The sequence below is a fragment of the Stenella coeruleoalba genome (assembly GCF_951394435.1).
Source record: "Stenella coeruleoalba genome assembly, chromosome: 6".
Classification (NCBI taxonomy): domain Eukaryota; kingdom Metazoa; phylum Chordata; class Mammalia; order Artiodactyla; family Delphinidae; genus Stenella; species Stenella coeruleoalba.
This window is the reverse complement of record NC_137151.1, coordinates 6,593,362-6,722,558: the sequence shown is the minus strand read 5'-3', so window position 1 is coordinate 6,722,558 and position 129,197 is coordinate 6,593,362. Positions and strand designations below refer to the sequence as shown.

Below are 129,197 nucleotides of genomic sequence, written 5' to 3'. Positions count from 1 at the left end.
TGGCCCCTGGGACTAGGCTGCCAGGTACACGTCGTTTCAGGCTGGGTGCAGCCAGCCGGGGCTCTTCTTGTGGAACCGAGTCTGGAGCAGCGCCACCTCCTAGGAGGTACATGGGCTACCTAGTCAGACCACCAATGGGCTCCTGGTTCTGCCAGCTGTGTAGCCTTGGGCAAGTCCCTTAACCTCTCTGACCTCAGCTTCCTCATCTGTAAAGGAAGAGTATGAGATCACATTTAGAGTGACTCCTAACTGGGGGCTTACAACAGACTTTAAACACATTACCTCATTCACACTTACCCCCGCCCCCAACCTGACAATGAGGAAACTGTAGTCCAGGGCAAAGTTGACTAACTTTCCTAAAATCACCTAATTTGTAGGTGGAAGAAGCAGGATTCCAATTGGATCTGTGTGGTACAGCATCCTGCCTTTTCACTGTGACACCCCACCTCAGGTGCTCAGATACCTGGCCCCTCCAAGGGGTTCAGGGACTGAGTTCCTGAGCTCAGCCTGAAGCGACTCTCCAGGGCAGACCCTCAGAGGATGGAGGGCTGGAGAATTCCCTCTGATGTCAGGGCCAGGTCTCGGACTAGCACGGATGGTCCCTGCACTTGGCTGGGAGAGGCTGCAGCTGCCTTCATGCCTCGGCTTGCCTCCTCTAACTGGAAAGCGGGCTTCTCATTGTGGTGGCTTCTCTTGTTGCGGGACCAGAGATCGAACCCGTGTCCACTGCACTGGCAGGTGGATTCCCAACCACTGTGCCACCAGGGAAGCCCCCCTTTTCTATTCTTGAGTCAACTTACCGGGTGTCTTTCAAGTGCTGCACGGTGTCAGATTTTGACCAGTTTCCTTAGAGCTGCAGGCATCTCTTGAGTCAGGGTAAAGGATACAGATCTGGCCATGTCATTCTGTTACCGACCAGGGTTCTTGGCCTCCTTAATAAATAGACATTGATAAGAGGCCAGGCAAGGCTTTATTGGGGCCGCTGCTAGAGCAGGAGGGAGCGAGAACAACCAACAGGTTCCCTTGCTTGCTCCCCCCCGGGGGGAGTGTGAGGTGTGGGGAGTGAAGTGGTTCCTCATATGGGGTGAGGGGAGGGGTGTGCCCAGGGGTCTGGCCGGAGGGGCGGCTGAGGCGATCTGCCCACCCCCTTGGTGGTGCTGCATGCAGGGGGCATGCGCAGTACCCTGCTTTTGCTCCCAGCTCTTCAGAAGTGGCAGCTGGGATTTTGGTCTTTTTGTATCGTATTGTCCATAATTTGCCCCAGCTGCGCATGCACACAGTTATTTTTAGTTTCTTTGTATTTAGTTTCTCTGTATTTAGTTTCTCATAGTTTCTTTGTACCTGTTGCAAACATCACTGAGGAGATGTTTGTCCAGGTGCAAGCACTGCAGCAATGGGTCCCAGGTCCCAGGTCCCAGCCTGTTTCAATTCCCCTTCACAGAGCACCTCGGTGGCCTCCTTGCCCACGGATGAAGTTTAAACTCCGTTGTGCGGCAGGCAGACAAGGCTTCCATCCTGGGGTTGCTGCATCTCCAGCCCCTCTTGTCATTCTCATCACACCTTGCTCTCCAGACCCCAAATCCTCAACCCGTCCCACCTCTCAGGCCTGCAGGTCCCCCACAGACTGCGTCCTCTCCTCCCTTTCCCTCCGCAGGCCTCCCCGCCGTGCTCTCCTGAAGCCCTCCCCAGCCTTCCTGGGCTGGATGCTTTCTAGGCTCACTAGGACTCAGGCAGGTAGGTCTCAGCTGCCCCATTTTCCAGGGGAGGAAACTGCGGCTCAGAAAGATGACTTTCCAACGGTCACACTCCCATCCTGCCAGGCTGACAGCCCTCACTCCCACCCTGTTCATCTCTGTCACTGCAAGGTCCTCTGTGGCTGCTTCTACGGCTGCCTCCCGATGAGACTGAGAGCACCCCAGAGGCAAAGTACCCCACCTCAATCGTGCATGCCTGCTTCTGCCTAGGACCAGCTGTGCGTATTTGCTGAGTAAGTGGACGCATGGGTAGGTGAAGGACAAAACGTTTATTTTATCTTAAAGAGCCTAAAGCCTCCAACATTAGGAATTTGAGGCTATCGACTAAGGGCAGGAAATCTCTGGTTCATGACCCTTAGGCTAATTTCATCCGGCTCTGGACACTTTTTAAAAATCTACGCTTATTATTCAGACCTATTTCTCCCCAATAGCTGTAAAAATGTAGCATTGTTTTAAAGGCCATGAGCAAATGTATCCTGAGAAGCTGCAGCAGTTTGGGCCCTCGCTCCCCTTCTTGGGGCCTCAGTTTCCCTGTTTGCACAATAAGAAGCTGGCCTAGAGGGGTGTTTTTCAAACTTCAGGTCCTGATCCATTCATTAGTATGTTGTGAAATCAAAGTAGGGGGAAATAACCTGCATGGGGTAGAAAGTGTCACACACAACAAGAGTGACTATTGTGTTGTGAGATTTTAAGTTGAATGTGTGTCTCTATGGTAGGACATCTTGTAAAATATATTTTTTTATTTTTTATTGTGGGTGACAATCAGAAGAGTTTGAAAGCCCCTCTCCCTCTGAGCCCCGAGGCTTTCATCATTCGGAACTGGAGTGCAGGTGGACTGCTCCCCTCCCCCCCCACACACACATTTTGCGGTGGGTGAAACCCACTGTAACAATCCAGCTACATCCCCTCCGCTGTTGTTCAGTTTGAGAAAAAGGAAACAATATAGACATTGTTAAAGAAAAAAACAGAATAGATCTTTTCTGTTCTGTTTTAAAAATAATAGATGATGTGGTTTAAAAAAAAAAATTCAAGCAGTACTAATGCAAGGGAAAAAAGAAAAATCATCCTCTCCCTTTCAACTCCTGGCCCCAGGTGCACCCCAGAGGCAAGCTCTGCGTGGAGCCCAATGGAGGGGCACTGCCGCTCTGAATCCATCCTTTTATCCGAATGGAGGCCAGGTCCCCACAGGTGCTCCCAGCCAAGGACTGAGGGACCCAGCTGCCCTCCCTCGCTCTGGTTCGCTCTCAGTCTCACACTCTGTGTGCCCCCTGCCTCTCTTCTCGGCCCTGCACAGTTTGCTCCTCGCCTTCCCAAGCTGCCCCAACGGCAGCCCAGTTCTGCATTTTCATTTAACCAAGTTAAATCTGACTCATGCTTAGATCTTACTTTCTAAATACGTTCTCCAGTGAAACAAACCAGGGCTCCTAGAGAAAGGGTTGATCGCAGCTCTGGAGCAGGGAAAGTACAAGATGAGCCTGCAACATCTTGTGTCAGACAATAAGGAAGTGCTCCAAGGATGACGGGGCACATCACAGACACAGGGACCAACCCAAAGGAGCTCCCAATAGCCAAATGTGGTGCAATCTGAGCAAAAATAAAAAGGTAACAGTAATGGACTGTAACCTATAGAATGAAAGAAACATCCAAAAGTCCATACAGATATAGAAATAATGGAATAAATACATAAATGGGGGAAGAGACAGCTCTTTTTTTACAGCAGAATTCCAAAGAACAAATGTAGAAAGAACAATGGTAATAGGAAAATCACCATTTGGTTAAAAAAAAAACACCACACAGTAATAACTCTTGCAAACAAGAATCACTGATGGGGGACTTCCCTGGTGGCACAGTGGTTGAGAATCTGCCTGCCAATGCAGGGGACACGGGTTTGATCCCTGATCCGGGAAGATCCCACATGCCGTGGAGCAACTAAGCCCGTGCACCACAACTACTGCAGCCTGCGCTCTAGAGACCGCGAGCCACAACCACTGAGCCCACGTGCCACAACTACTGAAGCGCATGCGCCTAGAGCCCATGCTCCGTAACAAGAGAAGCCACCGCAATGAGAAGCCCGTGCACCGCAACAAAGAGTAGCCCCCGCTCGCCGCTACTAGAGAAAGCCTGCGCACAGCAATGGAGATCCAATGCAGCTATAAATAAATAAATTTTTTTAAAAATCACTGATGGATGCTAAAATTAGAAGGAAAATGTAAGAGGAGAAACAGGACATTTACATAGTCATAAAGATTCTCCCCACAGGCTGTTTATTAATTACAAAGGAAAACAGTAACTTTACAGTGGAGAAACCTCAGGAAGACATCACTTTAACTAAGTGATCAAAGTTACCATGACTAGTACAGGCGTACCTGGGAGATATTTTGGTTTAGGTTTCAGACCACTGCAACAAAGCGAATATTGCTACAAAGCGAGTCACACTTTATTTTCCCAGTGCATACAAACGTTATGTTTACACTATACCTTAGTCAATTAGGTGTGCAATAGCATTGTGTCTAAAAAAACCAATGTACATACCTTAATTTAAACATACTTCATTGCTAAAAAAAAAGTGCTATCTTCTGGGCTTTCAGCGAGTGGTAGTAGGAACATGAAAGGTCAATGACCACAGACAACCATAACAAATATGTTATGTAAGGAAAAGTCTGAACTATTGTGAGAATTGCCAAAACGTGACACAGAGACACGAAGTGAGCAAATGCTGTTGGAAAAATGGTGCCACAAGACTTACTTGATGCTGGGTTGGCACAAACTTTCAGTTTGTGAAAAATGCAATAAAGTGCAATAAAGCAAAGAGCAATAAAACGAGGTATTCCTGTAATTAGACACATCAACAACACCTGATGTGGTGTCCTGAGACAGGCACAACATTGCTTCCATGGCATCCTTGCCCAAAATGCATAACCTCAATCTATGAATGAACAAACATCAGACAAACCGAAAGTGAGTAATGTCTTACAAAACAACTGGCCAAACTGCCACAGTGGCAAGGACTGTGGAACTGTCCCAGATGGGAGGAGACCCGGGAGACATGACGTGTGGGATTTTCAAAATAAAAACACTGGGTGCTGGTAGCCAGCATCAAAAGGGTACAGCCTACAGGATGGCAAATAACTCAACTCAGGGCTGCCCCGAATGCTAATTCTTTGGCTTCATCCCAGGGGCAGAGCTGAGGGTGGCTGGAGCTGTCTATGGGGAGGGGGAGGGAAGGGGGAGCTGGAGGAAGGCCAAGTACGTGAACTTGGTGGTGGGTACAGGACTGTTACATTTGTTCCTGACACCTCTGTGTAGGTTTGAAATGTTTTTAAACAAAAATTTTGAAGTAAAATATATACAACAGAATTCAACCACCACAGTGAAAAGTCTTCTTCCCATCCCCAAGTTCCTCCCCTCCCCCGCCCCACCCCCCTTCCCCACTCCTAGGTTATCACAGTTACAGAGGATTCGATGCACATCAGATAATAACAAACAGGTATGTGTACTTATTGCCCGTAGAGGTTGAGGTTCGGTCACAGGAAGTCAAGGAGGGTCATGATGCGTGAGAGCCAGGAAGCTTCTGCCAACAGGTGAAGAAGGTCCTTTCCTGCTGCTGTGTTTTGTATTGAAGACAGAAAAGACAGATATGTCTGGATATCATCAAACACATTGGTGTTGCACTAATAGGTTGGTCAAAAGATCAATTGAGTGTTTCATATCATCAATTTTTAAAAATAGGAAAGATATTCTAAGAAAAAACGGGAATACAGTAGATGAAACAAGATGGACAAAACGTTCATTGTGAAGCTGAGGGACCGGTACATGGAAGCTGATTACATTATTCTACTTTTCTGTGTTTGAGACTTTCCACAATCGTTTCTGTAAAACTGTATCTCCTGGCAGCTTTTCTTTCCATTAAAAAAAAAAAAAAGTGAGAGAGAGAGAGAAAGGAATAGACAATGGCAAGAGTGCATCACTGTATTAGGGGCCGTTTTTGTGAAACTCTATTACCATGTAAAACGTATTTCTTACTGAGGGTTGAGGGCTTGTTTTTTTAAAGTTTGAAAAAGACCGTCTTAAGCCACAACTGTCAGAAGGCTAGAACCTGGAGCACCAAGACAGTTTGCCCCAGGCTGCAAGCCATAGGGCATGTCACGTTCCTGGGATCCACCAGGCAATAAATGCGCAGGCCTGACTTCCTTGAAACTTGATTCGAGGACTAGCTGGTTAATGGGTAACCAGGGACGACAACCACTCAGCTTGGGTGCGTGTGGTCCCACGGGGGACCCTGCACACTGCAGGGTATAGGGCTGCCCCAGGGCCTAGCAAGTTCAATCACAGAGGAGGCTAAGGGCGCCTGTGCCGAGGGCTCTCCCGCCAGCTGACAAACCCTGGGATAGCTTAGCTGGGCTGGAAGAGTTCCCAGCGTGGGAATCCCCCTCAGGCCGGAGCCGCCCACCCCAGTGCTCTCTGCAGACCAAGCCGCCTTAACAGCCGGGCGGGGCGCGCCTTCTGTGAAAGGTGCGGAGTCTAGGCTCTGGGGGCCACACAGCCCCTCACAACTGCTCCGTTCTGCAGCTGTCGTGCAAAGCAGCCATGGAAAATACATAAACAAATAAGCACTGCTGTCCCAATGAAATTTTTCATGGACGCTGAGGTTTCAATTTTATATAATTTTGTTTCTTACAAAATAAGTCATTTTGGGGGACTTAACCATGAAAATATGTAAAAATCAATTTTAGCTCCTGGGCTGAACAGAAACATGAGATGCTGGACTTGGCCTGCAGGCCACAGGTTGCAAACCCTTGCTTTGAAAGTGGCCCTCCTTTCCTCCGTCTCCCCCATCCCTCCCTTCCTCCCCCCCCCCCCCCCCCCCGCTCTCCGATCCGGGTCCCCGACTGCAGCCCAGACGCGGCGGCCGGCGATCAGGGGGCGCTGACTCACAGGCTGACTCAGCGGCAGGCGCGCGGCCAGCACACGCCCGGACTGGGCGGCGGGGCGCCGGGCTGGCTGGCGGCCGGCGGGCCGGCGGCGCTGCCCTCGGAGGTAGGGGCGTGGCGGCGGCCGCGCAGGGGACGGAGCGGCGCGGGCCCGCGCGCACGCCCAGCCGCAGGAGCAGCCTTGCGGGCCCCTGACTTCCGCAGGGCCGGGCAACCCGCGCTGCCGGGAGCGGCGGCCTCGCCAGAGCCTGCGCCCCGAAGGACGACGGCCCACGGCGTAGGACAGACCCGGCAGAGGCCGGGCGCACGGGGGCGGTGACCGGGAGGGAGGCCCGGGCTGCGCAGGTCCATTGGGGCCAGTCCCCGGCCGGGAGAGGCTGGGCGCCGGCCCCGCCCACCTCTTCACACGCCCCCTCTCGGAATTACAGCCACGCCCCCGCCCCGTCCTCCACCCCGCCCCGGTCCTTCGCCCCCGCGGTCCAGCCGGGGCTGGCCTCCTCCAGGCAGCTTTCCCACGGGGCCTCCTCGGGGCTAGGTAGGGCCGGCTCCAGGATTGCCTGGGGAACCTCCCTCCTGGCACCTTGGACGTCGGTCTCAGTTGGCTCTGCATCCCTGGGGCTTAAACAGAGCCCAGGCAGAGGAGAAGGTGGTGACCAACTTTAGAGATCCCACCTGAGACACATCCGTACCAGATCCCCCAAACCGATGATAATATAATAGGTAAAAAATAGACACTTATTTGTTATACCCAGAGTAATATAATACGTAAATTCTACACGTACATATCTATATTACTTTAACATAGAAATATGAACAAAAGGTTTATTTGAAATGATATCTATTAGAATTGCACATTCTATATGTGTAATATGAAAACTAGGTGTCTATTTAAAATGATATATTCTGTATTTACTTTTCTGTTACATAACTGCTATCGTTTAAACAAAACAATAGGATTAGTAATAATTAAGAGTAGGGGGCTTCCCTGGTGGCGCAGTGGTTGAGAATCTGCCTGCTAATGCAGGGGACATGGGTTCGAGCCCTGGTCTGGGAGGATCCCATATGCCGCGGAGCAACTAGGCCCGTGAGCCACAACTACCGAGCCTGCGCGTCTGGAGCCTGTGCTCCGCAACAAGAGAGGCCGCGATAGTGAAAGGCCCGCACACCGCGATGAAGAGCGGCCCCCAGCTCGCCGCAAATAGATAAAGCCCTCGCACAGAAATGAAGACCAACACAGCAAAAATAAAATAAATTAATTAATAAACTCCTACCCCCAACATGTAAAAAAAAAAAATTACGAGTAGGACGAATTAAGCAAATAATATGTATGAGAAAGAAATAGGAAACTAGTTTTATAATGTTTCTTTCCTCTGACAGGGCAATTTATTTTAACCCATTATGGGTTACTAAAATTTTGTATTAAGATACATACATATGAAAGGCTATGTACTATATGATTGCAACTATATGACATTCTGGAAAAGGCAGAACTATGAGCAGAATGAAAATATCAGTAGCTTCCAGGGGCTGGGGAGAGGGGGGTAGTGCCAGGGATGAATAGGTGAAGCACAGCATCAAGAGTGAATCCTAATGTAAGCTGTGGTTTTGGCTGATGATGTTATGTCAATGCAGGTTCATAGTTGTAACAAATGCACCACTGCTGTGGGGATGTTGATAATGGGGGAGGCTGCACATGTGTAGGGACAGCGGGTATATGAGAAATCTCTGTACTTTCCCCCTCGATTTTGCTGTGAACCTAAAACTGCTCTACAAAATAAAAAAAATTTTTTTCCCATGATTCACGGACCCAGCCGCTGTGCGGCAGGTGGGATCTTCCCGGACAAGGGCACGAACCCGTGTCCCCTGCATCGGCAGGCGGACTCTCAACCACTGCGCCACCAGGGAAGCCCCAAAATAAATTTTTAAAAAATACATGTAAGACTTTTAAAAGGGAGAATGTAAATATAATAGGACTAATTAAACAGATATTACCAGTATTTAATTTTAAAAAACAACGACATTGCTGTTCTATGATACAAAAGCCCTTTTTACCTCTTTCTATTTCCTTGCCTGCAGCCTTTAGGAAACCCTTCTTTTGTGTAGTGATCAAACTGAATGTGGTCAAACATAAAATTCTTTGACTTGCAACCCTGCTGTTATTAAGCGCACTTTGCAATGATTCCAGCAGCCAGTCCAATGTGATGGCAACAAGCTAACAATTCTCTCAACAAAATCATTTGAGCTCGGAATACTTAGGGTCTTAACTAACAATAGCAAGTTTTTAGACCGTAGGGATTAGTTTCCAGATCTCCAAAAATGTCCATCTGCTTCATACCTCCAGGCTGGTTTTGGTAGATAAGTTGTTTGTCAGCTCCTTTGCATCTATAAATTCATTATGTAGGATATTCATGTCTAAAATGTCCTTTTTAGACATTTTGAAGCACTCTGGATGTTGTAAGTTAAACCTCTCAGGGAAAGTGATTTTAAAGCACAGTGATATTTGAACTTAGGAAATTAAAGTTGAATGACCAGTAATTTCCAGTTTTAGTAAAGAAATGATAAAATCCTGTTTAAATTCGTTGTCCTTTTCTGGTGACATTTTGTTTTATTTCCCACAAGGTGAATCATTTTTCATTATATGAGTTTTTGTCACTACCTACACATCACATTGAACAACTCAGGTGCAGTCAGCTCACCCATTTTTAGGGTCCATATGGCCTCTTCAAACATCATCAAATAGTTTTATTTATTTGTTTGTTTGTTTGTTTGTCTGTTTGTTTATGGCTGTGTTGAGTCTTCGTTGCTGCGCGCAGGATTCTTCTAATTGCGGTGAGCGGGGGCTACTCTTTGTTGCAGTGCACAGGCTTCTCATTGTGGTGGCTTCTCTTGCTGCAGAGCATGGGCTCTAGGTGTGCGGGCTTCAGTAGTTGTGGCATGTTGTCTCAGTAGTTGTGGCACGCGGGCTGCAGAAAGTGTGATTGTTGGTAGTGTCTGATAGATTCAGCTCTGCATCATAAAGAGCCAACACATCTGTTATCAAAATTTTTCTCCTTTTTTTCACTCACAGGATATTTCAGTTACAGCCTCTGAATGAGGAAATGTAACTTTACTCAGTTTCATTGAACAGTGAAAGGAGCAATACGTTCATTCTGGTGGCAGGCCCAAGCTAATTAAATGGCCACTGTTTTTCTTTTTTTTCTATTGAGGTATAGTTGTTTGTTTGTTTGTTTGGTCATGCGGCATGCGGGATCTTAGTTGCCTGACCAGATATAGAACCCATGCGCCCTGCAGTGGAAGTGCGGAGTCTTAACCACTGGACTGCCAGGGAAGTCCTGTTGAGGTATAGCTGATATACAATATTTATAAGTTTCAGATGTACAACATAATAATTCACAATTTTAAAGGTTATATTCCATTTATAGTACCATAAAATATTGGCTGTATTCCCTGTGTTGTACAATATATTCTTGAAGCTTATTTATTTTATACATAGTGGTTTATGCTTCTTAATCCCCTACCCCTAGCATGCCCCTTCCCCATTACCTCTCCCCACTGGTAACCACTAGTTTGTTCTCTACATCTGAGAGTCTGTTTCTTTTTTGTTATATTCACTAGTTTGTTGTATTTCTTAGATTCCACATATAAGTGATATATACAGTATTTGTCTTTTTCTGTCTGGCTTGTTTCACTTAGCATAATGCTCTCCAAGTCCATCCATGTTGTTTCAGATGGCATTATTTCATTCTTTTTTATAGCTGAGTAATATTCCATTGTGTGTGTGTGTATATATATACCACATCTTTATTCATTCATCTGTCGATGGACACTTAGGTTACTTCCATGTCTTGGCTATTGTAAATAATGCTGCTACGAACATAATGGTGCATGTATTTTTTCAAAGCGTGGTTTCCTTTGGATATATGCCCAGGGGTGGGATTGCTGAGTCATACGGTAGCTCTATTTTTAGTTTTGTGAGAAACTGCCGTACTCTTTTCCATAATGGCTTCACCAATTTACATTCCCACCAGCAAGTGTACAAAGGTTCCCTTTTCTTCATATCCTCACCAACATTTGTTATTTGTGTTCTTGTTGATGATAGCCATTCTGACAGGTGTGAGGTCACATCTCACTGTGGTTTTAATTTGGGTTTCTCTGATGATTAATGATGTTGAGCATCTTTTCATGTGCCTGTTGGCCATCTGTATGTCTTCTTTGGAGAAATGTCATTTAGGTCTCCTGCCCATTTTTTTAATCAGGTGGGTTTTTTTTTGATGTTGAGTTGTATAAGCTGTTTATATATTTTGGATATTAACCCCTTATCTGTCATATCACTTGCAAATATTTTCTCTATTCAGGTTGTCTTTTTATTTTGTTGATGGTTTCCTTTGCTGCACAAAAGCTTCTAAGTTTAATTAGGTCCCATTTGTTTATTTTTACCTTTATTTCCTTTGCTTTAGGAGACAGATTCAAAAAAATATTGCTATGATTTATGTCAAAGAGTATTCTGCCTATGTTTTCTTCTAGGATTTGTATGGTTTCTGGTCTTACATTTAGGTCTTTGAGCTTATTTTTGTATATGGTGTCAGAGAATGTTCTAATTTCATACTCTTACATGTAGCTGTCCAATTTTTCCAGCACCTCTTATTTTCTTAATTAATTAATTAGGTTGTGCTGGGTCTTAGTTGCAGCAGGTGGGCTTGTTAGTTGCAGCTCGCAGATTCCTTAGCTGCGGCTCACAGGCTCCTTAGTTGCAGCACATGGGCCCCTTAGTTGTGGCATGCAAACTCTTAGTTGCAGCATGCATGTGGGATCTAGTTCCCTGACCAGGGATCAAACCTGGGCCCCCCTCATTGGGAGCATGGAGTCTTAACCACTGCGCCACCAAGGATGTCCCATCCCAGTACCTCTTATTGAAGAGACTGTCTTTTCTCCATTGTATATTCTTGCCTCCTTTGTCATAGATTAATTGACCGTAAATGAATGGGTTTGTTTTTGAGCTCTGTATTCTGTTCCATTGATCTATGTGCGTGTTTTTGTGCCAGTACCATGCTGTTTTGATTACTGTAGCTTTGTAGTATAGTCTGAAGTCAGAGAACATGATTCCTCCAGCAGCCGTTATTTTCAACTGCAAATTGTTTTGGGGGGAGGCCAAAAAAGCCTTTTGATTAATTTAGAAGCACTTGCCTGTCTCACTGGGGACTTGTGAGAATCAGTTTCTACATGTGCTTTCACATTCCTTTTTCCACCATGCCCCACCCAAATTCTTTTCTGCATACTGTGCAGTATGCTCTTTTTAATTTTTTACCTCCCTAACCCAATTTGTATGTGTTATGCCAGCTGTCATTAAAGTAACATAGTCATTTAGCCTTCTAAAGAACCATCATGTCTGGTTCCTGCTGGCATTGATTGGTATTGTCATCATTTTCATTTTCATTATTCAAAACATGGCCACAATATTCACCATGTTAAAAATTAAACTAGCACTGTCTCGACACAAATCATAACAGCACATGTTAAAAATATTATTCAAAACATGGCCACAATATTCACCATGTTAAAAATTAAACTAGCACTGTCTCGACACAAATCATAACAGCACATGTTAAAAATATTATTCAAAACATGGCCACAATATTCACCATGTTAAAAATTAAACTAGCACTGTCTCGAGACAAATCATAACAGTCAGTCCACAGGCAAAGTGGATGTTCATGCTTTAGATTACAGTGCACTTAAGTGGAATCACTAGGCAGTGGTGGGGTGGTGGTTTATAATGGATGATCCATTGTCAGTAACTGCAAATCATGGTTGTCATCATCAGCAACAGAGACTAGGGAAAGTGCCACGTCCATTTGGCACTAAAACTAGTGTGGCTTTCAGCCTCTCTTTTGGGGGTCACCTTTGGGTTTTGTACCTTTCCCCTAACCTTCTGTGCCCATCACTGAAAACTGGGAGTTTTCTCATCCCAGGGAAGAGTTTACCCAACGTGGGACTTTTAGTGCTAAAATCAGGACAGTCCCAGACAAACCAGGTTGGTTGGTCACTCTAGCAAATGCTTGCAGGATCAAGAGCTCCATCTCAAGATAAATACTGTATGACATCACTAATGAGTGTAAAAAAAAGAACTCATAGATTAAGGAAACAGACTGGTGGTTGCCAGAAGGTGGGGGCTGGGCAGGGGAAATGGGTGAAGGTGGTCACTTATAAGATAAATAAGTTCTGGGGATGTAATGTACAGCATGGTAACTATGGTTAACAATGCTGTATTGCATATATGAAAGTTGCAATGAGAGTAGATCTTAAAAGTTCACATCACAAGAAAAAAATTGTAACTAGGTGAGGTGACAGCTGTTAACTAAACTTATTGTGGTGATCATTTTGCAATATATACATATCTCAAATCATTATGTTGTATACCTTATATTAATACATTATATGTTAATTGCATCTCAATAAAACTGCAAAAAGAGAAATGTCTCCATATTAAAAAATCAATCGTATTTCTATATACTAGCAACAAACAATTGTAAATTGTAATCTGTAAAATGCCATTTACAATAGCATTTTAAAAACATGAGTTAAGTAGGGATAAATTTAACGGAATATATTCAAGACTGATGCACCGAAAGCTATCAAACTTTGGTGAGAGAAATTAACAAAGAGCTAACAAAAAAAAAAAATGGAGAGAAATACCATGCTAATAGACCACAAGACTCAATACTGAGATGTCTTTTCTCCCCAGATTGTTCGGTAGCGTCAACTCAACCCCAATCAAAATTCCAGCAAGCATTTTTTTGGGTAGAAATTGACAAGCTGATCCTAAAATGTGTGTAGAAATGCAAAGGACCTAGAATAGCCAAAACAATTTTAAAAAAGAACAAAGAGGACTTACACTGCCTGATTTCATGACTCACTGGAATCTTGTAACAGTGGTCAAGCAATTAAGACAGTATGATGCAGGCATAAGGAGGAACAGATAGATCAATAGAATAAAATAAAGTGCAGACGTAGACACGTGCATATATGGTCAATTGATTTTTGACAAAGTCCTGAGGCAATTCAATGGGGAAAGTGATAGTGTTTGCCACAAATGGTGCTGGAACAACTAGAGATCCACAGAAAAAAAAAAAAGAACCAATCCCTGCCTCACACCATATATAAAAATTAATAAATTCAAAATGGGTTGGAGATCCAAATGTAAAAGCTAAAACCATAAAGCTTCTAGAAGAAAACATAAAAGAAAACCTTTGTGACCTATGTGATCTAAGGCAAAGATTTCTTAGGTAGGACACAAAAACACCATAAAAAATATTGATAATTGGAGTTCGTCAAAATTAAAAATATTTGCTCTTGAAAAGACAATGTTAAGTAATAAAAGACAAGCCATCAACTGAAAGAAAATTTTATTTATATGACAAAGGACTTGTTGCCAGAATATATAAAAATTCTCAAAACTCAGCTTAAAAAATAGGTCAAAGATTTAAACAGTAACATAACCAAAGAAGATATGTGAATGGCAAGTAAGCACATGAAAAGATGCTTAACATCATTAGTGATCAGGGAAATAAAAATTCAAGCTACAGTGCGATGCTACAACCCACCTATTAGAATAGCTAACAGTTAATAAACAAAACCCAAAGAACTGACCACACCAAATGCTGGGGAGGATGCAGAGCAGTTTAGAACATTTGCATGTTGCTGGTGGGAATGCAAAATAATATAAGCCACTTTTGATGACAGTTTTGCTCTTTCTTTTTTTTTTTTTAACAAAAGTAAACATGTACTTACCACATGACTCAGATCCCATTCCTAGATATTTGCCCACAAGAAATGAAAACATATACCCACACAAAGACCTGTGCGTGAATGTTCTAGCAGTTTTATTTAACAATAGCCAAGAAGTGGCAAACGGATAGCAAATTGTGGTACCTCTGTATAATGGAAACTACTCAGCAATAAAAGGAAACTGCTGATACACACATCAACATGGATGAATCTGAAAAGCTTCATGTTGAATGAAAGAAGCCAGTTTTAAAAAGGCTACATACTGTAAGGATTCCATTTATACGTCATTCTACAAAAAACAACAGAAATCAGATCAGTGGTTGCCAGGGGCTGGGGGTGTTAAAAATGTCCCATTTAATTATTGTGCTGGTGGTTACGCTATTACGGACATTTGTCAAAACAAACAGAACTGTTCATTCAAGAAGAGTGAATTTTACTGCATGTAAATTATACCTCAAACCTATTTTTTAAAAAAAGAATAATAATAATAAAAAAGAATGAAATAATGCCATTTGCAGCAACATGGATGAACCTAGGTGAGTCCGTGGATGGACTCACTAAGTGAAGTGAGTCAGACAGAGAAAGACAAATATCATGTGATATCACTTATATGTGGAATCTAAAAAAATGATGCAGATGAACTTGTTTATAGAACAGAAACAGACTCACAGACTTAGAGGGCAGGCTTGTGGTTGCCAAGGGGAAGAGGTGGGGGAGGGATGAAGTGGGAGGTTAAGACTGGCATATGCACGCTACTATATGTAAAACAGATAATCAACAAGGACCTACTATATAGCACAGGGAACTATACTCAAGACCCTGTAATAACCTATTTGGGAAAAAAATCTGAAAAAGAATAGATATATGAATATGTATAAGTAAATCACTTTGCTGTGCACCTGAAACTAACACAACATTGTGAATCAACTATACTCCAATATAAAAGTAAAAGAAAAAGAATCAATGTGTCCTTGTGCTATTGACATCATTTCCCCCGGGGGGTTTGATCCTCACCTTCTCTCTGGGATATTTGGGGAGCCCAAGAGAAAATTGTTGTCGATTAATCGATCACCTGTTAAGTCTCAGGCTCACCTTGTAGAAACTATTTGATCCTCATAACAACCACCTGAGGTGGATGCTATTCTTGGCCTCGTTTATGGAGTAGAAATTGGGGCCCAGGGAAGTTAAACACCCAGCCTGGAAGATGCCAAGATGAGGTTTAAACCCGCGTAAGCCTGACCCCAAAGATGAAGTTTTTGAACACCCCATTGCTGGATGCCGTCTGATAATTTTGACTTTCTGTTTCCCCACACACACACCTTTGCTTCTTGTTCCTTCACCTGGGTCCTCACAAATTCAGGGAATTCCCTGCACACAGACGTCCTTCCTGTCTCTCAATCACCTCTGGCTGGGATGCCTAAATTCTGCTCTAGCATCTGGAGTCGACCTGACTGAATTCGGGCCCATGTGGGGTGACACACCTGGGAAGAGAAACCCCAGAGTCAGACAAGGTCGGTCATCCGCGCCCACAAAGCCCGGTGGAGCTGCACCTTGGAGCAGCGGTCTGGACCCTTCTGTGGGACCAGAGCAGCGCCGCCTGCTGGAAGCCTGTTGCAGGTAAGCAGAGACGCTGGAGTCCAGGCTGCACCTGGACTCTCCAGGTGATGCCAGGCTTTCAGAGCCATTAGAACTCGGCAATAGCTGGTGGCGTGGACCTTCCCTGCTTCAGGAAGGTGAGCCGGGTCTCCTGCGCTGGCAGCCAATGCGGAGGCCGTGATGCGGGCACCCGCACTGCGGCGCCCCAGGAGGCCAACAGGCGTAAAGAGCAAAAGGAGACCTCCTGGCCTCCGGACAGCCTTGCAGGCCTTTGCGGACCGCAGCACTGGTCACTCCTCCCAGTGCAGGTGCTCTGGCTCTTCTGGGTGCCAGTGGGCATCTGGGCTGCTTTGGAAGGGGGTGCCTCGGGCAGAGTCCCTTATTCTTGGTCAGGGCCCGTGGTGGACCCTACATAGACTTCACATGGAGCTGATCTCCTGGGCTAGGCTGGGGAGCAGGTGGGAGGCGAGGAGGTGGTGGGGAAGGGAAGATGGGCGGGAGTCCCTGTGAACACACACAGCGCCTTGCACTTGGCAGGCGGGGTGAGGGGTGGCAGGCGGTGGAGTGGAGGTGATGCCGCAGACCCATGGGGGAGGACCCTGGAGCAAGCACAGGGGTGCAGGAGGCATTTTCACACATTCCTCAGCTTGCAAGCCTCCCCTCTTGTGTGGTCAGGCACGTCGTCTCCATGCTTCCTACCCGAGTCGACAGGACGTGACTTCCCTTTTCCAAGCAGTGGCCCCAGACCCTACAAACAGCCGCTGGCTCCCCACTTCCTCGAGGCTCCATCCCAAACCCTGTCCCCTCCCCCTCCCCACCTGAGGGCCCTTCCTCTTTTAGCTGGGTCCTGCCTGCCCTCTGATGTCCAGCTGAAGCTCTGCGTCCTCCAGGCAGCCTTCCCTGACCATCCCACTTGTGCTGATTTCCCTCTCCTCGGAATTCCATAAGCGTCGCCATCTGCACCTGTCACCTGGCCTCCGCCCAGTGGGTCTGCCTTGTTAGACGGTCACCCTGTTCCTCTGGTCTTCTCCAGTGGGCCGTGTGGGCAGCACAAGGGCCTTGTGCTCCACAGCCGGGCACGGTGCTGTACCCCAGTAGGAGGCGTCTGGTTGCAAGGAGACGTAAGGAAACAGGGGGTTTCCCAGGAGCACAGGGGGACCGCCATGAAGCCAACGGTAGGATATGCCCCGGTCACGACGAGGTAGGATGCTACCACCCGCCCGCAGCCCACCCGCGACTCTCAGCCTCTGTCTGCACGTTCTACATCTTCCACCTCATCAGCCTCGGCTGCTTTAGTCGGAAACGTCAGTGCCTAGCCTCTGGCTTCAAAATCTGAGTCCAGGGACTTGCCTGGTGTTCCAGTGGTTAAGACTCCGTGCTTCCCCTGCAGAGGGCGCAGGTGTGATCCCTGGTCGAGGAACTAAGATTCCGCACGCTGCAAGGCGTGGCCAAAAAATTTAAAAATCTGTGAGTCCAGGGCTCACAATGGAACGAGACTCTAATGCTATACTCCTCGGGGCCGAGGGAGAGAATCTGATGGACTCCTGGGTCAGGGGACTTCCTGGTGCCGTCACCAGAGGCCAGCAGGGCAGGGTCACACGAGCCGTTCAGGGGCTGGGAGTTTGAGGAGTTTGGTCAAGTCCTCCAAGGAGGGAGTGGGGTTTGGGGGTTTCCCGGTACAGGAAGGAAGATACAGAATAAATGCTGACAGACCGCAGGGCCAGGGCGGAGGCTCCAGGTCGAACCCTTTACTTCTGCTCCTGCCTTTTGTGGCAAACCGGTCAAGAACTGACTGCAGCCTTTTCGGAATCCTGTTTATTTTTCTCACTTGCTCACAGAAGTGGCCAAGAGGTGCTGGGAAGACCCGAGTTCTAATCCAGGCCCGCCACTTACCAGCTCTGTGAATTTGAGCAAGTGACAAAAGATTTCTGAGCGTCCTCATCTGCAAAATCGAGGTTATGGGAATAGTCGTGTGCAGTCGTGTGTGCGTGTGTGTGGGCTTGGGGGGCAGTTACCGGAGCGGCTGGAGCTGAGAGTTTAGCCGAGTGCTTGGCACCCACGTGGTAGGGACCCTGAGAGGCGTATCTTTTCATGTTTTACATCAAACCTTCATGATGTAATCAGGATGGCCGGCCATTGAGTAATTAACAATGTTTCTTTTCTTTTACGCTGACACATAAAATAGATGCATCTTATAACTAATGGCATCCTAGATTTGGGGAAATATCATTACCGGTTGTGCTGATCTGAGGCAAACCGCAGTATCTCCGGGTAAAAATGCCCCCATCAGCTAAAGGGGGACAACGTCCCTCCTTCAGCCAGCTGCTATGAGGCTAAAATGAGGCCGCGTCTGTAGACAGTTTTGACGTCGCCCACCCCTTCCCTCCTTCCCTCCTGCAGGCACCACTGATGGGCACAGGTGGGCTTGGGGCACACAGAGCGGTCCTGAGCCGGGAACTTGTTTGTTTGTCTGTGGAGAGGGAGGCCTCAGCACCAAGGGCCAAGCAAATATTTGCAGTTATGGATTAACTCGAGGTCCAGGCTGTCATGGCGGCAGGAGGGCGACCTTGCAGTTTCTCGGCGGTCCACCCCAGTAAGTCCCCTTCGAGGCAGGTCTGTGAGGGGGGCCGGAGGAGGGTGAGCAGGGCTGAAGGTGGACTCTTCTAGCCAGGGTTTGAGAGGCTGGCTGGAGCTTGGGGTAAAGGAAATCTGGGCTCTGCTGCCGGCCAGGCCAAGGCTCTGGCTGGCATTCCTCAGGCTGGGGTGCCATGGCTCCCAGGGGCCTTCCTCCCAGACTTTGAGGGAAGTGGAAGTCGGCTGAGGGCCTCCAGACCCCAGAGCCATCGCCAGAGGCAGCTTGGAACCCGGAGCCCTCCAGGCTCCCCACCACAGCCTCACCTCTACTTCTAAACCCTTTAAACAAATGTCAGCCTCAGAGGGAGTCGGCAAAGTGGAACATGAGGTTAGACGGGGAGGGGGGTGCCGGTGGGGCAGCCTGGGGGGCAGCGGCGGCTCCTAGGTTTCCGGCCAGCAGGGCTACCTCTGTGGCCTTGTGGTGCGCCTGGTGGTTTGCGGCAGGGGTTAAGGTTCCAGGCCTGGAGCCACACAGGCCTGAGCTCAAGCACTAGCTCTTCCGCTTCCTGGCTGTGGGGGTTTAATAAGCGATTTCTCTCCTGTGAGCCTCAGTCCCCCCCTCTGTGAAATGGGGTGACGACATTAATACCTCCCTCTTGGGTGGTGGTGAGCCTTCGCTGAGATAAGAGTAGCTCGTGCTTACTGAGCATTTGCTATGTGCAAACGTATTCAACAGCTTTATGTAGATTAACTCATTTAATTCTCACAATAACCCTCTGAGGCAGAAATACAGTTTTTCCACCCGTTTTACAAATGAGGCAACTGAGGGGCAGTTAGGGATCTCGTCCGACAATCCTGTCCTGGAGCTGGGATTTGCACCAGGCGCTCTGACTTGGTGGCCTGTCCTCTGAACCATGTCCAAATTTCTTGAAAGACACCGTGACTGTCCAATAAATGTCAGTTATTATTCTTAACCTGGCCTTTAGATCAGCAGAGGCGTCAGCCCCGAATCCTCACCCAGGGAGGGCAGGAACGTTCTGGGTGCACCTGCCCATCACCCTTCTGTGCCGAGTCCCCTTTGATCTTCACCAGGTCGCTGCCCCTTCCACTTCCTGTCTTCACCCTGCAGGCTCGGGTCGTGTGACCTTAGCCCCATATAGACAAGGGGACCGAGGCGCCACGTGGGTGTCTGAATAGTAAACAGGGACCCCCGACCCCAGCTTTTGCCCTGGCGATCCCACCCGGGGCCGGGGAAGGGGGCAGAGCGGGGGCTGGCGCGGCTGCCGGAAGCTCAGAAGTCCTCCTCAGACAGGTGGCAGCAACTTCAGAATGTGGCGGCTTACAGGCCTCTTACTGTTCGTGACCATCTGGGGAGTTTCCAGCGCACCAGCTCCTCCCGGTAAGGCCACTCTCCCACCCCCTCCTCGGGACCCTCGGGGTCTTCACACCTTTCACCGTCTCCCCTGAGCCTCAGGGCGAGAGGAGATGAGAGGCGGACCTGAGGGAACAGGGATAAATTAACCGAGGGGAACACAGCGGCAGGCCGCAGCTCAGGGGCTGAGTCCTGTGGCGATGGCAGGGAGCCTCTGGGGTCGCGGGGTCACGTCCTTCCTCCTACCTGGGGGGTTGGTCACAGAGTCCCCTGGGTCCCCCCACTCCACCGTTCACTCCCTCAACTGTGAGAGCGCCAGGCCCCGCTGCCATGCAAACTGCCCCAGAGCAGCCTGTCCTCCTAAAATGCTCATCTGCTGGCCGCTACCCTGCCCCAACCCCTCCCCTGGTCCCCACGGCCAGGGGACCAGGATGTGGAGAGGAGGAGGCCCGCGGGACAGCTGTGCTGCCTGGTTTCTTAGGCGGCCCTCCCCCCACACCTCCTGCAGCCACCGTGGGCTCTTTCTTCCATTTATGCCTCTTCCTGAGCTGCTCTGTCTTCCTGGTGGCCCTTCCTCCCCACTCCCAGCCCCGGTTCCCACCTGCGGTCCTCTTGGCTCCTATGTCCAGACTCAGTCTGGCACATCTTCCTTTCCTGAGGATGCCCTTCCTGGTCCCGGCACCCTCGAGCCTCTCTTGCTCACTCCCCTGCTTTGGTCCCTCCACCCCAGCTGTCCCCCTGCCCCCAAGGCAGACACCTCTCAGAGCCCAGGAGACATTTGGTGATGCTCCCCGGGTGGCAGGTCTGCCTTGTCCAGGTGTGCCTGCCCTAGGGGAAGGGCGTGGGAAATGCTCCATGAGGGGGACGGGAGGAGGGGAGGGCAGGGAGGATGGAGGGACGGCTTCACGACGGGGTTGCACCAGGTGTATCTGGAGAACGAGGCCCACTTACCTTTGCAGTATAATAATAACAGCAGCAGCACATGGCATTTGTCACTGGCCGCTCATTTCCGTACTAAGTGTTTTACGTGATTATCCCATCCTCATTTTTTGATGAATAAACTGAAGTTTAGAGGGGTAAAGACATGGGCTCAGGGTCACACGGAGGTCGGGCTGGGCTCGGCGGGAGGGAGGTCTGTCGGCCTCAGTGCACGCACCCTGAATGGTCAAGTGTCCTGTCCTCCGATGGCCGGCCCCCTGCTTCGGGAGGAGGAGAGGGTATCGGTACCTGGAATTATAATCCTGAGGGACCCAAGACGAAAACCTCCCCAGGGACTCGCCAGCCAGCCCCCCCACCAACGCGAGCTCCCTGTCTCCCTCCCAGACTCAGTGTTCTCCAGCCACCGGCGTGCCCACCAGGTGCTGCGGATCCGCAAACGCGCCAACACCTTCCTGGAGGAGCTGCGGCCCGGCAGCCTGGAGCGCGAGTGCACAGAGGAGACCTGTGAATTTGAGGAAGCTCGGGAGATTTTCCAAAACATGGAAGACACAGTAAGGCCGCCCGACTGGGTGCAGAGCGTGAGGCTCAGGGGTGGGACCTGGAGCGGCAGCCGGGGGCCCCTTGGGGGTCCTGGGAAGCGGTGGGCACCAGCCCCTTACCCTCCCAGCTTGCCAGGGGTGCAGCAGTGGAGTGAACAGCCCTATGGTCTTGGCCAGGGCACGTGGGACTCCAAGAAACAGAACTCTGCAATGAGCGCGAGAAGCGTCTGGGGAAGCCTTAGGCAGGGATTCCCACCCAATCCCACTGGAGGTAGCTCAGTCCCCCTCTCCACCTGTGACTGGCCACCCCAGCCTCCCCTCTTCTCCCTCCCTCTGATCCAGAGGCCAGCACCCCTGCTTCCACCCTGCTGACCAGGTGACCCAAGACTCCCTGATGTCTGGGCACACACACTCACTCTGTGCCTTAGACACTCCGGGGTGAAACCTGATTGCTCAGGGGATCCAAGGAAAGGGTCTGTGTCCTCTCTGGCCCCCAGGGCCCTGCGGTGGTGGCCCTGAGGTGGTAGGATGTGCTCGGTAAGAGAGGTGTTCCTGATACAAGGCTCAGACCCCCTCCAGCACCCAGAGCTCACTTTAGCGACTAGGAGCTGGGGGTCGTGCCACCACCTGGGTCCCCTTCAAGCTGTCTGTAGGCATGCCCTTCCCACTCAGCTGAAGGCGGAGCTCTGGGTGGCTTCCTCTCTTGCCCTCAGCCCCCATCTCCACTGCCTCTTCCCCCAAATGGCCTCCTCAGCAGATGCCAAGATGATTTTCGGCAGGCACAGCCTGGGCACATCACACCCCTCCGGTGCCTCCCCCCCCCCACCCAGGGTCTCCCAGGCCAGCAGGGGGGCTTTCGGCCTGGGCATCAAGCAGTGGATCTCAGGGACTGGTGGTCCCAGCCCAGCAGCAGAAGTGCCACCAGAGAGCTGCTTAGAAAAGCAGACTTTCTGAACCGGCAAAAGCCGTGTCTCACACACACGATGTCCTGCTCGTCACCCAGCTCTGAGGCCAGGCTCAGGGAAAGAGCAGACGCCCGGTGCCTGGAGGGATGGAGCTGGAAGCAGGCAGAGCACCCTGGGGGTGGGGGGTGGGATTTGGGTCCCTTCCTTTGCAGAGGCTGCTGGGGTAGCAGCCAGCGCCCAGAGGACGCTTCCAGCTGCACGGGCGGGAAACGGGGGGCGGGTTTGGGATGTGGGGTGGAGATGGGCAGAGGGGCAAGGAGCCTGGCTTTTCTCAGGGTGCAGCTGCCCAGAGGCTGGGGTTGACCCCTCTTTGTGTGGAAGCCCTTCCCTTCCCTGCCCGCTTAGATGCTGCCTGCCGGACCTGGGCCAGCCCGGGGAGGGGCCCCGGGGGCTCCCCATCTACACAGGTGGGCTGACGGCCCCTGACACCGCCCCTTCTCCCCGCAGATGGCCTTCTGGTCCAAGTACCACGGTGAGTGCGCTCCAGACCCCTGGCCGCGGTGCCCGTGCCCCTCGAGGTCTCTGGGCCGCTGGGGGCACGGGGACGGGGCCGGCGGACCCCCGTGATCCCCTCCTTACCCCTCGTCACAGACGGGGACCAGTGCGCGGCGCCGCCGCCGGAGCACCCGTGCGACAGCCCGTGCTGCGGGCGCGGCACGTGCATCGACGGCCTGGGCGGCTTCCGCTGCGACTGCGCGCAGGGCTGGGAGGGCCGCTTCTGCCTTCAAGGTGAGGGGCGGCGGGCGGCGGGCCAGGGAGCTCCCCGGGGCCGGGGGCGGGGCCGGGCGCGCAGAGCGCCGCGCTCTCTCGGCGCCCTCCTGCCGGTCCCCTGCAGAGGCTCGCTTCTCCAACTGCTCGGCGGAGAACGGCGGCTGCGCGCACTATTGCTTGGAGGAGGAGGGCAGGCGCCACTGCCGCTGCGCGCCCGGCTACCGCCTGGGGGACGACCACCTGCTCTGCGAGCCCAAGGGTGAGCCGCAGATGGGGGACAGCACGGGGCGCCCGGGCGGTGAGCAAGCCACAGGGCCGAGTCCCAGGCGAAGGAGACGGGCCGCCCCAACGGGGAGGGAGGGTGCCCTCGGCGGGTCCCCTGCCCGCTCTTGCCCTCGCCCGCCCGCCTTCCTCCAGGGGCCGCTGCCCACTCTGGGGGCGTGGCCTGGAGCAAGAACCCAGAGGTAGCGCATCTCCCCAGGGAGGAGCGGATGGGGCGGGCACGCCTCCAGCGTCCTCATCTCTCTTGACGGCTTTATTTCCGCCTTCACCTCTGGCTTCTCTGAGGAGAGACAGGAACCGTGATTCTGCCTCCTCTTCTACTTTCCTTTTTATACATTGAAATTTCTATCGGATTTATATACTTACGCAACAGTCGGAGTTTCACAACTCTTACCATGATTTCAGCAGGTTGTTCCTCCGTGTGGATCTTCTTGCATTCACTGTGCAGCGCCCGTTTCATGTGGAAATGCGTGTCTTCTATCTCTAGGAACACTTCTGTAGTTATTTCCTTGATGACCTGCCCTGTGCTTTCTCTGTTCTCTCTTTCTGCACCTCCTAATCAGATCTCTTTCCCCGGATTGATCTTCTAGTTTTCTTATCACATTATCTCTTCTAGTTTCCGTATCTTTGACTTTGTGTTCTCCTTTCAGGGAACTTTCCACAACTTTATATTCCCGTCCTTTTACTGAAAAAAAAAAAGCCAACTATTCCTTTTAAAGTAATTAGAGATTGACAGGAAGGTGCAAAGAAATGCCTGGTGGATCTGTTGGCTGGTGGGCTTTTCTGTGAGACCATCTGAAGGCCCAGGTCACTGGCAGAACCCCTATTGCCCAGATTCTTAGGTCTTTAGGCTTTTTTCTGAGAGTAATCCTCCAAGTTCATGCTTGAGTGGTCCCAACCTGGCTTCCAGCCCCCTGGGGAGAGTAGGGGGAGAGGAACTGGCATCTGCCCCATCTGCAGATGTCTGCGTGACTCTCTCTGGTCAGCCTTGCGTGTCACTGTTTCCTGTGGCGGTGCCTGGAGTCCCCAGGTCTCTGGTTCACCGTCTGCGGAGAATACACCTAGGGTCTTCTGCAGGGGTCAGAGAGGAGAGTCAAGCCACTGATGAGGGCTCTAGCAGTTTCTTTGACAAGCTCTCAACCTTCCTGCTGTAGCCCCACCTGCACAGCTTCTTCAGAGACACGTGGAGGCTTCCTGGGCGTTTGTGTTGCCGAGCAGCCTGCTCCCTGCGTCTCCTACCACTGGCTGAGGTTTCGGCTTTCTCAGTCGGCCAAGGCAGTTACCATGTCCCTCTGCTGTCCAGCTTCTGGAATCTTGGCGCTGTTGTTTCATCTCCCTTTTCTGTCACTAGGCGATCCCCCTGCTGATGGTTTCCCACTGCTTCTCGCGAGTCTAAGTCTCCCATCGCAGCCTGAATGGCCCTGGCCCGCCTCCCAGCCCTCACTTCTGCTCAGTGCTCTCTCCTCTGGGCTGGAGCTCACAGCCGTGCTCAGAGCCACTCTGCGGCTCTCTGGGCGTGTCCACCTCCTCCTCCCCATAAGTCCTTACCTCTGTTAGGAGCTCGGCAGTATCCCAGCGCTGAGACCTTACTTGTGCATCTCAGGGATTACTCCCAACAGCCCTGGGGTGTCCCAACTCTGAGAACTTTAACGACCTGCCCAAGGGCGCACCGCTAGGTAGAGATGCTGCTTGGTCTGACTCTTGCCATTAAGTGGCGCTGTTCGTTAACCGACTGACTATCCCGAGGGGCTTTGCAAGTTGATAGAATTGAGCGTCTGAGCATCATTTATCCTACAAGGCAGCAAAGGAGGCTGCTGGCAGGAGGGGGACGGAGATGGGAGGGCAGTCTCGGGAGCAGTACCCAGCAGGCACTCAGCAGCCTCCCCCTGCCTTCAGTGACGTTCCCTTGTGGGAGGCCAGGGAAGCGAATGGAGAAGAAACGCAAGAACTTGAAACGTGACACAGACCAAGTAGACCAAGAAGGCCAATTAGATCCACGGCTCATCAGTGGGCAGGAGGCCGGATGGGGAGAGAGCCCCTGGCAGGTGAGAGGAGAGAGAGGCAGCGGCTCACCAGCTGGGTCAGGAGTCACTGAGCCCACCCAGTTCCTGCTCAGGAGGCACCAGTGGGAAGGGAAGTGCAGCCTTTGCTTGGGGTGGGGGTGGGGGGCGGCGGCAGTGCTAAGGGTGGAGGGTTCCAGGGAAAGATGGTGCTAACCCGATGGGAGAGGAGCAGCCGGGCAGGGTGGGCTGGGCACCGGGGGCCAAGGGGGAATGTGCAGGAAGGAGAGGTATAGCTTTTAAAAAGAGCTGGAAAGATAATGCTCTGCTGGTGGTATTTGAGGCAGAAGCCTGGCTGAGGGGAGCGGTGTTCTGCGTGGGAAAGGGCTGGGAGGGAGGGTTGTCCTCTGCCCCGCCATGGGAGCTAACACTTATTTGGTCCCCATCTCTGCCAGGCACTGGGTCGGGGCGGCGGGGGGGATTGTCCAGAGATCAATAAGCGGGGGTGGTGGGGGGCTTCCCTGGTGGCGCAGTGGTTGAGAGTCCGCCTGCCGATGCAGGGGACACGGGTTCATGCCCCGGTCCGGGAAGATCCCACATGCCGCGGAGCGGCTGGGCCCGTGAGTCATGGCCGCTGAGCCTGCGCGTCCGGAGCCTGTGCTCCGCAACGGGAGAGGCCACAACAGTGAGAGGCCCACGTAACGCAAAAGAAAAATTAAAAAAAGCAGGGGACTGGCAGGTCTTGGGGAGCTCACAGCCCCCAGGAGATTCAGGCTCCTAAACACATGGTAACCCAATGGGACCAGAGCCGGCTGACAGCACAGGGACTGAGGGAACCTGGAGAGGGCTCCCTGGGGGCCTCAAAGGCTTCTCAGAGGACTCGACGAGCAGCCTGAGCCCCCGACGGTGAGGAGAACTCTCCGGATGCTGCTGAGGATGGTTATAGGAACAGCACAGGCAAAGGCGGGGAGATACCCTGGAACGGGCAAACTCCATCAAACGTGCAGAAAAGAAAATGCCAAAAAAGTCCATGCCCGTGTGACCAGGGAACCCAGGGAAGACCTATTTAGGCAGCTAGTGCCTGGGGCTGTGCTGAGAGCGGGGGCCCTGACGCGGAGCTGTCAGAAGGCCGTGTGGTGCCGTCACCGCCCACCCCCCATTACAGGTGATCCTGCTGGACTCGAAGAAGAAGCTGGCCTGCGGGGCGGTGCTCGTCCACGTCTCCTGGGTGCTGACAGCGGCCCACTGCTTGGACGACCGCAGGAAGCTCATCGTCAGGCTAGGTGCGGGCTGGAACCAGGCCGGAGGGGTGGCCCAGACGGGCTGGCCGGGTGGGGAGCCTGGTCTCCGGGGTGCTTGAGCAAGATGACACCAGGGCCGCACAGAAGGCATCTGGGGGGAAGAGGCCCGTGTGCTCCCACCCCGCCACTCCTGTGGCGGCATTTTAGACACAATGACACCAGGTAGTTTGCACGGAAGGGATTCTCTTCGAATCTGGTGCCCAGGTGCTTACACACGTGTGTTTGCCAGCGAGGAGGTTACACACATACTTGTGTCTTCACTCTCACTATGTGGAGTGGCCGTGTGTGTGGACCTGCAGCACCCTGGGGTGCAGGGCCACGCTTCACACAGGGTGACCGGGATGGACCGTGCAGCGGGGGCCCTGGCATCTGGCACAGCAGCCAGCCGCCTCCCTGCAACAGCCCAGGGCTCCCCGAGCCTAGACCCCACTCTCTACCAATTTCTGGGGGGCGAGGGTTCTCTCACTCCAATCTTTATGCAAAAAAAAAAAAAGAGGCAAAGATCCGTACTGAGAGTGAATGACCAGATTCACACATCCTGCCATCACGCCCAGCACAAGCAGAGGCCAGTGGCCTCCAGCGGGGCTGGGCTTGGAGGCAGAGCCATCACCCCCCCTTTCCAGGAACCAGCAGCCTCGCCTGAGAAGACCTTGTGTCTTGTGTGTGGTCCAGATCTTTCTTCCCTGGTGGAGCCTGTGTCCGGCTGGCTGCTCCTGCCCTGCCCCCATCTTGGCAGGTGTCCCATGTTCTCTTTGCGGCTCTGGTCTGTGTCCCAGGTCTCCAGGGAGCTTCAGGCTTCCCTGCTGACTGCCCACCGCCGGTCACTTCCCAGGCCTCACTGCTCCGTCTATGAGCCAGTCCTGAATTCAGACCAGCGTTCTGCCCCTTTAGGACTGACACTCACGGGCTGTTACCCTTGATAGGGACCATGTGGCCCAGGACAGTGCCGGGCATACGTGGTGACCACTCCTGCTGTCCCTCCACGAGGGCCTGCAGGAGCGTGGCAGCCACGTTGGCTTCAGGAGGCCCCAGGGGAGGGAGGCTCTCCCAAGCCCACTCTGACAGCCCCTCTGCCCTGCAGGGGAGTATGACCTGCGGCGCTGGGAGAAGTGGGAAGTGGACCTGGACATCAAGGAGGTGTTTGTCCACCCCAACTACACCAAGAGCACCAGTGACAATGACATCGCGCTGCTCCACCTGGCCCAGCCCGCCACTCTCTCGCAGACCATTGTGCCCATCTGCCTCCCAGACAGTGGCCTGTCGGAGCGCGAGCTCACCCAGGTCGGCCAGGAGACGGTGGTGACAGGCTGGGGCTACCGCAGCGAGGCCAAGAGAAACCGCACCTTCGTCCTCAACTTCGTCAGGGTCCCCCTGGTCCCGCACAATATGTGCGTTCTGGCCATGCAAAACAAGATCTCCGAGAACATGCTGTGCGCCGGCATCCTGGGGGACCCGCGGGATGCCTGTGAGGGCGACAGCGGGGGGCCTATGGTTGTCTCCTTCCGCGGCACCTGGTTTCTGGTGGGCCTGGTGAGCTGGGGCGAGGGCTGCGGGCGCCTCAACAACTACGGTGTTTACACCAAAGTCAGCCGTTACCTCGACTGGATCCACGGCTACATCAACGCTAAGGAGGCCCCCCTCGAGAGCCAGGTGCCTTAGCGTCTCCCCACTTGTGTCTGGACCCCAGAGGACACCCTTGGACGGGGGCTGGGTTGTTGAATGGCCAAGATGTTGGACATTAAAAAGGGCATGCAGCAAGCACAGCAGCTGTGGATCTGTCTGTCTTTCCGACCCTTTTCTGGGCTGTTTTGGAGGGAAGTATTTTTGGGGCATCTACTGCACGCCCCACACTTTATGAACTGGATCTTATTTACCTTCCACAACAGCTACTCTGTGGGGTAGGAAGGAGCAGACCCAAGGTTTGCGGCGTCTAAAGCCGGTAAAGTTCGGGGAAGCTCGCTTTATGAAACAGAATAAAAAATGGGACTACAAAACTGGGAGAGTCCCTCCCAGGGCTTTGGAAGGGGCCTGTGTGAGTCAGGGATCCTGACGGTAAAGCCAGCTCTGAAGGTAGAGACTGCAGCTCCTATTATGGGGGAAGAAGCTGAGGTTCAGGAAGGTTTGCATTGTGGAGCCAAAATTCAAACTTGGTTTGACTCCTAAGCCAGGGCCCTTCAGGCCGCCCCCCACGCTTCCTGCTGGCTCTGGAGGCCAGCATCGGCCTGTGCGGGGAGGAGCCAGAGACGCAGAGGGGTTGGTTCAGCCCAGAAGGAACTCACGCTGTAGGTGTGGGGAAGCTATTTAAGAACAATGCCGGGCTTCCCTGGTGGCACAGTGGTAGAGAGCCCGCCTGCTGATGCACGGGACACGGGTTCGTGCCCTGGTCCGGGAGGATCCCACGTTCCGTGGAGCGGCTGGGCCCGTGAGCCATGGCCGCTGGGCCTGCGCGTCCGGAGCCTGTGCTCCGCAGCGGGAGAGGCCGCAACAGTGAGAGGCCCGTGTACCGCCAAAAAAAAAAAAAAAAAAACAAAAGAACGATGCCACACAATCGTGAATAGTGGTAGGCTATTGACTCTGTCTTGACCTGGCCTTAAAGGCATAACTGAGGGAAATCAGTTAGGATGCACCCAACAACAGGGGAGAGTGGTGACACAGCCGAGGCAATTAGTCTAAAGTCATTAAATGTGTGACTCGCAAGTCACTTCTGTTCTCTGGGCAAATGGAAAGATTAGATGGAAAGCAGTGGTGCTCAACCTTCAGCGTACTTTTGAATCTCCTGGGGGCTGGGGGTGTGGGTGAGGGCTTTCAAAGACATCTACATCCAGTTTCACCCACAGAGATACTGGTTTAGTTGACTTAGGGTGGGGAACAGAAACACTGATATTTTTTAAACTCCCCAGGTCATTTTAATGTGTGGCTATGGTTGAAAGCCACTGGACAAAAGGAACTTTCAGGACCTTTTCTGCTTGGGCAGGTGCCAAGACGCTCAGGGCCAATGAGGATACAGAAAGTAGAGCACAAATCAGTCAGCGGTACGGGAGGCCTTGACTTATGATTACATCCCTCTTGTTGGAGCCACAGCTGCTGCTTACAGACCAGGGCGGACACCAGGACCCACTGAGTCCTGTACGTGCAACACAAGGAAAGAGGCGTGGCTGAGAAGGAGGCAGCAGGATCTGTCTCCTTAGGGCCTGGGAAAGGGTAGGTGGGACTGCTTGGAGGTGGAAGGAAGCCAGGCCTGGGGCTGGAACCATCTGCTGATCAGTGCCTAAGGCCAGTGTCCCCAACACTTGCAGTGGGACACGATGGATTGAAAGAGTGACCGCATGCTGAGGTCTTTGCCCTTGTTAAAGATTCCCCAGGTGAGTCTCCTGTCAAGGTGGTGAACTAGTGTGGGAGAGAGAACTTCTGGCATCCCAGCCCGAAGAGATCTGCTGACCTGTTCTCCAGGGAAACTAGTGACAACCATTAAAACAAACAAACAGATAAAGTCTCTGGAAACGGTCCTAAGAACAACCAAAACAAGAACAAAAATACAATTTTTAAAGCAACATAAGAAAACTTGATCTGTCCATAGAAAGCAAAGAAGGAGAATAAAAGTCAATGAGAAGCACGTAAAAATCAATGGTATTTCTACATGTTAACAATGAACATGTGGAAACCAAAATTCAAACCACAATACCACTTCCAATCACTCTAAAGAAAATGAAGTACTTAGATACACATATAACAAACATGTACCAGATCTGTGTGATGACACTTACAAAATGCCAAAGAAGACCTAAATACATGGAGAAACAATGGAAGACTCAACACAGTAAAGATGTCAATTTTCCCAAAATTGAGCTATAGGTTTAACACAATTCATAGAAAAATCTCAACATGATTTTTTTGTAAACAAGCTTACTGTTTTATATATATATATATATGTGTATATATATATATATATATATATATATATATATATATATGGAAAGGCAAAGGACCTTGAGTAGCTAAAACACGTTAGAAAAAGAAGAACAAATTAGGAGAAATCATTCTACCCAGTGTCATGGATTATAATCTAACTACAGTGAACAAGATTGTGTGGTATTGGTGGAGGGAGAGACACATAGATGAATGGAATGGAATAGAGAATCCAGAAATAGACTCACACAGCCATGGCCATCTGATTTGTTTTTACAAAGATGCAAAAGCAATTCGATGGAGGAAGGAGACCCTTGTCAACACATGGTGCTGGTACGATGGGGCATTGACAAGCCAAAAAATGAACACAAAAATTATACAAAAATTAACTCAATATGGACTAACATACAAAAACTATAAAATGAAACAAGAAGAAAGTACAGTTAATGGAAACTATGGAGTAAGATGGAAATAATAAGGGTAAATGTAACTGGGTTAAACTTATCAATAAAAAGAAAGAACTTTCAGAATAAAAAATAAACCTGACAATATATTATTTACAGACAGTGTGAAAACAAAAAACAATGAAAGACTGAAAATAATATTAGAAATTCCACATTGCTTTGAATGAAAAGAAAGCTAAGATAGTGATTTTAATAACTGATAAAATGGCAATCAAGGAAAAAATATCACAAATAACAAGGATGGACATTAAATACTGATAAAAGAATCAATCATGTATAAAGGTATAATCATGATAAAATAACATATGCCTCTAACAATGTAACCTCAAAATATTTATAAGCCAACAATTGATAGAAGTGCAGGGAGAAATAAGCAATTGTATATGGAAATTTAAAAGAACTCTCTCAAAACCAATAAATTAAACAGGTTAAAAAATAAATGGGGGCTTCCCTGGTGGCGCAGTGGTTGAGAGTCCGCCTGCCGATGCAGGGGACACGGGTTCGTGCCCCGGTCTGGGAAGATCCCACATGCCGTGGAGCGGCTGGGCCCGTGAGCCATGGCCGCTGGGCCTGCGCGTCTGGAGCCTGTGCGCCACAACGGGAGAGGCCTCAACAGTGAGAGGCCCGCGTACCACAAAAACAAAACAAAACAAAACAAAAAAACCCATAATGAGGTATCACCTCATATCTGTTAGAATGGTTATCATCAAAAAGACAAGAAATAACATGTGTTGGCAAGGATGTAAAGAAAAAGGAACACTTGTGTACTGTTGGTGGGAATGTAAATTGGTGCAGCTACTATGGAAAAACAGTATCGACGATGCTCAAAAAATTAAAAATAGAACTACCGTATGAGCCAGCAATTCCATTTCTGTGGATTTATCCAAAGGAAACGAAAACACTAACCCGAAAAGATACACACACCCCCAGGTTCATTGCAGCATTATTTACAATAGCCAAGACATGGAAACAACCTAAGTTCCATCACTGGATGAATAGATAGAGAAAATATGAGACAGGTAGGTAGATAGCTAGATATGAGATAGAAATATAAAATGCGATATATACACACACCATGGGGATGTAATGTGACTATAGTTAATAATACTGTATTGTGTATTTGAAAGTTGTTAGGAGAATAGATCTTAAATGTTCTCATCACAAGGAAAAAAAACTAACTGTGTGGTGATGGATGTTAACTAGACTTATATACACTGCAAATATATACAAATATCGAATCATTATTTTGTACACCTGAAACGAATATAATGTTACACGTCAATAATATCTCAATTAAAAAAGAAAGAAAAGGGAGGGAATTAGGAAGTATTTTATTTTAAGCTAATAAATTTGAAAACATACATGAAATAGATACAATGCTGAAAAAACACAAAATATGAATGCTGATGCAAGAAGAAAATTGAAGTGGTGAAAGCCATTCCCACTTCCCCTCAAAAGCTTCAGCCACATGTTGTTTTTGTGTGTGTGAGTTCTACCAAACTTTTAAAAACATATTTATTTATTTGGCTGCATTGGGTCTTCGTTGCAGCTCACCGGCTCCTTAGTTGCGGCATGCAAACCCTTAGTTGAGGCATGCATGCAGGATCTAGTTCCTGGACCAGGGACCGAACCCGAGCCCCCTGCATTGGGAGCACGGAGTCTTTACCACTGCACCACCAGGGAAGTCCCTACCAAACTTTTAAAGAACAGAAAGTTCCCATCTTAAACAAGTTTGCTCCCCAAAGTGAGCAAAACAGTGCAACAGGTGCCCGGCTCATTTTACAGTTAGTGCCTCAGTCATTTCCCAGTTGCTGGCCTAGGACTCGCTGAGGTAAGCTCCTCCCTCCCCTCCTTTCCTTCATGCAAATCCAGGACTGATGGTCACAGTAACTAAAACCTTTTCAGAGAAGGGGAAGGTCAGCCAAGGCTGAAGTCAGCTGTGAAAGTGGAAGAGTTCAGTTTTCCAGTGGAAGCTGGCCATGCAGAGAATCCGAGGCTGGGGCTGCTGGAGCGAGGGGCTGGGGGTTCTGCCTCCTGAGGAGCCCTCCAACCCAGCTTCACCTGGAAGGACAGATGGGAAACTGCCAACCAAAGTGAGGCCAAAGGACCACAGTGAGCTGGGGGGAGACGGCAGGGCGCTGGCAGGAGCTGGGAGGCAACAGTCCAGGAACAGGCGGGCCAAGTCTCAGGGGAGGCCAGGAGAGCCTGGGTGGCAAGACGGGCCCCAAGGGCTGTCCCGGGAGAGGCCACAGGTCAGGGTGACGGTGGCCATATTGAATACTTTCACTGCAGCTGACCGTGTGATGGAAATCTCACGCCAACCAGAGGGGCGAACTGCTGAGGGTCCCCGTTTTGATGAAGAGGAAAGAGGCTAGAGGGGATGCCTAAGTTGTCCCTATCGGGGGAGTCCGGCTGGGGGTGTGGTTGGCTCCAAAGTCCCTGCTCTGTCCTCTGTGACACGGAGCCAGGTCACAGGTGAAAGAGGAGTCACGGACGGTTGGGCAGTGGCAGGACCTGGGCTCTGTCAATATTTGGGATGGTTCAATCATTAGCCAACTTCAGCCTTGTCCCTTGGTAGACTCCCCAGGGCAGGTGCTGGGCCAGGCCTGGCCCTGGCTGCAGCCCTTGGAGACTAGAGCCCTGAGCCCACCCTGCCAGCCCTCTGGGGGCTCCATGGGGCTTCTCCAGGGTTGGACATGGAGGGGCGGGCAGCTGGCAGTGGCCGCCCTCTGCTCCGCGTGGTTGGTGGTATCCCCACCTGTCCCCACCCACAGGGCTACAGTCCTGTCTCGGCGGCCAAGTGAACACGCGCTTAGGATGCTAAAACAACTGGGAAATTGAGCTTGAAAGTAATCTGTCAAGAGAAAAAAAAAAGGCATTGAAGGTAGTCATCATGGGAAGGGCAGAATTTTGATGGACTTAATGGCACTTATTTTGTGGTTTAGGATGATTTTTATTTTCAATTATGTATGTGGGGAAAGAAAGCACACCATAATCTTTCCAGTGCCCTGCTCACCTTGACCTGTGCTAAGTGCCAAGGACTGTTCTAGGCCCTTCATAGGCACTGTTTGATTTAATCCTCTAGGCCATCCTAAGAGACACATGCTCTCCCATTTTACCCATCTTAGGCTCAGAGAGGTGAAACTACTTTCCAAATGCACAGTGAGTATGGAGAGGATGAGGACCTGCCCCCACGTTTGTCTGACTCCAAGCGAGGACCCTTTAGTTAATGTCAGTCCTGGAGAGATCTCAGCAGAGTAAGGAACTGGGGAGGGGTGCAGGTGGGCAGGTGAGGGTGTCCTCCAAGTTCTGGCAGAGGCTGGAGCTGAATGGGACCAGCCCTGGGAATGCAGGGTCCCAGTGTCTGACACATCCCTGCCATGTACTCTCCACAGACAGAGTTCTGATTCTATTACAAAGCGAGATGCAGGAACAAGACATCGCCTGAGATAAGGCATGTGAGCTGGAGCTGGGTGGTGGCAACTGGGTGGAAAAGCCTAACTTGGTCCCAGAGAATTGATGTTGTTTGGGGGCCAGTCACCTCACCCCACTGGGCCACAGCACTCGTCACCTGACCCTCATTTAGAAGGCAAGAAAACCCAGATCTCACTGCAAGTCGATGGTAGAGTTAGGCCTGAAGTCCAGGACCCCTGGTTCTAGCCCGTGTTCTTTCCCCTGCACCCACACATCATCTTGTACTAGGAGCATAAGGGCCAGAGTGTGGGCACTGAGGTCCCACAGGACCTTTCATCAGGCAGGAGCATGTTGCACGTGCTTAAAAGAAATCAAAATTATACATGCACATGGTTAAACAACCAACTAGTACAGAGGACTTAATATGAGCGGTCATTACCTGCCATCCAATCCCTCCTCATTTACTCCTTTGTTTCTCTCTGTGCTGATTTGAGTAGTTTTTATTATTCTTTCTTCAAGCTCACTAATTCTGTCTTCTCCTGTGTCCGATCCCTGTGAAATCTGTCCAGTGAGTTATTAATGTCGGATAGCAAAGTTTTCCACTCTAGAATGTCCATATGATTTTCTTTGCATATTCCATCTCTCTCAAAAAAATTCTCCATCTTTTCATTCATTTTTTTCTCTATATTATATTGTTATAGTCATTTTAAATCATTGTCACCTATTCCAATATCTGGATCATCTGTGGGTATACATATATTGGCTTTTTTTCTCTTGGTTTCATTTTCCTGTTTCTTTGCCCATCTTGGAATTTTTACAGTATGCTGAAAACTGTTTATAAAGGAACCAGTGATTGAAGAATATATATTTTTCCCTATCAGAAAATGTTTCCCCTTTCTGGTTCAATCAAGAACTAAGCTGGGGCTTCCCTGGTGGCTCAGTGGTTGAGAGTCCGCCTGCCGATGCAGGGGACACGGGTTCGTGCCCCGGTCCGGGAGGATCCCGCATGCCGCGGAGCGGCTGGGCCTGTGAGCTATGGCTGCTGAGCCTGCGCGTCCGGAGCCTGTGCTCCACAACGGGAGAGGCCACAACAGTGAGAGGCCCGCGTACTACCAAAAAAAAAAAAAAAAAAAGAACTAAGCTGGAGACACAAACTATTATATATAGAATGGATAAACAAGGTTCTACTGTATAGCACAGGGAACTATATTCAATATCCTGTGATAATAATGGAAAAGAATATGTAAAATAATGTATATATGTATAACTGAATCATTTTGCTATACAGCAGAAATTAACACAACATTGTAAATCAACTATACTTCAATTAGAAAAAAAAAAAAAGAACTAAGCTGGGATGAAGCTGGATGGCAACTTTAGTTAGATTCAGAGCCCATCTGGTTTCAAATGCTTCCTGGGGAGACATCTCAGCTTTGGACTGAGAGCCTGACAGGTCTGTCTTGTCCACCCCGAAGATGCAGGAGGTTGTTCTTCCCTTTAGCAGTTTTAAGCTTTGCTCTTTAGTCCTCCCTCTCCCCACCCAACCCCCTGACAGTGCTCCTTCCAAGTTTGGCAAATATCTTTTTATTTTTTAAATTCATTTTATTTATTATCATTTATTTTTTTGGCTGTGTTGGGTCTTCGTTGCTGCACGTAGGCTTTCTCTAGTTGTGGCGAGCGGGGGCTACTCTTTGTTGTGCTGCGCAGGCCTCATTGCGGTGGCTTCTCTTGTTGTGGAGCACGGGCTCTAGGCACATGGGCTTCAGTAGTTGTGGCACACAGGCTCAGTAGTTGTGGCTCGCGGGTTCTAGAGTGCAGGCTCGGTATTGTGGCGCACGGGCTTAGTTGCTCCGTGGCATGTGGGATCTTCCCGGACCAGGGATGGAACCCATGTCCCCTGCATTGGCAGGTGGATTCTCAACCACTGTGCCACCAGGGAAGCCTGGCAAATATCTTAAGAAGGAGACTGGAAGGTTCCTTGAGGCAGGCCCTTTTTCTGAATAGGATTTTGTCTCCCAGATACCTGAGACTAAGGGAGACTAGGCTCTACCATTGAGAAACCCCTAGTCTCCTTAATCAGCAAATTAACTGGGATGGGAGTGGGGGTAGGTACACTTAAAATTTTTAATATTTTAATTTTTAAGCAAGAGTTTTAGTTTTGCAGAAAAATTGAATGGAATGTAGAGAGAGTACCCGTATATCCTCACCTTCACCACCACCACATTTTCCCCTATTATTGACAACTTGCATTGCTGTGGTGTGTTTGTTACAACTGATGGGTCAAAATTTTTATTTATTTTTAATTTATTTTTATTTTTTGGCTGCACCACTCCGCACGTGGGATCTTAGTTTCCCGACCAGGAATCGAACCCACGCCCCCTGCAGTGGAAGCACAGAATCTTAACCACTGGACCATCAGGGAAGTCCCTAAATATTGATACACTATTATTAACTGAAGTCCATAATTTACATTAGGGCTCAGTCTTTGTGTTGTACATCGTATGGGTCCTGACAAACCTGTAATGAGGTGTAATCCAACATTACAGTATCACACAAAATGTTTTCACTGTCCTAAAAATCCTCTGTCTTTCACATACTCATCCTTCCCTCCCTTCCTCTAAGCCCCTGGCAACTGCTGATCTTTTTTACCATCTCCATAGTTTTGCCTTTCCCAGAACGTCCCAGAGTACTTGGAATCCTACAGTATGTAGCCTTTTGAGATTGTTTCCTTTCCCTAAACAATATTCATTTAAGTTTCCTCCATGGCTTGAGAACTCATTTCTTTTCATTGCTGAATAATATTCCACTGTCTGGATTTTCCATGGTTTGTTTATCTATCCTCTGTAGAATGACTTCTCGGTTGCTGCCAGGTTTTGGAAATTATGAATAAAGCTGCTAAAAACATCTGTGTGCAGGTTTTGTAGGAACATATTGTAATTTTTCAAATTATGTAACATAAGTTAACATTTGGAAAAATACCAAAGAACATGACTGCTGGATTGTATGGTATGATTATGTTTGGTTTGTAAGGAGCTGCCAAACTGTCTTCCAAAGTGGCTGTACCAGTTTGCATTCCCACCAACAATGGATGAGAGTTCCTGTTGCTCCACACCCTCACCAGCATTTGGTGTTGCCAGTGTTTTAGATTTTTGCCATTCCAATAGGTATGTAATGCTACCTCACTGTTGTTTTAATTAGCAAATCCCTAGTGACATTTAATCTTGAGTATCTTTCATATGCTTTTCTGCCATCTGCGTATCTTCTTTAGTGAGATGCCTGTTCAGATCTTTTGCCCATTTTAAAATACGAATCATTTGTTTTATTATTGTTGAGGGTTTTTAAAATATATTTTGGATACCTGTCCTTTATTAGATGTGCATTTTTCAAATATTTTCTCCCAGTCTGTGGCTTGTATTTTTATTTCTTAACAGTGTCTTTTGCAAAGCAGTTTTTAATTTTAATGAAGGCTAAGTTGTCAGGTTTTTTTCAAGAATGGTATTGTATTTAAAAAGTCATCACCGGGCTTGCCTGGTGGCGTAGTGATTAAGAATCCGCCTGCCAATGCAGGGCACACAGGTTCAAGATCTGGTCTGGGAAGATTCCACAGGCTGCGGAGCGACTAAGCCCATGAGCCACAACTACTGAGCCTGTGCTCTACATCCCTCGAACCACAACTACTGAGTCCACGTGCCACAACTACGGAAGCCCACGCGCCTAGAGTCTGTGCTCTGCAACAAGAGAAACCACCGCAATGAGAAGCCCACACAGTACAGTGAAGAGTAGCCCCTGCTCGACGCAACTAGAAAAAGCCCACGTGCAGCAACGAAGACCCAACGCAGTGAAAAATAAATAAATAAAAAGTCATCACCAACCCCAACATCACCTAGATTTTCTCCTAAATTATCTTTTAGAAGTTGTATAGTTTTGAGTTTTTCATTTAGGTCTATGATACATTTTGAGTTAATTTTTATGAAAGATGTATGGTCTGTGTGTAAATTTATTTTTATTTATTTATTTATTTTGTGGTACGCGGGCCTCTCACTGTTGTGGTCTCTCCCGTTGCGGAGCACAGGCTCCGGACGCACAGGCTCAGCGGCCACGGCTCAGGGGCCTAGCTGCTCCACGGCATGTGGGATTTTCCCGGACCGGGGCACGAACCCGTGTCCCCTGCATCGGCAGGCGGACTCTCAACCACTGCGCCACCAGGGAAGCCCTAAATTTATCTTTTTACGTGTAGATGTCCAGTTGTTCCAGAACCATTTGCTGAAAAAAACTATTCTTTCTCCACTGAATTGTCTTTGCTCCCTTGACAAAGATCAGTAGACTGTATTTGTGTGGATCTATTTCTGGGCTCTTTTCTCTGTTCCATTATCTCTGTGTCTTTGTGTGTGTGTGTGTGTGTGTGTGTGTGTGTGTGTGTGTGTGTGTGTGTGTGCATGCCAGTACCATGTTGTTATTGTTTGGCTGTGTTGGGTCTTAGTTGAACACTTGGGATCTTCATTGCGGCATGCAGGCTTTTCGTTGTGGCGTGCAGGCTTCTCTCTAGTTGTGACGCGTGGGCTCCAGAGCACATGGGCTCTGTAGTTTGCGGCACGTGGACTCTCTAGTTGAGCCTCTGGGCGTAGTTGCCCTGAAGCACGTGGGATCTTAGTTCCCCGACCAGCGATGGAACCTGCGTCCTCTGCATTAGGAGGCAGATTCCTTACCACTGGACCACTAGGGAAGTCCCCCATGCTGTTTTGATTCCTGTAGATTTGTGGTGTTGTCTGAAGTCAGTGAGATACCTCGAGCTCTGTTCTTTTTCCTCAAGATTGCTTTGGCTATTTGGAGTCTTTTGTGGTTCCACATAAATTTAGGATTATTTATTCTAGTCCTGAGGTTCTGCCTCCTTAAGTGTCAGTAAGGGTTGCCCTTGCCCCTTCAGGAGCTGTTTTGGGTCTGAGCTGGCTCTGTCCCACACCACTGAGCTCTTCCACAGCCACAGCAGTCCTCGCCCTAGTGTGGAGCTGTGCTGGGGAGCAAGTGGGGTAGGGCAGGTGCTAGGCTCAGGCTGGGGCACACCCAGAGTCCTGTGCAGTTTCAATCCGCTTCCTCTGCCTCGTTCCCGGGAGTAACCAGGCACTTGCGTGCTCTTCAGAGTGGAATCTTGGTTTCTCACAACCCTCCTGTTAGTCCCGCTGGTTTTCAAACCAGCTAATGGAACTCGTCTGCTCAGTGTTGGACCTCAGGGCTGGGGTGTCCAATATGTGGACCGAACTACTCACTCCCCTAAGGAGTGCCTCCCCCTGTGTAATCCCTTCCTCTTCCGTGTCCCCTCCTGGGGGAACAGGTCCCAACTTGATCACTTCTGTTCCCTTCCTGCCTGATTCCACGTGGATCTTTCTTACAGACTTGGTTGTACAAGAGCCTTTCTTCCAGTCTCCAGTTAGTTTTCAGTGCGAACGATTACACGTAGATGTATTTTGTATTTTGTTCATGGGGAGGGGGTGAGCTCTGTGTGCTCCTACTCTGCCATCTTGATCTCCTCCTCTTGATTTGCTCCTTTCTCTACTTTCCTAAAGTAGAAGCTTAGGTTATTGATTTTAGATCTTTCTTCTAATTATACACATTCAATGCTCTAAATTTCCCTCTACTATTGTTTTTGCTGCATCCCACAAATTTTGATAAGTTGTGCTTTCATTTTCATTTAGTTGAACATATTTTTCAACTTCTCTTGAGATTTCTTCTTGGACCCATGTGTTATTTGGAAATGGGTTGTTAATCTCCAAATATTTTGGGGTTTTCCAGTTAACCTTTCTGTTGATTTCTAGTTTAGTTCCATTGTGGTCTGAGAGCAGACATTGTACAATTTCTATCTATTCTTATAAGCTTAAGGTGTTTTACAGCTGAGAATGTGGTCCATCTTGGTCAATGTTCCATGTGAACTTGAGAAGAATGTGTATTCTATTGTCATTGGATGAAGTATTCTATAGATGTCAATTAGGTCCAGTTAATGACTGGTACTGTTTAACTATGTCCTTACTAATTTTGTGCCTGTTGGATCAATTACTGATAGAAGAGTATTGAAATCTCCAACTATTAAAGTGGATTCATGTATTTCTCCTTTCATTTCTATCAGTTTTTGCCTCACATATTTTGACACTCTTGTTAGGTGCATACATGTTACATATTTTTTTTTAAAAGAATTGAACCCTTTATCATGTAATAACTCTCTATATCCCTGATAATTTTTCTTGTCTGAAATCAATATAGCCACTCCAGCTTTCTTTTGATTAGTTTTAGTATGGTGTATCTTCCTCCATCCCTTTACTTTTTTTTTAGTATTTATTTATTTTTTAATTTATTTATTTGGCTGCATTGGGTCTTATTTGTGGCATGTGGGATCTTCGTTGCAGCATGCAGGATCTTTCATTGCAGCACGCAGGCTTCTCTCTAGTTGTGGCACATGGGCTCTAGAGCACGTGGGCTCAGTAGTTGTGGAGTGCAGGCTCTCTAGTTGTGACGTGTGGTCTTCAGAGCACACGGGCTCAGTAGTTGCAGTGCACAGGCTCTCTAGTTGTGCCGTGTGGGCTCCAGAGCATGCAGGCTCAGTAGTTGTGGCATGTAGGCTCTCTAGGTGTGGCAATGAGCTCTCTAGACGTGGCATGCAAGCTTATTTGCCCTGTGGCATGTGGAATCTTAGTTCCCCAACCAGGGATTGAATCTGTGTCCCCTGCATTGGAAGGCAGATTCTTAACCATTGGACCACCAGGGAAGTCCCCTCCTCTGGCTTTAATTGAGCATTTTGTATTATTTTTTTCTCCTCTCTTAGCATATCAATTATACTTTTTTAAAAACTTAAAGTTTTTGAGACTTACCTGGTGGCACAGTGGTTAAGAATCCTCCTGCCAATGCAGGGGACACAGGTTCGAGCCCTGGTGCGGGAATATCCCACATGCCGTGGAGCAACTAAGCCCATGTGCCACAACTACTGAGCCTGAGCTGTAGAGCCCTCGAGCCACAAGTACTGAGGCTGCGTGCCACAACTACTGAAGCCCACACACCTAGAGCTCGTGCTCCACAACAAGAGAAGCCACCGCAATGAGAAGCCCACACACCACAATGAAGAGCAGCCCCCACTTGCCGTAACTAGAGAAAACCCACGTGCAGCAACAAAGACCCAGTGCAGCCAAAAATAAAATAAATTTATTTTTATAAAAACTTAAATATTTTGTTCCTCTTGAGTTTGCAATATATACTTACATCCAGTATAAGTCTTCTTTCAAATAACACTACACCAGTTCATGGATAGTGCAAATACCTTATTACAGAGTGTTCCAACTTCTCTCTCCCATCTTTTATAATATTGCAGTCATTCATTTCACCTATTCATAACCTATAATCACTATTATTATTTGGAACAAAATGTTACCCGTTAGATCAATTAAGAATAAGAAAATTAAAAGATTTTAATTTATCTTCATTTATTTCTTCTCTTCCTTTCTTTATGTAAATCTGAGTTTTTGACCTGTATACTTTTCCTTCTCTTTGAAGAATTTCTTGCAAGGCAAGTTTACTGGTGACAACTTCCCTCAATTCTTTTTTTCTGAGAAAGTCTTTATTTCTCCTTCGCTTTTCAAGGATAATTTTCTGGATACAGAATTCTAGGTGTGGTTTTTTTCTTTCAATAGTTCAACTATTTCATATCACTCTCTTCCTGCTTGCATAATCTCTGAAGGGAACTTTGATATAATTCTTATCCGTTTTCCTCTAGGTGTAAGGTGTTTTCCCCTCTTGGCTTCTTTCACGTTTTCTCTTTGCCTTTGATTTCTGCAGTTTGAACATAATATGCATAAATGTAGATTTTTTAGTATTTATCATTCTTGAATATCATTCTTGAATTCTCTAGGCTTCCTGTATCTGTGATTTAGTGTCTGAAATTGATTTTGAAAATTCTCAGTCATTGTTATCAAATATTTCTTCTCTTTCTTCTTCGGGTATTTCCATTATGCATGTTACACCTTTTGAAATTGTCCCATAGTTCTTGGATATTCTCTTCCATTCTTTTTCATTATTTTTTCTCTTTGCATTTCAGGTTTGGAAATATCTATTGACATATCTTTAAGTTCATGGATTCTTTCCTGGGCTAGTATACAGTCTATTGATGAGTCCATCAAAGGCATTCTTCATTTCTGTTACAGCATTTTTTGATTCCTAGTATTTCCACTTGATTCTTTCGTAGAGTTTCCATCTCTCTTCTTATATTGCATACCTGTTCTTGCATGGTGTCCACTTTTTTCATTAGAGTCCATAGCATATTAACCATATTTTTAAAAAAATCATCAGTCTGGTAATTTCAATATCTCTGCTGTATCCAGTTCTTGTTCTGACTTGGATTGCTTGCTCTCTCTCTCTTCAAAATGTTATTTTTTTAAGTATGATTTGTAATTTTTTGTTAAAAGCCAGTGTGAGGTACTGGGTTAAAATGAACTGAGGTAAATAGGCTTTTATGTGAGTTTTATATTTATCTGGCTATGGGTTAGGCTGTGTTTATTGTTTGCTACAGATGTAGATGTCAGAGGATAAAATATATTCTGGAGTCTTTGCTTTGTCTCCCCTATTGTCTTTGGGTTTCCCTAGAGCCTTCTTCTTAAATTACATCTGAGACATGCAGTTCTTCTAGTTGTATTCCTTGTTATTAAACAGGATATCTATTGACGTGGTTGTGAAGTGTGGAGAGAGGGGCATGTTCTATAGTCCTATGATTAAGTTTCAGTCTCTTAATGAGCTTGTGATCCTGGGCTGTGACGTTCACAAGTGCTTTTCAGTTGTTTTTTTCTCTCTTAGAGAGACAGGAAGGCGAGAGGGGGCTGGAGTTGGGTGTTTTTCACCCACATAGAAGGTTAGAGGAGGCTTGAGTTAGGTATTTCCGCTCCCCCAGGTCAGTTAAGCTCTGGTAAACGACTTTCTCTTGAGGGCAGGCCTTATTAAGACAGAGTGTTCTGGGCATATTTCAAAATGGCCATTTTCCCCTCCCCCTCCCAGAAGCATAAGGGGATTTTTTTTTCTGATTCTGAGAATGTGGTAGGGCTTCTGGAGATAAAACTCAGAAAAGTGGGGTTGGGGGCATGAGACTGTCCTTCTTGGAGTTTTTAACTCTCAAACTTGTCCTCACTGAGCCTCCAGCAAATCATCAATTACAGTTTGGCTTATCCAGTGCTGGTATTGGCTCCTTGGAGTTTCCGCTCCTGTAAGTTGTGATTCTCTGTATCTGCCTGTCTCTCTAATTTTGTGGGCAGAAGTTGTGATCTTGAAACTCTGATGGATCTAAGAATAGTTGTTGATTTTACGTTCACTTTTTTTCTTGTTGTGAGATCAGCAATGACTGTCAAACTCCTTACATGACAGATTGAAAACTAACAATGTTTTCTGAAGATCAAAAGTTGTTTATTTTGAAGAAGTCCAATTTATTAATTTTTTCCCCTTTATAGTATGTACTTTTTGTGTTGTTTAACAATCTTTGCCAAGCTCAAGGTCACTAAAATTTTCTCCTAGAAGCTCTGTAGTTTTAGCTCCTATATTTAGGTCTACAACCCATTTTGGGTTATTTTTTGAATGTGGTGTGAGGTAAGGTCAGAGGCTTAATTTTTTGCACATCCAGTTGTTGAAACGATTTCTTGCAAAGATTTCTTTCTTGTAAAGATTATCCTTCCTCATTGAATTGCCTAAGCATCTTTGGCAAAAGTCATATGTGTGTGAGTCTATACAGACTCTCTATTTTGCTCCATTGATCTAATTGTCTCTCTATGCCAATACCAAAATTTTGATTACTGGGACTTTATAATAAGTCTTTAAACCAAGTAATTAACATAAAGAAAAAATAATTCAACATTAATTATTTTTCAAAGTATTTTGGCTATTCTAGGTCCTTTTCATTTTCATATAAATTTTAGAATCAGCTTGTCAGATTTTACAAAAAATTCTGCTAGTATTTTTATTGGTAGTGCAATAAATTTACAGAGCAATTTTCAGGAGAATTGATACCTTTTTTTCCATGATAACTGCTTACTGAACTTCTATCATATCCCAGGCACTGTGCTAAGTGGTTCATGCTTATTATTATTATATTTTATTTTTTATTGAAGTATAGTTGATTTATAATGTTGTATTAATTTCTGCTGTGCAGCAAAGTGACTCAGTTATAGACATATATACATTCTTTTTTATATTCTTTTCCATTATGGTTTATCCCAGGACATTGAATATAGTTCCCTGTGCTACACAGTAGGACCTTGCTGTTTATCCATCCTTATATAATAGCTTGCATCTGCAAATCCCAAACTCCCAATCCATCCTCCATCCTTCCTCCACCTCCCCTTCCCCTTGGTAACCACAAGTCTGGTCTCTATGTCTGTGAGTCTGTTTCTGTTTCGTAGATAGGTTCATTTGTGCCATATTTTAGATTCCACATATAAGTGATATCATATAGTATTTGTCTTTCTCTGTCTTACTTCACTTAGTATGATAGAGAATTGATATCTTAAAAATAGTGAGACTTCTGAAAGTCTATATATATGAACATAGTATATCTCTCGATTTATTTAGATCTTCTTTATTTTCTAACAGCAATTGTAGCTTTCAGGGTACAAGACTTACATATCTTTTGTCAAAGTCATTCAAAAACAATCAATAGTTTTCATGCTATTTTAAAATGCATTTAAAAAAATTCAATTTCCAATTCTTCATTCCTAGTATAAAGACATATGACTGAATTTCCATTTTGATTTTGTATCCTGCCACTCTGCTAAACTCACTCATTAGCTCTAAGAACTCTTCCATAGGGTCAATGAAACTATCTACATAGATAATCACATCGTTTGTGAATAAGGACCTGTTTTATTGTTCTTTTCTAAACCATATAAATGACTTAAAAAAAAACTTACCATATTGTACTGGTAAGAATCTCTAACACAATGTTGAAATAAAGTGGTAAGAACAGGCTTGCCCTGTTGCTAATCTTAGGGAAAAGCATTGTTTTTCACCTTAAATAGGGTGTGAGCTGTAGGGTTTTTTATAGATACTCTTTATCAGGTTGAGGAGTTTCCTTCTTTTTCCTGATTTTCTGAGGGTTTCTATTTGGAATGGATGGTGGTTTTTGTCAAAAAATTTTTTCTTGCATATATGAGAGGTGGTTCTATTTTAGTCTATTAATATGGTGGTTTACACTGATTTTGAAATGTTAACCACTCTTGCATTCTTGGGATAAAATCCACTTGGTCATGATATACTATCTTCTTACACTTGTTAGATTCAATTTGCTAAAATTTTGATATGGATTTTTCATGAGGGGCAACTTCCTGTTTTCTTTTCATGTCTTTTTTTTTCCTTCTGGTTTTGATATCAGTATAATGCTGTCTCAAATAATGAATTTACAAGTGTCCGTTCCTCTTCAATTTCCTGGAAGAATTTGTGTAGAATTATTTCTTCCTTAAAAGTTTACTAGAATTCACCAGACTTCTTCTTGGCTTGGAGTTTTCCTCATGGGAAGTCTTTTATTCATTTATTTTTTAATTTTTAAATTTTTTAAAACATCTTTATTGGAGTATAATTGCTTTAAAATGGTGTGTTAGTTTCTGCTTTATAACAAAGTGAATCAGTTATTTATTTTTTTTAAATTGTGTTTATTTTTAAAATTGAAGTGTAGTTAATTTACAACATCCTATTAATTTCAGGTGGACAACACAGTGACTCAACATTTTTATAGATTATACTCCATTTAAAGTGCCCAGAACATAATGGCTATATTTCCCTGTGATGTACAATACATCCCTGTAGCCTATCCACTTTATACACAGTAGTTTGTACCTCTCAATCTCCTCCTCCCATCGTGCCCCCCATTCCCCAACACTGGTAGGTACCAGTCTGTTCTCTATACCTGTGAGTCTGTTTCTGTTTTGCTATGTTCATTCATTTAGTTTTTTAGATTCCACATATAAGTGATAACACACAATATTTGTCTTTCTCTGTCTGACATATTTCACTAGGCACAATACCCTCTGGGTCTAGCCATATTATTACAAATGGCATAATTTCATTCTTTTTTTGTGGCTGAGTAGTAGTAGTTGTGTGTGTGTCTGTGTGTGTGTGTGTGTATACATCTTTTTTAAAATTAATTAATTTATTTATCTTTGGCTGTGTTGGGTCTTTATTGCTGCGTGCAGGCTCTAGAGTGCAGGCTCAGTAGTTGTGGTGCACAGGCTTAGCTGCTCTGCGGCATGTGGGATCTTCCTGGACCAGGGCTCAAACCTGTGTCCCCTGCATTGGTAGGCAGTTTCTTAACCACTGTGCCACCAGGGAAGTCCTGTGTATACATCTTCTTTATCCATTCATCTGTTGATGGACACTTAGGTTGCTTCCATATCTTACCTATTGTAAATAGTACTTCTATGAACATTGGGGTGCACATCTTTTGAATTAGCGCTTTTGTTTTCTTCAGATATATGCCCAGGTGTGGGACTACTGGATCATATGTTAGTTCTATTTTTAGTTTGAGGAAACTCCATAATGTTTTCCATAGTGGCTTCACCAATTTACATCCCAACAGTGTTTGAGGGTTCCCTTTTCTCCATATCCTCATCATTTGTTATTTGTATATTTTTTGATAGCCATGCTGACAGGGGTAAGGTGATATCTCATTGTGGTTTTGATTTGCATTCCTCTAATGATTAGTGATGTTGAGCATCTTTTCATGCGTCTGTTGACCATATGTATGTTTTCTTTGGAAAAATGTCTATTCAGGTTTTCTGTCCATTTTAAAATTTTATTGGGTTTTCCTTTTTTATACTGAATTGTATGGGCTCTTTATATATTTGGATATTAGCCCCTATTTGTCATATCATTTGCAAATATTTTCTCCCATTCAGTAGGTTGTCTTTTTGTTTTGTCAAAGGTTTCCTTTGCTGTGCAAAAGCTTTAAAATTTAATTAGGTCCCATTTGTTTATTTTTGCTTTTGTTTCCTTTGCTTTAGGAGACAGATCCAAAAAATATTGCTACGATTTATGTCTGAGTGTTCTGCCTATGTTTTCTTCTAGGAGTTGTATGGTTTCCAGTCTTACATTTAGGTCATTTAATCCATTTTGAGTTTATTTTTGTATATGGTGTGAGAAAATGTCCTAATTTCTGTTCTGTAGCTGTCCAGTTTTCCCAACACCAACTTGTTGAAGAGGCTGTCATTTCTCCCTTGTATATTTCTCCCTTGTATATTCTCCCTTGCCTTCTTTGTCATAGATTAATTGACCATAAGTGCATGGGATTATTTCTGGGTTCTCTATTCTGTTACATTGATCTATGTGTCTGTTTTTGTGCCAGTACCATGCTGTTTTGATTACTGTAGCTTTGTAGTATAGTGATTGTATAGTGTAGTATAGGATTGTGATACTTCCAGGTTTGTTCTTTTTTTCCTCAAGATTGCTTTGCCTATTTGGGGTCTCTTGTGGTTCCATATACATTTTAGGATTATTTGTTCTAGTTCTGTGAAAAATATCATGGGTATTTTGATCAGGATTGCATTAAATCTGTAGATTGCTTTGGGTAGTATGGACATTTTAACAACATTAATTCTTCTATTCCATGAACTTGGGAAGAGTTTTAACTACAAATTCAATTTAAAAAATAGATATAGTGCTATTCAGTTTATCTATTTCTTCTTGAGTTAGTTTTGGTAGTTTGTGTTTTACAAGAAATTTGTCTAAGTTGTCAAATTTATTGGTATAAAGTTGTTTATAGTATTTTTTCTATCTTTTAAATATATATAAAACAGTGATGTTTCTTCTCTCATTCCTGACATTGTTGATTTGTGTCTTTTCTCTGTTTCCTGATCAGGCTGTTCTATATAAATGAGCCAAAGATAGGTTCTGTATATTGATCCTATGCTGTTTACTTATTCATAGCAGGCTAGGATTCGTAAGCTCTAAAGCTGGTGCCAAACTCAAACTTCACACAACCAGTTGTTTTAAATATAGCCCTAATAAACAGAGTTTTAGCTCTTTAGAGCCTCTCTGCTTTGCATACCCCAGGAAACTGCACCCAACATCTGCTAGCCACAGATAGAGTAAACCCAGAAATCTCTGATCCAGATGCTCTCCATTGCACGGCTGAGCGACACTGTCTAGAAGCATAAGTCCCCTCTTTAATTCTTCTCCTCCTTTAGAATTCTCTTGCCCTCTTCCCCTCCTGGGAGGTGGTCCCTGTGCAGTAGCCTCTGTAGCATGTAGATGGTCTCAGGCTGAGAGACTTCCCACGTGTCACATGTCAGTGTTGCCCAAATAAAGCTTGCTGTGTGCTACTGCTACTTCAGGATCATATCTTTTTTCTTGATCAGCCCCCCAGATGCTTGAGCTCACTACAAGGGTGATGAGGAAAGGTAGGATTTTGGAAATGATGAAGAAATTGATATGGGGTCTACTGAGTCAGTAGGACAATCAATTGGCAAAATGATCCTGGAGAGCCTTAAGCAGTTGGGACTCAAAATTTGGAACATCTCCACTTCAGTTTGATGTGGCATCGCTCTGTGCCATATTGTACTCTATTTTCTGTAGTCTTTCCAGTGCCTCATTAGCTTGGACAAATGGTTCCACCAGTATTGAGTGAACCCCTGCCACTGGAATTGACTTTTGGGGCCAGAGGTCCTGAGCTGCCCTGAGTGGGAGGTCAGTCCACATTCCTGGTCTTCTACTAGACAGGTGCTGGACAATATAAAGCTTTGGGGGCTGGGTGGTAAAGGGGGAGGAGGGCAGACCTCTGCACAAAGGGTGGGCTACTTCCGACTGTATAACAGGCTATAGCATGAGGAGCTCCCCACAGCCAGGCTGGTAATTTAGGGAACCCTTGAGATGAGAGGCAGGTAGAGGAGCAGATGGGGCAGAGATGTCAGGCTGAGGCTGGCCTCCTTGGCAGTTGGGGGAGACGCCTTTTAAAGAGTTAGCATGCCTCTGCTGCTTGGGTCTGTGGTGCCCAACCCTTGGGCTGAACCTGCTAAAGCATTATTCAAAGTGACTAAGTATAAGGAAGTTTATATTCCTGCCCCTCCCAGGACTCTGAAGGAGGTGGCTATCCTGTTGAACACGTGCTCCAAACCTTGAGAAGATGAGATGCCTGTTGGGCTCTGCTTGCCACTTCTCACCAGGAACTGTCTCTTCAGGATGTCATTGCAGAGGAGGCAGGAGGTCCAACTCCCAGGGGATGAGACCTAGGGGAGGATTCTGGGCAAGAGGCCTGGTGCTGCCCTCCAGAGAAGAAGGCATTAAATACCACCACGACAGTCATGAGAAGGGTTCTTCTGCTGTAAAGAAGCTGAATAAATTACCTGGGGAAGGTTAGGGCAGTTATATGTTGGAATCTCAGCCTCAAGTTCTCCTCATTCTGGCATTCCCAGTGCAAAGCCTGGCCCTTGCCTCATGACCCTAAAGCAAAGCCTGCCAGTCAGTGGGCTCTGCCAATTCCTATAGCTTTTCCTGTTTTTTGTTTGCTTGCTTGTTTGTTTTTTAAAACTTTATTTATTTATTTTATTTTTGGCTGTGTGGAGTCTTAGTTGTGGCACACAGGATCTTCACTGCGGCATGCAGGATCCTCTGCTGTGGCACGCGGGCTCCTCATTGTGGTGCATGGGCTTCTGTCTAGTTGTGGAGTGTGGGCTCCAGAGTGTGTGGGCTCTGTGGTTGTGGTGCATGGGCTCTGTAGTTGCAGCATGCAGGCTCTCTAGTTGTGGCCCGTGTGCTCAGTAGTTGTGGTGCGCGGGCTTAGTTGCCCCGTGGCATGTGGGCCCTAGATCCCTGACCAGGGATCAAACCCACGTCCCCTGCATTGGAAGGCAGGTTCTTAACCACTGGACCGCCAGGGAAGTCCCTCCTATATTTTAAAACATTACCTTAGTCTCACATTTTAAAAGATGACTGAATACTCAACCACAGTATTTATAGGTGCATATTTGCCTGGTGTAAAAACTACCTTTTAAAAAAAGGAGATGACTATATTGAGTCAGAATGTGATAAGCTGGTTGGGGAGGGAGACAGGAAGTTAGAGAATTCTGATAGACAGAGGCATACAGAAGGCTTCTAGCGTAATACTGGCAACGTTCGCTTTCTTCATCTGGATAAAAATTCATTCAGCTTAACATTTCTGTTTCATATTTTCTTTTTTGGTATGTGTTATTTATTTTCCACAAAAGAATATTTAAAGGAAAAAATACAAACTAAGACTCACTGGATATTTGAAGAAAACCCTTGATGTGAAAGTAAAAAAACTCAAATAAAGAAATAGTAAAACTGACTCCAGAGGAAAGAGAGAAATTCAGGAAACAAAAGAAAACTGTACAAGAAAAATTTAATTTCCTTAAAGAGATTTTTTTTGAAAATTATATCCTTAAACAAGAAAAAATGTAATAAATAAATCAGAGACCCAATTTTAAAACGGGCAAAAGATCTAAACAGACAACTGACCAAAGAGGATGTACAGGTGGCAAATAAGCGTATGAAAAGATGCCCAACATCATATGCCACTAGGGAATTTCAAATTAAAACAACAAGGAGATACCACTACAAGCTTGTTAGAGAAGCTGGAATCCAAAGCACTGACCACACTAAATGTCAAGATTGTGGAGCAACGGGAAATTTTAGTCATTGCTGGTGGGAAAGCAAAATACTACAGCCACTTTGGAAGATAGATTGGCAGTTCTTACACTGCTAAACATAGCCTCAACACATGAGCCAGCAATTGTGTGCCTAGATATATAGCCGACTAATTTGAAAACTTATTTCCAAACAAAACCTACACAGATAGGTTTATAGCAGGCTTTTTGCTAATTGCCAAAAAGTATAAATAGCAAAGATGTCCTTCAATAGCTGAGCAGATAAACAAATTGTGCTATGTGCATAAATGGAATATTATTATTTTTCAAACGAGCTATCAAGCCACCAAAAGACAAGGATGAACTTTAAACGCATAGTGCTAATTGAAATAAGCCCGTCTGAAAATGGTGCTTAATGTATAAGTCCAACCATATGATATTCTGGAAAAGGTAAAACTGTAGAGACAGTAAAAAGTCAGTGATTGCCAAGGGCTTAGGGGGAAAAAAGAGGTTGAATGGGTGAAACAGAAGGTTTTGCGGGGGGGGCGGGGCTGTGAAACTACTCTATATACTGTAATGATGGATACATGATATTATTCATCTGTCAAAACCCACAGAAGTTCAGTATAAAAAGTGAACCTTAATATATGCAAATTTCAAAAATCATTTAGAAGTTTGGGGAAATCCTACAATGAAATGCAGACTGTGACAAAAAAAAAAAAATCTCATGTATCACAAATACACGAAACAGCCTCACTTAAGGGGGTTGGGGTAAAGGTGCTGACCTAAGTAACCCTGGAAATGAGTGGAGTCTGTAAGACTAAAGGGAAAAATAACTGCATATAACAACTGAACTTGAGTTGATAACGTTGTTTCTCTTAGGTGTATGGGTTAGCAATTCTGATGGCAGAGAGTGGAAGCCAGGATTCTCCCTGTTAGAGTGGCAGCTTACAGATAAGGAAGGGAAGGAGGCTAGAATAGTCCATAAGGTAATAGATTCGAGTTGAAAACATCAGTACGAATTCATGTTTAGCTTAACACAGATACAGGTGGTTACACAGAGAAATGTTTAGAGATATGGTTATATACATGGGGTGGTATACACACATTTATATCCTTGCTCTGTCTCAGCTCTTGCTGGAAGGGCCTAGACGCAGCAACACCGCAGTAGCAACAAGCATGACTAGTGCCCAGATCTTGGTTTCCGATACTATTCTCCAATAAAAGGAACCAGGGATCCCCAGAGAAATGTCTGATTCTAGGACTGAGGCAGAAAATATACAAGATGAGCCTGGAGTATTTTACAGTGCCAGAAAGGAAGGAATTGCTCAAAACACACACACACACACACACACACACACACACACACACACACACACACACACACACACACACAGATGCGGCTATGTCAAAGAGACATAGGAGCCAACTGAAAGAGTTCCCAATGGCCAAAGCTAGATCCATCTGAACAACAAAATAAATAAGTATCGGATTACAACACATAATACAAAATAAATATTCATACATAAATAACACAAGGAAAAAAAACGCATAAATATAGGTGTCCAGCATCTGATTAAACGGCATACCAGAAAAAGAGAATAGAAAAAAATGAAAAAGTACAAATTATTGAAGAAATAATAGAAAAAATGCCCCAGAACTGAGGAGATAAGTCTTCAAATTAAAAGAACCCATCAAGTGCCAAGAAAGGGAGTAGAAAAAGACCCACGCCTATACACACTCTTGTGAATGTTCAGATCAAAGATAGACACTGGAAAGCTTCTAGAGAGATTTTTTTTTAAAGGTCATCTTCAAAGGCATAAGCAAATTTCTCTTTAGCAACATTAAATGCTAGAAGAGATAGAGGAACATCTTCAAAAGTCCGTCGTGAAGCATTTCCCTGTCCGTTTGGCACAGAGACTCCAGGAGGCAAACTTTGAGGTCGCTTAGTTTAGACAGAGCAACTTCTAAGTCTTGCCCTCAGGGCACTAGTGGGAGGGCCCAAGTGACAGCCTCCTTTAGTTTATCTGGTTCTTGTTACTGTGTAGGTCCCCACTGAAAAGTGGAAGATTTATGGGGGGATTCAGTAGACAGGGCCGGCAAGTACTGGAGGTGACGGGCATGCTGGCACCAGAATCGAAACTTTCCTCCTCACTGTTGGGCTTCCTTGACTGATGTGGGAGGTTGGAGTACCAACAGCTTGCCTTTGACTGGAGCATTAGTTGTCTAGGGCTGCCCTAACAAAGTACCACAGACTGAGTGACTTAAACAACAGATATTTATTCTCTCACAGTCCTGGAGGCCAGAAGTCCAAAATCAAGGTGTCAGCAGGGCTGGTTCTATTCACGCCTCTCACCTGGTTTGTGATGCTTTGCTGGCGATCTCTGGCACTCCTTGGCTTGTAGAAGCATCGCCCTGATTTCCGTCTTCCTCTTGACATGGTGTTCTCCCCGTGTGTCTGTTTCCAAATTTCCCTTTTTATAAGGATACCAGTCAGACTGGATTAGGGACCCACCTACTTCTGTAGGGCCTCATCCTAACTTAACTAATTACTGGTCGTCTACAATGACCCTATTTCCAAAGAAGGTCACATTCTGAGGTACTGGGGGTTAGACCTTCAACATATGAATTTGAAGGGAGCACAGTTCAACTCATAACAACCCGATAGCCATGAGTGAAAAGTCCTGTCCCCCACTTCCCCTCTCCTCTTTCTGCCACCCCCCCATTTTTCTTCTCTCTCATCTCTCTCCCCCTCCCTTCCTCCCTCTGTCTCTCCCTTCCTCCAAAAGAAGTCCAACCATTAGTGCTGGCTGTAGACGTGACCAGAAAATGATCTGATGTGAGAGAGCTGGAGAAGAAAAATTTCAGGGTACAGAGCAGTGGCAATTCCCTGCTATGGTGGTGTTTAAGAATCTGGGGAGGGGCTTCCCTGGTGGCGCAGTGGTTGAGAGTCCGCCTGCCAATGCAGGGGACACGGGTTCGTGCCCCAGTCCGGGAAGATCCCACATGCTGCGGAGCGGCTGGGCCCGTGAGCCATGGCCGCTGGGCCTGTGCGTTTGGAGCCTGTGCTCCGCAACAGGAAAGGCCACAACGGTGAGAAGCCCGCATACCAAAAAAAAAAAAAAAAAAAAAAAAAAAAAGAATCTGGGGAGTCCCAAAGGCCTGCCTTGGGCGTTTCTTGATTATCTGTGCCACTCTGTGGAGCGAAGTGCTAAAAGTCTTACCCGCAGGAGCACTCCATTAGGAGCGTGGTGAGTGGGAGAGAAAGGTGACAGCAGTGTGGGTGCCGGGCCCTCACTTCCTTTCTTAGAAGGGACCATTTAGAACCACATATCTCACGTAAGGGAGTGGAAACGTGATCGCCTGTGTGTAGTAGGGAGATTTTCACTTGCATCCTTTGCACTGTTAACTGTTTTCTTTTTCAACCATGGGCAGCTTTTACTTTCCAATTAAACAAATAATAATGTAAAAAACATGCAGGGGTGAGTGGGCAGAGAATGAAGCTCTGCCACCGGAGGCTGCGATGACTCCTGCAGCAGGCGGGAAGCCCTCCTCCAGGTGCACCCTCATGGGTACAAGAACACATGGTTTTTGACCCAAAAGATAATTATCTTGATTCAGCTGCCTCAATTAGATACGGCTCTGAATAACTTATCATTCTTGTTCCAAGCCTGCTCTTCTTGAAAGAACGGTTTCTTACCATTATGGACACTCAGGGGACTCTGAAGATGATGTCGCGGTTTGTTAAATATTTTGAGCAATGGCAAGTGCTCAGTTTTGGAATAAGTATACGGCTTCTCAGGGTGGTGTATCTCCAGATTGACTGGGTCAGGACATACATACCTGGAACTACACGTTCCCTCCAACATTCCATCTTCTCGGGAAGACGGGCTTGCTCCGTCACCTGATCCTTCTCTTATGGTGAATCCTTTTCTCTCAGGGCTCCCATAATCCCTGCAAGTGGGCCTCTGTCTGGGCCACTCCAGCCCATTAATCCAATCAATAATCAAACCCAGTAGTGGACAAAGTTCAAAACCTCCCCCCCAGTCCTCAGCTCTAACAAAAATCAATGAATATGATGTCTGAAGGAGGTTGTCATCAAACCATTTACCAGTTTGGCTGAATCTCAGCTCCTACGTGGCTGTGACCCACTGAGGCTCTTCATTAGGATTTAGCTTTGTCAGTGTCCTGAGGTCTCCATTTGTTATTCAAGGTGTGATTGCACTGAGCAAAAACAGCAAGACCTGGGAGAGAACGGACACAGGTGTTCATTTCAGATGGCAGAAGTTTAACAAGGTCCAAGAGCAACTACAGGCTCAGCACAAAAACTCCAAGCATATATTTAAATCCTAGCATTTCCTCCAGAAAACACCAGAGCATAACCAAAAGCTTTGGAGGCAGAATTGACTTCAGATCCTTGGATGGCTTGCTATTTACTGTGTGACTTTGGGCTGTCATTTCATTTTGAACACATTTTCTTACTTATTAAAAGGTAATGATAGATGGTGATCACTCTGTAGTGTACGCAGATGTTGAACAATTATGCTGTACACCTGGAACTGATATAATTTAAAAAATAAAAGGTAATGATGACTTCTTATAGTTAATTAAAAAATTAACCCAGCACAGACTAGGCACAAGGCTGGTTTTAGTTCCTCTCCCTTTCAGTAGAGAAACGTACAGGATGGTCCTTATAAGACCACCTATGCTACGGGATTGACTTACAAAGTTTTGCTTTTCTGCTTTAAGAGGTTTTAGAAAAGAAAACTGGTTGATATGAGAGCAAATTCATTCTGAATTCACCTCCAAGTTTAATATGATTATGCTGAAACTCTACTGTATTTGATTCCTTTTCAAATTTCATATTGAACAATAGCATTTCTCAAGAAACACTTAAATGGCTTTATCCACCTCATGATTTTCTCTGACTGCATCAGTACAAAGAGAATAGCAATCATTAGGAATGATCAGAAAATAAAAGCCAAGGCATGAAAAGTCTGAACAATAAAAGCTATCACATACTCCACGTGGAAAAGATCCAATTGATAAGGTGGCCAGGAATGCACACAGGATCTGGAATCAGAAGGTCTGAGCTTGAATTCTGGCTCTGCCACTCACCAGGTAGGTGGCACCTTGTTCCCTTGGCATTACTTTCTTCATAAAACAGAGATAACACCATCTCATAGAAGTAAGTACAATAAATGTCAAAATGTGAAGTGCTGTGTGTTGGTTTAGCTCAGCAAACTGGAGACAACCACATCGACCCGGTCCATGACCCCTGGGAACTCACAGACTCTTTGACTTGGTCCTACATCTTCCTGACATGGGTTTCAGAAGAGGCCAGCTTGGAATGGCTACACATAACTACATTGGTCAACTACCATGTAAGCTCCTCAAAAGACCAGTGCTTACTGACCTCTGCCAGTCTCACACAGAACTGGTCCAGGGGAACCCTCTCTATTTCTAGACTATGTCTAGCCAAAAAATATAACTTCTTGCTCAAAGAGCATACAACAAAGACAAGAACTACAAATAAATCACTCTTCCTCCAAACTCAAAGGACACTCCAGAATCTAGCTCTGCCCACCAGTGGGCCAGCACTAGCCCTTGGAACCCCAGGGGCCCTGTATCCAGCAGCGTCATGACCGAGCCCTGCCCACCAGTGGCCAGCAGCATCTGCACAAGGCAGGGCCTGGAGACCAACCGGATGGTGGCTAACCACACCTACCAGACCACCCACAGTAATCAGCCTGCCACAACAGAAGGATGCACGCTGCCCAAATGGGGGCACCCCTACAGCATATAGCTCTGGTGACCAGAGAGGAGTGTGCTGCCGGGACTCATAGGACATCTCCTACAAAAGGCCACTTCTCCAAGGTCAGAAAATGTAACCAACCTACCAAATACATAGAGGTAAAAACAGCAAATTAGACAAAATGAGGCAACAGAGGAATATATTCCAAATGAAGGAACAGGATAAAACCCCAGAAGAAGAACTAAGTGAAGTGGAGACAGCCAACTTCCCTGGGAAAGGAAAGAGACATCCAGGTCCAGGAAGCACAGAGACTTCCAAACAGGATCAACCCAGAGAGGCGCACTCAAAGACACATTGCCATTAAAATGGGAAAAATTAAAGATAGAGAGAGAATATTAAAAGTAGCAAGGGAAAAGCAATAAGTTACATATAAGGGAACTCCCACAAGGCTATCAGCTGACCTTTCAGCAGAAACTCTGCAGGCCAGAAGGGAGTGGCATGATAGTTAAGGTGATGAAAAGGGAAAACCTACAACTAAGATTAATGTACCAGCAAGGCTTTCATTCAGATTTGATGGAGACACCAAAAGCTTTAGAGACAAGCAAAAGCTAAGAGTTCAGCACCACCAAACCAGCTTTACAAAAAATGTTAAAGGGACTTCTCTAAGTGAAAAAGAAAAGGCCACAAATAGAAACATGAAAATTATGAAAGGAAAAAGCTCATGGATAAAGGCAAATATACAGTAAATGTAGTAAATCAACCATGTATAAAGCTAACAGGAAGGTTAAAATACAAAAGGAGTGAAAGCATTTACATCCACAATAAGTAGTTAAGGGATACACAGACAAAGCATGATGTAAAATATGACGGCAAGAACAGTAAACATGGTAGGGGGTAAAAATGCAGGGTTGTTAAAATGCATTTGAACTTAAGAGATCAGCAACTTCATCACATATATATAGATTACTATATATAAACCTCCCAGTAACCACAAACCAAAAATCTATAATAGATACACATACAGGAAGAAGAAAGGAATTCAAACATAGCACTAAAGATAGTCATCAAATCACAAGGGAAGAGAACAAAAGAAGAACAAAAAAGAACTACAAAAATAACCTCAAAACAATTTACAAAATAGCAATATGTACATACCTATCAATAATTACTTTAACTGTAAATGGACTAAACGCTCCAATCAAAAGACATGAGTGGCTGAATGAATACAAAAACAAAAGCTATATGTATGCTGCCTATAAGAGACTCACTTCAGAGCTAAAGACACACACAGATTGAAAGTAGGAGGATGGAAAAAGGTATTCCATGTAAATGAAAACAAAAAGAAAGTTGGGGTAGCAATACTTATATCAGACAAAATAGACTTTAAGACAAAACCTGTAACAAGAGGAAAAGAACGACATCATGTAATGCTCAAGGGATCAATCCAAGAAGATATAACAATTGCAAATATATATGCACCCAACATAGGAGCATCTGAACACATAAAGCAAGTATTAACACAAAGGGAGAAATTGACAGTAACACAATAATATAAGGGGACTTTAAAACTCCACTTACTGGAGTTGCCTGGTAGGGAACTAGTGGTTAGGATTCTGGGCTTTCGTTGCCATGGCCTGGGTTCAATCCCTAGTCGGGGAACTGACATCCTGCAAACTGCATGGCATGACCAAAAAAAAAGCCACATTTACATCAATGGACAGATCATCCAGACAGAAAATCAGTAAGGAAACATTGGCTTTAAATAACACATTATTCCAGATGGAAAAAAGAAAGGAAAGAAAAGAAAAGAAAGAGAGAAAGAGAGAAAGAGAGAAAGAGAGAAAGAGAGAAAGAGAAAGAGAGAGAGAGAGAGAGAGAAAGAAAGAAAGATATACATATATATAAAACATCCCATCCAAAAGCAGCAGAATACATTCTTTTCAAGTACTCATAGAACATTATCCAGGATAGGTCATATGCCAGGCCATTAAACAATTCTCAGTAAATTTAAGAACACTGAAATCATACAAAGCATCTTTTCCAACCACAATGCTATTAGACTAGAAATCAGCTATAAGAAAAAAACTGCAAAAATCACATACACGTGGAGGCTAAACAGTATGCTACTAAACAACCAGTGGAGCACTAAAGAAATCAATGAGGGAGTCAAAAAATACCTGGAGACAAATGAAAATGAAAACAAAATGACCCAGCATTTATAGGATACAGTAAAAGTGGTTCTAAGAGGGAAGTTTATAGCTGTACAAGCCTTGACCTCAAGAAACAAAAATATCTCGGGCTTCCCTGGTGGCGCAGTGGTTCAGAGTCCACCTGCCAATGCAGAGGACGTGGGTTCGTGCCCCAGTCCGGGAAGATCCCACATGCCGCGGAGTGGCTGGGCCCGTGAGCCATGGCCGCTGAGCCTGTGCGTCCAGAGCCTGTGCTCTGCAACGGGAGAGGCCACAACAGTGAGAGGCCCGCGTACTGCAAAAAAAAAAAAAAAGAAAGAAACAAAAATATCTCAAATAAACAACCTAACCTTACACCTAAAGGAACTAGAAAAAGAAGAACAAACAAAACCTAATGTTAGTAGAAAGAAAGAAATCATAAAAATCAGAGCAGATATAAATAAAATAGAGACTAAAAAATACTAGAAAAGATTAAAGAAACTAAGAGCTGTTTTTTTGAAAAAAGTAACAAAATTGAGAAGTCTTTGGCTGGACTCATTAAGAAAAAAAAGGAGAGATAGCCAAATTCAATAAAATCTGAAATGAAAAAGGATAAGTTACAACTGTTATCACAGAAATACAAAAGATCATAAGAAATTACTATGAACAATTATATGCCAATGATGAACATAGATGTAAAATACCTCAACAAAATACTAGCAAACCAAATTCAACAATACATTAAAAGGATCATACACCATAATCAAGCGGGTTATATCCCAGGGATGTGAGGATGGTTCAATATCTGCAAATCAATGTGATACACCACATTAACAAATTGAAGATTAAAAATATGATCATCTCAATGCAGAAAAAACTTCTGACAAAATTCAATATCCATTTATGATAAAGTCTCCAAAAGTGGGTATAGGGGGAATATACCTCAACATAATAAAGGCCGTATGATAAGCCCACAGCTAGCGTCATATTCAATAGTGAAAAGCTGAAATCATTTCCTCTAAGATCAGGAACAAGACAAGGATGCCCAGTCTCTCCACTTTTATTTAACATGGTGTTGGAAGTCCTAGCCACAGCAATTAAACAAGAAAAAGAAATAAAAAGAATCCAAATTGGAAAGGAAGAAGTAAAACTGTCAATGTCTGCAGATGACACAATACTATACATAGAAAACCCTCAAGACACCACCAAAAAAACTACTAAAGCTCATCAATGAATTTTGTAAAGTTGCAAGATATAAAGTTAATATACAAAAATCTGTTGCACTTCTATACAATAACAACGATCAGAAAGAGAAATTAAGAAAACATCCCATTTACAATCACATCAAAAAGAATAAAATACATAGGAATAAATCTAACTAAGGAAGTAAAAGACCTGTACTCAGAAAACTATAAGACACCGATGAAAGAAACTGAAGATGACACAGATGGAAAAATGTATCATGTTCATTTATCAGAAGAATTAATGTTGTTAAAATGACCATATTGCCCAAGGCAATCTACAGATTCAATGCACACCTTACTAAAATACCCATGATGTTTTTCACAGAACTAGAACAAATAATTCTAAAATTTGTATGGAAACACAAAAGACCCCAAATAGCCAAAACAATCTTGAGAAAGAAGAACAAAGCTGGAGGTATTACACTCCCTGATTTCAAACTACAGTACAAAGCTACAGTAATCAAAATAGAATGGTACTGGCATAAAACCAGACACAGATCAATGGAACTGAATAGAAAGCCCAGAGTGAACTCACATGTATATGGGCAATTAATCTACGGCAAAGGAGGCAAGAATGTACTATGAGGAAATGACAGCTTCTTCAGTAAATGGTGTTGGGAAAAATGGACAGCTGCATGCAAAAGAATCAAACTGGACTACTCTTTCACACCATGCATAAAAGTAAATTCAAAATGCATTAAAGACTTAAATGTAAGACCCAAAACCATAAAACTCCTAGACAAAAACATAGGCAGTACACTCTTTGACACAGGCCTTAGAAATATTTTTTGGATATGTCTCCTCAGGCAAGGGAAACGAAAGCAAAAATAAACAAATGGAACTGTATCAAACTAAAAAGCTATTGTGCAGAAAAGAAAACAATCAACAAAGTGAGAAGACAACTTATTGATTAGGAGAAAATATTTTCAAATCATATACTGATAAGAGGTTAATATCCAAAATATGTAAAGAGCTCATACAACTCAATAGAAAAAAATGTGATTAAAAAATGGGCAGAAGACATAAATAGACACTTTTCCAAAGAAAACATAATGATGGCCAACAGAGAAGATCCTCAATCATCAGGGACATGAAAATCAAAGCCACAATGAGCTTTCTCCTCTTCACACCTGTCAGAAGAGCTATTACCAAAAACACAACAAATAACAAGTGTTGGTGAGGATATGGAGAAAAGGAAACCTTCATACACTTCATATGCAAAGTAGACTTTTAAGTCAAAATCTGTTATAAGGGACAAAGAAGGACATTATATAATGATGAAAAGGTCAATTCACCAAGAATGTATAACATATAAACACACACACATATATAGCAAACATCAGAGCTCTTAAATATGTAAAGCAAACAGTGACAGAATTAAAGGGAGAAATAGACAGATTTACAAAAATAGAAGAAAACTTCAATACCCCCTTTCAATAATGGACAGAACAGCAAGACAGTAGATCAGTAAGGAAAGAGAGGCCTTGAATAATACTGTAGACACTAACTAGACCTAGCAGATATATGCAGAATGTGTCACTCAACCATAGCAGAATATACATTATTCTCAAGTGCACATGGAATATTCTCTGGGATAGACCAGATGTAAGGCCACAAACAACTCCTACTAAATTTTAAAGGACTGAAACCATACAAAGTATCTTTTCTGATCATGACGGAAGAAACTAGAGAAATCAATGGCAAAAGAAAACAGGAAGATCCACAAATATATGGAATTTACACAGTACCTCTGATGGCTCAAAGAAATCACAATGGGAATTAGAGAATGTCTTGAGATAACTGAAAATGAAAATACAACATACCCAAACTTATGGGATGCAGCAAAAGTAATGCTAAGAGATAAATCTATAATTGTTGTTATATTAAAAAAATCTGAAACCAACAACCTAACTTTGCACCGTAAAAAACGAGAAAAATAACAACTAAACTCAGAGCAAAAGCAAGAAAATAATAAAGATTAGAGCAGAGAGAAACGAAATATAGAAAAAAGAAAGAAAAAGCAAAACAAAGACTTGGTTCATTGAAAAGATCAGCAAAATTGAACTTTAGCTAGAGTGACTAAGAAAAAGAGATGACTCTAATAACTAAAATCAGCCATCAAGGAAGGGATATTACCACTAATTTTACAGAAATAAAAAGAATTATAAGGGAGTACTATGAACTGTATGTCAACAAATAGGGTAACCTAGATAAAATGGACAAATTTCTAGAAACACAATGTACCAAAACAGAATCATGAGGAAATACAAATATGAATAGATCCATAACTAGTAAGGAGAATGAGGGACTTCCCCGGAGGTCCAGTGGTTAGTACTCCGTGCTTCCAATGCAGGGGGCATGGGTTCGATTCCTGGTTGGGAAACTGAGATCCCACATACCACGTGGTGAAGTCAAAAAAGGAAAGAAAAGAAAAGAAAAGAACTAGTAAGGAGATTGAAACAGTAATCAAAAACCTCCACCAAAGAAAAGTCCAGGACAAGATGGCTTCACTGGTGAATTCTACCAAACATGAAAAGAATTAACATCAATCCTCCTCAAATTATTCCAAAAGAAAATGGAAGAGGGAACACTTCCAAATTCCAAACTCTGAGGCCAGTATTACCTTGAGGCCAAAACTAGAGAAAGACAGTACAAGACAAGAAAACTACAGACCAATATCCCTGATGAATATTGATTCAAAAATTCTCAGCGGGGCTTCCCTGGTGGTGCAGTGGTTGAGAGTCCGCCTGCCGATGCAGGGGATACGGGTTCGTGCCCCGGTCCGGGAGGATCCCGCATGCCGTGGAGCGCCTGGGCCCGTGAGCCACGGCCGCTGAGCCTGCGCGTCTGGAGCCTGTCCTGCGCAACGGGAAAGGCCACAACAGTGAGAGGCCAGCTTACGGCCAAAAAAAAAAAAAAAATTCTCAGCGAACGGTGGGTGGGGTTATGGGTGAAGTAGGTGAATCAAAAGGTACAAACTTCCAGTTATAAATAAGTCATGGCGAGGTAATGTACAGCATAGCAACTATAGTTAATAACACTGTAGTGCATATTTGAAAGTTGCTAAGAGAGTAGATCGGGTAAATTCTCATCACAAGAAAAAAATTCTCAACTATGTATGGTGATGGATGTTAACTAGACTCACTGCAGTGAGTGACCATTTTACAATATATACAAATATTGAATCATTATGGTGTACACCTGAAACTAATATAATGTATGTCAATTATATCTCAATAAAAACAAAACAAAAACCCACTACTTCAGTCTAAAATATTAAAAGGTTATTTAAAAATAACTTTAATGCTAGTAATTCACACCCCCTCCTGCAAAATAAATGAAAAGATATTATTGGCTTTCAAAATTGTCACAATTCAGTGTAAGGAAGTATATCAATTCTTTAAAAGATCCATGTTTAAAAGAATTGTTACAAGGAAAATTAAATGGGGATATTGAACGAGATAGGTGGAAACATCCTCAACACGGGAAGAACAATCCTCTTGTGTCCATGTCTTACAATAAAGTAAATAAACCTGTAGGCCTGTATTATTCACATGTAACTCAGTGAAGGTCCTCTTCAGAATGACTTTTTGAATTTTGATATGACAAAGATGATTATGTGTCAGATGACTGTAAGGTTGTTCAAACTAACAATCTCTAACTGATGCTTATTATTGTCATTAGAGTGAGGCATTTCTACTTATTTCCGAGATTATGAACATCTGGAAGCTGGGATCATACTTTCTACACCTTGAGATTCCCTACATCATTAAGTATCATGATCTAAACATAAATGTTTGTTAAACTGAATTTCTGTATAAGCTGATAGTCTTTTATTTTCAAACCCTAGGAAAATAAAATTTATTGAACTAAAAAGACAATCTATTTCTCATGCTATAATGGACTCACATGAAACTCTCGAAACTTGTGAATTATTTTCAAAAATGTATTATGACTAAGAAAAAGAGCTCTTAGCAATAAAAGTTGTATAGATACTAAACAATTATCTCTTAACTTTCAGTTTAGTTAAGACATAACTTTATATGTGGATAAACTGTACATATTACCACATTTTCAAAAATAAAGAACTTGTATCAAACGTTAGAACAGAGTAATTAGAGATTGCCTTTAAAATTCTGAATTGTTTCACTACAGATATTTGGTTACTTATTAACCCTTTATTCCTACCAGTAGAGAAGGGGAAGAGTCAATGTGTTATGATAATTCTCTTGCTATATACAATAGGATTGTGTATTATCAAATTAAGAAGTTGAATTAGGCCACACTGCCAGAGTAGCTAGAAAAATAACTTTGCCAAATTAAAGTGAAAATACAAGTTGCTATTAGAGTGATTTTTAGGCCATCTGTTGAGTAAGAAATATCAGTGAACAGTAAGATCAGTGCCAGTCTAGGAATCATATGACTATAGCATATAATATAGGTAAGAATACACATTCATTAGGTATCATAGGTGTTCAATGATTTTAACCATAAAAGCAAGAGAATATTCAAGTAATATTAATAGACAGTAGAGGTGAACAAAAATTTTAGTCACTCTGTGATGAATGCTGTTGATGACAACAAAATCATGGCTTTTTATTTCTGGGAAATGTTTTTTAAAAAATCCTCAACAAAATTTTAGCCAATAAATTCAATAGCACATAAAAGAATTATGCACCATGACCAAGAGGGATTTATTCTTTTTTAAAAAATAAATTTATTGGGCTTCCCTGGTGGCGCAGTGGTTGAGAGTCCGCCTGCCGATGCAGGGGACATGAGTTCGTGCCCCGGTCTGGGAAGATCCCACATGCCGTGGAGCAGCTAGGCCCGTGAGCCATGGCTGCTGAGCCTGTGCGTCCGGAGCCTGTGCTCTGCAACGGGAGAGGCCACAACAGTGAGAGGCCCGCGTACCGCAAAAAAAAAATAATAAATTTATTTATTTTATTTTTGGCTGTGTTGGATCTTCGTTGCTGCGCGTGGGCTTTTCTCTAGTTGCGGTGAGCCGGGGCTACTCTTTGTTGCGGTGCCCAGGCTTCTCGTTGCAGTGGCTTCTCTTGTTGCAGAGCACGGCCTCTAGCCGAGCAGGCTTCAGTAGTTGTGGTGCATGGGCTTAGTTGCTCCGCGGCATGTGGGATCTTCCTGGACCAGGGCTCGAACCCCTGTCCCCTGCATCGTCAGGCGGATTCTTAACCACTGCACCAGCAGGGAAGTCCATGAGGAATTTATTCTTAGAATCCAAGTATGGTTCAAAACACAAAAATCAATCAGTGTAACACATCACATTAACAGAATAAAGGGCAAAAACCACATGACCATCTCAACTGATGCAGAAAAAGCATTTGACAAAATTCAACATCTTTTCATGATGAAAACATTCAACAAACTGAATAGAAGGAAACTATAACAACATAATAAAGGCCATACATGACAAGCTCACATCACACTCAATGGTGAAAGACTGAAAGCTTTTCCTCTAAGATCAGGAAAAATTAAGGATGCCTATTTTTGAGACTTCTAATCAAATGGTACTGGAAGTCCTAGCTAGAGCAATTTCACAAGAAAAAGAAATAAGTCAACCAAACTGGAAAGGAAGAAGAAAAATAATGAAAAATAATGTCTGCAGACATGCTCTTAAATATAGACATGCCAAAAGATTCTACACTCACACACCCACACACACCTGTTAGAATAAAACAATTCAGCAAAGTTGAACGATATAAAATTAATATGAAAAAACTTGTTGCATTTCTGCATGTTAACAATGAAAAATCCTAAAAGGGAATTAAGAAAATTCCATTTACAATAGCATCATAAAGAATGCTTAGGACTAAACTTAACCAAGGAGGTGAAAGACTTGTGCACCGAAAACGACAAAATGTTGCTGAAAGAAGTTAAAGAAAACAATACATGGAAAGACACCCTGTGTTCATAGATTGGGAGATTCTTAGGATGTCAGTACTACCCAGAGTGATCTACCGAACCAATACAAACCCTCTCAAAATCCCAATGATGTTTACTGCAGAAACAGTATAATTCATCCTAAAATTCATATGAAATCTCAAATGATCCCAAATAGCAAAAACAGTCCTGAAAAAGAATGACGTATGAGGACTCACACTTTCTGATTTCAAATTTTAATACTGAACTACAGTAGTCAAAGAAGTATCAGACTGGCACAAAGAGAAACATAGACTGATGGAGTCCAGAAATAACATATATGGTCAGATAATTTTTGACAAGGGTGCCAAGACCATTAAATGGGAAAGGACAATCTTTTCAACAAATGGTGTTGGGAAAACTAGATATTTACATGTCAAAAAAAAAAAAAGTATGCTTACCTTATATCAAATGCAAGTTAACTCAAAATGGATCAAAGACCTAAAGTAAGAGATAAAACTCTTACAGGAAAACATAAGAAAAACTTCATGAATCATCAAAAAATCTACAAACAATAAATGTTGGAAGGGGTGTGGAGAAAAGGGAACCCTCCTACACTGTAAGTGGGAATGTAAATTGGTACAGCCATTATGGAGAACAGTATGGAGGTTCCTTAAGAAACTGAAAATAGAGCTACCATATGATCCAGCAATCCCACTCCCAGGCATATATCTAGAGAAAGCCATAATTCGAAAGGATGCATGCACCCCGATGTTCATTGCAGCACTATTTACAGTAGCCAGCACATGGAAGCAACCTAAATGTCCATCAACAGAGGAATGGATAAAGAAGATGTGGTACATATATACAATGGAATATTACTCGGCCATAAAAAGGAATGAAATAATACCATTTGCAGCAACATGGATGGACCTAGAGGTTGTCATACTGAGTGAAGTAAGTCAGACAGAGAAAGAGAAATATCATATGATACTGCTTATATGTGGAATCTAAAAAAAGGGTACAAATGAACTTATCTACAAAACAGAAAGAGTTACAGATGTAGAAAACAAACTAATGGTTACTGGGCGTAAGGGCAGGTGGAGGGATAAATTGGGAGATTGGGATGGACATATACACACTACTCTATATAAAAGAGATAACTAATAAGGACCTACTGTATAGCACAGGGAACTCTACTCAATACTATGTAATGGCATTTAGGGGAAAAGAATCTAAAAAAGTATATATATGTATATGTATAACTGACTCACTTTGCTGTATACCTGAAACTAACACAACACTGTAAAATAAAAATTTAAAAAAACGAACAACACTGTTGTTGGAAAAGGCAAAAATAAAAACTGCATGGAAAAGGAAAAAAAAAAAAGAAAAGCTTCATGACATTGGATTTGACAATAATTTCTTGGATACCACAAAAGCACAGCAATCAAAGAGGAAAAAGATAAATAGAACTACATCAAAATTTAAATCAACTGTGTGTCAGAGGGTACAATTAACAGAGTTGAAAATACAACCCAAGGAATGGGAAAAAATTTGCAAATCTTATGCCTGATAGAGTTATCCAGAATACATAAAGCACTCTGACAACTCAACAAGGAAAAACTTACTTTAAACTGGGCAAAGGATTTGAATAGATATTTCTTCAAAGAAGATACCCAAAGCACCAATAAGAATACAAAATGATAATCAATATCACTAATTATTAGGGAAATGCAAATCAAAATCACAATGAAATACTATTTCACATCCATTAGGATGGCTACTATCAAAAAACCAGAAAATAAGTGTTGGTGAGGGTGTGGACAAATCAGAACCCTTTTGTACTGTTGGTGAGAATGTTAAATGGTGCAGCCATTAAAAAAAAATAAAAATAGAATTACCAGGGACTTCCCTGGTGGTCCAGCAGTAAAGAATCTGCCTTCTAATGCAGGGGACTCGGGTTCAATCTCTGGTCGGGGAACTGAGATCCCACATGCCACGGGGCAACTAAGCCCGCACGCCACAACTACTGAGCCCACATGCCTCAACAAGAGAGCCCACGTGCTGCAAACTACAGGGCCCACATGCCCTGGAGCCCGCACACCAGAACTAGAGAGAAGCACGTGCCACATTGAAGAGCCCGCACTGAAACGAAAGATCCTGCATGCCTCAACTAAGACCCGATGCAGCCAAAAAAAAAATTAAATAAAAAAAAATAATAACTGGGGCTTCCCTGGTGGTGCAGTGGTTGAGAGTCCGCCTGCCGATGCAGGGGACTCGGGTTCGTGCCCCGGTCCGGGAAGATCCCACATGCCGCGGAGCGGCTGGGCCCGTGAGCCATGGCCGCTGAGCCTGCGCGTCCGGAGCCTGTGCTCCGCAACGGGAGAGGCCACAACAGTGACAGGCCCGCATACCGCAAAAAAAATTTAAAAAAATAATAATAAAGAAAAAATTTTAAAAATAGAATTACCATACGATCCAGCAATTCCACTTCTGGCTATATACATGAAAGAATTTAAAGCAGAGTGTCAAAGAAATATTTGTATACCCATATTCATGGCAGCATTATTCACAATAGCCAGAAGGTGGAAGCAACCCAAGTGTCCATCAACGAAATGGATAGACAAAATGTGGTATATACATGATAGAATATTATTCGGCCTTAAAATAAAATTCTTTCACATGCCACCCCAGAGGAGAACCTTGACGACATTTATGCTAACTGAATGAATGATCCAGTCAAAAAAGAATTATTTATGATTCCACTTACATGAGACATCTAGAGCAGTCAAAATCGGAGACAAAGCAGAATGGTGCTTGCCAGGCTTGGGAGAGAGGGGAATAAGGAGTTACTGTTCAATGGGTACAGCTTCACTTCTGCAAGCCGAAAAGATTTCCAGAGATGGAAGGCAGTGACTGTTGCACAACAAAGGGAATGCTTGTATTGCCACTAACTGGATACTGTCCTTTAAGATGGCAAATTTTGTGTGTATTTTACATATTCACATACAACTAATTTCCCAAAATTAAAATTAATCAACACTTAAAACTGTTTCTTTTAATTGAAAAAAAAAAGTGATTCTGCACCACTACGTCCAAGTGGCCGAAGTTAACACCACCAACACTGGGACAAACTAAAGGTCCTTGTTTCGGGGAGAAATATACATAAGTATTTGGGGATCAAGAGGCAAGCTGTCAGCAAATGTGGCAAAACGTCAACACTTCGTGTATATAGGTGAAGGGTATATGGGAGTTTACCACTTTTGCAACATTATTGTAAATTGGAAGTATTTCCAATTAAAAAAAAAAAGACTATTCTCGGCCAGTTTTGAGACTTAAAATGAACCACACAGCAATGGTAGTTTATACAGAAACCAGCAATTTTTTTAACATTCTGAATTCCCCAGGTATGATTGTCACTTTAACCCCTGGCACCATCAGTTTTACCCTACATAGGTGAAATTTTCAGATAACTGGAGCTTACTCCATTAAATGCCAGAATGGTGTATTAATAACTTTAAAGTCTTTTTTAAAAAGTACTATTTTACTTTTCTTGGTTAGAATTTTTAATGATCAGGGTCATCAACATCTGTTTCAGTAGATGGTTGTGTTTGTTTTGTTCTCACGAGTGTTTCCAAGGGTATTAATAAAAGCAAAAATGCCATTGCAGAAAATAGTTGTTTTTCCATCTCCATCTAGTGGTTAGCTATTACCTGATATCTTTATGTACCTGCTTTTTACAACTATCACATTTGTGCTTTTAAATTTGTTGAAAGTAAGGGTAAAGAGATCCTCATTTTTTTTATGAGTAAAGGGCACAAACTTCCTGATTTTTTTGGTTGTTCCAAGGCTTTATCGCCAATAAGATTCTCACGTGTTTTTGAAAATCAACATCGCCAGATAACCCTTCTCCAGTTTGTATCATAAGATTTCTATAATTAAAATCAATTACTTACTCTTGGATTTAGTCATCTTGACTAACAAGAGACTTCTCATGAATAAGCCTGCAGAGACTAATAGAATGACTTTAAAGTCTCACAAAAATAGAACAATATAGCCATAAGCAATATTATTCTCTATCCCAACTGCCCGGCTGCTTATCAGCAATTACAGTGATTTTTAATTATGTCCATGTTTCCTCTGAGACAGTATTTCTCAATCTTTTTCTTCAGATTGTAGGACCTCCCCCGCAAGGAGAAAACAAATTTAATTTAAATCAAATAATTAAAAATTTCCCTAACGAGAAATACTAAGAAATGATTTTGTCAGCATTTTGTTTCAACCCCAGTAGGATACTGCAATTCAGTTCTGACACTGACCACCTGAAGTCATCGCTGGACTCCACAGGTGTAAGGGCTCCGTCCTCCATGAGCTGCCTGCACTGGAGATGATGGCTGCAAGTGGAGTCCATCCCCACTTCTGACCGACTAGTTACTAGTTCTGACTAATTTGGGGGATCCCACAATCCCCTCACATTCAAGAATTTGCTAAAATGACTCAGAACTCAGGAAAGCACTGTGCTTAAAATTAGTTTTATTGTAAAGGATTCAAATGAGGAGTACCAGCCAAATGAAGACACACACAGGGTGAGGTGAGGTCTGGGAGGAAACACGGAGCTTCTGCACCCTTTCTTTGTGGAATCAAGGCCCATCACCATTTCAGCACATTAGTGTGTTCACCAATCAGAGCCTCAGTGTCCAGAGTCTTTACCTGGGCTTCACTATTTGGACACGACTGATTACATCACTGGGCAACATGACTACGTCAATCTCCAGTACCCCCCAGCCCCCAGCCCATGAGGCCTGCCCAAAGTCCCGACCCTCTAATTACGTGGTAGGCCCTTTCTGGTGACCGGCCCCCACCTAAAGCTCTCCAGGGGTCTACCATGACTCACCTCATTCGCATCACAAAGACGTCCCTAGCACCCAGGAATCCCAAGGGTTGTAGGAGCTCATGGTCGGGAACCAAGGGTAACGACCAGACAAACCACACCACAGTTAGGCAGTCTACACTCTGAAGGGCCACAAACCACTGTAATACCTAAAATTTTTCTGCACTCACCAAGAACTAATTTTCACTCCCATGGAGAATGCATCCTCGAAGACAATGAAGAGACAGCCCCCCAAAACCAGAATGGAATTTTATTGTGTAAAGTTGATAGAAGTAGGACTAGTATTCTTCTGTACAAAGTGCACAACAAATGGTTTTAAATAAAACTGAGAGAAATGCAAGTCCTATGACAACATTTGATACAAGCTGAATCATTTACAGGTACACTAAAAAAGTTTTTAAAATATCATCTTTCTCCAAAGAGTCCATTGCGCATTTCTTAAGAGCAGAGATAGGGAACCTCCCAGGCAGTCACAAGGGCATTTTATTGCCCTCGATGCTGATTTTTACTGCGTGTGCAGATCTGCTTTTTTTCCTGATGTCTGTGAACTTTCTCATCTGTTTATCCAGTCGACTGATACCCTTCTTGGAGGTCCCCTGAAACTAAGAGTGGGGTAAAAATTAAAGAGCAAATTATTGAAACACATACACTCAGTTTTGTCTTTCGTCTTCTTTTATCTGAAAGTCAGCAGACAGAAGAGCTCCCAGCTCTGGAATAACCAGAATAAGCTTTGGTGACCTCAGGAACAGAGCAAGTATACACAGCAGTGTTAGAAAGGCATATTAAACTCTCTCAATGGAGAATAATTTTGTTCTTATCTGTGCCTTACTTTCAAATTTTGCCTCTAGTCCACGGAAATTTGCTAGAAGAGAGAAAGGGGGGTTAAAACTGAAACTACGATCCCCCTAATTCCATCAGGTTACATTTTGACTGTATGCTTCTCCCTTTCAAAGACCAAATGTGGAGGTGACTGCTTGACACATACACCTTCAAACAGTGCTGGCATAAAAAATAATGATCTTCTAAGGCAAGGAAAGTCATCGAGAAAAAGCCTGAAGCATAATGAATGAGGTTAGAACCGCTAGGTGCTTGCTGGAACTCTAGTTTCCGATTAGAAACTAGTCAGGGTTCTGTAACCCTGTACAAATGATGCCCCTTGTGTGAACTACTTCCAGGACTGCTGGGAGAAGTGAATAAGATAATAATAACAAATACAAGCACAGAGGCTAGCACAGAATCGGCGCTCAAAACAAAAGCAGCTATTATTGCTATTACTACTACTTTGCAATCAGTTTGACACAAAAAGAAAAGTAAATTAATTCTCTTGAACCAAGGGGCTTATACTTCTTGCATCTCTTTCTGCTTGTCCTTTATGTTTAAAAGTTTGCTTGCTGGGTAATTTCTCTTCTACTTTGAAAAGACTGTGTCTTGAAAAGGTGTGGTCTCCAAGAAATTGACACCTTTTAGAAATGTTGAAAAGGCCTGCCATTTATGTCAGCTCAGGGCAAACTCTTCTTGCTGGCTACAGTAATCTAACAATTCCAATCTTTACGACTGTCGAGTGGTTAAAAAAAGATGGGATTTTCTAATTCTTCTCCCCAGATGTTTACTACTGAATCACCTGTGAAGCTCAATTCAAAGAATGCTAAAATAAGGTGGAGACCAGGAGACACTCTAGGGTCGGTACCAGTGTGGTGAAGTTCTTTTGAGTTGGGGAGACCTCCCGCAAGCCTTATCTCACCTCTGGACTCGTCTTCCACCTCAGTTATAAGCAAAGACCTCTAAGTCATTCTTGAACAAGAGCTGCATTGATCATCCATCCTAGATTTTCTACATACATCCCAATTCCAAATATTATTTTATATCAATTTTAATCCTGGGCACTAGTACTCTAAGGGAGCATAAAAATTCATTATCAGATGAGAAAGTTATGCGACTGTCACCCTATGCATGCAATACCCCAGATTTCTAGACAGTCCCAAATATCTGATTTCCTTTCAGACAATGTGCCCTGATTTTTAGTAGCTGCAATCAGTCCACAACGGAAGCCTTAGCTGCTCAGATCTCTGCCAACTGCCCAACTCCCAGCAGCTCTACCCCTCAGCCTGGACTTCTCCTTGTCCACTCCCAGGACCTTCTCTAATAATTTGACCCTCTAGCCTCAGCAACTGGGACATGCCCAGGCTGCGCTGACCTACTCCTAGTTACAGCTTGTATGACTTGTATCTGGCAGATGCCTGGTTACCCCAAGCCTGAAAACACACAGAACTGAGTACCTAGCCTGTCAAATTCAATGACTTCTCTCTTGATTTGTCAACCCTACACCACTTCCTTAGGACAGTAAAGCTGTATGCTGCACTGCTTTATCAGTGAAAAACCAAAAGTAGCCTAAAAGATTAGCAAGATGGGTTTGCTTAAAAAAATATGGTACAATCATATTACAACACAATATTAAGTCACTGAAGGATGTTAACTCAAATGAATTATTACCATGTTTAGTAAAACACAAACCCAACAAGGTATAAATGAGTGTGATCACAATTTTGATTAAAAGTTAAAAAACAAAAACAAAAAAACACCACCACCTCCAACAAAACCCTCTCCAAACCAGTAATAATGTTTATGTACACATATATAAAGGACCGGAAAGAAATAACCCAAAATGTTAATATTAAGGTGCGGGGGGATTACAAGTGACATTAATTTTATTTGTGCTTTTCGTATTTAAAAGTTTATATAAAAACATGCACTGCTTGTGCCATTTTAATGTTATTTTAAAAGCATTCCATGGAAAAAATTAGCATATAAACATACAATGTAGCACAGGTTACTGCATTATTTAGAAGCGAAAAATCAGAAACCATAGAGGAATGAATAAACAAATTATATATTCACATGATAGACTATTATGCAGCCATTACAAATGATAACTCTATAAGGCGGTTTAATGAGAAGTGATCAAAATTCTATACAATATAATTTTAATTATATTAAAATATCAATAGAAAACAAGGCAAAAATTTTATCAAATTGCTTTTGAGTGGTGATTTTTCTCTTTATAATCTCAAAATTTTCTACAATTGTAAGCAGAAAAAAACTAAGTTTAAAGCATTACTGAAAATACATGTAACACATCAAAATTGTTAACAGTGGTGACTTACACAGAGGAAGAGCAGGACTTGGGGAGTGGGGTTTATTCTCTAGTATATTTACTCTCGTAATTTCAAAAATAAAAATTACATTTAAAACAAAAAGAGTTTCACTTGAAAGCCATTTACTCACTCCAATTTTCTTCTTGGGAAACATGTTTTCTAGTAACACTCATTAGTGTCTGTGCAATGTGAAAGCCTTGAGTGCATATGTAAGGAAACTTCTTGAACAGGAAAACAGTGTCAGGTGGTTTAAGGACAATTTACTGAAATGTAACATGGGACTACCAGCCCCCAAAACATGCCTTATTATTATTTTTCTTTTTTTGACAGAGCTCTGTAAGCCAGACACAGGCCAAGATAAATACCCGCCCGTTTTGATCTGGGGAGTGTTGGGGATGAAGGAGAAGAACTCTGCTTGAATTCCCCTCTCATCACGCTGGCCACCTCTTGCTCTAGCAACAGGCTGGGCCACCTCTGCCCACCTCCCCATCACCTACAGGGAGGGTGGGATCAGAACCAGCAACACCAGCAGACAGGCACATGCCCTTCCAAAGAAGACTGGCCACTAGGATTTTTTATTACGTTTTTCACTGCCCTATTATAGTTCTTGATTCTCAAAATAGTGTGCTGGGGTAGAAAATGTATTACGAAAGAGAGGAATAAAAGGATGGAAGAGACAGTGAGAAAAGTAAAGGTAAAGAGAAACAGGGGTGGTGGGGGGGAAGGAGGGATATCAAGGGACATGGAAATGGAAAGAAGAAAAAAGGGAGGAAGGGGACTTCCCTAGCGGCCTAGTGGTTAGGATTTCATGTTTTTCACTGCCGTGGCCCGGGGTTCAATCCCTGGTCAGGGAACTGAGATCCCGCAAGCCCTGAGGTGTGGCCTAAAAAAGGGGGGTTGGGAAGAAAAAAGGGAAGGAAGTAGAGGTGAAGAAATTCTTAGCACTGAACCAGTGCTCTTCTACCCTTTATTTATTCTCATTAAGTAAGACTGTGTGCTTTGTTTTGATAGTAGCTTAACAACAAAGTGAAACGGCAGGCAGGTGAGTGTGTCTGTGGAAACAGCTGCCAAAGCAGGGGTCGCGGAGGAGTCACAAAAGGAAGGCAACACACTCAGACAGATGCTCAGGAGGGCACTGCCGCAGAGGCGCCACCGTTAACCTCCGAGCACAGCAGGTCAGTGAGTCTGGCTTTATGAATGTTTCAACGTCGTCTTCATTTCCGACCATGAACTGAATATGTATTAGTTAAATTTATCTCCTAAATATTCAGTGTCAGGCTTTATGCAGTGAGCCCTCAAATGCAGTTATTGAGCCACTGACAACAGGAAAAGAAGCCACCTCCCTTTCACCAAGACGTTACTAACCAATTACATGCCTGTAAGGGAGACCACTCGGATTCCAGGCCCTAACAAAAACCTTTTTAATAAAAAGGGTACCAGTCAGAAAGACCAAAATGCCTAGCCGTGAGGTAATTATCTATTAGTCTCTAGGAAGGAAATCCCGTATCAATTTCTCAGTATTCAAGAGGACTAGAATGTCACTAAGTGCCTGTTGGGGTCATTATTTCATGAACTAAAAGTGGTCCTGGCCTTTTCTGGTTAAGAAAGCACACACACACTGTTTTCACTCTAGCTGCTGACAACTCAAGCCCATGCACAGAGCATGCTTCCTTGGGGATACCTCCCGGACACGCTCTGGTAGGGCCAGGCCTACAGGGGCATCCTGTTGCCTTCAATGCTGAACTTGACAGCACGGTGCACTTTGCTGAGTCGTTTCTGTTCTGCAAATCGCCTCTTATGCTTTTCCAATCGGCTTAGGCCCTTTTTAAGAATACCAGGCTAGAAAGAGTAGTTTGAACGGAGAATAAAAAAAGATTACTGAGAAGCAATAAGGATCACCGAATAGTATTTACAGTGATGGCAGAAGTGTCTACCCTAATACACACTTCACAACAGAATTACTTAAAACAGCTGAATAGAAAGGGAGGGGTAGGTTGCAGAAGCAGGTGAGTTTTGTTTCTCAGGGTCTTAAAAAAAAACGACTGTACCAAAACACTCTAGGCTTCAAGATTCAGTTGAAATAAAGGGATTAATAAGAGGAAACTTCCCAACTTGATAATGTTTCTTTAAGTCTGAAGTAAACCTCATCAGCAATAAGTGATCTGGCTAGATAAGTGACCAGAAAATAGCTCTCGTCAAATCAGATAAACCTTAAGAGCTGTTAAGGGTTATTGAACACGAAGTAAAAGACGAACAGTAATCTGCATTTCAGATCCACCTTGCTGTCCCCCTGCTTGCTTACCCTGGACGACTCCATTTCCACATTCCACTTGGGCCTGACAACATAGTCCTTGTTCGAGGGCATGGGGACCCTTGCCCGGGCACAGAATCCAGGATCTCCAGGTCTAAGAGCCCTGAGAACGGGAAGAAGAGCATGCTGCTTATGTAGCCCACCACACCCGGGTCCATCCCACTCGGCTGCGTATCTGTGTCAAACCTCCTCTGCCCTCCCGAAGTCACCCGCTCCAGCATCCTGCTGTCTGTCTTAGATGGCCTCATCATCACTCACACTGCTGTACCAATGGCTCAACTTCCCCCTCAAAGCCAACTTCCTCTGCATTTTCAGGACTCCTTTTCACCTCTCCTCAGCTTCAGATATAATCGCATCTCTCCTTTCTAAGGCTGGTTCCTCCATCAGGACTCTGAATCTCAATTTCTCTGGTCTAATAGAGTCACTCATGTGTTCACTTGTGAGGTGTAAAACCAGGGAGTCAAAATGACCCCCCGGACTGAGTATGCCCATAAAGCAGTTGACATGGTTTTGCATATGCAACTCATACAGTAATTTTTTGGTCTGTTTCTTGTTTTTAAAAAAGTTCGAGATAATTATAGATTCACATGCAGTTGCAAGAATTAATGCAGAGAGATCCAGCGTCTCTCCCAAAGGTAACAACATGCAAAAACTATAGTACAATATTACAACCAGGATATTGATGTTGCTATAATCCATCAATTTTTATTTACATTTCCCCAGTTTTACGTGCACTCATCTATCTGTGTGTGTGTGTATTTAGTTCTATGCAATTTTATCATGTGTGTAAGTTCGTGTATCCACCACAGGATCCCTCCTATTGCCCTTTAGTAAACATGTCCACCTCCCTACTCCATTTGCCCAGTCCCTAGCCCCTGGTGACCATGAATCTACTAACTTCTGTAATGCTGGCGTTTGAAGAATGTCATATAAATGGAATAATACACCATGTAACGTTTAGAAATTGGCTTTATCCACTCAACATAATGCCCTTGAGGATCCAACCAAGTTGTCACATCTATCGATATTTTGTTCCATTTAATTGCTGAGCAGTACTCTATGGTATGAATATACCATGGTCTGTTGAACCATTCACTTGCTGAAGGACATTTGGGTTGTTTCCAGTTGTGGACTATTACGAATAAAGCTGTACTACTAGTGGACAGGTTTTTGCACAAACATAAGTTTTCATTTCTCGAGGATAAATGCCTAAGAATCTTGTGCAAGTGCTGGGTTGTACGGTGGTTGCATGTCCAACCTTACAAGAAACTGCCGAACTATTTTCCAGGGCAGCTGTACCATTTCACCCCGCAGCAATGGATGAGTGATCTAGTTTCTCTGCAACCTTGCCAGCACTGGACGGCATCACATACAGTAACTTTTATGTACAAATTTGAGAACTATCGTGCTAGACTAACCTAAGACTATCATCCTTCAAAAGTAAAGCCTATTTGATGTCTGGGAATTCGAATCATTCAACCTTCAGGTAACTAACCACCTCAGTGGTAAACGGAGGGTGGGTATTTGCGGGGGTGGGGGAAGAAGAGGAAGAGAAGGCTAAAAAATTCTGAAATTGTTTCTATTCCCTTGTATGGTTTACTCCATTCTTAGTATCAAGCTTCTGTAACTTTCATATACGTGAACTGAAACTTCTATAACTTTCATATACGTTAACTGACTAGAAAATCTCCCACAACTCTTATTTTTCCCCTGAAGCCACTGTCAGCACACCTGTCCACGAGCAAACGACACTTGCTCCCTCTAGCTCATTTCTCGTTCTCCTTTTGCGATCTGGGTGCTGCCTGATTGCCAGCCCTCACTGCACAAACCCCCGTGAAGCCTACCCCCATGGCCCTCTCCAGCGTGGCCTCATTCTCCTCTGGGTTCTCCTCCAACGTGTAGGACCACATCTGCTCACTGGCCTTCACTGGCTACACCCCTTTTCAAAGGGTTCAGTTTATTTCTTACTCTATACTCTCTTTTTTTTTTTTTGCGGTACGCGGGCATCTCACTGCTGTGGCCTCTCCCATTGCGGAGCACAGGCTCCAGACGCGCAGGCTCAGCAGCCATGGCTCACGGGCCCAGCCGCTCCGCGGCATGTGGGATCTTCCCGGACCAGGGCACGAACCCGCGTCCCCTGCATCGGCAGGCGGACTCTCAACCACTGCGCCACCAGGGAAGCCCACCCTGTACTCTCGAGTCAACAATCTTTTCTACGGAGGTAGCTATCAAATCCATGTCTCTAGCCCAAGTTCCAGTTCTAAGCACAGGATAATTATAGGACTATCTCAGTCACCTTACATTTAATATGCTCAAAACAGACGCCAGCTATGTTTTCACGTCTACTCCTCCTCTCCACTCTAGTGAAGGGTAATACCATCATCTCAGTTGCTTAAGTTTAAAATTCTGGGTGGTATCTTCAACTCTAGCCAACTTCTCGCCCACCCAGCCAGACTCCTGGCAGTTGCACACCTGCGAGGGCTCCTCATCCTTCTGCTTCTCCGTTACAGCCTCAGTTTAGCTGTATCACTGCCTTCAGTTCCTCTGCCCTGCAACCCATCCTACATCGTGCTACCAGCAGAAGCATTCCAAATCAAGCTGACGACTTCACGTCCATGCTCAAAAACTTTCTAGGAAACCACAAAGAGAAGTGAGAATTCCTCATCTTGACTTAAAGCACTTCAGAATTTGGTCAACAACTGCATTTCCAACCTTATCTTCCACCACCTCAGGCACCATACTACTGCCCGACTACCTGCCATCCCTAAAACAGGCCTTGCGTGCTTACCCCACATCTTTGCTTAAGCTCTCCCCTTTGCCTACAATCCCTCTGAAGACTTTCTGAGAGAATGGACTACTTTTAGTTTGATTCTGTATTTTCAGAGTTTACCACAGAGTCCAGCACATAGCAAGCAGCAACAAAATCTTCACTGAATGAACTATTTCTCAATATTCTTGTAACCTCCAGGGTACCCACAGAATGTGAATATTCAATAAATACTACACTAGGAATCATCCCCTGCCAATGTGAACAGAGCATCATTTCATTTGCTATTTTTCTTAAAACAAAGCAGCAAGCAGAACATTCCCAATACAGTCTACATTGAAAATCAATACAAAACTCTTACTTTTCCTCGCCTGTCAGCACCTTTTCCAAATCTCTTCGGGGTGTCTGACCACCAGTGCTGGGAAAAAAGTAATTGATGAGTTATCAGGAAATGTCAGGACCTTATAACTAAGGAAAAAAGAGCAAAATGAAATCTCAAACTTAGACCACCATTAGGTCCTTTACACTGGATCAGGGAAAATAATTCCTAATATTGTATTATAAAAGTACTACTTATTTTAATGATCATTTGCACACCAGGTTTCACTCACCTGTAATGACCCTGCCATCCTGGATGCAACTACATCCAGTTTATTGATACAAATCGAAAATGTTTTTTTCTCTTAAGGATCTGGAAATGGGACTGAGAAAGTTTTTTCTGCAAGAGGCTGAAACAACCTAAGCAACCTCCAGAACGGTGGCAGAGGCCAGATCCAACCAGAAAAGCCTGGGAGGGGAGCGGGTGTGGAGCTTCACTGTACACTGCCACATTTAAACTAAAAAGTATCATGAACTACAAGACATATCAAGCAGAGGAAAGACAAAATCCTACCATCTTGTAGGTTTCTTAATGATCTTAATTACCAACCCCCGCCCTGAGTTATCGCAACAATAACGTTTACTCCACTTACTCATACCTGTTCCCTCCTACCTGTTCATTCTTCGCCGTTGAGGCATCTGTTCTAGGTCTCTCTGCTCCCTTTCTTCTCTTGTCATTCCTTTGTAGTTTGAGGTAAGACCAAATATAGGCCGAGACCATTCATCTACAACAGAGAAAAATTAATTATTTAGCCCTTAAAGTAGCATTTCTACTACCATTCTTTGAAATAATCATACCCTAGTGTAAAGTCATATTCTAGGCATTAAGAACATTCTTTCCTTAAAGATAACATTATTTCAGGACCATCTGTAGAATAAACACAGCATGATATCAGCATCACAACTAGCTCCAGCTGATTCAGAAAATTCAATATAAAAAGGTCATTTAAACCTGTAATCACCATAGAGGCTTAAAGAAAGTAACATCTAACTCACTTTGAAGGTCATCAACTAGCTGTGTTATTTCATAAAGACAGTTTAATTTCTAAATTTAGTCTCTTGAAAACAGAAAATCTTTTGTTTTTTTTTTTAAATTGAAGTATGGTTGATTTACAATATTTAGTTTCAGGTGTACAGCATAGTGATTTTTTTTTTTTTTTTTTTTTGCGGTACGCAGGCCTCTCACTGTTGTGGCCTCTCCCGTTGCGGAGCACAGGCTCTGGACGCGCAGGCTCAGCGGCCATGGCTCACGGGCCTAGCTGCTCCGCGGCATGTGGGATCTTCCCGGACCGGGGCACCTGTGTCCCCTGCATCGGCAGGCGGACTCTCAACCACTGCGCCACCAGGGAAGCCCGTGATTCTTTTTTTGGCAGATGCTTTTTCCATTATAGGTTATTATCCCCTGTGCTATACAGTGTATCTTTATTGCTTATCTATTTCACGTATAATATTTTGTATCTGCTAATCCCATACTCCTAATTTGTTCCTCCCCGCTTCTCTCTCCCCTTTGATAACCATTAGTTTGTTTTCTATGTCTGTATGTCTGTTTCTATTTTGTATACAGATTCATTTGTATTATTTTCTAGATTCCACATATAAGTGATATCATATAGTACTTGTCTTTGTCTGACAAGTACTATATGATATCATTTATATGTGGAATATATATTTCACTAAGCACAATATTCTCTAGGTCCATCCATGTTGCTGCAAATGGCAATATTTCATTCTTTTTTATGGCTCAGTAGTATTCCATTGTATATATGTACCACATCTTATTATGCCAACTCTCTGTTGATGGGCATTTGGATTGCTTCCATGTCTTGGCTATCATAAATAATGCTGCTATGAACATTGGGATACATGTACCTTTTTGAATTAGAGTTTTCATTTTTTTTCTGGATATATATCCAGGAGTGGAATTGCTGGATAGTATGAAAGTTCCACTTTTAGTTTTTTAAGGAACTTCCATATTGTTTTCCATAGTGGCTGCACCAATTTACATTCCCACCAATAGTGTAGGAGGGTTCCCTTTTCTCCACACCCTCTCCAGCATTTATTAGTTGCAGACTTATTGATGATGGCCATTCTGACTGGTGTGAGGTGATACCTCACTGTGGTTTTGATTTTCATTTCTCTCATAATTAGCAATGTTGAGCATCTTTTCATGTGCCTGTTGGCCGTCTGAATATCTTCTTTGGAGAAATGTCTATTTAGGTCCTCTGCCCATTTTTTTAATGGTTTTTTTTTTTTTTTGATATTGAATTGCATGAGCTGTTTGTATATTTGGGATATTAACCCCTTGTTGGTCACATCATTTACAAATACTGAAAACAGAAAATCTTGAAATTCCTCTACTTTCTTACTCTAACCAAAAACAACTCCCTTATTACTTGTCAAAATGGTCTAAATCTTTAAAAATTACATTTTGATAGTGCAGATGTAGGGTCTGTACTTCATTAAGTCTAAGAAAGCTGCTAAGGCGATCACACAAAAAAGTACTACATGCGCACTGTTTAGCCAGTAAAAGTTCAAAGGTGCCAGCTGATGTCTTTGTTCTTATCACTGCATTGTATCAAAACAAGAAAGGACCTTTACAGACAGAACACAGGTGTTGTCAAACTAAGAAGGAAGCAGGGAGTCTCGGGGAGTCTATATCTCTTTAAAAACTGATCCGCTGTCCCCAACCCTGGATTCAGAATCACCGGTAGTACATGACAGGTACCAGTGGGAACAGTTTGCTTCTCTCTTGCCTAGGGCAAAAAGAACGTCGAGAACCACTGCATCAAAGCATCAAATGCTTATTGTTTAATAGGCAATAAACTACAGATTATTAATAAGATCGAAGATATAATACTTCTCTAGTTTATAAAAAAAATTAAATTTCTCGAAAGGCTTTTGATAATCTTAAACATTCAACAGAAAAATAACTACTGTATTCAGATACAAAAGTAGTTACTATTTCAAATTAGTGTTGAAGTTTAAAAATTTCTTTCCAACACAAAGCACAGGAAGAGTTAAGGAGGATGATGAAGACGCATGTGGTGTTCATAAACAATATGGCAACTGAGTAAATGAACTTCAGTTAGATTCCTCTGGATTTCGCTGTTATCATTAAGTAGTAACACACAAAGGCTTTGGAGACCATTATAAAAATAACAACAGTAGCAGCAGTGGCTAACATTTCTTGAAGACTTACTGTATTCTAGGCACCATGCTTTACATACACCTTCTCACTTATTCTTTAAGACAACCCAAACTAAACACATAATTCTCTGTTTCACAGAGGAGGAAACCAAGGCTTAGAGTTTAAATCACTAGCCCAAGGATATGAAGTAAGGTAGGTGGTAAATCTAGGATTTGAACCCAGGTATGACCGACTCCAGGGCCGACATTCTAATCCCTCTCTCTCTACATGCTCCTGATCCATGATTAGAAAATGCATCATTTTACTTGTTATATACTGGATAGCATACTTAAATATACTGAGAAGCATTTTAAGTCTAAGGGAAAAAAGCTTAGTACCTATAAGAAGGTATCAAAAAATTTTCCTACTCCATTTCATTGACTCATTTTAAATGAAAATCAGTAAAAATATAGTTAGCTTTTATATATACATGTCTCTGTATATACATAAACACACCAAACAAAAAGTAAAATGTACATACTGATTAATTTCCCTGCCATGTCCTTGTTGGACCTTGATTCCTTGGGGTGTTTATAAAGATACATCACTGCTCGTCCAATCCCACTATGCTTCAGGGTCTCCTGGCTCACACTAGGTAGCTGGGGAACATAAACACAGACATACATATTAATCATTCTGAAGCTGGGAGTCCTGCCAGTCTACTCTAGCGGGCCTGCAAGACCTGGTTCATTCACAACAGAACAAATAACAAAAAAGTTATATTTTCAAGGATCTATGGACACTGAACACAAAGATACTTTGTGTTTACATCAGTAGTTGAGAGTTCAGTACTACCACTGAGTTGAAGTAAAACTTAACAGTGTGAGAAAGTGTGAACTAAGCATCCTCAGAGGTTAGCAGCTTAATAAATCAAGGGTCCTCTCAGGCCTCTGAACCAAACAGACCTAAGTCTGAACCCAACCACAGCCATCTGCTAGCTATGTGACCTTGGACAAGTCATTTAACTTCTCTGAGTCTTAATTTCCTCATCTGTAAAATGGAGATAATACACCTACCTTGCAGGTTTGTTGTGAGGAATAAATGAACCTATATATTTAAAAAACACCTGGCACGTAGCAGGTTCCTCGGGAATTCCTTCAGAAGTTAAGTAGCTTGCCCAAGGTGTCTCAGCCACATAAAGGTGGCCCAGATCAAGATTCAAATGCATGCTTATCTGATGCTGAAGCTGGTGCTCTTTCTACTTCAAGTGCCTCCCTACAACATGTCCACTACTAGACTACTCTTCTCAGATAAACCAGAGCTACTCCAAGATCTTTTTTCCTTCAATACCACAGTCACACAAAGTTTTAAAAGGCCTTCCTTTTTTTTTTTTTTTTTTCTTGTGGTACACGGGCCTCTCACTGTTGTGGCCTCTCCCGTTGCAGAGCACAGGCTCTGGATGCCCAGGCTCAGTGGCCATGGCTCACGGGCCTAGCCACTCCGTGGCATGTGGGATCTTCCCGGACCGGGGCACAGACCCGTGTCCCCTGCATTGGCAGGCAGACTCTCAACCACTGCGCCACCAGGGAAGCCCAAAGGCCTTCCTTTTATGCTCATTTTATTTGGTATGTTCCTAATAAACACACCTAATAAAACTCCTCTTCTGATAGGCTGTGGCAGAGAGAATATACAAATATATGGCAAAATACAGAGGTTATGATAATACAAACCACAGTAGATAACTAATGAAGAGCAAACAAGTCAGATTATCTGCCTCTGACCTCTTGCAGAATCTTCAACAGCTCTTCTCGAATCTTTAGTGCCGGCAAACTCCTATCTGGTAGAGGGGAGAGCCATTCTTTGATGGCAGACATCACACCACTGTCAATAAACGTTTCTTTAAGGTCCTGCCTGTAATAAGAGGAAGAATTAAAAAAAAAAAAAATCAAGTCTATGAATGTTGATTCTATTGTAGCTTCCTTTGGATTTTCTTACAGATTTAGTGATGTTTCCAAAAACTGCTTTTAAAAACTGACTCATATACATTATTTACTGAGCACCTATTCATAGACTTCAACAGCCAATACGAAATTTAGTTCCTATTTTCAAGAAACAAACAGACTTGATAGGTAAAGATGATGTGTTAAAGGAAAAAAACCCCACCAAACTGCAAAAGGTAATGCTGATATGAATGGTACAGGCTGTAAGAATAATGAGCTTTAATTATTACAGCTAAGAAAAAAAAAATGTTTTATCTATGAGAATAGTGATCCTCAAACTGTTTCAAGTAAGACAGAACCCAGAACTGTGCTATTCTTTGCAGGACACCAGGGAGAATACCATTCTCCTAGCAGAAAAAAAATCCCAATGAATACTGATACTATTCAAATTCCATTTTATGTACTAGAATCAATTATGATAACAGGGAACATGACATTATATATATGAAATCTGGCACAGATAATTTTTTCTGTTGGGATAGAGGTAGCAATCTTCTAGTAGAAAGTCCTAGACCATATGGCTGGCTCATTGGTGTACGAATGCACTTCTTTAGCCATCAAAAGAAGGCTACTGCTGAGTTCAAGGAGAAATCAAAGTTGCTCAGGAATGTGAGCAAACCAATGAAAAGAACCTGCAGAAGGACCCGTGACATAATTCATGATATAACAGGACACATGAGTCTTATTCAATATGTGCTTCAAGTAGTCTCCCAGCATTTTTGCTCTGTTCTCAATCACATTGGGAAAAAAGATGCAATTTTACCAGACTCTAAACAGTCTATAAAGAACAAAATAAGTGGTTTCCAAGTTTTTCTTTCATTAATATCAGTTTGCTATTTGTTCTGTTTGCATCATGCATCAAAGTGTAAGAAAAATTTGCGATGAAGTAATAATCTAGGAAATTCTGTTCATTATTATTTTTCTGTAGGTTGACAGAAGGCAATCATTCTTTAATCTCTCTAGAATACTAGTACATAGCTTGAATATCATTCCATTAAAAGGGAACACTTTTTCGGACTTCCATGGTGGCGCAGTGGTTAAGAATCCGCCTGCCAATGCAGGGGACACGGGTTTGATCCCTGGTCCGGGAAGATCCCACATGCCGTGGAGCAGCTAAGCCTGTGCGCCACAACTACTGAGCCTGGGCTCTAGAGCCCGCGAGCCACAACTACTAAAGCCTGCGCACCTACAGCCCATGCTCCACAACAAGAGAAGTCACGGCAATGAGAAGCAAGCACACCGCAATGAAGAGCAGCCCCTGCTCGCTGCAACTAGAGAAAGTCCGCGTGCAGCAACGAAGACCCAATGTAGTCAACAAATAAATAAGTAAATAAATAAATAAATGGAAACACTTTTCCAGGAAAACAGAATACTTACTTCTTAAGGTGCATGACCACAGTAGGTAATAATGTTAATTTTTTCAGTGCTGGCTTTTTTTGATTATTCAACTGTCTGTCTTCCTATCCAGGAAGAAAAAGATTGAAAAAAAAAAAAAGGAAAAAAGGGCAATTGTTAATAGTGAATTATAACCACTATAATTCTAAACTTTAAATATAATAAAGCAGCAATTTCTCCGAGACACAGTTTTTCCTACAAGAAAGAATAATTACATAAAGAATAGACTTTCTGCAGAGCCAAAACCCACAAAACTATTAGAATAACTAGTTTTAACAACTACAAATCGAGAGGAACAATTTTCATTTAAAATATTGGCATAACTATCAAGTTTTCAGAGTTCATTCAAGGTACAAATTATACATGGAAAAATTTGGTTTATCATCAAGAATAATTTTGCAGCTATGGGGCCTGTAAGAAAGAGAAAGGAATATGTTATTAAAGAAGAGTTTTAGTATTTGCTTGGGTATTTTTTCCCTAGTTTTTTTTTTTTTTTTTTTTTTTTTGCCAGGCCACACAGCTTATGGGATCTTAGTTCCCCAACCAGGGATCGAACCCGGGCCCTCGGCAACGAGAGCACAGAGTCCTAACCACTGGGTGACCAGGGAATTCCCCCTACTTTTTTAATTATAGAAAATTTTAAATTCTACAGACATACAAAACAAAATAATACACTCCTGTCATGTACATTTCAACAATTAAACACACATGGCCAGTCTTATTTAGCTATCTCTCTAGCTACTTTTCCCTTCACCCTTGAATAATTTTGCAACAAATCCTAGACACACGTCATTGGATTATAAATACTTCAGCAAGTGTCTCTAAAAGAGCAGGACTCGTTTTTAAACATAATACTTGGGCAATTTTTACAATTTGAGCAGAATTTTTAAATGCAGTGAGTTAAATGCAATCATTTGATCAGAGACAAAAGAATGACACAGGTTTATAACATAATAAATATGAGTTTATAATTTTTTGTATGTGAAGAAACATCACTTTGTGGTAAACTAGCAGAACCTGAGAACAAGATCACTCCCCCATAAAACCAGCAAACCAATTCAGCTAAAAAGGCCCATTTTACTTAATACTTAGTCTTTTCACTTTTTTCCTAAAACACGCTACTTAAAAATTAAAATTATTGGGGCTTCCCTGGTGGCGCAGTGGTTGAGAGTCCGCCTGCCGATGCAGGGGACATGGGTTCGTGCTCCGGTCCGGGAAGATCCCACACGCCGCGGAGCGGCTGGGCCCGTGAGCCATGGCTGCTAAGCCTGCGCGTCCGGAGCCTGTGCTCCACGACGGGAGACGCCACAACAGTGAGAGGCCCTCGTACCGCAAAAAAAAAAATAAAATAAAATAATTTCCATGCTTAAAATTTAGAACAGTAAATGCTTATTATAAAAAAAAACAAAGTATTTTTAATGTAGTTTAAGCAAGGATTAAGTGTAAAAAAAAAAAATGGCCGGAATTCCCTGGTGGTCCAATAGTTAAGATTCTGCACATTCACTGCCAAGGGTCTGGGATCAATCGCTTGTAGAGGAACTAAGATCTCATAAGCTGCATGGCGAAAACAACAAAACAGGGACTTCCCTGGCAGTCGAGCAGTTAAGACTCCATGCTTCCAATGCAGGGGACGCAGGTACGATCCCTGGTCTGGGAACTAAGATCCCACATGCCTCGCAAACAAACAAAACAAAAAAGGCCACATAATCAATTATGTGGGAGAAAGAAAGATGAAGCCAGAAGTGACCTATCTCACCTCAGCAGCTTCATTCATCTTGACAATCATGGCGCTCACAACGTCGTCGGCATCACTAATGAAAGTACCACCATCACGGTTACGCCGGCGCTTGCCACTCATGCTCTTTTTCCGCTGCAACATCATCTCAAAGTCCGACAGAAAGTCCATGCTAAGCAGCAACCCAAAATTAAGTGAAATATAAATTCCCTCTTAAATATACATTTTCTTTTATGACAGTTAAGAACCACCAACTTTCTTAATTCTAACTCAGTGAAGTGCTGCTTTCTTTTAAAGTGCAAGTACTTTAAAAATTGCTTTTAAAAGAACAAGTGATCATAAATTTTATGCTCAACTTCCCAACGGTTACACATTAAATACTAATAGTCCTACACCTTCATACACTATGTTCATGCTTACATGTGTTAGCCTGAAAAAGAACATTTCAAATTTCAAGTTTTGCCTGCCACTCCATGGTTCAGTTTTAGTTGCATTGCCTTTCTGCGGGGGGAAAGAGTGGTTTTCAATTATCTGAATATTTTTGTCTTATACAGAATAAGTAGGGGAAAAAAACCCGCTGTTTTTCAGTGATAAGAAGTATAACTCTCCAAACATAATGTGACTGAGATAAAGATGGAGATCTACAAATCTGCTAAGAGCCTCAAAAAGACTTTGTAGCTTTCATCTGAATCTTTACACTTAACGAGGAGCTAATATACTCTCTGCCTCTATCATATAAATAAAATGATATGGTTTATAATTTAATTTCCAAAGGTACTGCCAAACTCATTCAGCTTAATTCTTGCATGTCACTAGGAATTAAAGCATCATCTTTATAAACAGTAACTAACAATTCATTCTATGTTTGTCACCTTTCATGACACTAGATTCTTCTGAACATAGATTCCAACCATCTCAACAAAACTATGTGAAATACAATCAAGGAATATTTTGTATCTAAAACATCCCCCCTGGGACCCCCAAATCAGCTTTCTCTCTCTCTCAAAAAAAAAAGTTTTCATTAGGTTATTTTTCAGAAGAACTTACTTGGTGAGATATAAATGAAAAGCCTGGCAACCATATAGCCCCACAAATTAAGACAGCTGAGCATAGGGCAAATGACAGAAAAATAACAACAGCAAATAATTTTTGGACAGCACTGTATACAGAGAAGTAGATGGGAGAACAAAAATGGAAGATTCTTTCCTACACTTAATCAGGAACCAAAATAAGAAAAACAAAGTTCGTTAGTCTCTACCTTCATTTTTAAAGTTCTCTTTAATAAAGTCCTTTTTTAAAAAATAAAACAAACTTACTGTTTTCCTCTCTTTATGTTATCATCAGAATCTGAATCTTCTGCTTCTTTTACCTGTGTTTCACTTTTTTCTTCTTCCAAATCTTCTTGGTTAAAACCCTAAAGGAAGGGTAAGTTAGCTGGAGTTACCGCAACCTCATTACAGACTCTCTTCTATGTAACTGCTCTTAATTTTTTGCATTTTTAAAGTAATACATTCATAAAGAATAAAAATTAAGAAGATATCAAAAGACATATAGCAAAAAAGCCTCCCTCCCACCCTAGCCCTGGTGTTGCTAGTTTTCTTGTCTCCTCCTTCATTTTTAAGGCTTTAGACGATTTCACCAAATAACTGCGACCATAATTTAAACATCTCCCTGATGATATTTAGGTGTGTGTATTTGAAATTTTGAGAAACATCTGCAAACTGTCTTCATAGAGGTTACACCAAATTAACTCTCCTTCCAGGAAAGCACAAATTCACCTGTTTCCTCACCTTCCCACTACTACGGCAGGTTATCAAGCATTAATATTTGCAATCTCTGGACTGAAAAAAACAAAAGGCATCTCTGTAGCTTTCTTTGCATCCTCTTATCATGAGTAAAGCTGGGCATTTCTCATGTTTCAAAGCCATCTGTTGCTATTTCTCTGTGAACTCTCAATATCCTACGGCCAGTTTTCCATTGGATCTTTGTCTTATTGGTATGGAAAATCTCTTTAAAAATTAGGGAAATTAGACCTTGCTACATGACGGGAACTGCACAATCCTGACATCTGTACAGTTTGATTTTGTTTATGGTAATGTTTTCTGGGTATAATTTTTAATTTTTTATGTAATTTAAATGGTCAGTCTTTTCTTTATAGCTTCCAACTTTCATGTTATACTTAGAAAGGCCTCCCCAATGGTTCCCCTAGTATGCTGTTTTCTACACTGAACTGAACCCATAATCAAGTTGATGTCCACTCTCCACACTAGAGAAACATCTTATGCTTGTAAAATGTTGCTTAACTGAGTATAAGCCCCATGAGGGCAATGTCCAAACAATCTCTGGCATACAAGCTCTCGAATATCTGTTGAATGAATTCTTTTCTATTTTCTTTAGGTTTATTTACTATTTTTCTACCATCTTGAATTAGACTCTAAATTCACCTACTTTCATCCTCTCTTGCCTTAGTAATGAAAGTACTGACTTTTTTTTTAACACAAGAACTATTTAACAAGTAAGTTTTAAATTTGGGGGTGGCAAGGGTGCTTTTATGTGCTAATTTTGTTACTAATTTTTAATTTCATTGCATTCAGAAAATGTTGTCTATAGTTTGTACATTTTGCAAAAGCTTGATTTAAATCTTATATGGAAATACAAAGAACCAAGAAAAGCCAAGACAATCTTAGAGAATAACAACCTTAAAGGACATAAATAACCAAATATCAAGGGTTATGCATTAATGGTGCAAGGATAGACCAATGGAACAGAAAAGATACTTCAGAAACAGATTAGAAAATATATACATACTCGATTTATGACAAAGATGGCAGAATAGTGGAAAAGGATAGTCTGGTTCAACTAGATACTACAAACGGGGGGCGGAAATCTTGACTATCTCATATATACTGCACACAAAAGCCCATTCCAGGTGGACAATATAACTAAATGAAAAAGATAAAATAATCAAGCTTCGAAAGAATAACTCAGGAGAATATTTTTATAACCTTGGGGATAGGCAAAAATTTCTTACAATTCAAAAAACTTTCAACATAAACGAAAAGACTGGTAAAGTTGATTTACACTAAAATTAAGAAATTTGCTCATCAAAGACTCCATTTAAAAACTGAAAATGCAAGCCACTGAACAGAAGATATTTTTATCTTTTATAATCTCCAAAGGGCTTATATCTGGATTATATAAAAAGAGACACTTCTCTTTTCTATCTTTCCTGGTTTTTTGGTCTTGATTATTCCATTGTTTACATTCCACTTAGATTACAGATCTGTTCATTCTCTTCGCAGTTCTGTCAATTTTTGTTTTGCTTATACATATTTAAAGCCATATTACTAGGTACACGGCTAGTACAATTTTAAACCCTTTTTCCAATATAAAGGGACCCTCTTTATCTCGAACAATGGTTTTTGCCTTAAAGTCTACATCGTTGATATTCATATAAGCTACACCAGTTTTCTTTTGGCTAGTGTTCGGAGAGAGTACCTTTTTCCATCCTTTTATTTTCAACTCTATCTTCTGTTTCAGATGAATTTCAAAATTAATATATAGCTGGTTTTTAAAATCCAGTCTTTAATTTGTCCTTTAATTGGAGCACTTAATATATTTCAGTGTGATTTCTGATATTATCAAAGTTTATATCTGCTATCTTACTACATACTACTTTCTAAACGTCCCCCTGTTCTATATTTCTTTTTCTCTTTTCTTGCTTTCTTTTGGATTGACTAGCTTCTATTATTTCATTCTTCCCTCTCTATTAGGTTGGAAGTTACACATTCCATTAGTCTTTTTAGAGATTACAATGCACATCCTAACTTACCAAAGACTACTAATGTACTTTTACATACATTTGCAAAGACCTGAGAACATTTCAATTCCATGTAAACACCCAATCTGTCACTGCCGTCATGTTTTAATTTCATATGCATTTTAAACCACACCAGACGTGACTCTGTTTTGGATGGTCATTACACATTTAGACCTAGCCACACGCTTTTGTTGCTCTTTTTCCCTTCCTGCATCCTTGACCTTCCACCTGAGATTTTCTTTCTGCCTTTAGTATTTCCTTCAGTTGGCATTTTGGTAAGATGAAATAAGCAGGGAATCTTCATTCCTGAAAAGAATTTTTACTGAATATAAAAGAACTTTTAAGTTTGCAGTTATTGGATTCTATTACTTCTGTTGAGAAGTTAGCTATTAAAATAACAGTTGCCTCTCTGAATGTAATATCTTTTCCCCTTTGGCTGCTTTAAAGACTTTCCTGTTTTCTTTGGTTTCTTGTAATTTTCCTGTGGTGTATTGGGTTGGCCAAAAAGTTCATTCAGGTTTTTCTGTAAGATGTTACAGAAAGGGACTTCCCTGGTGGTCCACTGGTTATGACTCCACGCTCCCAATGCAGGGGGCCCGGGTTCGATCCCTGGTCAGGCAACTAGATCCCACATGCATGCCGCAACTGAGAGTCCGCGTGCCGCAACTAAATATCCTGCATACCACAACTAAAGATCCCGCGTGCCGCCACTAAGACCCGGCCCAGCCAAATAAATTAATTAATTTAAAAAAAAGTTACGGGCTTGTCTGGTGGTGCAGTGGTTGGGAGCCCGCCTGCCGGTGCGGGGGACACGGGTACGGGGCCTGGTCCAGGAAGATCCCATGTGCCGCGGGGCAGCTGGGCCTGGGTACCACAGCTATTAAGTCTGCACTCTGGAGCCCGCGGGCCACAACTGCTGGTCCTGTGTGCCGTAGCTGCTGGGGCCCGCGCGCCTGGAGCCCATGCTCCGCGGCAGGAGATGCCACCACAGTGAGAGGCCCCACGCCTCAGCAAAGAGTGGTCCCCGCTTGCTGCAACGGGGAGAGGGCCCGTGCGCAGCAGTGGGGACCCAGTGCAACCAGAAGTAAATAATGATTAATTTTTTTTAAAAAAGTTACAGAAAAACCCGAACGAACTTTTTGGCCAACCCAATATTTAAGTGTAGATTGCTTTGTTTTTATCCTGCTTGCAATCTGTAGAACTTCTAGACTCTATGGCTTTATGAATCATTTCTTTAAATATTGTTTCTGATATATATACATATACATTTCCTCCCCTCTCCTTCTGGGATTCCAAGTCACTCTGTTAAACCTTCTCATGCATAATTTATGTTTTATTTTTTACATTTTCCACACTAATATCAATGCTTCATTCTACATAGTTCCTTCTATTTATTTAGTTAGTTGTGGCAGGTCTTGGTTGCAGCAGGCGGGCTCCTTAGTTCCTTCTATTTATTTATTTCGTTGCAGCAGGTGGGCTCCTTAGTTGTGGCATGCATACTCTTAGTTGTGGCATGCACATGGGATCTACTTCCCTGACCAGGGATTGAAACTGGGCCCTCTGCCTTGGGAACGCAGAGTCTTAACCACGGTGCCACCAGGGAACTCCCTCTACATAGTTCTTTCTAACTTACCTTCCAGTTCACTCATTTTCTTTTCAAATACGTCTAATCTGTTGTTAAACTCAACCACCCAGTTTTTAATTTCAGTTACTGTATTTTCAAAGTCCCAGAATTTCTACTTGGTTCTTTTTCAGGTATTTAAAAAAAAACTGTTTGCTCTAAGAAACTTTTCAATCCTTTACCTTGCTAAACATATATATATTAAAGGCAATATCTAAAATTCCTATATCTAGAGCCCCTAGGTCTATTTCTGTTATCTGCTGTTACTATTGTTTCTTTTTAAATGTTACAGATAAGTGTGTACTGTGTATTTGAAAAACTACAGAAATAATTGGAGGTCTGTGATGATGTTACTTTTGTCCTGAAAGGATTTCTGTTTGCATATGTCAGGTGGCTGAGAGCCAGCCAATGGTTTAAGAATCACTGCAATCAAACTTCTGAGACTTAGGGAGGGTGACGGAAGAGGGAAGAGATATGGGAACATATGTATATGTATAACTGATTCACTTTGTTATAAAGCAGAAACTAACACACCATTGTAAAGCAATTATACTCCAATAAAGATGTTAAAAAAAAAACAAAAAAACTTCTGAGACTGAGGTTCTCTATGTTGCTAGATGACTCAAAGATGGCCTAAAATCTGAGCAAAGGCTATTCTAACTTCCAGTTCACCCTTAATCCTAGCAGTCTCAATCCAGAGCATGGGGTTTTCAGGGTCCCCTAACCTCAGCAGGCCCCGACCTTCCAGTTTTCTCTCTTAAGCCTTGAGGCAATCAAAAATAAATTTAGCCTCTCAGCTTGAGCAGATGAACATCCCAGAAAAAGCAGTTCTAAATGCTGAGCTTACCTCTTTAGGTTTCTATCTTTTGCTGGTTTTTGGCTTAGTAATTCTTTGTTACCTAGTTCTTATGATGATGAGCAGATTTTTTAAACATTTTGTCTAGCTTCTGTAGTTGTCCTTAGCAGAAGGGCTGGTCCAAATTACCTCATGTGCCATTGCTATCATCAGATGCTCCGTAACTGCTGTGATTCTTTCTCTTTAGCATTATAAAGCGCGTTTCATTGTCTCTTAATGTGTTCCTTCCTCCCTTTAATTCAATTTTGCCCGTTATTTTCCTTTTATGTCTTTGTAGACCCCTTTATTTCACTTTCCGAATACCTTTGTTCTAGATTTTTCTACTGGATACATCATAGCTATTTATTTCTACTTATTGGAATCTCCTACTAGACACCCACTGCCATAAAAACAAAAAAAGCATAGCATAATCAAAGAGGAAATCTTTCCGTCTAATACTTACTGTAAATTCTTCCTCCTCCTCATCACCAGATTCTCCAAATATGTCTGCAATAAGATTTCTAGAAAATATAAAAAACTTTCATTTGCTTTCTTCTCATTTGCATAGGAATCAAAATATTTTTCTAATAGGGTATAATTTAATAACAGTAAAACATGCAGATCTCAAGTGTCCATCTCAATGGGTTTTGACACATTCACGTAACCCTTACCCTAACAGAACAGTTCCATCTCCCCAGAAAGTTCCCTTGTGGCCCTTTCTAGTCAGTCCCCCCATCAACATCCCAGAGGCAACCACCACTCTGATTTCCACCACCACAGATTAGTTTTGCCTGTTCTTGAACCTCACATAAGTGGAATCAGATAACATGTCCTCTTTACTTCCTTCACTTAAGATAATATTTTTGAGGTTCATCCATGTTGTAGCATGCAGCAATAGTTCAGGACCTAAAATCCTGAATCCCCCAAGGTCATGAAATTAGGCAGGGCATATTGTATTACACCTCAACACGGAATTTTAATACAAGTTTAAAAACCCTGAAAGACAAGCCCCTCTCTACCGCCTTGTATGAACCCTGGGAAGTTCAGGTTACACTGCCACTTACTCTTCTTCATTCCCTGACTCACTATCACTCCCAAACAGGTCCTTCTCTTCATTTTTCTTATCAGACAATTCTCTCCCTGCTTCTTCTTCACTGTCAGATGCTATCGTCTTCTCTCTTTTGCCTGATTTGTCTGACAAAACATCACTGTCAGAGTCATCTGCATCAGAGACAACACGACTCTTCTTTGCTGCTGTTGAAAAAAAAATCATCATTAATCTTACTCCATCACAGTCACTGTATTACTAAGTACAACAGGTGCTCTAAAATGTCAGTACGTGGCCAAAACCAAAGGCCTCATGATACACAGTTTAGAATAAAAAATAAATAAATAGCTAAAAGATGCAGAGTCATCTTACAATTATCTGCTATATAGGAAAAAGTGGCCAAAAGATGAAGACTGGCATCAATAGCTACCTTTCGTTTGGGGGAACAGAGAAAATAAGAGTAGAATCCCTTCTATGCTGCCTAATATTAGCAGAACTCTAAAGGCTTGGATATTCTTTTGTGGAATCCCCATGCTCCTCAGCCATCCATCACTGCTCAATCTGGAATTTCTCATCTACCTTAGTAAACTGCACATGTGGTGCTCTTTTCCCTTCTCCTTTAACAACTGTCGGGTTATAAAGAAATGCCTTTTCCCAAAAAGATGTTTCATAAGAAAGTAATCAAGTAGTAAAGACTGGAATATTTTGTGGAGACACGGAGTCTCTAAATAGAGTCCCTCGGAAACTTCCTTAAATTTGGGCATTCAACAATGTTTAACAACTGAAGACAGGTACCCATGAGAGCTCAGTCACTGTCTAGATGGGATGTAGTGCATTAGCTGTCAAAGAGACCACAGTTAACTCTGGATAAGGTTGGGTTTTCATGTAAAAGTATTCTTTTGAAACATTACCCTTTCCAGTAAAAAAAAAAAAAAAAAAAAAAAAAAGGACTTCCCTGGTGGTCCAGTGGTAAAGAATCCGCCTTACAATGCAGGGGAAGTGGGTTTGATCCCTAGTCAGGAAACTAAGATCCCACACGGGGCGACTAAGCCTTCATGCCACAACTACTGAGCTCGCAAACCTCAACTAGAGCCCGCATGCTGCAAACTACAGAGCCCATGCACTCTGGAGCCTGCGCACCACAACTACAGAGCCCGCACACCCTGGAGTCTGTGCGTCACAACTAGGGAGAGAAAATCTGCAAGCCACAACTAGAGAGAAGCCCGCGGACAACGAAGAGCCTGCGAGCTGCACGGAAGATCCCACATGCCGCAACTAAGACCTGACGCAGCCAAAAATAAATTAATAAATAAAAAATCTTTTAAAAAATTTATATTTTCATAGAAATCTTTCATATTGCCATTGCAGTGCAGTCTAGTTTATCATTTTGAGGCAGTCAGAACTTAACAAATGCTGCTAGAACAACAAAGGAAATTTAAGGAATATTAAGACTTGCCAATGAGGGAAATCCCTGGTGGTCCAGTGGTTAGAACTCCAGGCTTTCACTGCCAACCTCATGAGTTCAATCCCTGGTGGGGGAACTAAGATTCCACAAGCCACATTGTGCAGCCAAAAACACCAAAACAAAAAACAAAACAAAACAAAAAAACCGAAACACTTGCCAATGAAAACCAGTGTCCTGGTGATATTTTAGAACATCAAGTTGAATAAGAGAATACAGACCTAACATTCCAGGAAAAGAAACAATCCTTCATAGTTATAAGCTTAGACAACAAGTAAAGCTATGGAGGGACTTCCCTGGTGGTCCAGTGGCGGAGAATTTGCCTTCCAATGCAGGGGACACAGGGTCAATCCCTGATTAGGGAACTAAGATCCCACATGCCATGGGGAAACCAAGCCCACGTGCCGCAACTACTGAGCCCGTGTGCTACGGAGCCTGCGTCCCACAACTAGAGAGCCCGTGTGCCTCAACTAAGACCCGATGCAGCCAAATAAATAAATAAATAAATAAAAGTAAAGCTAAGGATAAACAGCCCAAAATAGTCCCTTACATGCTTTCTCTTCATCGTCACTATCAGAAAGCACAGCAGCTTTCCGCTTTGCCACTTTCTCCTCCACCCCCTCTTTTTCTTCATCCTCATCACTGTCAATTTTGGGCCTTTTTGGTTCTTCCTCCTCGCTGTCAGAACTGTTGAACCGCTTCCTGTCTACATGGGCATCGGAATGAAAGGGGTCAGCCTGCATTTCTGTGTCCTCTCTCTTATTCTCCCCGTCACTGTCCTCGTCAGACTCCGGCTTCTGTCTGTGTCTGGGGGCAGCCTCGGCTTCTGAATCGCTGGCAGGCCCCTTCTGAGGCTCCTCGCTCTCAGAGTCACTGGCTTGGGGCTTGGGAAGCTCCTCATTTTCAGAATCACTGGCTTGGTGCCTTGGGGGGTCCTCGCTTTCCGAATCGCTAATTCGGGGTTTGGGAAGCTCCTCATTTTCCGAGTCACTGGCTTGGTGCCTTGGGGGGTCCTCGCTTTCCGAATCACTGATACGGGGTTTGGGAAGCTCTTCATTTTCCGAGTCGCTGGCTTGCTGCCTTGGCGGGTCCTCGCTTTCTGAGTCACTGATCCGAGGCTTGGGCAGCTCCTCACTTTCAGAGTCACTAACTCGAGGCTTGGGAAGCTCCTCATTTTCCGAGTCACTGGCTGGGTGTCTTGGGGGCTCCTCACTCTCAGAGTCACTGACTTGGGGTTTTAGAGCATCCTCTGTTTCCGAGTAACTGGCAGGACTTTTGGGGAGCTCTTCGACCTCTGAATCGCTGGCAGGGGGCTTCCTAACATCTTCATTTTCGGAGTCACTTGCGTGCCCATTAAGCAGCTCCTCGTTTTCAGAGTCGCTCACAGGTAGCTTCCTGGGCTCCTCATTCTCAGAGTCGCTCCCATGGTGATTGGCATCCTCGTTTTCAGAATCACTCGCAGGAGGCTCTGCATGCCCTTCAAATTCAGAGTCGCTGTCCTTTTGCCTTTGAAGCTCCTCACTTTCAGAGTCACTGGCATTAAGATTTGAGGGGTCATCGTTCTCAGAGTCTGTCACATGATGTCTTTTGTTGAGACCATCTTCTCGATCACTAGGTTCATTCTGAAAAATCAAGGGAGAAAAAATTAGGAAAGTGCAAAAAAAGCTTTGGTAGTAAAAATGTTAAAAATTTTCAGCTTAAAAAAAAAGCAGGAATACGCATGCTTAAATGTAGAATTCTCATCCTATACGTATATAGAAACATCCCACTTTTAAAAAGGCCATTCATCTGTGAAATGGTAGCATGGTTTAGATCCCAAAATGAGGAACGATAACCTGCCTTCATGAATCTGTAAAGCACAGACCCCCAGATTACTCTACGGTACCTTATACTTTGAAAAGCTAGATTAAACAACAACAAAAAATAAACCTTAACTTTCTCATATAATTCTAGCTCCTAAATATATTCTTTAAGTACATACAAGCAAACATGTACCCAAGTTCTCTTAAAAAAGGAACATTCTTGGGTTTTATAGCGTTAAAGTTCTTTTAAGGAAGAGAACTATAAAACTTTACTTTATTTAAAGGGCCAAATTATACTTAGGGCACATTCTCCCAAGTGAATCTGAACAAATAAGGAGAGGAGCAGAGGAGCAATTAACAGAGCCAAATACCATGTTAGGGTCTCTCCTGCTAGTTTACTCCTCACGAGAGTATTTTTCATGATAAGAAAACTGAGGTTTACAGCAGTCTTGGGACATATATCCAGTAACCCTGGCACAAAAGTTTAAGTTTTAGGGAAAACACTGACTAATCTAGCTATACTAACAAATAATGTCATATGAAGTAATCTGAAAACTCTAGGGTACAAATTTGATATTATAGCTATGTTTTTTAAATGCAGAGAAAAATATATAAAACTAAACATACCAAAATACTAATAACTAGAATGTGGGGAATTTTTTCCCTTCTATAATAGTATCTTTACTTTCAGTAACATGGTAATTAATATTCTGGCTTAAAAAGTAAAGTACTTCTGTGTTTGGGTTTTCCCCCTTAAAAGTTTACTGAGCCAAATTTTTTTTTTTTTTTTTTTTTTTTGCAGTACGCGGGCCTCTCACTGTTGTGGCCTCTCCCCTTGCGGAGCACAGGCTCCGGACGCGCAGGCTCAGCGGCCATGGCTCACGGGCCCAGCCGCTCCGCGGCACGTGGGATCTTCCCGGACAGGGGCACGAACGCTTGTCCCCTGCATCAGCAGGCGTACTCTCAACCACTGCGCCACGAGGGAAGCCCTGAGCCAAATATTTTTCTTTAGAATATATGACGGACATTTCCTGAACTTACCACAGATCAATTTTCAAGGAACAAAGAGCCTTTAATAAAGTATATGCCCACCATATCACGCAATGAAATAATTAAGCAGTAAGAGAATATACAGTGACAAGATAAAAGGCATTAAAATGTTTTCACAAAACCCACACTTTAACTTGCTTCGGGCTCATTTAAAGAAGATTAAGTATGTTGTGTCTACAACTTCAGAAAGAGTACAAAAAATTACAAAATAAGCTTATAAAATATGTTTGAGGGTTTTTCCCCTCCATATTTCATTGCCATCTTGATAGCACAGAGTTCCAAAGATACAGTAACTGCTATACATATTCATTCAAGTATAACACATTCAGGAAACTTTCTAAAATAATAAGCTTTTCAAATTTCCCAAAGATATTTTTCTTTTATTATCACGGGACACTCACAGCATAGCACTGGATTCCCTGTCAGTCATACATCCTACTACCCCAATGAAACTGGCATTTATCTATTAAATTAGGACAGGAGAAATAACATAGAACCTTTTGATACAGTACAAGATATAGTACTCTATATATTGCTAGAAGCTTACTCTTGGCCATACTTCAGAATTTAATTCTTTTATATTTTAAAAGAATATAGATGAAAAAATTAACTATCCAGAATGTAAGCCCTAAGAAGGCAGGCATTTTTTGGTCTGTTTTCCTCACTGAGAAGGCACATTCTGTGCTTCAGAGCACAGAATGGTGTCTGGTATATACAAAATCACAGTAAATTCTTACTAAGTAATTACTTACTTACCTACTTACTTACTTACTGTGTAAGAAAGTAATTACTTTTCTCATTTAATAAAAAGAGTTAAATGAGAATAATTTAAAGTGAGGAATAATTAACTCAACAAGTATTTGTTTAATGTCTACTACGTGCAAGGTGCCAGGAATCAAGGCTGAACATGTCTCAGTGCCTGACCTTAAGGAAATGTTGTCTAATGAGCCAGCCAAATATACCATAACAATACAGTATAACATGCACTGCTATGAAGGTATGTGTGACATTCCGAAAGCCTACCGGAAGTGATCTATATGAGACTAAGCTATAAAAGGTGTGTAGACAACAGGTACTGGGAATTAGTTTGTGATGACTGAATTAAGAAGTTAACTGCATTACTGAGGGCAGAAGACGAAACATACAGGTACCAGCAGAGGTAACTAAAGCAGGAGGCGAAAGGGGAAATTGTTAACTGGCTTTCGGAATGCTTTCCATGGCATACACATGACATAACTCTAGCAACATGTTCGTGTGTGACTCAGCTGCAAACAACAGAAATCATCTCAGGCTAGCTCCAGAAAAAAAGAACAATCTTTCCAGAATCAAAGTGGAATAAATGGCTAAAGGCTCAAGAAGGGTAGGAACCAAGGCAGCTCAGAGAGCTTAGGAAAGGAAACTCAAGGACCTTTCACTAGAGCACTATCAATAACATGACTCAGCTCTCACGTTGTTAAATTTCAGTGTCCAGGATCTAAATTTTAAATTCCCAGGAGACATAATCTAACGGGCCACGGCAACAGAGGATGTCGTTACTCTGTGACTCAATGCCAGAGCAGGGGCACAGCACTGGGAGCCACTCCCAAAGAAAGGAGAGATACCATGAACTGAGTAGTCTTCCCAAAACTTATCTGTTACACTCTACCCTGGACTTCCCAACACATGGTGTATGCATTCCAAACAAGCAACCATTACAAGGACATTACATGTAATTCATGATTGTGAAACTTATGAATTCCCATCAATTTTTGAGGAGTCTCATAAAATCCTGAGTATCTATCCATTATGTGTGGCACAGTGGGGAAAACGTGGGAAATCACTGCAGTAAGAAAGTACTGGTCGACAGACTCAAGTTAAAGAAGGCAGTTAGGTGAAGACATCATAGGATTTGGGAAAAGAGTTAAGCTTAAAAGTTATCAAAACACTACTCAAAAATTTTAGACTGGTTTCAGCAATTAGTCTAAATTGCAAACTTAAAAAAAATCCAAAATACAGTTTTTAAAAAGTCAAATATGAGTACAACAAATCAATAGTAGAAGCTGCCATTTAAATGCTATTTCTTAATAATATTTTTAAAAATCCCTAATTTTACCTGTCAGAGAAATTAAGCACTCTAAGTGTCCTCAGAGCCTTTAGAAATGTCTATAATGCCTCACACTTCCCTCTTATGATCATTTACATTGTAGTTATAAATAACTTCTGGTTACCCATAATGAATGATCTGATCGTTTATCTCAGCAATCAAACAGTAACACACCCTTTATGACCAGTGCCATAATACACATGCACAGAGATAATTAACATTTTTAAATTACAAAATAAATAATAAAACTGCTGTAAAGGCAAACGTCAATTTGTAAATTACAAAGTAGTATAAGAATGTCAAATAGGAGTCCTTGTAAAGAACCAAACAACTCAGGACACCTGTTTCCAGTAGAAGAAACTCAAAACTGTTGAACTTGCATTCCAACCTTCCATCATAAATTGGTACAACATTCAACACCAAGTCACACAGTAAATTCCATGAAGAAATATGTATAGGAGCATTTTCAAAAACATGTTTTACTGGACCTTAGTTCCAGAAGATATATTTGAAATCCTCGTCTTGGAGTTTGTCAATACATATCATCTTAAAAGCATAAGGAAGAATCTGGGAAATCCAGTTTTTACTACACAATGCTGTTAATCCAGGGTAGGTCCTGGAACGCTGCAAGGCTTTGACTCTGAGAAACTCCAGCTTTACAGCAAGCACACACACACATAACAAAATGAAGATGTATACCAGTGCCCTTTGTTGATCTTAGAGCTGGTTGATCTTAGAATCAGTCAAAAACAGAAGCACTCCTGATGACTACTAGAAAAAGAAAATGTCTACACAAAGCCTAAGAGTTTATAATGGGGACTTCCCCGGGGATGCAGTGGTTAAGAATCCACCTGCCAATGCAGGGGCCACGAGTTCCATCCCTGGTCCGCGAAGATCCCATGGGCCGCGGAGCAACTAAGCCCATGCGTCACAACCACTAAGCTTGCGCTCTAGAGCCCGCGCACCGCAACGAAGAGTAACCCCTGCTCGCCGCAACTAGAGAAAGCCCGTGTGCAGCAAGGAAAACCCAACGCAGCCATAAATAAATAAATAATTTCTGAGAAAAGTTTATAATGATGAAGCAAACTCCTGCCTACCTCTCCAGACTCATTTCTGCCCTCTCACCACCATCAACCCTATGTGCTGCAGCAGCAGTTCCCAAACTTTTGCATAAGAATAACTTGGGGAGCTTTGGAGGAAAACATACAGATTTTTGTGCTTCTCACCTCCAGATATTAATACAGTCAGTTTGGGGAAGAGGTCAAAGAATCTGCATTTTGACATCTAATCCAAGTGATTCTAACCACACATTATAATTTTACTGCAGACACATGGAACCACTAACTTCACTGTTACCTCCACGCTTTTACCTCACTTTGTCCTTTTCATACCTCAACACTAGGCAAAAATACCCCCTTCCTGAAGCCTCTTCCATCCTCCTCTCTAGGTAGAATGGACTCTGCCCCATATAATGTGACAGTTCACAACATGGACTTTAGTGTCGGTAAGACCTGGGGTCCAAACCCTAGCTCGCAGCCACCTTCTACTGTGTAATCTAGGGAAATTTTCTTAACTTCTCAAAACCTCAATTCCTCAATATGACAGAGTCAGAAATAGTTTCTATAACTTAGAGGGCCGTTCAGAGGACCAAATGCATGTAATGTAGTTAGCATGTGCCTGTGAGCATTCAATACATGTTGTTAATCATTTATAACAAAAATATCTTATTAATTACGAAACATTCACCCTTCAAGACTCAGCTCAAATACATCATCTATGAAGGCTGAGCTGGTCGGTCATTCCTTCTTACATGTCCCCATAGCATCCTGTATCTCTACCTCACTGAAAGGTGATTTTTTACACATTTATCTTCATAATATGATTGAATAAATGACCTTAAGATCAAAATGATCTTAAGATCAAAAAATCTTTTACCTTCAGTATACAGAAGATACTCAAATTAAATTCACTGAAATAAAACAAACCCACAAGACAATGCTTAACAAAAAAGAACCAAAGCAAAACAATGTTCTTCTCCTCAATTTGGTAGACTCAAAGACAAAGGCTGAAACCAAACACACAAAAAAGAAGTGTAGATGGAATCAAAAGAACTGGTAAGAAACAGGGTAAACAAGGACGGCCAAAGCCAACAAGAATCTTCTACGGGCTCTGATCTACTCCCCATAGGAATACTTTCCTTATACTAGCACAACGTCTCTGTGGAAAGATCCAAATGACCGCAGACTGCCATCTTTACTCAATTCAAAGTAAGGTTGGAGCTAACAGGGCTGCCACCAACTTCAATGACAGATGGATGGTTGTGCCCACTAGGCTTTGCCTACAGTCAGAAAACAAGGAGAAACTATGTGGCATTTCCAAACAACCTCTTCCTCGATTGTCCCACATACTACTTTTTTCCTGTGAGAACCTCAGGAAGGGAACACTACTTTTCTATGCAGATGAAATCTACAAGCTGTATTTTTATTTTATATTTTAAAGTTTTCTTTTTTTAAAAAATTTATTTATTTATATTTATTTTTGGCTGTGTTGGGTCTTCGTTTCTGTGCGAGGGCTTTCTCTAGTTGCGGCGAGCGGGCGCCACTCTTCATCGCGCTGTGCCGGCCTCTCACTGTCACGGCCTCTCTTGTTGCGGAGCACAGGCTCCAGACATGCAGGCTCAGTAGTTGTGGCTCACGGGCCCAGTCGCTCCGCGGCATGTGGGATCTTCCCAGAACAGGGCTCGAACCCGTGTCCCCTGCATTAAGCAGGCAGATTCTCAACCACTGCGCCACCAGGGAAGCCCAACAAGCTGTAGTTTTAAATGCTTATTACCTTCAATGTATTTCTGTGGAATAAAAACCAGCTGACCACAATCCACAACTAATTTCACACTGTTCAATTTTTTTTTTTTTTTTTTTTGGCCGCACCTTGCAGCATGTGGGACCTTAGTTCTCAGAACAGGGATCGAACCCATGCCCTCTGCCCTGGAAGTGTGGCATCTTAACCATTGGACTACCAGTGAAGTCCCCAAGAGAATATTCAAGTAAAACAACAAAAAAATTAGAACTGGCGACTAGTTATAACTAGGTCACATTCATGCTCAAATTGCTTTATTAAAAAATGTGTTTCCAGTGATGACTATTCAAAACATTTAAAAAAAAATCATTCCCCTTTTCCCTATCTGCCCTACCGTCAACATTGTGTGAAGATTCTGAGTTCTCAAAGTGCTCTACACAGAATAAATATACTTGAAAACTCCCCTGATATTCATATCCCTTTTAGAAACCTAGCCCAAAAGATGTTAATAACCTAGAAACAAATAATTTAAATATGTAATCAACTTATTACTGCAATTACTTATATATACATTTCTTTAAGAAACCAGGCCTAAACTTAAGAATATTATTTTTAAATTTCATTTCATAAGGTAAGTCTCTTTTGCTTTAAAACAGTGGGCCTCAACCTCATAAAGATTAACTCTTAACTAGCCCCCTAAGAAATAATCTGCCTAATTACTATAGAGGCTAATTGTAAAATAATTAAAGGAAATCAGATTATGTCCCCTCAAAATATGCCTCTGACATAAAAATTTTGATCTGAAGGCAATTAACAAGCAGTAAACACAAGAGTAGCTCTCTCTACCTTCCCTCCTTTTCCTTCAAAAGGCAGGATATTCCCATTACTGGAGACAGACTGTCATTAGCTCAAAGACACCAGCAGAGCAATCAGCAAACAAACTTTACTACCTTAGTTTCTTCCCATATATTTACCTTCGCAGTCTGTCACCCTTGGAAGCCTAGAACTGCTTTCCTTTGTCCTGTCACTTCTCCACAAAATTAGTACTCTTTGTTGAAGATGTTATTATAAACTAGAATTCTAAGCTACTGCTTTGAGTTACTCTCTGTTGAGTTTTCTCCTGTGTGATGTATGCTGCACATGTTAATAAACTCGGGTTTTTTTCACTTGTTAATGTCTTTTTGTTAAAGAATTCCAGCTGAAAACCTAAGATGGGTAGGGGTAAAATTTTGCCTCCCCTACATAACATAACTGCTATTACAGTTTTCAGAGCTGCTATGTAAGTTTTACTTAGCCCTCATAATAATTATTTTAACCCACTGTCAAGATGGTGGAGCTAAGGCTCAGAGATGAAATAATTTTTCTAGGAGCTGACAGTCATTATGGTTATTAAGTGGCAAAGCCAATATATGAAACTACATTTTGGCCATCACACTGCCTTTCACTCTGAAGAGCTATGCAAATACAAAATTTTATCATCATCACCTAAGAGAGATTTGCTGTTACACCATCTAACCCAAACAATTCTTCAGTATCATCTTCCATTAAGCTATCCCACTTTCCAGGTCACAATACTCATTCTTGAAATATAACAAGTCCTTCTCAATTCTAGGCCTTTGAACCTGCGGCTCTCTCCAGCTAGAATCATCACCAGCACCCCTAACCGGCTTCTCCATCTGGCAATAATGTCAGACTCGTTCCTCAGAGTCCACTCAGCCCACCCTCCCATCCTCCTATGGCCCTTTGTATGTGCCCCTTCTGTAATTTTAAAATATATTTTAAATTATTTGACGCATGCTAGTAAAAATAGGTAACCATATAAAATGATGGGACAGTTATTCTAACTATTCTCCCTTTGACTTTAAATGTGCCAACACAGGAAAGTATAAAGAAAATTAAAATCACCTTTAATAACCCAAAGATCACCATCATTTCTAATTTTTACAAAGAATTTCTTCCCAATCTTTTCTTTGTGTTAATTTACTTTAAAAAAGTAAACAAGGATCTAGAATCACAATTAATTTAATGACTGTAACACACTGAATTCTCCCATGTCACAAAATATTCTTTGAAAACAATTTTAATGGACGCATTGCCATTCTTACAAATGTTCTATTTATATTTTAATCACTAGTTTTTTATATTGTTGGATACTTCTTGTTTCCTTTCTTATGCTTTCTACAGGTCATTTGTCCATTTCAGTGTTCTCAGCCTAAGGGTAGCTCTGGGTTCTCCCCTAAGGGGGCATTTGTGAATGCGAGGGACCATTTTTGGTTGGCAATGACTGGAGAGGATATGTTACTACCATTTTATTTAATGTTTGGGAACCAAGATACTAAATGTCCTGCAATATACAGGCCTGCCTCCAAATGCCAACAGCTGGCTTACTCAGAATCACCTGTTTAGGAAAGCAGCACTGGGCTGCTCTCCATGCAGAGGAGGCCACAGACAGGACCCACACACACACAGGCAGGAGACCCAGTGAGATCAAAGAGCCAAATGGCCTGAACAGAGACTGTGGTAATAGACAAGTAAAGCATCCTGGGTTCTTCTGGAATGTGAATTGGGGAATATGGAGAGGTTTGACCAATGATTAGAAGAGATAAAAATGAAGCCAGATGAGGACTTCTGATATGAAAATGAAAAGCTCTGCTGACCCACTCTCCAGTGAAACTGGTTAAAAGTATTTAAAAACAACTATTCAAAGCCCCTGGAAATGGTCCTAAAGACAAAGAGAGAATAAAGAAACATCTATCCAAGAAGATCTACAAAACTTTGGTAAGAGAAGCAGAAGTATCTGGTATCTGAACCAAGACCACTCCTCACTTTCAACTTCACAGCTCAGTCAGAAAGGCTCTACTCCAGGCTGTTGCAGCCCAAAACAAAGGGTACTCTTTCCCTCCAGCTTCCAGGGGCAGGGTGTCTTCCCAGGAAGAGCCCGATGTCAGCATTTCTCATTCTGCCTCCAGCGACCTGCTGCTGAAGGTAAGTTCCAGGCAAATGTAATTGCCAGTGGGGGCTCCCATCTTCTGCCCAGCACTCAATCACAGGAAGAAGGCTCTGCTTTGGGCACAGCACACTGACAATACTGGGGCCCTGATCACCCTTGCCCCAATTTGTGTGACAGTGGTTCCATGCCAAGAGAGGCAAGCCAGGAGCACCTCAGGCTGCTATCAAATCCCCACTGCACACTGAGAGCTCAGCTTCTAGAACTGGGATGTCCCTCAGAAAGAAACCTGCCGTCACCCTCTCCCCACCCCCTACCCCAAACTCCAGAGCCCCGGCTCAGAGATTTTGCTTGGGGAAAAAGCAGGCAGTAAAGTAGATAGCTTCTAATTTTTCCCCAAAGAAACCAACTTCATTTGTAACCAAGCTTGGGGACGTTCAGGCTAAGGCACTTTCACTAACACTGGAGACTGGTGGAAGGCACTTAGAAGGAGATTCAAAATACAGAATAAACTGTAGGCCAGCTAGTTTGCAGGAGATAACCAGGTAATAATACAGCTGGGAGGAGCCATCCTGAGGTCAGAACAAAGCAAACACAGACCTCAGAAATTATTCCTTCAAAGGAGCCCGAATTTGATTAGACTAACTTGTTGAGCAATTTATGCCACAGGGCATGGCTGGAAATAACAGAGTCATCAATGGAGTTTTTTGTTTGTTTGTTTGTTTTTTGCAGTACGCGGGCCTCTCACTATTGTGGCCTCTCCCGTTGTGGAGCACAGGCTCTGGACGCACAGGCTCAGCGGCCATGGCTCACAGGCCTAGCCGCTCCGCGGCATGTGGGATCTTCCCGGACCGGGGCACAAACCCGTGTCCCCTGCATCGGCAGGCGGACTCCCAACCACTGCGCCACCAGGGAAGCCCCATCAGTGGAGTTTTAACAGCTGATTGTGGTCAGAGAAAGAGCAAAAAAGAGCCCTACTAACACCACCGTCATCCCAGGTGACTGTGAGCATGTCCCAAACTGCACATCTCTGAGGATGCAACACCAGAGATTTAAAACTGCGGGTGAGGAAACAGTATTCACTAAAATCATCCAGCTAGTCACTAAACAATTACTCTAAAATGTCCAGTTTCCAACAATAAATTAAAAGGCATGCTAAGAAACTGGGAAGTATGACCCATAACCAGGAAAAAAGCAGGCAATAGAAACTGCCTGTGTGAGCAACCAGATATCAGATTTATCAGGAAAAGACTTCAAAGTGGCCATTTGTAAACATGTTAAAAAAAATAAAGGCATGATGACAATAGCATATCAAATAGAGAATATATATAGAAATAGAAATTTGACTCATCACCTATAAGAGTAACCCAGTAAGATTAACAGCTGACTCCTCAATGGAAACAATGGAGGCAGAAAGCAGTGGGATAACATATTCTAAGTGTTCAAATAAAAACTATCAACTAAGAATCCTATATCCAACAAAGCTATCTTTCAAAAATAATTAACAAAAAAGAAATGAAAACTTTTCTAGATAACCAAGAAAAGGAAAGAATTTGTCAAGCAGACCCACCATACAAGAACTGCTAAAGGAAGTTCTTCAGGCTGAAAGCAAGTGACCTCAGTGAATCCACATGAAAAAACAATAAGCACCAGTAAAGGTAACTGTGTAATTATGAAAGACAGTATAAATGCATATTTTTTCCTTTCTTAATTTAACTGATTTATATAACAGTTGCATAAAGTAATATGTATATACTGTCTTGCTGGACCTGTAATACATAAGACCAATGGCAGTAGAAAGAAGGTGGGTGGGAACAAACCCGTATTACACTAAGGAAATAACTTCTATAACAATGCATTGTTGGATTTTAGCATTAATAAATATAATATGTATAACAATAATATTACAAAAAGAGAAAAAGAATAGAGCCACATAGTACTAACCTTACTATATACCATTGGAATTAAGCTACCGTAAATCTGAAGCTGATTCTGATTAATATATGTGGTAAACCCTAGAGCTACCACTAAAAAAAAAAAAACCTCAAAACCATAGTAAAAATATTATTAAAGAAATTAAAATTGCACAGAGTATTAAAAATATAACTACAATAATTTGTTAACGAGTACACTAGAGAAAAAGACAAAGTGTGACATCAAAAACATAAAATGTGGGGGAGAGCAAAAATGTGTAACTTCAGCATGTACTTGAAGTTATCAGCTTAAAGCAGACTGCTGTAAGATAGTTTACGTAAGCCTCATGGCAACCCACAAAGCAAAAAGGTATACTAGATATACAAAAAAAAATTTTTTTAAGTAATCTAAGCATACCGCTAACAGAAAATCATCAAACCACAAAGGAAGAGAGCGGGGAGAAGGAAAAAAGGAATGACAAAACAGTCAGAAAACAAAGAACAAAATGGCAATAATAAGACCCTACCTATCAATATTTACTTTAAATGTAAATGGACTCAATTCTTCAACCAAAAGACAGAGTGGTTAAATGGATGGGAAAAACAAAAACAAAAACTGAACTATATGCTGTCTACAAGAGACTCACTTCAGCTTTTAGGACACACACAGACTGAAAAAAAAAAAAAAAAAGGGATGGAAAAAGATATTCCATGCAAGTGGAAACCAAATGAAAGCAGGGGTAGCTATATTTATAATCAGAGAAAATACATTTTTAGCCAAAAACTATAATAAGATACAAAGAAAGTCATTATATTGTATAATGATAATAGAGTTAATCCAACAAGAGGATTTACCATTTGTAAATATTTATGCACCCAACATCAGAGCACCTAAATATTAACAGACCTGAAGGAAGAAATAAGTTATCAACACAATAATAGTAGGGAACTTCAATGCCTAACTTTCAATAATGGATAGATCATCCAGACAGAAAATCAATAAGGAAATATTGGGCTTAAGCCACACGTTAGGCCAAATGGACTGAACAGACATTTACAGAACGTTCCATCCAACAGGAGCAGAGTACACATTCTTCTCAAGTGCACATGAACAATCTCGAGTACAGATCATATGTTAGGCCACAAAGTAAGTCCTAATAAATTTAAGAAGATTGAAATCATACCAAACTTCTTTTCCGACCACAATGGTATGAAAGTAGAAATGAGTATGAGTATGAGAAGTACGAGAAGAAAACTGAAAATTTCACAAACATGTGGAGATCAAACATCATGTTGCTAAACAACCAATGAGTCAAAGAAGAATTCAAAACAGATCTTGAGACAAATGAAAATGGAAATATTGATATAACATACCAAAATTTATGGAATACAGCAAAGCAGTTCTAGGAGGGAAGTTTACAGCAATAAATGCCTACATAAAAAAAAAAAGAAATCTCTCAAATATCAACTTTACACCCCAAGGAACTAGAAAAAAGAAACTAAGCCCAAAATTATTAGAAGAAAAAAAATAACAAAAATCAGAGCAGAAATAAATGAAATAGAGACTAAAAAGACAATAGAAAGGTCAATAAAATTAAGACCTGTTTTTTTACAAAAGATAAACAAATAGACAAACATTTAGCTAGACTTACCAAGAAAAAAAAGAGGACGGAAAGAAAACTATAAAGGAAAGAGGAGACATTACAACTGATACCACACAAATACAGAGGATAATAAAAACTAAGAACTGTATGCTGAGAAACTGGACAATCTATAAGAAATGGATAAGTTCCTAGAAACATACAATCTACTAAGATTGAATCATGGAGAAACAGAAAATCTAAATAGACTGATTACTGTGAAGAGATGGAATCAGTAATCAAAAACCGCCCAACATAGAAAAGTTCAGGACCAGATGGCTTTACTGGTGAATTCCACCAAACATTTAAAGAAGAATTAACACCAGTCCTTCTCAAAGAGTGCCAAAAAATTGAAGAGGAGGGAGCACTTCCAAACTCATTTTATGAAGCCAGCATTACCCTGATACCAAAATCAGACATGGACACAAGAAAGGAAAATTACAGGCCAATATCCTTGATGAACATAGATGCAAAAATCCTCTACAAATTATTAACAAACAAAATTCAGCAATACATTAAAAGAATCATACACCATGGTCAAATGGGATTTATTCCAGGGATGCAAGGATGGTTCAACATCCACAAATCAATCAATGTGATATACCATATTAACAAAATGAAAGCTAAAAATCACATGATCATCTCAACAGATGCAAAAAAAAAGTAATTCAACATTGATTCATGACAAAAACTCTTAACAAACTGGGTAAAGAGAGAATGTATCTCAACATAATAAAGGCCATATGACAAGCCCACAGCCAACATCACACTCAATGGTGCAAAGGTGTAAGCTTTTCCTCTAAGATCAGGAACAAGACAAGAATGCCCACTCTCACCACTTTTATACAACACAGTATTGGAAGGCTTAGCAATTAGGCAAGAAAAAGAAAAGGCATCCAAATCAGAAAGGACGATGTAACATGGTCTTTATCTGCAGATGACATAATATATAGAGAAAACCCTAGAGACTCCACCAGAAAACTGATAGAACTAATCAATGAATTCAGTAAAATTGTAGGATACAAATCAATATACAAAAATCTGTTGCACTTCTTTACACTAACAATGAACTATAAAAAGAAATTAAGAAAACAATCCCATCTATAATTGCCTCAAAAAGAGTAAAAGAATCTAGGAATAATTTTAACAAGGAGAGTACACTGAAAACTGTAAGACACTGATAAAAAAAATTGAAGACACAAATAAAAAGAAAGCTATTATGTGCTTATGGATTAGAAAAATTGATATTGTTAAAATGACCATAATACCCAAAGCAATCTACAGATTTAATGCAATCCATTTCAAAATTATGACATTTTTCAAAAAACTAGAAAAAATAATCCTAAAATCTCTATGGAACCACAGAAGATACTGAATAGCCAAAACAATCTTGAGAAAGAACAAAGCCAGAGGCATTATATGCCTAGATCTCAAACTATATTACGAAGCTACAGTAGTCAAAACAGTGTTAACACTGGCATAGAAAACAGACACATAGATCGACCGAACAGAATAGAGAGCCCAGAAACAAACCCATGCATATATGGTCAAATGATCTACAACAAAGGAGCCAAGAATATACAATGAGAAAGAATAGTCTCTTCAATAAATGGTGTTGGGAAAAGTGGACAGCTACATGAAAAAGAATCAAACTGGATTACTTTCACACCATATACAACAGTATACTCAAAATGGGTTAAAAACTTAAATGTAAGACCTAAAACCATAAAACTCCTAGAAGAAAACATACGCAGTGCACTCTTTGACACTGGTCTTAGCCATGTTTTTTGGATATGTCTCCTCAGGAAAGGGAAACAAAAGCTAAAGTAAACAAAGGAACTATATCAAACTAAAAGTTTGCATAGCAAAGGAAACTATCAACAAAACAAAAAGGCCGCCTACTTAATAGAATATTTGCAAAAAATATATTTGATAAGGGGTTAATATCCAAAATACACAAAGAATTCATACAACTCAACATTAAAAAAACAAATAACCCAATAACAAAATGGGCAGAGGATCTGAATAGACATTTGGCCAAAGTCGTCATACAGATGGCCAACAGACACATGAAAAGATCAATCATCATCACGGAAATGCACATCAAAGCTACAATATTACCTCACACCAGCTCTTATCAAAAAGACAAGAGGGCTTCCCTGGTGGCGCAGTGGTTGAGAGTCCGCCTGCTGATGCAGGGGACACGGGTTCGTGCCCCGGTCTGGGAAGATCCCACATGCCGTGGAGCGGCTGGGCCCGCGAGCCATGGCCGCTGAGCCTGCGCATCCAGAGCCTGTGCTCCGCAATGGGAGAGGCCACAACAGTGAGAGGCCCGCGTACCGCAAAGAAAAAAAAAAAGACAAGATATAACAAGTGTTGGGGAGGATGGGGAGGACAGGGAACACTTGTGCACTGTTGGTGGGAATGTAAACTGATGCAGCAAATGTGAAAAACAGCAACTTAAATGTCCATCAATTGACAAACGGATAAACAAAATATGGTATATCCAAAGAATGGAATATTACTGATCACAAAAAGGAATGAAGTACTGATACATGCTACAACTTGGATAAACATTGAAAGCATTAAGTGAAAGAAGCCAGTCACAAAAGACCACACGTTATATAATTCCATTCATATGAAATGTCCAGAACAAGGAGGGGTTGGGGGGTGGGGGTGATAAGGAGGTAACAACTAAAGGGTTTCTTTTCAATGTGATGAAAATATTCTAAAATTGACTATGCTGATGGCTGTACTACTGTGAATACACTAAAGACCACTGAATTGCGTACTTTAAAATGGGTGAATTGTATGGTATGTAAATTTATCTCAATAAAGATATTTTTTTAAAAAAAGGTGATATTTTTCAAGGTCAAATTTGACACAAAAATCCATGATGAAAAAAATATCAAAATTTAAATACTAGCATACATACGACTAAGTTTTCCTTTTGCTTCAGGCTCCAATATGGACCAGTAAAGCACTGTTACTGATCCTGACTTTAAGATTTTGATTTTTTTTCATCATATTTTTTGCATTGTTTTAAAATATTATCTTGATCTTTTTTAACAGTTTCCTTAGAGATCTAAAGAAACACATGCAGAATGAGTATTACAGAGAAAATGAATTAAAAAACAAACCAAAAAAACAAACCACAACTAGCCTGAACTCCAAAATGCAAACGGGAAAAACATTATTTGGAAAAATCCCTTTGTGAGTACCATCTTGCAGCAGGCAAAACAATGCCCCCACAATAGATGTCCACATCCTAATCCCCAGAACATGTAAATATGCAAAAGGGATGTGCAGATGTAATTAAGGATAGGAAGATTACCCTGGATTATCTGAGTAGGCCCAGTATAATTACAAAGGGTCCTTATGGGAGGGAGGCAGGAGGGTCAGAGTAAGTGAGAGACATGTGAGAACACAAGCTAAGGTCTGAGAGATTTAAAGATGCTACAGTTCTAGCTTTGAAGATGGAGGAAGAAGCCATATGCCAATGAGTGCAAGTGGCCTGTACAGCTAGAGAAGGCAAGGGAGCAGATTCTCCCTTAGAGAAGGAACACAACCCTGGTGTCACCTTGATTTTAACCCAGTGTGACCCACTTTGGACTTCTGACGTCCAGAATTGTAAGAAACAAATCTCTTTTTTTAAGCCACTAAATTTATATCAGGTTGCTATGGCAGCAACAGGAAACTAATACACATCTTTTAAGCTTGGGGGCTATAACCTGCACTGCTCCATTTAACATAACTGTACTCTTTCAAGGGTACAATTGGCACTCAAACTACTAGAAGTTTAGCAAATTAGGATAACCCTCCTGGAGGGGAAAATCTACGAAAAGCACAAAAATATGTTCATGGCAGACTTCATTTATAACAGCTAAACAGTCTAAATGTTAATAATCAGGAAACTGTTGAATAAGTAATAGTCCATCCATATTATGAAATATTATGCAACCATTAAAAATTACACTTAGTGGGAATCTTTAATGACATGGGGAAATACCTAAGTATAATGTTAAGTGAAGAGATAAAAATGTTATATTGATACGTAACATATATAGTAAAAACACAAGTAACTTAAAATGTATACATACGTTCTATATAATGAGAACAAAAATGCAGGAGAAATAATGTAAACAAGTTAAGTCATTTCTGTGACAGGAGTATGCTGACTTCAATTTTCTTCTTTAAACTTTTATATGATTTCCAAATTTTCAACATGTACATTTATTTATTTAGAATCCATCTCATTAAAAAAGTAGTTGAAAAAAAGAAAGTCAACACTACATTTATACATTTATAACTGAAGCATGAAGCCATCAGTCAATCTCCTGATGCTGTTTTCCAAAATAGAAAGTTAAGATATTATACACTAAATAAACTGTAACAATGTTTATGTTATCAAATAATTTCTACCTATCAATTACATTTTAATTAGAATTTAGTCTAAATGTTTAAGAGTGTACCAAAAACTGAACGACGTCAAAATAACTAAAAGATAAGCCTTCCTCTCACTTCTGATCTCACCTGCCCCCTATTTATTCTAGCCACAATGGCTACCACCTTAGATCTTTGTTAGGAATGTTCATCCCCTACATAGACACGTGCTATTCCTTCACCTCCTTCCACATCTTGATTCAAATGTCACTTTCTCAATAAGGCCTACGTGTATCTCCCTATTTAACACTAAAGCCTGCCCTCCACCTTGGCACCCTTCACTCTGTTCAAACTTTCTTCTTTCTCCACAGCATTTATCACCTCTTAACAAACTACAATTTTTAAAAAGAAGTGTGGAGGGCTTCCCTGGTGGCGCAGTGATTAAGAATCTGCTTGCCAATACAGACAGGGGACACGGATTTGGCCCTGGTCCGGGAAGATCCCACGTGTTGCAGAGCAACTAAGCCCATGCGCCACAACTACTGAGCCTGCGCTCTAGAGCCCACAAGCCACAACTACTGAGCCCACGTGCCACAACTACTGAAGCCCACACGCCTAGAGCCCGTCCTCCGCAACAAAAGAAGCCACCACAATGAGAAGCCCGCTCACCACAACAAAGAGTAGCCCCCGTTCGCCGCAACTAGAGAAAGCCCGTGTGCGGCAACGAAGACCCAATGCAGCCAAAAATAAAAAAATTTTTTTAAAAAAAGTGTATATTGTTTAATGTCTTTCTCCCCCTGCTGGAAAATAAATCCAAGGAGAGGATTTTCGTGGCAGTGGAACCTCATTTAGTCACTCAAAAGAGCCTGACACATAGCAGGTGCTCAAAAAATATTTGTTGGATATATGAATATACTAGTGATATGTCAAAGGACAGAGTCAATAATACAATCTCTAACAACTGCATCTACTACTTAAAATTGGACAATTTTCTGTGTATGTGTAGTCAAGCAAAATATATGGTATATTGGCCATCTTTATCATTCCTACGTTTCAGTTTGTGTTTACCAAAAACTTACACCTGAATTATTGGAAAAAGTCCCAATTTTATTTTGTTAACATTGTGCAGTACAGACTGTATAACCAGGGAAGCAAATTAAAATCATATAAATTTAATAGGTGATAACCACCATAACTTTCTATTTCAATGGATGTTTCTTCAGATTGCAAATCCACACTGCCCCACTAAGACATCATTCTGGGAACGGGGAAGCCTAGTCAAATATCAAAAGCCTGGCCTATTTTCTGAATCAATAAGCACAGTTGAAACTGCCTCATATATCCAAAATGGGACTCAATCAATATTTATTTCCCTGTGATTTCATAAGTAACCAGACTATCCCTATTTATTTACTTCTAAAGCAGTTCTCTATCATTTTTGAAGAGTTTGAAGCCTAGACCCTAAGACAGGGTCTCTACAACTCCTAAATAAAACAGGTCTCATAGAATATGCAAGGGAAAAGCCTCCCCAAAGATGTTGTTTAGCCAATACCTCTGAATGACGTTCTACACTTCCAGTGTCTGATCCAGAGTGCTGCTCATTTACATCATCCTCAACGTCTGACCCTGAATCCCGTTCATCCTGTACTGGGGTAGCGCCACCATCATCTGCTTAAAAATAAAACAAAAACCCACTTAAGGTGTAAGATGGACGACATCTACAACTGAAATGAACACAATGAATCAAGAAAAATGTAAGAGCAAGAACAAGTGTAAGAGCACTGATGAAGCATAACTAATGATGCTAATTTGGGAATAAGACAACAGTACAATACTTACATAAATACCAATAATCATAACTTGTATTGTTGACACATGTGGCAGCGAGAATATATTAAAGGAATAGGAAGCTTAATAAATATCACTAAGGACCAAGTCAACAAACTAATAGTGTGCACTTTATTTCAACTTTATGTTAAAATACCTGAGTCTATTTTCTCCATAGCACTTACTTACCACCTTCGGATGTACTACATGACTTTCCAAATTAGTTTTGTTTAATGTGCTTCTCTCCTCGCTTGAATGAAAGTGCCAAAAGAACAGGGATTTTTGGTTCACTGCTGAATCCCTGGAGCCCAGAACACTGTCTGGTACAGTATTTGTTTATGAATGAAGAGCACAAGGAACTCCAGTCCAGAAATAGTGTGAAGTCCTTAAAGTAAAGCATATACTACTATACTGTTATAAAACAAATTGTTACCTATCTTTAACCAATACTTTAAAAATACAAAGTAAAATTGTACTGAGAGGAATTTAGAGTTGTTGGAGAATATGGGAAGCCTTGGTAAGGAGTTTACTAAAAATAAATAAATTTTTAAAAATGAAGCACTCAACTATAGGAAAATCAAAAAATGTGTAAGAATGAAATCAGTATCATACTAATGAGCTTCTCTACTTAGCTAAGGAGTAAAGAACATATATATTTAATATTTAATATTCTTATCATATAGTCATAAAAAATTCTGAAGTGTAACGAAAACTTATGCTTCAATGGTTAGAATATGGGGGAAAGAGGGCACAGAGAGGCTAAGACCCTGTCCTAGCATAATAGGAAATCGTTACACAATGCCTAAAAATGAGGCAACGAGATAGCATAAGTTAGGAATACAGGGATGAACGTCAAAAAATGGCTAAAAAAATGAAAAGTCAGGAAATTGCTAACTTTTCATGTCTTTCAGCCCGTTATATACCCGTATTACATATGATTACTTATTTTAAAGTAATTTAAAAACACAAATGAACTGACAACTATTTTTGAAAACATCAGGAAACCGTTTAAAGCAAAAGAGCAGTATGTGTTTGGAAACGTGTTTGCAGTCACTACTATTCGCCGTCACATGATAAGGAATCGAAGTGAACTCAAAACACAACAGAGTAATTAACGCTTAGAAAATTATTTAAGCCCTTTTGATAGAGAATACTCAATGGAACTAGGACACAATAGGAAAGCAAAAGTAACGTTTTTATTCCCCACGAGGTTCTGCCTTATTCGTCTTTGGATCTCCGGTGGCTAGCACGGTGTTAGCGGGGGGGGGGGGGGGGGGGGCGTGTTTACAGACTAAACAGGAAAAGAAAGGAGAACTTCAGTGAGGAGAAAGGGGCAAGATCTCAAGGTGAAGGAAAGGAACAAAAATCGCTAGTAAGCCCCAGAGGAACACGCCTTATTGTAAAATATGTATACAACTCAAATACGGGTCCTACGTGTTTGTTCTTTAATGGGAGAAACTAGTTCGCAGGCGAGATCAAACTAGTACCAACTCCTAGTGAAAAGTCTACATAAGATCCTGCAACCCCACTGAACAGCTAACTCCCTCGGATTCTCGAAAATCACTCTCAACTCCTGAAAAAAATCCCCTATCAGTAGACCTTCCCTCGTACTTTGCACACAGTAAGCGTCTGATGTATGGAAGTGGCTCCCTAATGCAGCAACGTCCTTCGCCGATTCAAAAGACAACTGTCCCTCTAAAATTCCCTCTCCGAGGTTCTAACTTCGGGGGCCGCAGCCCGTCGGCGGGCTCTCAGCGCTCAGCCTCACTCCCCATTAGACCCGGTCGGCGGAGGGGAAGTCTCCGGGGCGTCCCTCCCCTCCCCACCCCTCCCCCGCGGGAGTGCGAGGCCAAGCCCGGCCAAGTAACCGCTCCGCCCCCAGCCCTGTCCCCTAGGTCCGGGCCTCACCTGACTGGTCGCCGCTGTAATATTCCGAATCCATGGCAGGCGGGTCTCGGCGGGGAGTGTCTGCGCCCCGCGCCGCCCCCGTCACCTCCTTCCCGGCTCTGTGACCACCGACGGCGCGGCCCGGTGCTCAGAGGCTCCCACCCGACTAGAGGCCTTGGAGGCTGCGGAGATTAAGGCAGCAACAGCTGCAGACGCGAACACTTCGACCTAGAAAGCCCGGGCAGACGAGGCCGTACCCGGAAGGCTGGCAAGGTGTGTGGGTCACCGCACTACTTCCCAGAAGCACCTCTAGGGCCAAAATGGCGCCTGCCCACGACCCTCAAAAGAATTCAGTGCGCAGGCGCCGTCACCTGTCATCCGGCCAATGAGAAGGCGCAACGGTAATGACGCACGACACGACCGGAAAGGAGACTACTGGGAAAATTGAGCGGGAGCCGCGGCTGCGGTTAAAACCTTCCCTTGGAGGAACCTGGTCCGTTCCCCATGGAGATGATAATGTTACTGTATGGGTTCTCCGTCCGCGCCTTGTTCGAGGACCTTCTAATTTACTCTTCTGAAAAATGAAGACCCGCTAAAATTAAATTTTCCATCATACGGAAATTAAGTGTTGTTCCCATAATGCAGCGAGGCGCTTGATTCCCGCCCTTAGTACGGGGAGGAAGTAGCGCATTGCCCTCTGGGACTTGTAGTTCGAAACCTGGCGAAGTAGGCTGAGTTACCAAGTGGCGTGATCAAAAGGGCCTCTTTTCAAGGCATTTTTCTTCCTTTCTTTTTTAAAATAACGACTTAACTTTCATCTTAAAAAGCCATTTGGTCAACAATACGAAGTACAGGTTTTTGCTTCCAGAAGAGTCCCCCTTAATGAAATCTTGAGGAAGTCACACTGTTGAACTTGACTTGAGCACTATATGCTCCCTGGAAACAACAATGGTTAGAAACTTCCTGACCTGTCAGTGTTCCCAGAACGGCTCACTGTAAAGAACCATCCTTGTCCCTATCTCTTAGGTAAAACTCACTCTCCACCCTTTTTCATGAGTCCTGTAAGACTTACAGAAGACCCCCTTGTTTACCCGTGACAAGGCCAAAGACCTTTCCCCATTTTTCTGAACCTGCTCATGAGGGCGGACTCAGATCCTCAAACTTCCTGTTCAAATCTTTGCCCTCTAAAACTAGCTAGATACGGAGATAAATATTTTCTGTTCACTTGACTGATTGAAACTTCTGATTGCAAATCAATCCCGACTATAAATCATCCCATCTTCCTCCCTATGAAAGCCTAAGACAAAACCACACAACCTAGACATTCTGATCTTCATATCTGGTGTGCTCTCCCTATTGCAATACCCCAAATAAAATCTATTTCCTTGCTTGTTTGTTTTTCTCTTAAATAAAGAGGACAATGTTACTACCTTTGGATTGGAGGAGGGCCAGAGGAGGTATAAGCAAATGTTCCCCAGCAGGTATAGAGTTGCAGAATTAGGGCCTTTTGTTAGTGACAAAGCATACACCTCGAACTGGATTTCTGGGCATGCCTAGCCTGCTGTAAGGCCTCATGTGGTGCCCTGAAAGGTCCATCTCCTACCTTGGAGTTGAGATATGTGAATTCCCTGATGCTAGCTTTGCTATGAATTCTCAAAATGCCTTTAAGTGAAGCCACATTCCAGCTTTGATAATCCTGGAACCCTTTGTTAGCCAGTCAGAATATGCTGGCAGAACCCAGTTCTAGGCTCCAGAGAAGGATATGAAAAGAGAAGGAAGAGAGAGGGATGGTTTCTCTGGAAATTGTCATTTTCTTGCAAGAGAGTTCATGGACATTCTTTCCCCTGTATAGTGGAAACCAGCTTTGAAATCCAAGTCTGCCCCTTCAGCTGTAAGAATGACATCTTCTCAGGCTGTTGTGAGAATTATAAGAGAAAGGAATTAATGGTGCCTGGAACCAAAATGCAAAATTAAAATATTCATTTCCTTCCATTTAATAGAAGAGGCCCCAGGATCTAAGCTCTCTTCTAAAGAGAGTGGGTGAGATTGTACCTGTGTAATAAGGCAAGGTGAATAGGGCAGAAGTCCAGGAAGAGATTAAATGGAAGGGAACCCAGTGCAAATCCTGCCAATAAAGAACTTGTAATTTCACCAAAGGTACAAGACCAACAGCCGTGAAAGTAATTGGGCTAAACGATGTAATTACAGGAGGATAATTGCTGAATTTTAACATAAAGATTCTAACTGTCCTGGCGGTTTGGAGAATGGAGAGATAGAAGTGGACTGAACACACAGTAATGTTCGGAGCCCCAGCAGGCTGTAAGGAAGTGTCAGATCTATTTTTTGTACTCAAGATGCCATTAACTTAGTGAGACAGGACAAACTTTTTGAAATAAACATAGAGTCTTAGTCAAAGCATTGTGCCTGTGAATGCAAACACAGCTCCAGGAAGGTTTTCCAGAGTCCCTTTCACCAGCTAGCTGTCCTTCAGAGCCCCCAGTGGAGAAATCCTGGAGCAGCACAGGTGTGCTTTTCTGAGTCCTGGCTGCCTTGCATCTTGGAGACCACCATCTCTCCAATCCTCATTCCTCTCTCCAGTCCCAGCACAGCTGGTCCATGCTGGTGGTGGTAGAGAGGCTCTCAGGGGGGGAGGCTGTTTTTCCCACCAAGGATAATAAGGACAGAGAAGAGAGGAAGGGAGAAGTGAGCTTGCAGCTATCCAGAACTCTCTTTCCCTTGGCTGATAACCCAGAGACATATAAGATTTATCTGGCCAGCCTTTTGAGACACTGTAACTTGATGAACATGTCTGGGAGTGAAATGTTACACAATATAAAGAACAGCCTGGCACTGGCAGAGTTTCATACTGGGGGCTCAGAGATCTGGGCTCTGGGTCAAGCTCTGAGCTTATTGTGTCAAATGAGGGAGTTGAATCAGAAGATTTCAAGGCCCTTTAATTTCATTATTCTATGTCAGAGAAGCCAGGTCTCCAAGTCTGACCTGCCTTCTTGTGCTTGAGCCACTAGAGGGCCCTGCCGGTGAAGAAATGAAAGAAACAAGTGCGTTCTAAGCCTGCTCCCCAGGTCTGTGCACTGTTCTCACACCCCAGCCCCATGACTCACTAGGACACACGCAAGATGTGTCCTGCCAAGTCATTTGTAATATTGAAAAGTGGGACTCGCTTGAAAGTCCATTAATAGTGTTTAATGAATCACTAAACATCAGTACCATGGCACTCCACCCCGCCACTAATACAATTGAATTGAGTCTTTAGCTCTCACATGGAAGGATCGCCACGATCGCCACATCGCCGAAGTGAACAAAACGGTCATAGAATACTATAAATGGTATAACATTATTTATGTGAACAACCAAAACAGCAAACAAAAACCCAACCTAAGAATTCCTTCATAAAAATAGAGGGAAAAGAACTTTCTAACAAAGATTGAAAGCTAAAAGCCATAAAAGGCTGAAAATTTTGACTAAACATAAAAACTTTAAAAAATAATAAAATAAATGTAAAAACATATGCGTAGCAAAATCAACACACCATTATCGAAACCAAAGGACAAATGATTAGGAAGTTAAAAAAAAAGTATTTTTCAACTCATATCATAGACCAAAGGGCTAATCTCCCTAATGAATACAGAGCCCCTAGAAATCAATAAGACTAATAACTCAATAGAAAAATGGGCAAAGGATATGACAATTCACAAAAGAGAAAAAAATTTTTATAAGGAACAAGGTTTTTTTAAATAAATTTATTTATTCCTTTATTTGTTTTTGGCTGTGTTGGGTCTTCATTGCTGTGCGTGGGCTTTCTCTAGTTGCAGCTAGCGGGGGCTACTTTTCGTTGCGCTGCACCGGCTTCTCATTGCGGTGGCTTCTCTTGTTGCGGAGCACAGGCTCTAAGTGCATGGGCTTCAGTAGTTGTGGTTTGCAGGCTCAGTAATTGTGGTGCATGGGTTTTGTTGCTCCGCGGCATGTGGGATCTTCCCGGACCAGGGATCGATCCCGTGTCCCCTGCGTTGGCAGGTGGATTCTTAACCACTGTGCCACCAGGGAAGTCCCGAGAAAATTTTAATGACCTTAAGATGCATGAAAATATATCCTAAAGTAAGATAAAAGCAAATTAAAATTATATTGAGATACTAATTTTCACTTCTCAGGTTGCAAAAATCTGATAACATTCCATTGGTGAGGCTATGGAGGGAGAGGCCCTCTCATAGGGTGCTGGTGGGAGTATGTTAGTGTAGCTCCCTAAAAAAAGCAATCTAGCAATGTTTATAAAAATTACAAATGCATATGCCCTTTAGCCTAGCAATTGCACTTCAGAAAATGTATCCTACAAATATACTTTACTATGTGCAAATAATGTATCTACAAAATTATTCATTGCAGCACTATTTGAAAAATACTGGAAATAACCTAAATGTCCAAACAGGAATGATCACAAAATTATGATACACCTGTACAATGGAATGTTACGTAGCTATAACAAAAAACAAGAAAACTCTCTTATGTACTGATATATAAAAGATTTATAAGCTGTGAAAAAATGCAAAGTGCAAAACAGTATGTCATCTTTTGTGAAAAGGGGAGGAGAACATATATTTGTAACTATATCTTTTAAATTTGAAAATCGTATAAAAAACAAAATATTGGTGTCTGTCAGGGGAAGGGAGGACAAGGAAAGAGGGTGGGAATAAGCTTTTAAGGTTTTTAATAAACACATAACATTTACTCTTGCTCCACGTGATAACTCCTATACAACTCTATTTAATTTTGTCATGTTATATCTGTGAAAATTGATAAGCAGAAGCCTCATTTAAAATGGAGTCAGAAGGTCAGAAAGGGGAGCTCTTATGCCCTACTGCTCCACATCAGTTACAGACCCGACAGAAAGAAGTATCTTTGCATGTCCAACAGGAAGAAGATTACTGCTTTACCACACAGCAGGAGGAAGGAAGAAATTTTCCTCGCCTGGCAATAGGCAGCCAATGAGAAACGGTCACACCTTAGCCAATGAAAAGCCACTACACTTCAAACTCCCAGTTTCCTCCAATGGACTCCGTTTAACAGCCCCTCCCAATGCCCCCTTCTCTATAAAGAAAATGGACCTCTCCTTCGTTCGCTGGGTGAGATTGCAGTTCACCATAGATTGCATGTCGTGGACATGAATGAACATTTTGCTGGCAAAATAACTGGCTGTTTTATTGTTTTAGGGCAGTATATCAAATTAACTTCACAGCCCACTAACTTACAGCCCATATCTTGAAAGCTTACAGACCATAACTTGAAAACCGGAAGTGCCAGTCTCCAGTTGCCCATGGTGTGGAAGCTACCCGGACCAACCTGCTATGATTGGGCCCCATCTCTAGGCCCAGTGATCCAGGCAGAGATATCTTCATGGATTCTGGTCTTGCCTTTTATAGAAACCATAGGTGTGTGCCCTGCCCTGAGCAAAGCCTCTTCAACGCACAATTATGTGTGTGGCTGAATAATTATTCAAGTTAAGGACTCTCTGTTTTTGTTTTGTCTTAGTTGGTTCTGGTTTTGGTTTTGGCTTGTGGTGAGGACCATATCACTGGAAGTGTGGGAGCAGAGACTACCTGTGTGTCATAAAGGGGTTCAGCTTTGGAACCATGGTCGAACCAAGTGACCTTCACAGCCTTTTTTAAAAATATTTTTTATATTAGTAAAAATATATATATAACATAAAACTTGCCATTTTATCTATTTTTAGGTGCACAATTCACTGGCATTAACTACATTCATAATGTCATGTAACCATCACCAAATATTTCCAAAAATTTTCACATCCCAAACAGAATCTCTGTACCCATTGAACAATAACTCCGCATTTTCCCTTACCCACAGCCCCTGGTAACTTCTAATCTACTTTCTTTCTCAGTGAATATGCCTATTCTAGATATTCCATACAATATTTGCCCTTTTGGAACTGGCTTATTTCACTCAGCATATTTTCAAGGTTCATCCATGTTGTAGAATGTGTCATAACTTCATTTTTTTATCGCTAAATAATATTCAATTGTATGTATATACCACATTTTGTTTATCCATTCTTCTGTTGATGAACACTTGAATAGTTGCCACCTTTTGGCTACTGGGAATAATGCTGCTAGGAAGAGCAAAATTACAATACAAAATCAACACTCAAAGGTTAATTTTTTTCTATACACTAGTAATGAACAACCTGAAAAGAAAATTAAGAAAACAATTCTAAGAGCATCAAAAAGAATAAAATGCTTAGGAATATAGTTAACCAAGGAAGTGGAAGCCTTGTGCACTGAAAATATAAAACATTGTTAAAACAATTAAAGAAGATATAAATAAATAAAAAGCTATCTCATGTTCATGGATTGGAAGACTTAATATTGTTAAGATGGTAATACTACCCCAAATGATCTATCTGCAGATTCAATGTAATTCCTACCATAATCCCAATAGTGGTTTTTTTTTTCAGAAGTGGATAAACCTGTCCTAAAATACATATGCAATTGCAAGGAATTCCTGAAGAGTTAAAACAATTTTGAATAAGATCAAAGGTGGGGGACTTTCACTTCTTGATTTCAAAATTTACTACAAAGCTTCATTAATCCAAACAGTGTGGCATTGGCATAAGGATAGACATATAGACCAATAGAATAGAATTGAGAACCAGAAATAAACCCTCACATCTATAGCCAACTGATTTTTGACAAGGGTGCCAAGAGTGTTCAGTGGAGAAAGAACAGTCTCTTCAACAAACGGTAACAGGAAAACTGGACATCAACATACCAAAAAAATGAAGTTGGACCCTTATCTTATACCATATACAAAAATTAATTCAAAATGGATCAAAGATCTAAATGTAAGGGCTAAAGGTATAAAACTTTTAGAAGAAAACATGCAAGCAAATCTACGTGACCTTAGATTTAGCGATGGTTTCTTAAATATGACACCAAAAACATAGGCAATAACAACAAAAATAGATAAAGTGGACTTGGTTCAAACTAAAAACTTCTGTACATCAAAGGAGCACTATCAAGAGAGTGAAAAGACAACCCACAGAATAGGAGAACATTTTTGAAAATCATATATCTGATAAGGGCTTAATATCTAAGATATATGAAGAACTCCTACAATTCAGTAACAAGAGGACAAATAGCCCAATTCAAAAATGGGCAAAGGACTTGAGGAGACATTTCTCCAAAGAAGATATAAATACAAGTGGTCGATAAGCGCATGAAAATATACTCAGCATCATTAGTCATTAGAAAAATGCAAATCAAAACCACAGTGGGATACCATGTCACACCAACTAGAATGACTGTAATCAAAATAATAGAAACCAACAAGTGTTGGTGAGGCTATAGAGAAATTGACATCTTTATACAGTTGCTAGTGGGAATGTAAAATTGTGCAGCTACTGTGAAAAAGTTTGGCCATCCCTCAAAAAGTTAAACATAGGATTACCATATGACCCAACAAATGTAATCCTTGGTATGGTTCCCCAAACAATTGAAAGCAGGGGCTCAAATGGATTTTTTGTTTTATAATACATTTAAAATTTTGGAATAATTTTAGATTTACAGAAAATTTGCAAAGATAGTTTAATTTCCATATATCCCTCATCCAGGTTCCCTTAATATTAACAACCTACATTACCATTTGTCATCAGTTTTGTCAAAACCCAGAAACCAACACTGATACATACCATTAACTAAACTCTAAACTTTATTTATTTTTCAATATTGTTTATTTATTTATTTGTTTATTTTTGGCTGCATTGGGTCTTTGTTGCTGCGAGCGGTCTTCCTCTAGTTGCGGCACACGGGCTTCTCATTATGGTGGCTTCTCTTGTGCAGCATGGGCTCTAGGCACACAGGCTTCAGTAGTTGTGGCATGCGGGCTCAGTAGTTGTGGCTTGTGGGCTCTAGAACGCAAGCTCAATAGTTGTGGTGCAGGGCCTTAGTTCCTCTGCGGCAGGTGGGATCTTCCTGGACCAGTGCTCGAACCCGTGTCCCCTGCATTAACAAGCGGATTCTTAGTCACTAAGCCACAAGGGAAGTCCCTAAACTTTATTTAAATTTCAACAGTTTTTCTACTAATGTCCTTTCTTTGTCCTAGGACCCCAACCAGGATACCACGTTGCATTTAACTGTCTCCTCAGTCTCCACTGGTCTATGACAGTTTCTCAAACTTCCCTTGTTTTTCATGATCTTGACAGTTTTGAGGCATCCTGGAAAAATAGTGTGTAGATTACAGCAGTCCCCAACCTTTTCGGCACCAGGGACAAGTTTCGTGGAAGACAATGTGTCCACGGTGGTTGGGGGGTATGGTTCAGGCAGTAATGCGAGCAATGGGGAGCGATGGGGAGGGGCAGGTGGAGCTTCGCTTTGCTTGCCCACTGCTCACCTCCTGCTGTCCTGCCCAGTTCCTGACAGGCTGCGGACAACTAGCAGTCCGTGGCTGGGGGAATGGGGACCACTTGTTTAGAATGTCCCTCGATTTGGTTTGCCTGATATTTTTCTCATGATTAGACCGAGGTTATGGGTTTGGGGGAAGAATACCACAGAGGTGAAATACCCTCTCATTACATCATATGAATATGACATATCACAGGAGATGTTAAACTTGATGACTTGGTATATTAGTCTGCTAGGGATGCTGTAACAAATACCATAGACTGGGCAGCTTAAACAACAGGGATTTATTTTCTCACAGTTCTGGCGGTGGGGAGTTCAAGAACAACGTGGCAGCAGGGTTGCATTCTTCTGCGGATTCTTTCCCTGGCTTGTAGATAGCTGCCTTTTCCCTCAGTCTCTGCCTTGTCCCTCTTTATGTCTGTGTCCTAATCTCTTAAGGGTATCAGTCAGATTGGAATAGGGCTCTACCCTAATGACCTTGTTTAACCTTAATTATTCCTTCCTTAAAGGTCCTATCTCCAAATACAGTTCCACAATGGGCCACCTCAAGACCCTGGACTTCCTTTTGTCTCTAATAGTCTGGGTTGATTTAACAGAAGATACAAATTAAAAGAAGATTTAGGAGAAGTTACTAGGAGTTGTAATCTCTAGTTTTAGGGACTATGCAGAAAAAAAAGTTGTTTTTTTCAAAACTAGTTTAAAGTAGCAGTGAGTGAGTTTTCCTGGATTATTGGACACATTTTCCAGGGCTCTGGATGGTAAATACATACCAGCACTGAGAGCAAATCCTGCCCTGCCCACACAGTTTGCTTCCAGCTGACCTGCAGTTCCCTCAGCCAGCAAGTGGTGGGTGACAATTCCTCTCCACCTTGCCGGCTTCAGGTATTAGAACAAATGGGACCAATACCATTGCTCCCTGCCCAAAGGGGGCTGCAGTTCCACTGGACATACAAGCTAATGGTCCTGAAACAATTATGGTTGAGATGGTATAATTACTGGAAGCTTAGTCATTACTCAAGTTCCTGGGTGTGAATCCTGGCTCTGTCACTTTCTAGCTTGTGACCTTGGACAAATTGCTTAACCTCTCTGTGCTTGGGGATATTAGTAGTATTTATCTCATAGAGTTGTTATGAGGATTAAATGTGTTTATGTATAAACAATGATTCCTGGGACATAATATATATATATATATATAATACATATATATTAGTTATTATCATTATTATTATCAGACACTGTGAAGATACAAAAAAACTAACATATAATTCTTGCCTTGAGAAACTTACAATCCATCAGAAGTCCTACTCTAAAAAGAAAATACATGGTAACAGGTAAATCATGTGATCTGAGTAACGACTGCCTTAGAAATTGAAAGGTGGGCGAGGCTAGAGTGAACTGCAGCAGTCAGGGCCAACTTCCTGGGAGAGGAGTATTTGTGACGGTATTTGAAAGACGAAGGCCGATTTGGATGGGAGAGGGATCATGTTTTAATTATGGAAGGTTAACTATTACAACAACAACAAATTTTAGTGGCTTGAAACAAAAAAATTATTTCTTGCTCTTCTAAATGGGCAGTGGGGTCAGTGGGGGTACTCTGCACCCTGGAGTCATTCAGGAACCCAGGCTCTTTCCACATTGTGGCTCCACCATCCCCTAGGGCCTCAGAATCCACTCCTGGATGCTCTGCATGCCACCAGCAGAGGGGAGAAGA

General features: G+C 42.5%; 2 protein-coding genes across 8 annotated transcripts; one reads left to right on the top strand and one right to left on the bottom strand.

The window, feature by feature from the left end:
- Nucleotides 1-19,954: 19,954 nt before the first annotated feature.
- PROC (protein C, inactivator of coagulation factors Va and VIIIa) lies at nucleotides 19,955-28,408 on the top strand (the record flags this gene model as incomplete). Its single annotated transcript, XM_079924407.1, has 8 exons — nucleotides 19,955-20,039; nucleotides 21,336-21,502; nucleotides 22,903-22,927; nucleotides 23,047-23,184; nucleotides 23,291-23,425; nucleotides 25,345-25,493; nucleotides 26,614-26,731; nucleotides 27,831-28,408. Exons 1-8 carry the CDS (start codon nucleotides 19,970-19,972, stop codon nucleotides 28,406-28,408), a joined length of 1,380 nt encoding a protein of 459 aa, XP_079780533.1. The 5' UTR covers nucleotides 19,955-19,969.
- Nucleotides 28,409-54,849: 26,441 nt separating this feature from the next.
- On the bottom strand, nucleotides 54,850-119,779 carry IWS1 (interacts with SUPT6H, CTD assembly factor 1). 7 transcript variants are annotated; one of them, XM_079924254.1, is made up of 14 exons: nucleotides 119,076-119,778; nucleotides 116,893-117,011; nucleotides 97,277-98,348; nucleotides 95,281-95,470; nucleotides 94,680-94,737; nucleotides 89,257-89,354; nucleotides 87,962-88,112; nucleotides 86,188-86,270; nucleotides 84,592-84,721; nucleotides 83,352-83,469; nucleotides 80,297-80,408; nucleotides 79,667-79,723; nucleotides 76,530-76,641; nucleotides 54,850-55,381 (listed from the first exon to the last, which is right to left on the bottom strand). In XM_079924254.1, the coding sequence occupies exons 1-14, from the start codon at nucleotides 119,107-119,109 to the stop codon at nucleotides 55,346-55,348; spliced, it is 2,370 nt and encodes a 789-aa protein (XP_079780380.1). In that variant the 5' UTR covers nucleotides 119,110-119,778; the 3' UTR covers nucleotides 54,850-55,345. The 7 variants fall into 7 exon arrangements, with proteins under 7 accessions (XP_079780380.1, XP_079780376.1, XP_079780378.1 ...); XM_079924250.1 differs by lacking the exon at nucleotides 54,850-55,381 and adding an exon at nucleotides 70,376-76,066 and having other exon boundaries at nucleotides 119,076-119,779; XM_079924252.1 differs by lacking the exon at nucleotides 54,850-55,381 and adding an exon at nucleotides 70,377-76,066 and having other exon boundaries at nucleotides 116,893-117,008; nucleotides 119,076-119,776.
- Between the last annotated feature and the right edge of the window lie 9,418 nt (nucleotides 119,780-129,197).

Coding starts and splice junctions, on each gene's coding strand:
- IWS1 (XM_079924248.1), bottom strand. CDS start 119,109: ATGGATTCGGAATATTACAGCGGCGACCAGTCAG. Junction 83,470..84,591: donor TGTTGAAGATTCTGCAAGAG/GTCAGAGGCAGA, acceptor TATGTTCCCCAG/CTACCTAGTGTGAGCCAGGA. Junction 76,642..79,666: donor GTGCTGACAGGCGAGGAAAA/GTAAGAGTTTTG, acceptor TCCCGTTCTCAG/GGCTCTTAGACCTGGAGATC.